The sequence below is a fragment of the Zootoca vivipara genome, chromosome 4 (genome assembly GCF_965207765.1).
Source record: "Zootoca vivipara chromosome 4, rZooViv2.hap1.1, whole genome shotgun sequence".
NCBI classification, from domain to species: Eukaryota; Metazoa; Chordata; class Lepidosauria; order Squamata; family Lacertidae; genus Zootoca; species Zootoca vivipara.
The window spans coordinates 11644508-11748492 of record NC_142587.1 but is presented as its reverse complement, the minus strand read 5'-3'; the positions used below and the strand labels follow the sequence as shown (position 1 = coordinate 11748492).

The following is a 103985-nucleotide window of genomic DNA, read 5'->3' as shown; positions in this document are numbered from 1 at the left end:
TTCAAAACATCTGGAGGGCCAAAGTTTGGGGATGCCCTGTGTTAAGTACTTTCTCTGCAAGGTTGGCCCGAGACTTACTGCTGCCTGAGGTGAAGCCTAAGATGGAGATATTCCTCCCCGCATCTCAAGCACGGAAGTTGACTACCAGTTCAGTCTTAACCACACATGGTGGCAGTAAGCTAATTTAGGGGGAGAAGAGGGATTTACAGTAAAGTCAGGTATTTCAGAGAAGGAGGCAGCCACAGATTGAATGATACGCATGGCTTCTTCCTCAGAGTACACAAGAAGCAACTTTATTATACTGAGTCAGACCATTAGTCCCATCTACCTCAGAATTGTCCATACGGACGGACAGCAGTATGCTGCAAGATTCCACACAGGGTTGCCTTTCAGCTGCACTTGGATATGCTGGGATATTTCTGCATGAGCAAGCAAGCTGATGCTCTTCCACTGAGCTGCATTCCTTTTGCCAGCGGATGCAACCATCTTGTAGGTCCCAGTGCTAATGTGTTTGGGGTTTTGTTGTGCTTCTGTTTCAAGGTGCAGTCATTTCTGGGAGTGAAGTGATTGTGATAGCTGGTTAACCACAGCAGTTTAATATATTGTCCGCTTCCTGCAACTTGAAAAGATGTAGCATAATTTTTGGCAACGTATTCAGGCTCGTGGCAGGTTAGAGAGGTTATGAAAATACTAATAATAATAAAAAAACATTTACTAAATAATTTATTCAGGTGACTCTGTCCATGCACTCATTTGTTTGATGAAGAGAGATTGCCTGTCAAAGTAGATATGAATGACTCCCATTGAAAATGCTATGTAAGGTAAATGTTCAGGTTGCATCTGCAGAGACAGCAGTTTGCATTATCTGAATGCTGGAGGAAAGAATTTTTAAAGAAGAAAAAAATCCTAAGTATTGAGAAAAAATAGAAAAATGATGGGTTTTGTTATGCTGTTCCTGGTTTTGTTTTGTTGTACATGGTTGGCAATGGAAGAGTGTGCCTTTGGATGGTTGTGGTGCCTGCTGCGGCTGTAGAAACTGATATGGGATAGGCTTGCTGTACGTCACAAAAATTCCTGACATGTCCTGGTTTTGGGGTGTAAGAATGGCGACGGGGTGGATTTTGGTGAATTGGCAAAATGTCAAGGAAAATCCAGATGTATGGCAATCCGATGGAAAAAGCTTAAAAGGTTCCCCCAAAAAGCTCAACAATTTTGGTGGTTTCCTAAGAGGTTCAACAATTCTGGGGTCTTCAAAAAAAATTGCTGAACAACTTTGTGGGTGTCAGGAATTTTACTTTTTGAAATTCTGGAGAGACATGTTTTGTTGTGGCTGGGGCAGATGATGGTGTTGGGTTGTGCTGCTGCAGATGCACCATGGCATTTTCTTTATCTGCACTCCTCCCAGGGGTCATTTCTCTTCTGGTCACTGCTATGGATGCACAACTTCACTGCCTGTCTTACAAGCACTACAGTCATCTGCAAGGGATTCCTACATGGCAGGGTTGATGTTGCCAGCCTTCATGTCACGTTTGCAGGCATCCTTGTAATGCAGAGTTGGTCTGCCAATTGGCTTAATGCTGGAAGCCAGATCCCTATAGAGCACTTCCATTCTGTGGAAGTGACAAAGCCAGCGTAGACGTCGCTGAGACAGGAGTGTGAACATGCTGGGAATGGACATTAGCATTGCATTCCCCTATGCCTTTTTGGCAAAGCATGTGCTGATGTATGGAGTGCTGGCGATGTCCTGACCTATTATGTTGGTCTTCATCAGGCTGAACTCCCTGCAGGCTTGGAAAGAATGGTTGATGAGTCTCTGGTTGATGAGTTTCCTTGGACTGTGCTGTCAAGGCTGAGTCATCTGCAAGGAACATCTCTTTGATAAGGATCTGCCACACTTTTTTCTTGACACAGAGACATGCCAGGTTGAACAGACACACACACAGACAGACAGACAGACACACACACACACACACACAGAGAGAGATACACAACCAGTCACTCCTTGTATAGATATTCACACTATCATCAGTCAAGCTGAAGGCATATGAGAGCAATAGAAGCAACCTACAACAATGGAACATACTGTTGGAGAAACCAAAAAAGCAATCTACAACAGTGTCCCTATTTTCTAGGGACAGTACCGGATTTACAGAAGCCATCACAGATTCTTATTTGATTCTGGAATGTTCCGCCTTTCCTTAGGATGTCCCTATTTTCACTGGAGAAATGTTGGAGGGTACAGAGTTATGCAACCCCTGAGCCAAGGAGATAAGTAACTATACAACCTTTAGAAGCCAGCTGAAAGTCTTCCCTGTATAGGGAAGATTTTTGAAAAAAAAAGTTTAATGTTTATTAGGTTTTTTATATGTTGGAAGTTAGCTGTCAAACATTACATGAAAACTTTAAGGGCGAAAATTGATAACTTTTCTTGGTGCTTCTTGCATTATCAAATTGCTCTTGAGGAAAGCAATCCAACAGTGTTCAGATCAATGGGAATGTAGCTATTGAAGCCAGTAGGTTTCCATTTCACCCAAACAAAGCCATTGGTCATCATATGTCAATGCATCTAAGGCAGAAATGTGCTTCCTCCCAACATTTTCTAATTGTTTGGCCTTTGTGGTTAGTCTTCATTTCCCAGCTAAGCGTAGTCACGTCTTTCCATCTATGAATTCTCTTTGAGATTCTTTATTACCCTTTCTAAATCCACACCAGCCAACCTATCAGCATCCATATTTGGGGGCTTCCCAAAACTGCTTGAGGTGGAAGACAACATGGTGAGCCCTCCATAGTCCACTTCCAGAAGCCAGCTGCATGGGCAGTTGAATCTTACTACAACATTGGTGATGTGATAGCATCCTCCGCCACACCTGCAACTGTGTGCAGATTAAAGGGCTCAGGAGAGGCCATGTGACAGCAGAAAAGAGTGGCCGGGGGCTTTGGAGGAGCATCAAGAAGAGGTGGTTGCCTGAGGTGGTTGCCTCACTCTGCCTAATGGTAGGGTGGTCCTGGCCATACTCCAAGCCTGAGATTACCAGTTGTGTATGCAGTGATGCTATAGCTTCTCAGAGCTTATAAATAATGGCTTGGATCCAGAAAAAACATGGGTGGAACTCTGTTTGTGCAAGGCTAGGCAGAGTCCAACCTCCTCCTTTCCTTGAACACCATAAAAAGCTGCATCAGAGAGTTGGGGAACCTCTGAAATGGCATGCGATCTGGTGGTGGAAACTGAAGGTACCCCTATAGCACAAGCTGAAGCACACTCATACAAGGGAGCTTTCTGCATCCAAGATAATGTTCCTGTTCAAATATCCAAAAGCAGCACCCACATTTTGTGCCGTTTCATCACGGATAGTGTCATATGATGTCACAATCAGCTTATTGTCCTAAATCTCTTTCAGTCATGCTTCTGGTACTGAAATATTCCCACGTCTTCAGTAAAATTCGTATCGTTGCCATTTGCCATTTTAATTTGTTAAGTTGGTTTTGAGTTTTCAGGCCTGTCCTCTAAAGCCTCTTTATATCAATTAAACAATTCCTGGCTGCAAATCAGAACTTGATGAGTTCCCTTGCTAAACAGCTGTTTGCAGAAAACGTTGGTAGCAAGATAAAGGAATCTTCTTTATTACAATTCTTCCATCTCTCCCACAGGTCCCTTTTCTAGTTGTTTTATAAAAATCAAAGGCCAGTATAATATCTGCTATTTAAAAAAACCACCCAGATGCTTCTGTTATCAAAAGTTTTATGTGGGGTTTGTTCAGGTTGTTGGGAATTGCAGTTCTGTGAGGCTCTCCTAAGAACTTTCAGCACCCTTAACAAACTACAGTTCCCAGGATTCTTTGGGGGAAACCATCACTGGTTGAGAGCCAGTGTGGTGTAGTGGTTAAGAGCGGTAGACTCGTAATCTGGGGAACCAGGTTCACGTCTCCGCTCCGCCACATACATCACACTTCTTTGAAGTCTCTTAGCCCCACTCACCTCAGAGTGTTTGTTGTGGGAGAGGAAGGAAAAGGAGAATGTTAGCCGCTCTGAGACTCCTTAGGGATAAAGCGGGATATCAAATCCAAACTCCTCCTCCTCCTCTGTTCAAGTGGTGTAAGAGTTCTATAAGCTGTGGAGGAATTGGTCAAAGCCTGGCACAATTTCCCCCATACCGGTTAGGTTAAGTGGTGAGAGATAAGGCCCAGGCTTGGGCATAGATGTGATGAACCGGGGATCTGACCTTTGTAAGGCAAGCATCCTGTTTTTCAGTTCTCATTGTGTACGTGGCTCAACTTCTACGCATGCGTCAAACTAAGGCGAGGAAATGCCTCTGTATAACCCTGTGTAATCTATGCACTGTTGAAATGCACCTTGGTGGCTTCCTCAACAGCTGTTGCCCTTTGCCAAATAACTCTCCTACTGTGTTTCTCATGGGAAGTGGAAGTTTTCTCCCATGACACAATGTATGGTGTGCATGTGGCCTTGAACGAAAATGTCCTCTTTATTTTCTTGATGACGGACAAGTAAACTGGATGCGCTCTCTGCTTCCTCTCATAGGTCCTTGCCCAAAGCTCCCAGGTTTCACTTTTGCTCAGGGTTTGCGGGAATATAAGACAAGTGTGGTGACAGTGCACCCGAGAGCACAACTGTCCTATCCAGACCAGCAGTCATGGCAGGGAATGAAGTAGCAGAAATGATTAATGGGTTTTGTGACCAAAAGATTCTTTGCTTTTGGAAGGTGACAATGAGAAATTCCAGCCTTATTACAGCTTTGAAAGTGACTTGCTGTTGTTAGTTTTGTTGTTGCTACTATGCCTATTATACACTGTGTGTTCCTATTATACACAGAAACAAACACACACACACACACACATTAAATGGGCTCAATTCAATCCCTTTGACCTTAGTGAACTGTACATATGCTTAACTCTATTTAATTTTGACTGGATTGTGCCCTATATACATGGCAATAATAAGCAGCTAAGGTTGTAGTCCTAAGTCTACATTAAGTAGGCTTAATGTAAGTCCTAATAAATATGCATATGTTTGCTAAGGTTGCAAATATATGCATATTTGCCTGAACACAAGTACCATTGAGCATATTGGGAGAAATGTGTGCAGGAGAAATATGCAAAAGATTGCACTGTAAATTTCATAGAAGTACGGTGGGCATTGCATCCGGTTAGTTACTGCACACTAATCCTGTGTCTCTAGAACAGGGGTTCCCAAACTAAGGCCCAGGGGCCGGATGCGGCCCAATCGCCTTCTAAATCCGGCCCGCGGACAGTCCAGGAATCAACATGTTTTTACATGAATAGAATGTGTCCTTTTATTTAAAATGCATCTCTGGGTTATTTGTGGGGCATAGGAATTTGTTCATATTTTCCCCCCAAAATATAGTCCGCCCCCCCACAAGGTCTGAGGGACAGTAGACCAGCCCCCTGCTGAAAAAGTTTGCTGACCCCTGCTCTAGAATAATAGTTCAAGTGGCAAATGTTGCTTTATTTTCTTTCAGAAATTCATTTCTCTGTTAGATTTTCTTGAGAGCTTGTGATAACACGTAATTTCAGCAAAAAATAGGAATGGAACGAAATTGCTTTGCTCTGGATATGTTAGATTTTGGTACTGGTGGTGTGATATTTTTGTCTGCTTTTTCAACACATGTACAGATGGATATTTTGGTTGCTTGCAAAATCATTGCACTCTCCCCACTAGAAACTGGAAGGAGCTGTATGTGAAAATGTCCAAAGGGAGCCATCTAGTGTCTTAAAAAGCATTCTACTCAGCAGCAGAAAAAAGGAGTGCTTTTTCTCCTCTGAGTTATTTTATTGTGCTGAATCTTACTGGAATCTTGTATCTCTGGCAAACGTTTGATATTTGTTTTTGTTTTTCTCACCACCACCCCTTTTATCCCCACAACCACCCTGGGAGGTGATTGGCTCAAGATCAGCCAGTGAGCTTTATGGTCTGTGTAGGGATTTGAACCCAAGTCTCTCCACTCCTAGAGATCAACACTCTGCTGCATTATATTGGCATACACTGCAGTTATCACATTATTATATTATTATTTATGAACCAGACCCCCACACACACAACACACTCTCATGCTAAACAGCCTCAAACAATATTTTAAAACTAGGATGTTTTACTTCAAGTGATTTTTTTTTTTACTTCAAGCCAAACATGAATACTTTCTAATGAATACCTGAAACTTCATATTACTGATGCCACCACTTCTGATAGAAGCCAATAACTAGGAAATAGGAAGCATTACTCATCGTAGCTATCAACTCCCCGCAAGTTGGAATTGTGAATCTCTGCATCTGAACACAAGGCAGGAAACGACCTGTTGTGTCAGCAGATGATATTGGCAAGATTACGAAAAGAGCCCAGAGGATGACCAAGGAAAATTCAGAGTGCATAGTGCCCTCATGTGGACAGCAAAATAATTACCATTCACAGTGACTTCATAAGACAGGAACAAGCCTAAATTCAGTTTCAGATTCTGTTACTAGTTTTAATTCGATAAGAATCACAAAATGATGTTGACTTAAGAATGGGGAAAAGAAATAGAAAGAAACCAGAATTAGGAGATTCATGCACCCCTCGATTCCACTGAACTCAAACCGAAAGCTAAGCTTACACTTTTTGTACTTCCCATCAGCTAGTTCTGCGCTGTGGGCTTAGCTAATGTGGAACTACCGTGTTTCTCCAAAAAAAAGACACCGTCTTATATTTATTTTTCCTTAAAAAAAGCACAGTGGCTTATTTTCAGGGGATGTCTTATTTTTTATTACGCGTCCAGCCTTGCCTCTTCCTCTTATTTTCGGGGTATGGCTTATATTGCGCAAATGCTTAGAAATCCTGCTATGGCTTATTTTATGGGTATGTCTTATTTTAGGAGAAACAGGGTATATACTTATTTGCCTCCCCTTTCCAAAGTTAGGTTTAGTTTAGGTCGGTGGCTGAAGTTTACTGCAGCCACTCAGGGCTTCTCTACTAGAGGAGAGCTGCAAGTTTTTACAGGATCTTCTCATGAAATCAAGGCACTGCAGATTTCTAAAGGATTACCCTTCTAAGACTTAGCTCCTGCAGATCCACAGTTGCTATACCCTTGTTCACCTCCAGCTGATGATGAATAACTCAAATGATTAACTATCATTCATCTTCTACTCACACTGACATTTAGCTCCCCTGTCTGCTTAACTTCCTTTTACCTTCATACTTAGTCACTTGGGTGGAGATGCTACACAAGCGGGATCTTCTCCCTTGCACTAATCCTTTGCTGATGGGTCATAAATGGAGTGTTTTCAACAACAAAAATCCCTTCTCTTATTACAAACTGTGCCTTGCAACGAGTAGCTTTGGGAGAAGGCTGGACATGTTCGGGAATGTTTATGGCAGATGCTTCTGTACCTGCAGTCGGAACTGGACATGTAGATTATGCGTCATTATGAAGGTAGTTTTGGTGAGGCTCGCAGAGCTCCTAGGCTTAATCAGCTGAGAACTTTAGATTTTTTCAAGGACCCTCATTCCCTGAACTGAGGTAACTTTGGTGCTGAGGGATGTAGGGAATCCCTTCTGTAGCAGCTTCTTTTGTGTGCAATGGGGCAGGGTGGGGAAGCCATCCTTAAAAAAAACCTCAGGCCCCACTTATATCATATATGCTTGCTTTTACTCTATGTGTTTGACCTAGTCCACTTCTGAGTACATGGCCCAGGGGAGAGATCCTGTCTCCCCTGCCCTGCCCCCTTTGGTGTACAGGGTTGCAATCTAACTGGGATGGAATCTCAGCTGTGCCGAGGCACAAGCCTGCTGAAATAGCATGCCATCGGCTCTGGCATTCCACCCTTTTAATCGATGTGCACGGACTTGAACTACTGTAACGAGGAAAAGGCACACTGCACATGCTCAAAGGCACTTTTCTTCGCCATCCCATGGTCTGGCATGTGAAACGGATTCCGGGGCTAAGCCCTGGTATAATTTAAAAGCCACAGGTGTCGTGAATTTGTAACGCAATGTACAGGAAATAAAATGCAGCAATTGAGATTTGCACAAATACATGCTTTACTCCTATGGATTTTAAATTAATATCCTCTTAATGTCTTCTTGCATCTGTGGCAGAAATAGCTGCTTGAGGGAGGTGTAGATTTGACTGAAGTGCATTTCTTATTCAATTTGCATGTGAATGCTCCGATTCAGAGATCCATATTGCTCCTGAACTGAAGGAGGAGGGTTGAATGGGTTGAACAGCGGGGCTCCTTACTGTTAAGAGATTTATTAGACAATTCCCACCACCTTAGAATTATACTTCTGTAGTTGAGAATGAGGCACATGATATGCCAAGTACACACTCTTCACACTTTTGCCAGAGTGTCTTTGTTATGCATAGTTACAGGTAGGTAGCAGTGTTGGTCTGAGTCGAAGCAAAATAAAAAAATTCCTTCAGTAGCACCTTAAAGACCAACTAAGTTTATATTTTGGTATGAGCTTTCGTGTGCATGCACACTTCTTCAGATACATTATGCATAGAAGCAGATGCCCCCCCTTTCCAGCCAGCCACTGTGGTCCTCTGATGAGGCACTGTTGCATACCCCTGAGGTGTGCGTAGCATGCAGCAGAAACTGGGCTTTTAGTGTTGCAACTCCAGCCTTTTGGAGTTAGCACCTGAAATCAGGCAAGCAGCTATTGAAGACAATTTTTGTGTGACCCAGCCATTCCATGGAATAACAGCATAATTATAAAAACCAAACAATTTAATCTTTCATTGTACGGTGCTCCTATAACTTTTAGTTGTGAACCAATTTATAATTCTGCAAAATAAATGTGAAATGGTCAGGACCCTGCTCAGTTTGAAGTGGAACGTGACCAAAACCATACTAATATGACTTTCATATCTGATGTATTGCCTTGGGGTGGATGGAAAGGGAAGATAAGTTTCTGTAAAGTGACCCTCACCAGTGTGCGTGGTTACTGTAAAGGGGAGTTTCTACAGGACCCAAAAAGAACATGGACATTTAATTACAGTTACTGTTTTACGCCCTGGTTTTAACAGGGCCAATTGAACTGTGGAAGGCACAAAGTGCGAGCAAATTTCTCCACCTCATTGATTTGCCCTTAGGGGAGCCCAGACCAGGTTAGAGCTCTGTAACCCACAATCTCCCACTATGAACAGAAACGGGAAACTGTGGCAATCTCCTTTTTAAAATGTTCCTTTCCAACCACAGAGACACACACAAATTGAACTAAACAACTCGAGGCTGATAATTAGGCAGGGATGATAAACTGAGGAATGTTGTGCTCCATGTCTTTTCCCTTTTGCTTATTTACGTATTTGTATGCTGCAAGGGGTCACGAAGAGTCGGACACGACTAAACGACGACGACGATGCTGCAAGGCAAAAAGCCAGAACACCTTATAGTGCAACATGCTGAGTGTCATACCAGCAACCTGTGGCATCGATACATGGTGCGCTAATGGAGGCTCCGGTGACAGGGCTTAACAAATGACCCTTTTCAGTCCCTGGAGGACAGCCCTGCAAGGTAAAGTTTCCCACCCACCCTTTTCCAAATATACCTGGCCTCAGAACGCCACCTGCTTTTCAGGCAGAGCTGTGAGGGGGGAGCAAAGGGTGTGTGACGCAGGATAATATGTCTGAGGTACATAATAAAGGAGCTAGGAGGGGGACCCATAACGCCACGTTTCAATGTTCCAGCTAGCCATGTTGGCTGTTAAAATACTCCATTTCTTGTTTTCTTCTCCACCCACAATGTATGTTCCTAATTCAACCGAGAATGCTTAAAGCTCAGTAATTTTGGCCATCCTTCTCTGTTGGTTTTTCTTTATCTTAAATTGATCAATGATGCTATGCAGGAACGGGATTGGTGAATTGAAGCTCACAGATGTATGTTTGCAGTTTGACCTACTTACCTGCACACCTGTGGTCTCTTGACTATTTGACTAATTAAAAGGGGAGTTTACTTTCTGCACCGGATGCAGGAAGGGATGTGAAAGGATTATTTGAAAACTGTATTTAAGTTGATTAAATGTTTTGTTTGCTGCTGGTGAGGAGTGATTGCATTTGACTGGTATGTTTTTGAAATAAATCTAAGAAAATATATTGTGGACAGCCTTTTATCACTGTGTTGGCACAAAAGTCCAACACTCTCCACTTAGGTTTTAGTCTACCCCCTAAAGATTTTGTGTAGATCTGCAAATTGTGGGGCTCCTTGTATGGATGAGGCTATTTTGGCTATACCAAGACTAGCACCTGGGGACTGAGTTTGCTCTGGGTATATAGTCCGGAATCCTGCCCCTGGCCATCCCTGGGTGGGATCGAACCACCAACCTACTGGTTAACAGCCAGATGCATGGATCAGTTGTGCCACCTGAGGGATATATGTGGTTCTGGAGGCCAAATGGAACACCTAAAAGGCTGCATTGAGCAGTCAAAATTTGCTCACTCTACCACAAGAACTCTCCATTCTGAGGTCCAGTGCTGAGGGCCTTCTGGCGGTTCCCTCACTGCGAGAAGCCAAGTTACAGGGAACCAGGCAGAGGGCCTTCTCAGTAGTGGCACCCGCCCATCAGATGTCAAGGAAATAAACAACTACCTGTACCAGACTTTTAGAGGACATTTGAAGGCACCCCTGTTTAGGGAAGCTTTTAATGTTTAATTGATTAATGTATTTTAATACTTCTGTTGGAAGCTGCCCAGAGTGGCTGTGGAAACCCAGCCAGATGGGTGGGGTATAAAAATAATTTTTATTATTCTACTACTAAGGAAATAAGAGACAGACACACTATTTCTATTGCACATCCAAGAATGGCATGAGATTGCTGAAATAGATTTCTTTATTTCTGAAACATTCCAGATCAGCAGAATACAAGTTGTAATCAAGTATTAAAATCATATCACCATAGTAAGAAAGCATTGATTAGTGCAATTTTTTTCTTGCAAAAGGTCTATCAAAAAAGTTTTACTTCCATGAAAACTTGTTTGTTTTCACCATACACAAGTGTTAATAAAACATTGCAATTTTATTTTATTACAAAGTATCGAAACCCAACCGTTTAAGAGACCATCGCATCTTTCAAGTGCAATGCAATTTATGCCCTCTTTATAAATACGACACCCCCATGATAATAAATTAACATTGGAACAAGGAAATGAGAGAACAGGTTCGTGTTGACCAGGAAGTCATGGCAGTTTCGAGCGAATATTCTCACAACATAAACATACAATACAGCTGTCATCTTGTCCGTCATGGCCCCAATCCAACAATATATGTACTCAAGAGTAGACCTGGCATGTGATGCTAAGGAGGAAAAAATACTCTTTTTCATCTCCGCCCATCTCTTTAACATACACACACAGGCCCAAGAACAGGTGAACTGAGAATCACCAGGAATTTGACTGGCAATTCTTAAGCACCTGAAAACCACCCATATTTCCCCATGCAGTTAGAAATATGTGTATGGATGTCTGCATCTATACATGGATAACTCTAGCTGGATTTGGGGAGATCGGCATGGTTAGAAATACATCTTGAACATGATAGTACCTTACTATTAAAAAGTGTGTGTGGGGGGGGGGGAGATTTATGGCACACACAAAATGCTTTGATACCTTATGGTTCAAGCAAAATGTGGGTGTGGGTGTGCAAAAACACACTCCCTTGGAAAGGCTACCAAAAAAAAAAATTGAAGCAGGTAAGGATATGGATCTATTCTGCCAATTTGCAAGGGAACTCGTTAAAGCAACAAAAAGTAGTACACAAATCAAAGAGATCTGAACACTGTGTTATGGCAAAGCATCTAGAAGTCACATTTTGGCTCCCCTCAGTGGGATACTTTGTGCATGTGTTTTTAAAAACCTAAACCATAATGCTGCAACGTTAACATTAATTTGACAACACTGCTGTTTGTTTGTTTTTCTGAGCAAACAACTAAGTGTAATATGTTTAGTGACCAACGGCAATGACAGAAGAGTAAGAAACAGCCCTGTGTTATTCATCCAACCTCTCACAGTTATATTTACCCAGCCAGCTGGGTAGGAGAATCTGTATTTTGGGTCGACCCATTGTCAATAGCAGCCATCCCTCCAGTTGCCGTCCCGTAGAGTACTAAGCGAAGAAAGAGGTTTTGGCGGCTGGAGAAAACTGTTTCAAGAAACAAACCATAGTTCAGGGTAAGCATTGGAGAAAAGAGTGACAACACACATTACAGAGAAGAAACTACTTTGTTGATGCATCTGTTGCCTTTCGCAATGCAAAGGAAGGGGTCAAGAGAGCCTTTTGACGGTGTGACTGTTTCCGTGAGGAAAGCAGCTGAGGCTATAGCTTCAAAGCACATTTCCACCACTCAAAGAAGATTGGACACTGTAGGGTTGCTGACAGCTGTAACTCTGAAAGCAGTAAACTATGGTGCCCAGACTTCTTCGAGGGAAAGGATGTACTTCAAAGGTGCAGTGTGTAGGCAGCCCCAGTTATCTACGTTGTGTAGGGAAGGATATGAAGAATCAAGATAGGAAACCCCCGGGAGATGCTACGATTCCTAATATCTAAAATGACAGATTCAAGAAACACTAATGCACAAAGAACAGAGTTCAGAATTTATCTTCTAATTCCCCATGGACTAAACTGTCAACTGCAAATTGAGGAAGGACTGCTAGTCTACACCTTTTTGAAACTCATTTCTCCTCAGTGCTCCCCCACCCCCAATGAAAAATGCCTATGCTGCTATTGATAGATTTCAGGGGCCACTTCAGAGGAATGGAGGTATTAAATTGGCGCTGTGGTCTAAACCACAGAGCCTAGGGCTTGCTGATCAGGCGGCCAGTGGTTCGAATCCCCGTGATGGGGTGAGCTCCGGTTGCTGGGTCCCTGCTCCTGCCAACCTAGCAGTTCAAAAGCACGTCAAAGTGCAAGTAGATAAATAAGGTGCCGCCCCGGCGGGAAGGTAAACGGTGTTTCCGCACACTGCTCTGGTTTGCCAGAGGCGGCTTTGTCATGCTGGCCACATGACCCAGAAGCTGTATGCCGGCTCCCTCGGTCAATAACGCGAGATGAGCGCCGCAACCCCAGAGTTGTCCGCAACTGGACCTAATGGTCAGGGGTACCTTTACCTTTACCTTTAAGAGAAGGCAACACGCAGTATCTGTCTGTCATCCCTACAGAGTTCTGAAAGAGGCTCTAGCCTTTTCATTTTTAAAAATGAACCATCATACTCAGATATGATGCTTCTGATAGTCCCTCAAAGATGGGACAGGTAGGTTTCTCAGATACAGCAAAACATGTATAAATTTTAGGCAAAGCTGCGTCGGTGGGCTTCATCCACATACAGTGTAGTGGGCCCAGAAAATCCTGACCACACATGTCAACCGTGCATCAGAAGTCATGAAATATGCAGTACAAAATAAGCGATTCAAAAAGTTAACAAATGGGAGTGTGGAGGCACTAAAAACACCCAGTTTGGTCTACAGTTCAATATTTTTTTTTGATAGTATGAACATAGCTGGGAGGTTGGCTGACTCACAAGCTCCATGATGAAGGTACACGTCTTTCAGATTATGTATTAAGTCTTCCTCACGTACCCATTTTACCATGTGGTACATGTAGTACATGCTAAAAACATGTTCTATTTACATACCATGCATTTGAAGCACACGGCTTCTTTCAAAGAATCCTGGGAAGTGTAGTTTCCCAGCACCCTTAAACTATAGCGCCTACAATTCTTTAGGGGAAGGCATGTGCTTTAAATATATGGCATGTGCGCAGCCATAATTTGTAAGGTACTGCTAAGAGAGAGACCATTTTCTCAACAGCTGTAAACATGTTCCTTCCAAAATATGAGTGAGCTTTGAATCCACCTTTTCCCCCTCCCCCTTTTCAGTAATTTTGGGAGAAATGGTAGCTCTGTGGTAGAGCCCATGCTCAATCCCTGGCACATCTAGTTAAAGAGATTCAGCAACTGTGTGCCAACGATTTTGCAGATTTCCAGACAGTATTTTTGGATGGACTGTCCAAGGTAAGAGGTACAGGTTAATATACTTTACTGCCAATTATAGAAGACTTCCCTGCATCTCCCACGTGCTACTATTTCAAGAACGATGCAGGTAAGTTCTCCCTGATCCAGTGCTAAACCACCTTAGCGGCAATCCATTGCACACAGTTAAGTTGCTCATATCCTACTGAAGCCAAAGGTATTTTTAAGCTGCCCAGCGGTGCGCCAGAACGTAGCCCTTGGGTTGCTACCTTTAATTACAGGTATCTAACATTTAGTAACACTTCATTATCAAACTATCAACACAATTAAAGTGGGTGTCGAATTGTTAAATGGCTCTTGGCTTAACGAAACGGGATAACTTAATCAGGGTTCTCCCCTAGGAAATATCGCACTGCAGTAGCTGACAGTGTTCCAGCTGCTCCATTAGATAAAAAACAAAACATAGCTGGTCTGCACAACTTGTGACCTACAAAACCAGGCACAGCTCATCAGCCACAGGAACACAGGGTGATGCCCCCTTCTACCAAGTCGGACCATTAGTCTACCTACCCAAGCACCGTCTGTCTCATCAGGGTCTATCCCATCACATGCTACTTTCAGTTGGAGATGTCCGAAATTGGACTTGGGGCCTTCTGCATGCTAAGCACTTGTCCTACCACTAAACTATGCCTCCTCTTCAATGCTATGGGCTCTGCTAGGGGTGGAGTGATCTCCTCTATTTGCTGCTGGCTAGCACACAGCATTCTGTTTAGTGGGTTGCAGACTAAGTTTATATTATTGCTGGCTTCCTTTTGCTTTAAAATATTCTTAAAAGAAGGGAGTGGGAAAGCACTTTTCTTATTCTTGCCCAGCCCTGCATGAGAGCAGAACAAGAGTAGGCCTAGTACAACACGCGACTCTCCAAGTAGGGTTGCCAGACTCAATAGAGGACAGGACTTCTGTGCCTTGAATTGCCCTGCTCTCATTTGAGTCTGGAAACCTTAAAGAGAAACCAGCAGACCCTTTGTTTAATTTCCAAGAGTCTGGCAACCCTACCTCCAAGCCAACTGCAGCCCACCAGCTTGGTTTGGGCAACTCTCTGCAGTCAGGCAGCAAAAAAGGAGAAAAAGTCTATTTCCCTCATAAATTACACATGGCAAAACGTAATTTATTTCTGAAGGATATAGAAAGTGTTACATGAAAGGGACTTCTTGCCTATTATTAAAGGCAGTTTCTCACTCCTTTTTTGCCTGTGGTAGGTGCTTATTTAAAGACTAGAAGAACCACCTGCTGGATCAGGCCAATGGCTCATCTCATCCAGCATCCTGTTCTCACATGGGCCAACCAAATACCTGTGGGGAAACACATATGTGGGACCTGAACACAAGAACATTCTCCTTTGCTGAGGTTTCCAGCCACAGCTAAATTTGTGGGGAGTGAATCCTCTAAAGTCTATACTTAGCCCTAGAAAAAGTGGTCATGTGAAGCTTGAACTATGGGTTCAGGTGGTGGCCAAGTGCATCCTTTTCAGGTACTCCATAAAGGCAGCCCTATGCATGTTTACTCAGAAGTAAGTTGCAACTTCTGAGTGAGGCACCCAGGTGGCGCTGTGGGTTAAACCACTGAGCCTAGGGCTTGCTGAACAGAAGGTCAGCGGTTCGAATCCCTGTGACGGGGTGAGCTCAGCGTTACTCGGCCCCAGCTCCTGCCAACCTAGCAGTTCGAAAGCACGTCAAAATGCAAGTAGATAAATAGGAACCGCTACAGCGGGAAGGTAAACGGCGTTTCCGTGTGCTGCTCTGGTTCACCAGAAGTGGCTTTGTCATGCTGGCCACATGACCTGGAAGCTATACGCCGGCTCCCTCGGCCAATAATGCGAGATGAGCGCGCAACCCCAGAGTCGGTCACGACTGGACCTAATGGTCAGGGGTCCCATTAGATCAATACAAGGAAAAGTATTGATCTACAACAGACTTGTTAAGTCACCAGCACTCTGAAAAAATAAGCTAAGGCTTATATTGGCCTATATCCATTTGATACCAGTTTAGCTCTCATGACTCTTCCAGAGAATCCTAGCTATTCCAGGGCCGAAAGTTCTCACTCAGGAGACATCCAGCCCCCTCCTGATAGCCTTACAGCTCTCCGGAGAGGGCCGATCGCTCAACTAGCTCTCCAGTTGCTGCATACATACACTCCAGTTTTTCCCTTTAGCAAGTCAACTCCTACCTTCGGATTGGCTGTGCAATTTTGCTTCTGGGTATGCTGCTCCCCCCTATAGCCAGGGAAGGCCTTGGGAGGCCACTGCGAGCTGCAATGCTGGCATTTGCAGTCTTGTTTGGCATCGGGATGCCTGTGTTGGAGTGTAGCTGTAAGTTGCCGGACAATGGTACACCACCACCACCAACACCGCTGCTGCTGCTGCTGCTGCTCCCTTGAACGGTTGGGCTGACATAGGCTGTGGCTTTGAGAGGCTGCCGAACCGATATTGGAAAGTGTCCCACACTGTGAACTCTGTGTTGAAGTTGCCCTGGAGAAGGAACTAGAGAAAGGGTGTGCAAAAAAAACAACAACACAAAAAACCCAAGGGGTTACAGGTCTGTGTGCCACAGATATCCACACACTCCTGAAGGCAACCCTAGACTTGTCAAAGTCCAAAAGATGGCTTCAGGCTGCAGTAGGCTAGAAAGAGACAAGGCTTTGTTCCACGTATATTGTTAATACTTCCTTGCTGTGTTTTGCTCAGAGCAGCATTTTGCCCTTACAAACCTCCAGTGGAGCAGGATAGGCTGAGAGATTGCAGATAGCCAATTACTAGGTTATATTGTTATATGACAAGTTTTATCTGTCATTTCGTTTTCTTTTATATACTGCCTTATGTCACGCAGGCTTCAACGTGCACCAATAAAAGTATTGTACTACAGTACATGAATTGAGAACCATTTATTTCCACTTCAGTAGAAGCCATGGGTGACTATCCCCCAGAAAACCCTGGGAACTGTAGCTTAGCAAAAGTGTGTACCTTGCAGAACTGCAAGTCACTTCATGCATCTTGCAAAGTGAACTGAAGTCCATGAAAAATTATGCCGCAAAATATCATGTTAGACTTTTAAGGTACCGCAAGGCGCTGCACTGCCTTTGCTACAATTCCCAGTGGAAGCAACTGTTGAAAACCTGTCCACTTCAGTTCTGTGCATCAATCTTAATCCTAACACTGGTTCCTTAAAGAATTCTGAATTCCTTCTGGCCAGTTCCAGCAAGTCAAATTCTTATTTAGCTAGAATTTTAAGCCAAACTGATGTAAATATCTGACACCCTTCAAAAATATTGTGAAGGTAGAACACTGCTACTCAATATCTTGCAACTTCAAAAAAACACATCCCCTCAGCTTCATGTTTCACAGCTAAAAAGTGACAGTACAGATTTAGCAGCACAATCTAAATTTGGCTTGGTACGAATTGTCACTAGGAATCAACGCTAACGCACCCAAGATTATTATGCAATTCTGCTCTCTGGTGGCATCAGCTGCTGTTTTGTTGCACCAAGTTGATGGATAAATCATACGGCAGCCTCAATACCCTTGAACTACCTTGTTTGGTTCTTTGGCTGAGGGGAAAGCTGTTTGAAAGTCACCTTCCAAAAGGCAGAGGAAGAGTGACAAAAAAGTGAAACCCCAAACAACACAGCATTGTTACCTTTAAAAAAAAAAGCGAGGGGCAAAATGGCACCAAACCACATTTACCTTCTCTCTATATTGTTTTTTTCTCTCTCTCAGAGAAGAATTTTGTGCCAGAACATTTTAACAGACTAATCAGTTTGGACTAATGTACCGTATACATTCCTTGTACGTTAAACAGAACCACGCCTGAACCTTGCCACCCCCAATCCTTTATAAAACTTAGTAACTTGTTCCTGACAAATGTGTAAAATGTTTTTTTTTAAGCCCGTGAACAATTTGGACCCTTTAGGAAGGAAAAAAAAAACAATTAAAATGGCTACAGCTTTTCTAAGCTATACACAAACGCAAGCTGAATGACCACTGCCCATGATTCATCCCAGAATACTGATTTAAAATAAAGCGCTGTACCCTGACAGCTTCCCATCCCACAATGAAATATAAAGATTTCACACTCACTGCAGGACTGTATTCTTGATATCCCGTTACCAGCTCCATGCAGATTAGAATCAAAGCTTAGGCTGTTCCTCACAGTGATGGGAGGGGCAGCACTGGTACTGAGGGTTGGGGTGCTGGGCATCCGAGCCAGGTTCGGCATGCTCCTTCGGAGCTTGTCTGTAACAAAGGCAAATCATTGTCACCATTGGGAACCGCCTGTGGTCAAGTCGCCTCTCACCAATGTCTCATAACATAAAAAAGAAACTCTCCTTGACTGGGCCCAAGGAGCGCTTAACGTGACATTCTGTCCTCAGCAATGGCAACTTCCCATTAGTTAACTTGCTGGCTAAGTAAGGTACTAAAGGCAACAGCCGCTCCGACTCTGTTTCCAGTATCTGATATCTGCAGATCCGCCGTCTTAAGAGCTGCAAGAAATTAAGTTAGGGCAAAATTATTTGAACATTGAAAAGTCGAAGGTACCTAGTTATATGTTGTTTTTGTATTTACATGAAAAACCATAAAAGTTATTGGGCAAAGTTCAAAGTACTGTCAACAGTGGAAGTGCTAGGCAAGAAACCTCCCCGGATGAAGGGTAGCTTCTCCTTTAGAATATGCTCATGCTACTTCAGACTCTTGATTATACTCCCAATAGAGCCATTGCCTGTATTGCTACAGCCACATATAAGCCTCTTTCCCAGGGATAGGGAATGTGTGGCCATCAAGACCCATTCTTGAAACATCTTAACTTTGGAAACTAAAGACTATAAACCTGCCTAGCACAACATAGGACCTCACCAAGTCAGATGCAGCCCACCAGGCCATGGACACGGGCTACACAACCATTCTGTTGTTCCAGCACCAGCCAGCCAACAGAACATGAGGTTTGTTGAGCCATCACACCGGGTAGGTCACCAAATTTGGCTTGGCGGGCCTTTTTCAGTTTTGCAAGTCAAAGGCAACATAGTATGTACATGACCAGCTGTACTGGGAGTGGGGGGAAGGGGGCTTCTCCTTCTCCTGCCTTTGTGATTCTGGCATTTCAGGGGGGTGGACTAGAAGACCCTTGAGGTCCCGTCAAACTCTCTGATTCTATGAAATGCCCACCTCCTGCCCAATCCTTCTCTTACCTCCATTTGTCATACTGCAGCTAGATTTAACCGCGTGCCAGAAGCTATTTGCCAAGAATGCAAAACTGCACACTGAGAACAATAGTATCTAGTTTACGCATGATTGCTTGAACCCAATATGCTGCTTTGTGACAAGACTTCCACTTACATAATGGAACTTCCTCCTCCTCTCCTCCCTCATGCAGCCTCTTGCACACATCAGGATCTTTTCCCGGGGGTTTGGGGGAACCTCAGGAGTAAATTTGGAGGGTGCCCAGTGAGAGGGAGTGAGGAGCCTCACTGCATGCGGAGTACACTGCTTGTGCAGCACTGGAAGCAACCCAATGTTAACTTTCCATAGAGATATTTGCTACAGTTGACCCCAATCGTAGTGACAATTAGCAGAGTGCAAAGGCATTAGCATGTGTTATTCAAGACCACCAATGGGGTGAGAAGGAAGATGATGAAGGAAAGGGAAGCCATGATAAGCTAAGTAAAGCCTCCATGTTCAGAGGCATTATACCACAGAGTAGTCGATGCTGGAGGGGAACAAAAAACTGCCTCCATGTCTTGTTCGTCCATTTCTAGAAGGACCTGCCTGGCCACTGATGGCAGGGATGGTCCTGTGGTGAATCCAGGTGAAGCCATCTGCTTCAAGCAGCACCATGAACATTGTGGGAGGAAATCCAGACTGGTATCTGAATGATGCTGCATGTGCCTGGTGATGCACAGGGAGGGGGCCAATTCAGGCAGCGAAATGCTTTGGCCTGACACCAACCACTGAGAGCAGAATGCTGGACCAAATGAACATACAGTCCAATTTAACAGATGTCTTCATAAGTTCTTATGGAAGGAAACAGGTGGGATAAGGAGAGAGAGAGAGAAGCAGGGTAAGGGGACAGGAAAAAACTGCTTCCAGAATGATGCCACTACGCTAGATTAATGTGGGATATAATGACAAAAAGAACAGCAATACTCCATGACAGACGATCAGATAGAAAAGGGAGATAAACCTATTTTCTTAGGACTACATTTGCAACATATTTAAACAGCTTCTGGGCGCTGATCACCGTGATCACTTACGGTGTATTTATTATTCATGCTTATTTTACATAGCTATTAACTTCTAATTAATAATATAGGTTCAGGGAACTGTTTCTACAGCAAGATATTCAGCATGTATAATGAATGTAAAACGATTGAGAAATAAGAAGAATGTTTAACGTTTACTTAGCGCTTTAGGGTGTTCAAAAAAACCGCCTTGCATCCATAATCACAGGAAATCTTTACAAAGCTTATATTATTATTATTCTCTGATTGCAGAGGGGTGCTATAGCAGCTGGCTTAAGCCTGCCTGATCCATTAACGGCAGAGGTAAAACTGAATTGGGGGGGGGGGAGGTGCTGGTTCAATGCTCAGCATCCAGGCTGTCTAAGTGTTGATGAAGCAGATGAAAGTCTGATGTGTGTTCACAGGCAGAAAGTGTACATCAGCACTTCCTCTAAAAACTCACTCAAATGTTCATCCTGTCCAGCCTACTGTATTCATTAAGATTCAATATAACAGAATTCTGGCATCCACCACCTTTGGGCGCATCCACAAATGAAATGCAGGTCCATAAGATACTGATCCTTCCCTTCTCAGGAATCATACCCAAAATCTTCCAACAGGTTCTTGATTACGACTAGATGAGTGTTACACTACTGCAAGCTTCCTCAACCTCGGCCTTCCAGATGTTTTGAGACAATTCCCATAATCCCTGACCACTGGTCCTGCTGGCTAGGGATCATGGGAGTTGTAGGCCAAAAACATCTGGAGGGCCGAGGTTGAGGAAGCCTGCACTACTGCATCCATATGTAATCAGGGCTCTACACTGTTCCCATTTTCACTAGCTGTTAAAAAAAAACCTGTTGAATTAAGAAGGGGGAAAATTAAATATGAATAAAAAAATGCTAAAATATTTAAAGTACTGAAATTGAATTGGGAAAAGTATGTTACATTGAGCAGCAAGTAAAGGAGGGAAGAGAAACATGGAAGCAAGATGGGAAGTCAACTTTTAAATTTGTATTAAAATTTGAATTAATTTGATGTTAATTTGTTAATTTTTTTGAAAAGCAACACAACATAATTGGCTATCAAAAAGCCTATTTTACTTCAGAAAGCATTCTCTTCTGTTTGGCAACCAGTATTAAGGAAGGCCAATTGCGTTGTGGCAGTTTCCAATGTGCACTGCTTAATGGGTGACATACAGTTAAGTCCTACTCTTTTAATGCTAAGCTTTTAATGTTTGATGGATTTCTGTATTTTAGAATTTCTGTTTTGTTGGAAGCCGCCCAGAGTGGCTGGGGGAACCCGGCCAGATGGGCGGGCTATAAATAATAAATTATTTATTATTATTATTATTATTATTATTATTATTATTATTATTATTATAAACTGATTGAAAGCAATGGATACTGGAGACCACACACTGACTCTGCCATTATATTTGAAAGGGGATTCATAAACTAAACCAAAGATGGCCAACTGGCAGACTTAATCTTGACTCTACAGCCTCCTGTCTTCTAATAATGGTATTGTAAAAGTTTAGATGACATAACCTTGATGGCAGAAAGTGAGGAGGAATTAAAGAACCTTTTAATGAGGGTGAAAGAGGAGAGTGCAAAATATGGTCTGAAGCTCAACATAAAAAACAACAACACTAAAATCATGGCCACTGGTCCCATCACCTCCTGGCAAATAGAAGGGGAAGAAATGGAGGCAGTGAGAGATTTTACTTTCTTGGGCTCCATGATCACTGCAGATGGTGACAGCAGTCACGAAATAAAAAGGCACCTGCTTCTTGGGAGAAAAGCAATGACAAACCTAGACAGCACCTTAAAAATCAGAGACATCACCTTGCCGACAAAGGTCCGTATAGTTAAAGCTATGGTTTTCCCAGTAGCAATGTATGGAGGTGAGAGCTGGACCATAAAGAAGGCTGATCGCCGAAGAATTGATGCTTTTGAATTATGGTGCTGGAGGAGACTCTTGAGAGTCCCATGGACTGCAAGAAGATCAAACCTATCCATTCTTAAGGAAATCAGCCCTGAGTGCTCACTGGAAGGACGGATCCTGAAGCTGAGGCTCCAATACTTTGGCCACCTCATGAGAAGAGAAGACTCCCTGGAAAAGACCCTGATGTTGGGAAAGATTGAGGGCACAAGGAGAAGGGGATGACAGAGGACGAGATGGTTGGATAGTGTTCTCGAAGCTACTAACATGAGTTTGACCAAGCCGCGGGAGGCAATGAAAGACAGGAGTGCCTGGTGTGCTCTGGTTCATGGGGTCACGAAGAGTTGGACACGACTAAATGACTAAACAACAACAAAAGTTTAGCTGACTATTTCCCTAGTAGGAAAAATGAAAGTGATTTATGATACAGGGATGGGAAAGCTCTGGCCTTTCAGGTGCTGACAAAATCCAACTCCCCTTAGCCCCAGGAAGCAACTGGGATGATAAGAGCTGTAGTATCACAACAACTGAAAGATCACAGGTTTTCCATCCCTGTTTAAAACAGTGAGTGATGTGACCAGCAAGAGAGGCAGAGACAGGGACAGACAGACACAGAGAATCTACACTTTAACATTTCACCTCTAAGTTATGACGACCAATTGGAGACCAATTTGTGGTCTCCATATTTCCAGCCTCCAGCCGCTGCCAAGAGAAGTGAATGCCGGCCAGGAATACAGAATTTGGCCAAAAGGAATCTGCCTCAAACTTAAAGATTCGGCGCCAGAAGGGCAAAATAAACCCATACGTCAGAAAATAGACAGCCAGCCAACCTTACCTCCATTAATCCTGTTTGGTTGTGGCTCAAGAGGATTTTGGGCTTGAGGAGAGTAACACTGTTGCTGCGGATAATTGTTTGAGGGGAAATATGGGGAAGTTGGGCTTCTTCTGCAGTCCCGTATACTGGAAAAAGTCTGTGAATGGGGAATTCCTCTTTGGAAAGGAGAGCAGCGGGTCAACCGAGGCTGTGGAGGGGGCAGGTGGTCGAATTCTTCCTCTTCGTCCTCAAGGCTGTAGCGATCAAATTCCTGGTCGCTGCTTGTCCCTTTCTTGCTCGAATGGAGAGAGACGCTGGAGCTGTTTCTCGATACAGATGCTGAAGTAGATGCATAATCTTGTCTCAGACCTGTTAAGTGTAAGGAAAAGGGCGAGGTGAGAGCCCCAAACGGTCAACATTTGTAATGACGTCACCCCTTCTGCAAGCGTCCACTTTCATATGGAAGGCATGGGTTCTGCAACTTATTCCCATGTCTACAAGATGCATGAAAACATAAGGCAAAATGTAGGTGCAGGCAAGTGGAAAGGGAAACTATGGAACACCAACTAGACACACACTGATTTTCACATCATATTCCGAAAGAGGGGAATGAATATGAAGTTCTTATTGAAGGCAGAGCACTATATGTGAACTGCATTATGAAGAGAGGCAGTCCTCAGGTAGGTTGATTAAGCAAATAACTAGCTCTGTGTGAACATACAACGTAATTCAACATAGTCCTGTGAAATGCATTAATATGAGGGATAAACCAAAAACATTCTTAGGCTCCCCTGCTGTGACACCCGATTATGGAACTCCCTGCACTGAAAATCCTGTACTCCAGAAGCAGGGAATCTCTAGACATCAAAGTGTTGGACTATAGCTTCTATCTTCCCTACCCATTAGCCATGCCGCCTGGTGCAGATGGCAGCTGGAGTCCAACAGACTCACCACAACCGCCTTAAATTCTATGTAATACTAGGGTGTTTTTTTTGTTTTTTGTTTACAAACCACTGGTTGCAAAGAGAATACATATCTATTCTGTGCAAACAGCTCCCTCAAAGCCATGTGGAGACTATGTCATAGTGACAAAACTGCAGAAAATAAATCTAAAGAGCATCATTTGAAATTCTCCAGATGATCTGGTCTTCTCCTTGTATCTTCTATCTTAAGCCTGCAGGATACCTTAGTTAGTCAATAGAGCTTGAGACTCTTAATCTCAAGGTTGTGAGTTTGAGCCCCAAGTTGGGCAAAAAGATTCCTGCATTGCAGGGGATTGAACTAAAAGACCCTTGTGGTCCCCTCTCTACAATTCTATTATTCCAACCTCCTTGAAATCTCCCCCCCCTTACTGTTCTGCTGCCACCTCCTTAATGCAATTGGCTGATCTGCTGTGATGTCACAGCAAGCCTTTACAGATACGGGTATAGGTGTGGTTCCTGCATTGCAAGGGGTTGGGCTAGAAGACCCCTGAGGTCTCTTCCAACTCTACAGATATAGGATTGTATGAAGGATCCCTCTGTAACCATCACCCATCATCACATACCCTAATGTCACAGAAGTCCTAGACAGCCCTGAGCAAAGTTGGTGAATTCTGAGGGGGAAACAGGAAAGCTTTGAATTCTAAGATCTTTAACAGCTTGTGCCAAATTAACCCCCTTTGTGTCTCTCCTTATGGCATGGGATTCTGAATGACAACTCCTTGACGCAGATCAGATGAGCACTTTCAGAGCCTTTCAAAGAAAATAAGATGGCATTTTCTCTTTGTGAACACAATTACCCGATAGCCCAGTTAGCTCCCCCTCCAAAAAAAAAATAAAAGGCTCCTTTTCTTCACAGTACTAAACATGATATATTACTCAACTACATTTAAGACTCATTCATACTAGGATTTTTTTTGGAGGGGGAACAGTCAAGTATAATAACTTGAAATCCAAACCAAAGCACCAACATGGTGGTGGTGGGGGGTTGTTTTTTAAAATACCATCCCATACAATGGCTTAGACATGCCTACAATCAAGTATTTTCCCTGAGGCATTCACATGCAGCTTTTAAAAGAAGTGGTGGCGGTGTGTGTGTGGGGCGCAGAGCAAAGGGAGAGGAAGGGCAGTTAATGACCTACTCTCTTCTTGCAGTCGAGCCATGATCTGGACGTCTGTGAGGTCTTGCAGTTTATATCCCATGGAGATGGAATCGTCTTCTAGTTCTGAGGTGCTCAGTTCACTGTCTATGGATGACGATGACTGGGGGCTGAGAGGGGAACTTCTAGAAACACAACCTGTAAAACAACAACACAGCAAACCCCTTAACTTTAAGCGACGTGCAAAAGCATCTACTTTTCAAGCAACGTTTCAAGTTTATATATCCAGCACTGCACTGGGAACAGGCTTCATCAACCGGCATGATGCTACATTCCATTATTTACTTTTACATTGTGAAGTGTCTCTCCTTCTGGTGGCCCCAAACATACACAGGGCAGACCCACATTATTGCCATTGCTTAGTAGTGTAGGTACTCCCTACTGTCACAGCCTGATGTTTCCACAGGCCATGGGCTAGAGCAGATCACGATAACTCTAAATAACAGCAGAGTGGGGGGACCCCATTGTTCAATGTAACATGGAAGCAGAAGCTGCCCTTGTTCCCCAGGGTGCATTCTGTGTGGATGGGTGGGAGAAAGGAATAATAAGAATTTTCCTATTCCTTGGGAAACAACATGAAGACAAAAGTAAGAGAACGAAAGGAAATGTATCCACGAAGCAGAATTTTTAATCTAGGTCATGGCATTGGCCCCAGTCCTGTGGGAGCAAACTAAGATGCAATGGGGACAGCCATATGAGTTTATACCCATGTTTCCCTCATTCACATACACCGTGAAGGAATGGGTAATTTTTTTCTGAATGTGAAAAGCAGTGCATGCACGAAGGCAGCTAAATCCTTTCGCTCTCCTTCAATATTCTTCCCCCCCCCATATTTCCACCCATCCTCCAATGTCTGCATTCAGAGCTGGGGTGGGCAAAAAGCTGCTTTGAATCAAGGCAGGCTGTAGGTGGAGAGGTCCCAGAGTGCTATCCGGTGCCCCAACCCATCAGTGGCATAGGCTAGCCGAGGTATTTGCAAGCCACCTGCCATTTTGTTTCCCTCAACAAAGAGGCACCGTGGAGCAGTGCAGGGAAGTCAAAATAGTGACTTCATCCCCACCTACCGCTGTTGTTCCATAAATCTGAGTCAAGATCATGGATAAGTAGGGAGGACCAACTCAAGTACTCGGAGGCCTTTCCCAGAGGCTCTTGACCAGTGTTTCCCAAACTTGGGTCTCCAGCTGTTGTGGGACTACAATTCCATCATTCCTGACCACTTGTACTGCTGGGGATGATGGGAGTTGTAGTCCCACAACAGCTGGAGACCCAAGTTTGGGAAAACCTGCTCTTGACCTTCAGCAACCGCCTCTCCATTCTTAGTATTGCCAGCAGCCCTGTTTCAAGCAGAAGAGTACAGAGAAGAAAGGCAGCAAGAGTATATTCCACAGCTCCCCCCTGTCATGCTTAGTTTGGCCTCTCAAAGCTACATATCTCAACACTGAACCAAAGTCAGCAGGAACTAGATAGGCCTTATTACAGTGCTATGTTAGTAAGAAAGAAAGCATTACCTGTTCTTTCAGGTGTTAATATTGCTTTATTGAAGGTTTTAGAGAAGGCAGGAGTGTTAAAGCCATTGCTATATGGAGTGAGCCTTGCAACAGGGCTATAGGGGAAAGCCAAGGAGACAGATGTAGAGAAGAGACTCCGCCATCGACTAGCTGTTAACAGACATGGTAAAGGAAGAGATGAGGTTATATTTGGAGCAGACTCTTGTCCATTAGGAAGTTAGGCATAAAAGGCTTAACAGCACAAATCTACACACATCTGCTCAGAAGTTAAGTCCTATTAAACACAACTTAGCCCCAGGTAAGGGTATAAATGATTACAGTTTCAGCTGCAGTAGACAAGAGAGAGAAAACAGCAGGTGTTCAAAGACAAAATAAATAAAGGTTATTAAAGACAGGATGTGACTCTCCAGAAACAGATTTAGAGTGCAATGTTTTTAATTTTTTGTCTTTCCCAGTACACAGCACTATTGATCATGTCAGCTATCTCAAGGCTTAAATGAAATGAACAAAATTGGCCCGCAATTAATTAAGTTTATTATGAATTGGAACTGCTATTTTCCTTACTGAAATAGTAAATGCTACAGAACAGATGCTGAGCTTACTGCATTTGTTTCTAGTATTTTGACAAGGTATTGTTGTAGAACAGATTTTAACTCAATATCTTATACAATAATAAATTGCTTTAATTTTGCATTTTTAATTGTTGTTGCCCACCTTGGTTGAAAGCAGAGTAATAAACTGAATTAATAAATCTGGATCATCACCTTGATTTTCTTTAAGTATATGGTGTAACAGATAATACATATGACATTTCTTTGTACAGAATATTACTGGGTGTGGTTAATTGGGACATAACTGAACTGAGAGTTAAGCTACAAGGCACACAGTAAAGTACAGGCTCCCTCATCAAGTGCTAAAAACAAACTTAATCCCCTTCATAAGCTTTTAAGCCATCAGACACAAATATTTTTTTTCCTTTTAACAACATGAAATTCCAAGTTACATAAGCATGAATATATTTAATGCATATCTGCATACTGTGAAGTAGACATATCTCCCATATCTATCAAATATGCAACATCAGAAAGCCTCAGAAATCTCACAGTCACATCCAGGGCAAGGCTTAAGGAATTTTTACATATACAGAAAATGATATTCAGAATAGGTTTCTTAAAAGTAGAATAAATTTCTCTATCTAAGAAAGCTAGTTGGTGTAATGGTTACAGCGTCAGGCTAGGACCAGGGAGACAAGGGTTCAAATGCTCATTTTGTCATGAAGCCCACCTTGGGCCAATCACCACCTGATAGAATTATCAAAGGAGGAAGGAGGAAGAACCAGGTACTGTATACCAATCTGGGAGGAACAGCAAGATAAACATGTAACAAAATATAGGAAAGAAAAACAGGGCAACATCCGTATTCACTACTCCTCCAGACACTGTTCTAGAAGTTCAAAATGTCATACAAATCACACACACCCCTTCACATGCTATCATGCTCTGTGAAGCATTAGCAAAACCTGCCATTAAGTTCATGACAGCTGTTGTTGGGCAACAAAATATTAATATGAAATCCAAAGAGAGATGTAACATTCCAGGTGTGAGAATCCGAGTCTTACAACTCTTTTTTAAAAAATGTATCTTCCATATTAGTGAACCTGATAGCAAGTCTTCAAGCAAAATTTGGCAGGGCTACAGGGTTCAGATTTAAAAGTAGTTGAACGTACTATTAATACCATCTATTATTAAAACAATAGGGTCAACCCCATGCATCAAACGTTAACATCCTATAGAAGACTCCTAGGACTTGCCACTGAAAGTTAAGTGATGTCCAAGAGTGTCAATCTCATATCATTTGGGTACCAACATTTTAAATGGGCATGCTTTCCTTGAAGTCCCACCTCATTCCAGGGCAGCAGACATCCCAGAATACACTGGGCATTCCCACTGTCAATACATTGCATTCAATGAGCCACAGACAACACAGATCTATGGAGTTCCTTGTTTTCTAAGCTTTGGTGCGGCAATCCCATAATGAGGCACATGATCACTGTAGTATTGGGCGCCACTTGTGTCTACAATCTACGCATGTCGAGACTCATCATGCTGAGCAAAGCACACTAGCAAAGCACAGCATCCCAGCCAGGTCTCCTGTTTTTAGAACTTGATCACAAGTCATAGAGGCCTCCTTTGACAAAATCAAGCTATTAAATCATGAGCTTTAATGACTAAATGAATTTTCCATAAATGCAAAATATATTTTAGGAACAAGCAGGCAGCTGCCACCTTAGAAGAAAACTCGAAGGAAGCAAAAGCTACAGTATACCTGTGATTTTAAAACCACTGGCAACATTTTGTACTTCTCATTATAAACCAGCAAAAGGAGGCAGACTTTAAAAGGCCTTTGTGATTCTCCTTTTAAACACAAGGCAGTTTTGTAACAGTGTGGTCATTTGCCAAGGCCAATTAATGGCCTGCATGCTCTCACCCACAGATGCAGTCAACAACGCAAGTGTAAGCCACATTCATTATTTTGCACAATAACTCCTGTGACAAGACTTGTCCTGAACAAAGCTACTGTTATTGCAGCTGTGACTCTTAAGAGCCACACTAAGAACACCACGTTTGTCACTAAGGAAATGGATGAGAGGGGTGAAAATGTATTCTAGAGCCATCAGCTGTTCTTCAGAGAGCGGCAAGACCCATCCTTCCTTGGCACAGAAAGTGGGGAAAGAGTGCTCATCTATTCTCATCCTTATAAATGCAACTGGAATAATTTGGAGGACTGTCAGCTCAGAAACACACAGACACACACATGCCAGATCGCTGGTTTTACATGATAAGGAGTTTGCAGTCCCAAACAATTAGATTGGCCCATGTACTAGATATCCATCCCGAAAGGTGCCAACCTCTCTGCTTTGATAACAAGGACCCCTCTGTTCACCAATGCTGCTCAAGTTCTTAGAAACGTTCTTGGGGATTGTTATATGGTGCAGTTAATTACAGCCAGATCCTGCACGTTTTGCAGCCCCTCAAGACATGCCCACTGCCCCACATGTCCACACGTCAGTGAAGGCACCTATCTCAGACTCAGTTCAGAACTTAACCCCAACTTTAACCACCTAAGAATCCTGGGCACTGGAGTTTGCTCCCAGCACCCTTATGAGACCCCTCACAGAACTACAATTCCCAGAGTACCCTGGGGAAGAGGGATTAACTGTGAAACCACTCTGCAAATTGTAGCTCTGAGAGTGGAATAGTGGGCCACCTAGCGATTCTCAGCACCCTTATAGTTATAACTACAGTTCCCAAAATTCTTTGGGGGAAGACACGATTGTTTAAAGGCATAGTGCAAATGGAGCCTGAAAAGGAAGTGGCCTGAAATGCTACACAAGGACAGGCTTTCCCCCCCTCCAAGTACCTGAAGACAGGCAGAAGTTCCAACAGTTGCCCACATCATATGAAGTCATGGAGTGTGGACCTCCCAGAAATCCCAAGATCTCCAGGTACTTGTGATAGAATGGTTCTTTGCTCACTTCACACTTTTGGGGGCAGGGCTTGATTGGCTAAAGAGGTGGCAGACAGGGTGAACAAGCTATGTGCTTTATACCTGATTGACCAATGGGTTGCCCAGAACAGCTATTAGCGAAATGATGGACATTCCCAAGTGTTTTTCCCCCCCATGGTAGAGAGAACACTGGGTTGCTGAGATGCAGATGACCCATTTGTGGGGTGCAGAGTAAATAAAAAGGTGTGAAACTGCAAGCATTGTGAGTGATAAAGGTTGTGCTCTGGACTGTGTTTCACCATTACCTTTGTTCCAGGTAAAGATAGTAAAACAGTCACTTCAGTTCCTCTGCATCCCTTCCTTTTTGCAAGCCAGCCTAGGAGCAAGGCAGGCTGCCCATGGATTTCACAACAAGGAAATGGGCAGGGAAATGAGGTTGTGTCCAGGAAGACTTAAGGCAGGAGGGACAGGCACACAGACAATGGAAAGAGTTCATTGTGCAGCTGCTCCATCCTCTCATTATTGCAGCCATGCACAATAATGATCCTGCCTGGTCACATCATGATTTCTGAGTTTGGAAGCATACACAGGCCTCACTATGTGTTTCCAGTCAAAATAAATAAATAAATAATTGTCCAGTAGCACTTTATAGACCAACTACGTTTGTTCTGGTATAAGCTTTCGTGTGATGCACACTTCTTCAGATATGTATTTCCAGGAAAACTTTCGTACGGTGAGCATTCGCACAACGGGGTGATGATTGCCATGATTTCCTATGGGAACATATTTAATCCATGCTTTCTGGCTCAAACAGCTGAAGCCAATCACCAAACAAAGGGAAAACGGATTTGTCCAATCTCCCTCCCTCCCTCCCTCCATGGTTTCTGCCCGAAATAAATAGCCAGAGCTTGCCTATTTGAATCATCCATTTGTGTAGCAAGGTTTGGGCAACCCAGCCAGATGGGTATAAATAATAAATTATTATCATTTGTGCTTTGATAACTGAGTTTCCACAATGTGCCCCAACCCAACCCCATATAAAGGAAAAGGGCAAATGCAAAAACAACCATTCCCCTCAAAGAGTTCCCTCACTTTCAAGATGCACAGAAAACCTTGCTGCACTGACTTCTACTAAGTCAACATTTGATGTGAAGTGATAGTGCAGCTCAAGCGTGGAGGCTTAAAAAATGAAAATATAACTTACAGAGGCACTTGGGCCAGACAGAAACAAGAGAAAACAGATCAAGAGCCTTTCCTTCTGTGTCTGATATGATCTAGCTCCTATAGAAGAGTCATTTCTCAGAGGAAGCACAAGTCACATAATTCCCTAAAGCAAGTATGCATGTCACATAAGAACGTAAGGAAAGTCTACCGTATCAGGTCAATGGCCCATCTAGTCCAACATCCTGTTTTCATGGTGGCCAAACAGATGCCTATGGGAAGCCCGCAAGCAGGGCCCAAGCACAAGAGCATCCAACAACTGTGTGCTCTTTTTGTATGTGCTATATTTTCCTTTTTTCAAAAAAAAGGGGGGGACAAATTATGGGTTCTTGTTTGAAAATTGAAACCTATATAAGGATAATTTATTTTCTTTCCGTTAGTCCTAGAATTCCAAATCCCCCTAAGTTGCTCAAATTGTTAGGCAACTGGGCAAATTTTATTTTTATACCCCTTCATTGATCAACTAATTTTTTTTTCTTGTGAACTGCCCTGAGATCTTTTGATGAAGGGTGGTATATAAATCTTATCATCATCATCACCGTCATCACCACCACAAGCATTACTGCCTCCGACTGTGGAGGAAGAGCATAGCCTTCATGGCAAATCTTGACCAACAGCCTCATCCTCCATGACCAAATCCTCTTTTAAAGTCATCCAAGTTGGTGGCCGTTGCTGCTTCCTGCAGGAGTGAGTTCCATAGTTAAACTAGGTGCGACATAGTAATTTCTTTTACCTGTTCTGAATCTTCTAACATTCAGCTTCACTGCATGTTCATAAGCTCTAGTGTTCTGAGAGAGATAAATCAATCCACTGCAGATGGTGACAGCAGTCACGAAATTAAAAGATGCCTGCTTCTTGGGAGAAAAGCAATGACAAACCTAGACAGCATCTTAAAAAGCACAGACGTCACCTTGCCCACAAAGGTCCGTATAGTTAAAGCTATGGTTTTCCCAGTAGTGATGTATGGAAGTGAGAGCTGGAGCATAAAGAAGGCTGATCGCCGAAGAATTGATGCTTTTGAATTATGGTGCTGGAGGAGACTCTTGAGAGTCCCATGGACTGCAAGAAGATCAAATCTATCCATTCTGAAGGAAATCAGCCCTGAGCGCTCACTGGAAGGACAGATCCTGAAGCTGAGGCTCCAATACTTTGGCCACCTCATGAGAAGAGAAGACTCCCTGGAAAAGACCCTGATGTTGGGAAAGATTGAGGGCACTAGGAGAAGGGGATGACAGAGGACGAGGTGGTTGGACAGTGTTCTCGAAGCTATGAACATGAGTTTGACCAAACTGTGGGAGGCAGTGCAAGACAGGAGTGCCTGGCGTGCTATGGTCCATGGGGTCACGAAGAGTCGGACACGACTAAACAACAAATCAATCCACTTTCTCCATGCAGTCAATCATGATATTTGGATGAACTGTGTCTGGACCACCTCTGAACAAGAGTCCAGAGGGTGGGTGGCATCACAAAGGACAGGGCAACAACTTCACACAAATAAGCAACCTCACAACAGCTGGAATTTACCATATGGCAGACCCAACGTTCTACTATGATTAGGGGCCAGCAATCCGGCCTCCCGAGAAGGACTGCTCTTTTCTTCTGTTGCCAGTCCAGCAGATGGAAAAGGTGTGCAGAAAGCACAATCTGGGGAACATAACTTGCAGAATTTATTCCCCCTCCCCCTCCTGATAAAATTAGCACTGACTTGTCAAGGGCAAGTTAGTCCCTAGGGCTGTTTCTCACTGGCACTTTCCTGGGTGCATCTTTTGAATGAGGAAGCAGAAGAAGAGAAACAACAAGCCATACCCAAGAGCAATTAAAGTCAGTGATATATAGAAAGAGACTGTAAATGCGTGTGAAGCCGCTGAAATATGGATTTGTGCTGATGGCTTGTTGTTGCTAGCAAGACAGCTGATGAAACCATTGCCATCGTTATGAAACCTCTGCACAAAAACTCAGTGAAACACAGTAAGAATGTCACCCAGTCCAACCCCTGTTATGCGGGAATAATATGAAATAAACTTTCGATCAGTAAAAAATAAGTCACAGAATAGGAATGGAAACATGTCCTTATAATCCTAAGAACATTAGACTACTGACTCACACCAGGTCCACCTATTTGTCTTTCTTGACCCACTACTGTCCACTCAGCTAGGAAATAATAATAATAATAATAATAATAATAATAATAATAATAATAATAATAATAATAATAATAATTTATTATTTATACCCCGCCCATCTGGCCAGGTTCCCCCAGCCACTCTGGGCGGCTTCCAACAAAACATTAATATACAGAAACAAACATTAAAAGTTCCCTAAACAGGGCTGCCTTAAGATGCCTTCTAAAGGTCTGGTGATTGTCGTTCTCTTTGACCTCTGGTGGGAGGGCATTCCACAGGGCGGGTGCCACTACCGAGAAGGCCCTCTGCCTGGTTCCCTGTAACTTGGCTTCTCGTAGCGAGGGAACCGCCAGAAGACCCGCGGCGCTGGACCTCAGTGTCCGAGCTGAATGATGGGGGTGGAGACGCTCCTTCAGGTATACTGGACCGAGGCCGTTTAGGGCTTTAAAGGTCAGCACCAACACTGAATTGTGCTGGGAAACGTACCGAGTCCTCCAGGCTGTCCAGAAGACTCTTCCATCATCTACAACCTGCTCTTTACGTGGAGACACCAGAGATTGAACTTGGGACCTTGCATATGTTCTACCACTGAGCTGCAGCACCTCCATTTATTTCTGCATTGCATTTGGTTCTCCAAGAACTGCAGTTTCAGACAGAAGGTGCAGAAAGAAGAGTCTAGGGAGGCTGATGTAAACCATCAACTAATGACGACTGAGAGGACTTCCAAATATGCCCTGCAAGTTCCTTCATGATACTCTCCTCCACCAACTTTTGCCATTTGCTTAGTGTGGCCGAAAATGCCCACGTTATGTAACCTCACAGCTGCCTTTTCCAAAGAACATTTTTGACAGAGGAACCAAACGCAGTTGAGACCTGCAGCCAAATGTCTTGGTGATTACTTCAAATCAATATGTTGAAATTCAGTACCTCCAGAGCTTGCATGACTCTTCCATCTTCCCCCCGCCCTCAGACAGTACATAGAGTTTCTTCTCGCTAGCTTGCCATTCTGCTTCCCAATTATCTACTTCCTACGGGCCCTTATTTCTCAGTACTGCTCAATCTGTTGTTCTGCAGCTGCCCTGGAGGTCCTTATTCCTGAAACCTCCAACTCTGGGACCCTCTCCCCACTTAAACCCTCCTGCACATAGCATTCAACCTTTCCCAGGGCTAGACCCCCATGTGAGGTTTTAAACCTACCAACTATAGCTTCCCTTACAGCAGACACATACTGTCAGCTCAGTCACTGCTTAGAAAGAAAGGGTGGGTGGCAGGTACCAGGCAAGATATTGTCTTGCTATGGATAGATACACAAAGGACAGGTTGCGCTTTCAAAGGACATGGAGCTGCCACACAAGAATTCCTGAAGTGGCTCAACAATTGCCGCGTGCGACAGATATCACAGGAAAAATGACCCTCTCACAACAAACACTGTAGTGGTACATGCTTGTTGCTTATAGCCACCTCCTGACTGTCAGTATTTTTGCAAGAGGGATTCAATCACATAACATAAATTTAGGTTTGTGCAATGAAAGCACCAGATGTTCCTTTTTATTCATTATCGTTTGTGCTCATGGTGGTGTTGGAGCTGTTTTGTGCAATCCTGCTTTCAATTCTGTTCCATGCCTGCTGATGGTTTGGGGCAGACGTACTGCTTTGTTTCCAAATTGGGGCACATCCTGTCAATTCCTGCTAAAATTCTGTACTGTTTCAGACCATAAATGTCCAGGGTTGGGCCGGGGTGTGTGCGTTGTTCTCCTTTTGTTGCACATTATAGCAGAAGAGTGCCCCGCCAGAGGCAGTAACATTAGGGAAGCATTGTAGAACAGCTAAGAGAATCCACTACAAATGCACTATTATTTTATGAACGACACACTGCAGAATACACTTGCCAAAAAAAAGAACAGCCACCAGTCTGAAGGGGCCCAGACTCCTTCATGTGCTCAGTTCATTGGGCCATTGCAGAATAAAATTAAGATACTATCATGCTCTCTCACACACAAAGCCAAGTATTTGGCAAGTTTCATGCCAGAATATACTTTCAGTAACGAAAGCAAGACCATTTCCCCCTTTCTTAAAAACAAGTTCTCAAGAGATTAACATGTGTTCATCCCTCATTTGGTTCCGAAACCGCAGCATCCTGAGGCAAAAGTAAAACACAGACTGTTGAAATAAACATGACATGGGGAAACAAACTCCTGAGTGTTATTAAAGCATATGATAGGTTTGGAACAACTCTCTCAGGTGCTGCAGAAAAACAAAGGAAATGATAAACGAGAAGTCAACTGACAAGTTTCACAGGGAATTTTGAAAGTGAACTGATCTTCAATTCATTAGAAAAATTATTTCTGTTGGGAAATCTGGCCGGTTTTACTTAATGAACTCTTGTTTTATGAAGAGTTATGGCTATAAATGTGTTTAGCTCTTTTAGTGTTGTACGCGACTACAGTTGCAATCCTGTATACACTTACCTGCGAATAAGTCTTACTTAACTCAGTGAGGCCTACTTCTGAGCAGATATGTATAGGCTGTAAAGAATAGGGTTTAGCAGTTTTCATTTTTAAAACCACCACCACCACCACAAAACTATTAATGAACCCACTGACATTTTCGGCATCAGCATTTGCTCAACATACACACACACACACACACACACGGGATATTCTGGTAGTCCAGCATGTGTGTTTATTTCTATTAAAATTATCTATATTCTACTCTTTAGGGTAATTTGCCACCCCCACCAAAGAAACCCTGTCTTTAAAAAACAGATACCAATTGAACAAGGAATCAGATTAAAACATATACAAAGTCAGCAGTAAAAAAATCAATACAATGTTGTAGCTTTGTCAGTGCAGATATGATAAACCCACCTTCTTCCCAATATACTTTCAGTGAGGTGGGGGTATCTGGATGGTAGGCAGCTGGTGTCTGGATGCAGACACTCATGTACAAGCTAATTGAGGGTATATAAGAACAAGAGGTGTACATGCAAATGTACATCACATTGAAAGCAAAGAAGCACATCCTTATTTAGATGTGCATCTGATTTTAGGACATAAATCCCCAAACAAGGAAATCTGGGACACTGCAGAGTTCCCATAAATATTTGAGACTGTGGGGCAGAAAGCCCTGAATAAATCCCTACTTTGGCGGTTTTCAATGTGTAGGCCTCAGAAATATAGAACACCTTGCACACAGACAATCTTTTATGCTGCTACTCAACTGGACCAGCCTAAAACCAGTAGGAACAGATTCTCTGAGAAAGCAATGGAAACACAATGATTTAAAAACCAAAGCTACCTTGTTCCAACCTGAAGCACAGAGAGCGTTTTGCAGCTTCCATCTCAGGGCTTGGATTATCTAGAACATGGCGACACCACTGCAAAGGGGTCAGTGATTTTTCTTGGGGTACGATGCTCTTTGTTGGTGCAACATACAACCTAAATAGAATCAAAGAGAAGCTTTAGCACAACACATAAATTTGATGCTTCTAATGGAAGATGTACAGCACTACAAAAGCAGAGACGGTGGCGTATCTCAAATTGAGATTAAATAATAATTAATAATAATAATAATAAAATGTATTCTCATTCTAACTGGTTTATAATTACTATGTTTGGAGTGTGCAGCCTTAAAAGCAAGCCTCAAATAGGTCCAGAACTGTATCTAAAGAACAAACTACAGTCCTATTTAGTGGTCACGTACATCGAGTTAAACATCCCTGCCCCAACCTGGTACCTTCCAGATGATGTTAGAACGCCCATCATCTCCAAACATTGGCCATGCTGTCTGAGGCTGTCTGGGAGTGGAGTACAATGTCATCTACAGGGCGCTAGGGTTAGGAAGGATGGTTGAGCCACAGTGAAATCCAGTTTTCAGCTAAGCACATAAAACATGTTGGTATAATCTGAGAGTTCAGAAAGTTCTAGAATACTGAAGTCCATTCTAGATGTTAATTTCCTATTTGTGCAATTTACTGGAAACACAATTCTGTTCTTACCTTTTAGTCCCCCATCTGAGACTGCTACCCTTTTCAGAGTGCATATCGCGAGTCCCTCTAACTGAAGAACAGTAAGCCTGCGATGTGCCTCTGGAGTGTGAAGGAGCATATTCAACATCTAATAATAGCTCCTCTCGCCATATTCTTCCGAGTGAAGAGTTGCTTGTTATGGATTTCAACATAGGTAAGCAGACAGAAGCTTTTCAATACCTTGGGTGCCATCCAGAGAAAGTTAAGCACTCTTAACTTGGACAAAAACAAGTTAAGCATTCCTCATGAGTTTTTGTACAGATCACATGGCCATAACCCCGGGTTCATGTCCAAGTATATACTAGACAGGGAACTGCAGCCAATCTTAACTCAGGAGAGGTTAAAGAATCACATGGCTAGAAGGGAAAGGTCATCTAATTTAACCCCCATGCAGGGAATTCCACTTCTACAGCATCCGTGTCAGAGGCAAAGGCCTCTATTTCAAAAACCTCTAATGCGTAAGAGTCTACCATCTTCTGAAGACAGTCTGTTCCATGGTTGAACTTGTACCCCAGGAAGTTCCTCCTAACATTTTGTGGAAATCCTCTTTCCTTGTAAATTGGACCTGTTGGTTTGGGTCCTATTTTTCTGAAGCAACACACACACACACACACACACACACACACACAACTTGCTCCATCCATGTGAAAGCCCATCAAATATCACATCGCTTCTCAATTGACTTGTGATTTTACTACCCTAGATTAAAGTCAACTCCATCTTGCCATCTTGTTGTGGAGTGGTTTTGGGGTAGGTGGGTGGGTTCAGAGGAAGATTCCCCTTTTCCACGAACCCCCTTTCCATGAACCATACAACTGGGTGTTGCAAACAATGAAGGAAACGCTGAACTCTGTCAACACTAACACTTTAAGAACGAAGGTCAAATGTGGCCCTCCAGAAATCTCGGTCCTAACTCCTCCCTGGCGCTGTTTTGCACACTCCTTGAGCATGCTTGCCACACTAAAATGCATGTTAGAACTCTCCTGGCAGCTGTCATAAGGATATTTGGAATGAGGCATCAGTAATACGTGGATGACACCCAGCTGTCTCTCCAATCCATTGGAATAAGGAGAGGAGGTTGAAGTGCTAGACTGCTCCTTGGAGGCAGTAATGGGCTGGGTACAGGCCAATGAACTGAAGTGGAAGCTTGAAGAGGCAGAGGGGTTATGCATTCCAGGTTCTTAAGTCCAGGAGGGAGATGGCTTCTCCTGGGCAGGTTATACTCCCCTGGATGGAGCAGGTTCATAGCTTGGGGTGCTCCTGGATCCAACAGTGTTACTGGACTGGGCAGGCTCAGTGGCTAAGCACACCTGTTTCCATCTCCAGCTGGTTTGCCAGCTACAGAGATTGCCACTGTTCTCCATGCTCTGATAATTTACAGACTGCACTATTGCAATGCAATTGGACCCCCAAGGATGTACTCTACAGGGAGCTGACTTCAGGAACCAGGTTCATTGGCAGACCAACTCTGAACTCTGTGTTGCAGAGTCGACTGCAAACACAACATGAAGGCTGGCAACATTAATATTGCAATGTGGGAATCCTTTGCAGATGACTGTAGTGCTTGGAGACAATCAGTTAGGTTGTGTATCAGTGACCAGAGAAGGAATGACTGTTGGGAGGAGCACAGCAAGAATAAATGTCATGGTACACCTGTAGTAGCAAAACTAGACATCTTCATCTGCCCCAGATGCAACAAAACATGTCTCTCCCGTATCAGTCTCTACAGCCACAGCTGGTGCTGAAACTCAACAATGGTTTGACTTCACCCCTGAAGCCACACTCTTCCACTGTCTCCCAAGACAAATGGATGTCAACCATTAACCCCAAGGTTCATTCCCCCATGGCTCTCCCTCCACTCCATACAGACACTGCCCACCCCCCACAGCAATTTGAAAGGCCAAATGTTAAAGAGAAGACGTGATGCAAAACTAACCATATTATCTATTTTACATAAATCATTTTTAAGAAATCAACCACATACACAGCTTGGCTTTTCTTTTTTAAGATGAATGCACAAAGACCAAAGAAATCAGAAATTACTCCAGACCTCAATACAAATGCCCCACATTGAGAAAGTCATTATGTGGGAGGGAAAGGAAGGGGCAGGCTACCTCTGGAGATTAATAGCAACCTCCAGCTGAAGCCACAGAATGGAAGTCCATATGTTTTGAATGTCTGACGTTCTATTGTGCTTCTATATTTTGCTGGAAGTTGCCCTGAGTGTCTAGGGCAACCCAGTCAGATGGGTGGCTAATAATAATAATAATGGCTTGCACCAACTTAACATTCACCAGGCTCAGATCAGGAGGTGGATCCTGGGCTGACGCAGAATGGGGGAGATACAGCAGCATATCTCCAGCTAAGCCAAGGATGTGGGAGTTAAGCTGGCCTGGCTGTCCCAGGAACCTCCTGGCTTAGCTGGAGATCCACTGGATCCTAATCCACTCACCCCAGTGGAGCTTGCTGCAGGATTGCTCTCTAAACAATGCAGCCTTCGATTTATCTCAGAAAAAAAAACCTGATCTATTCTACTGCAAGCCTCACTGAAATCTACAGGCCAGTTGCCAGTACAGTCTAGAGCAGGCATCCCCAAACTGCGGCCCTCCAGATGTTTTGGCCTACAACTCCCATGATCCCTAGCTAACAGGACCAGTGGTCAGGGATGATGGGAATTGTAGTCCAAAACATCTGGAGGGCCGAAGTTTGGGGATGCCTGGTCTAGAGTCCTCCTGGTAGACATCTCCGTGCTACAGTCTTCAAAGAAAGAAATAAAGATATGATTTCTGGACAGTTAGCGATATGCAACTGCCAACATGTCTTCAAGATCAAAGTTTTAATGCCAAGAGCTAAATGCAGAACCAGACCAGAATTCAGGAATAGCAGCCCTTGAAGACTATTTTAATGCAAAACAGTAGTTTCACAGTGTGAGCCTATGCATGACTACTGAGAAGCAAGTCTCATTTAGTTCAATGGGACTTTTTACCTAGCCAAGGTCTAGCCTAGCAATATAGCAAAGACAGCTCTGCAGTGGCAGAGAATAATCCTCCTTATTCAACACTTTCCTGAGTCTAGAACAATTTGCAATTGCTGTAACACCTGTTCATGCTCCAGCTCCATGAGAGGGAACGGGTGGTGGTTACAAGTTATTATTTATAATAATGCATCACCTTGAAATATGCCTACTATTAAGTATGAGCTGGTGTTTGCACAGTTATTTCCAGAATCTCATAGAAGTCAACAGACTTCACTGCTGATTAAGCTAGAAATAAAGGACATCTATATACAGCGTTTCCGTGTGCTGCTCTAGTTCACCAGTAGCAGCTTAGTCATACTGGCCCCATGACCTGGAAGCTATACGCCGGCTCCCTCGGCCAATAATGCAAGATGAGCGCCGCAACCCCAGAGTCGGTCACGACTGGACCTAATGGTCAGGGGTCCCTTTACCTTTTTATACCAACACTGATTTGAGTCTTTCTGTGCACTTACCACTTTATGGATGTATTAGAGATACAGGCAGGCTTTAGGATTAAAAATACCCCTTAAGAACACGTTCCACCAATACTCAATGGCATGGAGCCATCAAGGGACTGAGGAACAGGAGGTCAGAGAAAAATAGATACGAAAGTTTAGAAGAAAACAGTTCGCGATCTGGATAGATCACATCCTTGTGCACACTTAGGAGCTGTTTTTTTCAATGTTCCCAGTGGTTGAGAGGAACAACTGCAGCACCCGACTGCTCTGCCATCCATGAACCAGAGTGGAGAGTTGTGAATCTACAAATAGCCCACCTGAGGACTGAGCCAGGTGCTGGTGTTAATATTAGGCAGAATATCTCAATCAGCTGGCTTTGACTGCCACAAAAGGGAAGCAAACTGTTAATTGTTTAAGTAAGTAAATAACTATTATTCCAACTTTACCCTTGGGAACTGGTACCTGCAGGATTTTTCTGCCTTCGGTGCTAAAACAACTTGTCTGGCCTCTGACACAATGCACTTTGTCTGGTGGAGGTGGGTGAGAGATGACAGGAAGCAAAAGGTCCCAGGCCAGTTCTGGTCTGAGCAGAACAGGGGGAAGAGAGAAAGATGAATGCCTGTTAAGGTGGGGTGTGGAGGAGAGTGAAAGATGGAAGAGAAACCAGGAGAGGGAGTGGAAACCGAGAGAAGTTCCCAAACTGAAGCACTCCACAAGGCAACGTTTTGTTGCAGGACCCCAGCGGCTGACCTTTAATTGTCACTGTACTCGTTTTCCTCCGTAAAGTAAAAGTAAAAACTGGCTATGTAACCACAGTTGCAGCCCAATCCAGGGTATGTGTATTAATAAGGATTTCCCTTTGACTTCAGCTGCTACAACCATCACTCATCCTGGCTAGGACAAAAGGTGGAGAGGCAGTAGAAAAGGTTACATTTAGCAAACTTTGAGCTGGCATAACAATCAGACTGGAATTGAGCCCAATGTCATCAACTGATGGCAGAGGGGGCAGTTCAGGATCCAGCAGATCACCAGGGAAGCCCACCAGCAAGCAGAATGGTTTTGCTCTGTGGGAGGAGGCTGGGTTGGGCAGGTGGAGGAAGAACTCCACCCCAATCCACACAAACACACACCCTAGCAGGGAAAAATAAAAGGTTTATGAACATGCCTCTCATCTTTTCTTTTGGTTCAATCTTTGTTCTTTCTTCTCTGGAACTTGGATCATTGCTCCATTTAATTCCTGACTGGTAGCAGCTCTGCGGGGTCTTTGTCAGTTCTGTTATCTGAAATTTGTTAACTGGAATGATTGATCCGCATGCAATGTGTCAGCCACCTGAAAGTCATCTCTGGAAACACACCAGTGGGTGAGGAAGAACCACCAATTACCTTCAAATTTCAAAATATTTGCTGCCTGCTCGCCAGGGGTGATTATTACTTACTTCAGGCAACCAGGGACACAGCTCCACATGCCTATTTACAAAGAGTAAACTATTATTACTTGGTGGTGAGAAAAATACACTCTGTATATGTTCAGATGTGCTTCACATTTTCCATGACCGAGCCTTGATTTTTATTTTTATGTGCATCTGAGCTCTCCCTAGTTACCAATAACTCAAGTCCATTTGCATGTCAGTTACCTTAGAAATGCAGGCTTAAATCAAGGCATTTTACAGCACCGAAAAAACACACCCATTTAAATTTTGGGAAATGCTCCTTTCTGTCTTCATATTTAACTGCACCTAGTTGATTCCCACCAGTCCTACTGCCAGTTGCAGTGATACATACTCTACAAAATTATATGTAGCCCTCTGGAATTAAAAATTATGAATGCATCTATTAGCCACACTGGATGTGAGCCATACATGTGAATGCCACTGATTATAATGGGACAGAGAGAATGAGGATTTAAATGTGTTCAGCTTCACATGGATTGACATCCATTCATTAGAGCAGATGTGTGTTTTGTGCGTGTGCAAACAGAAATCATTTGCATTGACATATATTCTATACTTTGAAAAAATGAGGCACATCAAGCTTGGGACAATTATGAAGTATTATTCTCCGTACTTTGAAAAAGTGGTATAGAATTTAAATTTTTAAAAAAGAAAACGTAACATTAACAATTCCCTCCTACAACGCATCAGTCTTCGACTGGTGGGCTGAACTGTGACGTACAACTATGTCACAACTAGAGCCAAGGTGTGTTGCACCGAAGTGACTAACATATTTTATTTTGGTGTTTTTTTTAAAAAAAAATGATTTTTAAGAAAAGGAGCAGGAAACAGATAGGGAGAAGGGAAAGACAGATGACCAGAAATGACTATATTATACATGAATGTATTTAAACCCTAACAGCTGCTTCTTCTAAGAGAAAAGAGGATTTGGAAGGAGGCAGTTTTGAGTGAATAAGCTGTTTTGCGTCTGTGACTGAGCATGCATGTTCACACTTAGCCCTTCTTCCACCTGACACTTTTTGTTTGCAGCTCTCCTCACCCCACTCCTGCCAGGGTTCCAGGTGCATTTTTCAGATGCAAGCATGCATTGCAAAACCCACTGGGGAGGCTGCATTTTGGGGTGAGGGGAAATTGTGGTGGTAGGAAACTGGCGAAGGAAGGAATACTTAAGCATTCCTCTCCCCCCCACCCCCACTCTTCCCTGGAAGAAGCAGCCATCAAGATTTGAATATGCAAACATTTTTGTTTAACATATAGCTTGCCCCAGAGAAAAATGAGAAACACAGGTAAAGAAGAATCCACAACAAGAAATAAAATGAGAGTGGATTTCTGTTGCAGACAGGAATTAAAACAGGGGTCTGAAAAGACAGAAGGTTGCCGCTACAATCTCTGCAGTATTTTTTTAACAATGGGAGGGGGCGGTTTGCCGGCTACTTCGACTGTCACACTTTACACAGTTTGCTGCAGCTGTATAAATCACTGGTGCTACCTCCATTTTCATTCTGCTTCCAGAGCTACTCGCAGCTTCGCTTCACAAAGCATCCATTCAGGAGGAAGCAGCAGCCCTTGCAGATGAGGGTTGCTGACCACAGTCCTGAAATCCCTTGTGATCTTTTCAAAGCAATGGGATCACAAGCTTCCACAGAGGCATCCGTACTAACGAAGCGTCATTTTCAAGGCATTTCCCATTATCTTCATTGCCATTTATGACATGCATAAAATGCTAATTCATAAGATGCATCAAATAAGCCCCACTGATTGCCTTTGGGGGTTGACCAATTGGATGCAAGCTTTGAACAAAACCACATTTTTTGCACGTCAGGTTTCCCTCCTCCTCCTCCTCCAAACTGGCAGAGCGGCATTTAAATGTACTCTCTCAGCAGCACTGCTCAACAAACGTTAGGGTGCTCAACCAAGAAAAAAAGGAGCAAAGAATGAAAAACATGTTCAGTTCAAGCCATTAACTCCATTGTGACTTCCTTTTCAGAATATAAACTATTACTTGGCTGCTGTTCCCCCCCCACACACATTTTCAGTTATAATCCTGGAATTCTCTATTTAATGAACATCAAAAAGGCTTGTGGTGGCAAAGAATTTTCCGTGGGTGCAATGAAAGCTTATAACCATTCAAAAATTTGCTCAGGTGTCAGAAGATCTCTGTTTGGTTTTGCTGCAACCGACTGCTTACCCCTCTGGAAATCACAGTAAATGAGAACACGACATTGCTTTTGAGCCCGATCTACTTGAGCCCAATGCAAGAAGACAACAACTCCATTCTTAACACCCTAGTCATTAGGCCAAGGCGTTTCTGAAGGATTCGGGGTGGGGTGAGCAAGGGCAGGATATTTCTAAACCAGCAGGATCAAGGAGACAAATCCTGGGCTTGTGGGAAGCAGAGAAGTGGCAATAAGAGTCCCCTAAGCGGGTCCCCCTTGGCGTGGGGGGTGGGGGGGAGAGTAGTTAATAACTATGACCGAGGAGACGTTAAGGGGGTGAAAAAGGCTGATTTAAATCGCTGCGAAACAGGATCAAGGGGGATTGCGGAGTTAATGCTAATAAGGCAGCCTTGAAAAGCGCCAGCTGGGGAGAGGAGAGAGAGGAGGGGGCTTTCCTTGGAAGGGCCCCAGGCGATGAGCAGGGGAGGGGGAATCCTTTCCTTCGATGAGGATGGAAGTATTAATATTTTTATTATTATTTATATGCCGCTCTGGCGGGGGCTGGGGGCTGGACCTGGCGCCTGTCTAGAAATGCACCCAAGTGGGGTACCCACCACGTCTCGTCGTCGTCGCCGCCCTCCGGATCGCAGCACTCGACCCCCTGCAGATCCAGCACCTCCACTTCATCCAGGACGGTGTCCGTAGGGGGGGCCACCCCAGGGGCTTCCTGGCCTCCGGAGCGGCAGCTTCCTCCTTCTCCTCCTCCGGGGGGCGACGGCTTGAAGTAGACGAAGGGCTCGGCTTGGCACAGGAGAGTGGGCACCGGGCTGGGCATGCAGGCCGTCGGGGAGGTGCTGGGGGTCGAGGCGGGCGCCTGGACGGCGGCGGAGGCGGCGGGGAGCAGCAGGAGCGCGCTGGCGGCGCTTCCCGGCGAGGCGGGCGAGGCGACGGCCGCCCGGTTGCGCAGCTGCTCGTTCTGCTTCTCCAGCTTGCGCACCAGCTCCTGCAGCTTCTTCACCTCCAGCTCGGCGCTCACGGCGCCCGGCTTCACCTCGGCCACGAGGGGCTTCAGCACAGCAGCCTCCATCCCTCCCCGAAGGAGGCGAGGCGGGCGAAGAAGGCAGGTCCCCCTCCGCCTCCGCCGGGCTGTAGCCGGAGCAGACGCGGCGCCTTCGTTCCACCTCCTCGACGCGCCTCGCCGGAGACGCGCCTGGCGCGCAGCGGCGGCGGACCCGCGGCGCTCGCCTCCCCACCCTCCGCCGGGCTGAGCGAGGCGCACAATGGGAACAAAGCAGGGCGGGGAGAGGCTAATGAGCGGCGCGCGGGGCTCTGGGCCTGCGCGGAGGGAAGGGAAGCGAGAGAGAGAGAAGGGCGCTGGGAAGGAGGGCGGGGGGACGGTGAGACGCCGCCCCCATGGAGGGAAATGGATTTCCCCACGTCTACATTCGTTCCATGAGAAAGGGGTCGTGAAAGTCCGGTTGAGAGGGGTGGGTGCCTAAGTGGGTTCAGACATCCAGTTCTTGCATGGCCGAGAAGAGAATGGGCGGGAAGGGGCACGTGCTGAGGGCGAGTTAGTGCTGATGGCGACATTTCCTAGCAGGGGTGACTGGGGGAGGAGGCAAAGTTTGAGGGAAGAAATGCCGTTATTTATTTTGAGGTATTTTTTAAAGTGCCCCCTTGTTGGGGAAATATGATAGCGGTTACTTTAAAATTACATTTATATCCCACCCAAGACCCAAAGCTGTGCGGGTGGTTCCCTCACAGAGGGTTCGGTGCATAATAATAATAATAATAATAGTAGTAATAATAATAAACAAACCTATATTTATCTGTATGAATACTGAGAAGTTCCATTTAAAAAAGCAATGCCAAAAGGAATCATTATGAAACCAAGGGTATAGGGTGGTATATAAATTCAATTAATAATAATGAGGGGGGAGGAGAAATGTTGTCCTCGCTCAAGGTGCCAAGTTACCAAAGTTGGCCCCTGCCCCAAAGGAGCCCAGGGTGGCAAACACATTAAACGATAAAATAATCAAAACATCTAAGATCTTTAATACACTAATAAAATATGAGGTAGCTGACCAACACTGAATCAGACTGGATTATCTGAAAACACTTGGTTATTATTAGTGATTGTTTGACCCACGCTGTACAGGAGGGTAATGGGCTGTGGTTACAACCCACAGTAAAATGAGAGTTCAGAAATTATCCCATTCACAAGTGTTTCTAACTATCATTTGTTTGCAAGGTAAACTTGCATAAAACTATGGAAAGCTGGGATGTTGAGTTTTCTTTGCTTAGTCTCTGGGACAAGACTTACTCAGCCATATGGAAGCTTTGGCCCTCAATATGCTGCTAAACCCAGGTGGCGCTGTGGTTAAACCACTGAGCCTAGGGCTTGCTGATCAGAAGGTCGGCGGTTCGAATCCCTGTGACGGGACCCCGTTGCTTGGTCCCAGCTCCTGCCAACCTAGCAGTTCGAAAGCACGTCAAAAATGCAAGTAGATAAATAGGAACCGCTACAGCGGGAACATAGACGGTGTTTCCATGTGCTGCTCTGGTTTGCCAGAAGCGGCTTTGTCATGCTGGCCACATGACCTGGAAGCTATACGCCGGCTCCCTCGGCCAATAATGCGAGATGAGCGCGCAACCCCAGAGTCAGTCACGACTGGACCTTTACCTTTACCTTTATGCTGCTAAACTACAATACCCATCACCCCTGGCAATGCTTGGTGGGGCTGAAGGGAGTTGTTGTTCAGCAACATCATGAAGGCCTAAGGTGCCCCATGCCTGGACTGGATGGCCTTCAGAAACATCCCAATACTGAAAACTATTGATCCAAATGCACCACAAAAATGTAGGCTTATATCCATTGCTGAATTAGGAAGCTCCCAGAATTATGTTCCTTCGAAAAGGGGGAGAAAAGATAACGAACCATATAATTAGAAGCTGAAACTGCTAATATAAGGGTTGTAATTATGCAAATGTAACATTGCTGAAACACAAATCACCAATGTAGGTTGATTGTTTTAAACGACTGATAACCTAAATGGAAGCTGCACGTGTGCTTTCTATACCCAATCATTTGGAGGGAAGAGGCCCTCTTAATTCATATGTATTAACATGCAATGATTCAATTGTAAATGCACTGTAGACAAAGAAACACTGGAAAGATAACAGAGTTTCACATTCTAACACTGCGTTTTCATGAGCAAAATGCTAACATTAGGAATAGAATGGTTAGGATGGTAATTAAATTGCATTTACAAAATGCTTTTTTGTTTAAAAATACACAAAACGTACAATAAATCAAATAATGTATTTGATTTCTATAGAGCTAACTCAACAGAATGTATCTTTCTTATAAATTAATAGTTTTGCACCGCGATTGCAATTTACTCAGAACTGTTCATTGGAGTCGTCCTGAGGATTATGAAGTCCGGGTCAGCCAGACTCAGTGGTAGCATGCTGTAATTTATTTTCATAGTGCAGTACTTTGCAGATAAAATTGCATGCCTCCACCTCAGTCTGAAAGTCAGTTTTGTTGCAACTAAGTTGCTGACTGCTACTCAGAAGGTATCTTGTTTGTGTTCAGCAGATCAAGATATTGTTTTTAATCCCGTAACAGACCCTGGGACCTTACGGTGAAGGGTGGAAAATCAATCAATCAATAAAATCATGTGCATAAAGTGCATGTTTAATCATTCTTTGCTGGGGGAAGATGTCCATATGGGTCCAGGAAGTTACTAATGCCTCTTTAAAATATAAGATGGTCCCAACTGCTTGGACCACTCCATAAGAAATTATCTGAAAACCCGAAAATTGTTCTAATTGCTGGCTAGTCTAAACTCTCCACATTTTGGTTAAAAGTTCCCAGACACTCTTGAGGGACACATTATGTGGATCCATTTCAGGCTGGCATCTGGCCCGGGTTTAGTTCTGAAACTACATTGAGTGTCCTGCGCTGGGAGAAAGAGGAGAACCATGGTGACCTTTCTAATTCCCCTGGGCATCTCAGGGGTTTTTGATATTGTGGGCCAAGGTATCTTTCTGGACTGTCTAGGTTAGTGATTGGGAGTATAGAAAGCACCCGTGCAGTTAGGGTTGCCAGACTTAATAGAGGACAGGACTTCTGTGCCTTTAATTGTCCTGCTCTCTTTTGAGCCTGGAAACCTTAAAGAGAAACCATTTCCAAGCAAAGGGTCTGCTGTTTCCTCTTTAAGGTTTCCAGACTCAAAAGAGAGCAGGGCAATTAAAGGCACAGAAGTCCTGTCCTCTATTGAGTCTGGCAACCCTACGTGTAGCATACAAGTGCGAAGCTATGGGCAATCTGAACCATAGCTGCCAAGTTTTCCCTTTTCTCACGAGGAAGCCTATTCAGCATAATGGAAAATCCCTTTAAAAAAGGGATAACTTGGCAGCTATGATCTGAACTCGTTGGATAACTTTGGCTCAACCCAGAAGGAAAATACCCACACAACTTCTGTGGTAGCAAATGCCAGAATACATGCAAGAGCTGTGCACCATGGCATTTATGCTATGCAATACAAAAGGGCCAAATATTGTCTTTTGTGCTATTTCACATCTACCTCACGGTTGGGGAATCTTCAATCCATGAGCCAAAGTTATCCAGCGAGTTCAGATTGCCCATAGCTGGACCTTTGTATACATTCACCGTCTAGTCTTTTCCTTTTCTATCCTATCTGGGATCAGTTCTCAAAGGGCAGAAGAATCTATTCAGCGTATCCTGAGAAGTGTGGGTGGCAGTGGAGGGACTCAAATGTGCTCATTGTTTCAATATTTATTATTACCATGTCCATAATAAAACCAACCCATATGTTACACCATATTTAAATAATGCACAATCTTGCATTCTTGCTATTCGATTATTGCGAATGCATCTATCATTATGGACACTGATGTGTCGCTTAATGGGTAGTTTGGGATTTGACCATATAACTCCATAATGTCCCTTTAATGACTGTTTGTTTCCTCAGTGAGTTGGTTTGCTTTATTGTCTTGATTGGCTGTTTGTGCTTCAGGAATAAGTGCTGGCAGAATGTGGGCTGAAGGCTGATATGCCTGCCAGAAGTAGCACAGCTGCAGAATTTATTAACCATGCTGACCCGTCTATTAGCCTATTACACCTGGCAGGTGATGTAACATCCTTCACACCCTCCCAATAACTTATGGAACAGGTGTGAGGCATTTGGTCTAAGGCAGTGGTCCTCAACCTTGGGCCTCCAGATGTTTTTGGCCTACAACTCCCATGATCCCTAGCTAGTAGGACCAGTGGTCGGGGATGATGGGAATTGTAGTCTCAAAACATCTGGAGGCCCAAGGTTGAGGACCACTGGTCTAAGGTATACAGAGTTCCCTGATGGGGCCTGACCTTTGACATAACAGGAGGGGGAAGTAATTTATCTTGCTTGTGCTATATTATTCTGCTTAACGACTGCTCCACTGCTTTTTATTATGTATTCAAGCCTGCTACTTAATAAAAGCACTGAACATCTTTCCACTAGAGGCATTATTTCCCCAAATCCCAAAGAACTATTGCATTTGGCAAAACAACATCTTGTTCTGCCTCAGGTCTCTTGGCCTCGGTCAGGTCGTGAAGTTCTCTGGGTGACCTTAACTAGTCACTGTTTCTCAGCATCTACTACCTCGCTGGATTTGTGAGAGGACAGAATTTGGTTTAGTCTGACATATACCAGCCTGAGCTCTTCCAAAGCAAATGGAATAAAGGCAGACACACCCGTCCCAACGTATGAAGCACAAAATGCCACAATGGGCCAAACATGCAACACATAAAACCTAGCATATATAATAACTTCATCACCAATACCAGCTTCAGAAAGGAATGCTTTAGTAGTGTAGAACCATGCTCTGCTTTTTTAAAGTTAGGACCATCCTCTCTCCACACGAAAAACCCAGGCAGGGGGAGAGTGGCAAAATGAATGGCCTTTTTTCTGTTCTGATTGATTCCTTGCCTTTAAGTATTGTGCCCTGATTAGTAAAATAAAGAAGTAGTTTCATTATGTGAATGGGAAAATGGACTTGATGAGTCACAGATATACCTATAATTTATGAGAGCATTCTTCAATGTGGCTAATTTAATCTGTTATTGAAAAAAAAACCATTCATTAAAACAGCTGCCAGCAAACCATTCCTTTGAGGACTCCATCATAAAAGCATCCAAAGAAAAATGAAAGGCTCAAGGCAAGTGATATGTAAAACAGATGTAAAAAGAACTCCTGGGTTGTGGGTGTTTTTTTTTACATCAGCATTGAAATGATAACCCCCCCCCCCATTTTTTTGTTTTAAGTAAGAGATAGTGTATCACTATCCCATCCTATAATGTTATACAGTCCAGAATCCATTAAAGCATCTTTTATTTCATGGCTCGGTTATTAGATAACCTATAATAAGAGCAATAAAATACACATGGTGTAGTTACCACAGCTGTTTAGCAAGGATGCGTAAGTGTGAACCAGCCCTTATTGTTCATGCCTTGCTGTGTTCTTGGGAAAACAGCCATATCTGGCTTATGGTGTCAATGGTCATTGATCAAAACCTTGCAGAACAGATACTTCCAAATATCTTTAATTTTTGAATGACTCGAAGGGCAAAAGAGCTCACGTTCTTTCTCAGTGGCCTAGTGAAAACACTGTATGCAGCTCTCCTCCAAAGCCTACATTCACCAAGGATGCCGAAATAACATGTCATCCAGTTGAGATCAGGCTTTAGAGAGAGATTTTTATTGCTAGGGGAGAAAGGCTTACAATGTGTTAGGGCCTACATAGTATGTGATGTTGATGTAACCAATTAGCCATGCTTAGAAGCCGTGCAACATCGAGTCAGAACGGGTGCTTGTGTTAATTGCGTGTAAGGGGCTACACACACTGAAGAAGCTGCTCTCCCTGACATCCACACACCGGGCACGGAGCATGTATAGTCTTCCACAATAACTAGAACTCCAGTGGCAGAGATTTCCAGCTTGCATGAAAAGTCTACAGGCATCGAGATTTGAATGTATGGGGTTTCCATACATTGTCTGTGGACACATCAGTGTTGGAGTTCGGTGAAGTGCTGGAACAGCCCAGCAATGCAGCCCTGCTGTGGCCTAAGTTGTCCAGAAATGGCTGTGGTCCTGAGGAATGACAACACTTCTTAAATACAGAGGCAGGGAAATCTCTGAAAAGGTATCTCTGCCTGACAGAATGTGTGCAGCAAAGTACATATAATAAAATATCACCTTCTGGTGTGGTTTTCGGTATTCTGACTATTTTTACCCATCCTTGTAGAATTATATTTCACTTTGAAAAGAGCTTCTTCTAATTGGCTTTCCTCCCTCCCACTGCTGAGAAATCTCCCCAGAGCAGCCTGTTATGTACATACTTTGAAATTCGGTGCTTCCTTTGAAAAATATATTATTCCCTAGTCACACTTGATCTTTAGTAATCTTTATTGGAAAGATTTGGGGGGGGGGAAAGAGAAATCAATTTCAAACAACATTGGTATGAGAGACAAGCAACAAATAAAATAACTGTACAACCACTTCTTTTTCCAATGTCACTGAAACACTATTCTATGTGGATTATTTTTAGGATTGTATGTGAACTAACAGGCTTTACTATGCACTAAATTGTAATTTTAATGGCTGCATCGCAATAAACCTCAAGCTCACACACTTCCACAATCATGGAGAAACTGGATAACTTTACTTCCATTTTTGGAACCACCACAGTTTAGCGTTCTGTGTCCAAACCCTAAACTTTGGTTAATTTTAACTATGGCCTGTGAAGGAAAGCCAGTTCCATAGCCCATGCTATTTATTTGGCTTGTTTCAAACAAACAATAGTTAGGGTCCATGGCAATCTGTCTGGTTCACATGAAACAAGCCGCACGTAATAAAAAATGGAAGCAAGAGCATACAGTCACCTTCGTTCTAATCACAACCATGGTTTATCTCAGAATGTCTGGATTCAACCAGGATCTTATTTTTTTAAATCTTTTATATCTTTAATTTTAATAATTTCTACATAACAGTGAACTTTCTCTACTGTTATCACTAGTGAAGCTGCTTGCATGCACTAAGATTAAAGAAAGCGAGGTAGAGAGAGAAAAGAATTCATGTTTATAATTCTATACAATTGTAAATCCATGAGTTTTAAAACACAGTGCAAGTTGAGTCCCAATCCTTAGAATATTTCTCTCTCATATGCTGGAGGATGAGTGTTTGCAGGATCATTGTATCCACAGTAGATTTTAATGGAGATAGGCTGAAACTTTCCAAGCCAAATATATGTATGTATCCATCAGGGTGTCCAGTCCCTGCTGCTGCTTAGCTCACGTTAGCATTTATTTCACCTGCCATATCACTCCATGCAGAGGTCCTGCCTAAAGCACAACTCATTCATTGCCTACTCAGCCCAGTGATTACTGGAAGACCTCTATCCCACAGTGAACAACCTACAACCCCCAACCTCATTTTGTGCACTCCATCACTTCCTGAAATCGACCCCTTCTGCCATCCCATTAGACTTCCTTCCTGTTTGTTTGTTTCCTTCTTACTTTCCCTGATTTTTTTTTAAAAAAACGTTTCCTCCTGATTCCTTTCATTGCAGGTTCAGTACAATTGGAAGGGGGAAATCATTTGATAGGAATAAATTGATGCCTTAAAAAAAGGTTTGTCCTGGTTGTATGGCTTAAGGAAAAGACCTCCCCTCCCCTACTGCCATGGGTTTGTTCATAGTGCACTCATGTCAAAAAGGAATTACTTTCACTTGCTTTCCAGAATAGAAGCTGTATCAATTACTGTGTTGAATAATAATAATAATAATAAAATAATTCTGTACTCATTTGAAAGTAACCCCATCAAACTCAGTGGAGCTTACTTCTGAGTAGAGCGGAATAGGATTGGGAATTCTGAGACAGCCACAGAAGCAGAGCAGTCTTTATTCTTGATTAGTTAACCCAGGGCATTTTTGTCTCTCTCTGCCCATCATTGGTTCTGTCCATGCTCACTGCAGGAATGTGACCTCCCCCCACAGATTACCTCTGAGTGACTGTGCCCCTGGACAGAAAATAGTTTGCTAACCCCTGCTCTAGCTTGTGATGCTGCAGACTGTGTTGACATGACCACTGTCTCCTCCTCTGTGTGTCTGGGGAGAGGATGCGGTTGCATGGTAGAATTCTGTGGATGTCCCCAATCTGTCCCATGATCAATCCATCATTGCTTTATTTACATTTCTTTCAATTGCCTGGGAACTGCAGGAGGTCGACATGCAGACCTGTCCAAGTTGCCTTTAGGCCGAATAAGATGGTTGGCTTTGGCAGCAGGCTTTGGACATAATTGAAAGAGTGCCACTCACACACAGATAACCAAACAATATTATACCTTCTGCCTCACCTAGTGCTGCTGCTATTACTTCCAGTGTAGCAGTAAAACAATGAAAGGGAGTAGAGGAAGCCTTTATGTGGTAACTCTCATGATTTTGGTTCTGACCCATTGATTCCCATGGGACTTAAAACACAACTCACGTTATCTGGACTGGAACCACTAAGCTGAGATGTCTTAGATCTATGACAACTCATTCACAGACACAAGTATTTGGCTTATAAGCACGGGTGTGTGAATTGTTTCAGAATGAGCAGGAACCAGTGGAACCTCAGTCAAGAGTAGCCAAGATATGCTTTCACTACAATCCTATGCTTGTTTACTCAGAAAAATAAGTTGTACTATTCTCAGTGAGACTCGCTCCTAAGTAAGCAGACACATGACTGCAATCTTAGATGTTGTTTTCTTACTGATAATGCACACACACAAATTCTAGGCAGAAGCCACCATGCGCTTCCTTCTTTGTAGAAGCAGTGTTATAGTTTCATTTTTCACATCTTCAAATGTCTACCATTTTTTTATTATTCTTGGAGTTCTTTACTTATCCTAAAAAAAGCATATGATTTTCAAAGATAAACGCATGCAGCTGATCCATCGACCTGAACTGTCTTCAGTCAAAATTAGTAGGCCCATGATGCTGTAAGGGAAAGAAAATGCCCATTAGAAACTGAAAACGTGCACAGCCTTATCAAGTCTACCATTTCAGACCAATGTGTTAAGTTTCTCTAAACACAGAGCTATTTCAGTTCCATATTATTTGAGGTATTCCAGATACTGATTGTCTTTTAAATGTGATTCTTAACATTCACTGGTCTTCAGGGATGGAAGGACCTGTCACTTTCAGATCTCTCAGTTTATCATTTTTCCAATCTTAAATTCAGATCAGCAGTTTGCACCTTAAAATTATCATGACAATTTGCCAGCATTTTACTGGGAATTTCTCCTAATCTACACAGTTTTGCATAGTTGTGACTAAAATACCCAAATTTTGCAAGCTATTCCCCCTAATATAATGCATGTTAATATGTTATCTTAACTAACGCATTCATTTTAATGTGCCTTTTACCTAACATATGCATTTTGCAAACACTGTTTGGTTAGAGAATGGTATCACAAAATTTGGATAAGTGTGAATTTAGAAGGATAACTGCATGTTGTTTCAGAAAGCAAGAGTTTGATATATTTCTCTTTACACGCAAACTGAACTGAATTTTCTCCTTGTCCCTACTGGTGTTGTGACTATCAAGCAGGGAAACATATATTTGGACATTCAAGAAATGCATTTTGGACTTCTGCATTCACCAAATCCTGCAATCTACAGCACCATAAACAAGAACTGAACTGAAGTGTTTCAGAAGTACTTTGAGCTCCATGCCTCCCTGGTGGTTGTTAACAACTGAACCTTCAAGCAGGTGCCCTCCAGTACAACTTACATTTAACTGTGGAATAGCATGGTTCACAATGCACCGTGTTCTTGTAAATCCAAATGCTATCTCCCGCCTTCACGTTTTCCAAAGGTGCTTTGCAGATTTCACACTGGGAGCACAAAGAGTTAAACAAAAACCTTTAGTTGTTATTATCTATTTCATCAATTCTGAGTCAGATACCAACCAGGATAAACGTTTTAGAAAGCTTGTTGAGAAAGTGTAAACACCTTTAGCTAGTGCCAAAAAGACAACAGAGAAGGTGCCTGCCTGATATGAAGTGGGAGGGAGTTCCAAAGGGCAGGTGCTGCCCAGCTTCAGCATCGTGCAGGACACACCTCCTGACAAGGTGGCATCTGCAGGATGTTTTCCCCTGCGGAGCACAGTGATCAGCTGGGCATGCAGAAAATGATGCAGTCTTTTAGACATCTTGTTCCCAAAGCTGTGCAAGGCTTTGTACACCAAGACCATCACCTTGAACCCAGTCCAGTAGCTAATCAGCAGGCGTGTTATGAAAATGCCTGATAGTGAGTCATCTTTAATATACGTTACGGTGTGCAAAGCATGGAAGACTCACTAACATTTCAGTACAACTGAACTTAAGATCTCAGAGAAATTCAGCCTCAGGGTTGTTTCCCCACTGCACAAATACAGTTTTCTTTATTCTCTGGCTGTCATATGCAGAATGCAGAATCTGTTTAAATGCCACATTCCCATGTTTTCCCCCCATCCTCACTGCTCAATGCTACATTCTCTTATAACTTGGTTCTACAGAAGGAAAATCAGTGTAGCAGCTTCAGGGCTAGTATACTCCCTCCCCTGTTCTGGGTGCTTCCTCCAATCTGTCCCATTATGACTCCATTGTTATCTCCATAAGAGTACCAACAGCAGAGCAGCAAGAGCAGTGAAGATTTCGACGTATGGACCTCCCTTTCCATGGGACAAAGAGGGAGGTCTGCCCTATCCTATCATCCTTGGGATACCCTTCCAGGGACCATAGGGTTGCTCTCTAATTTGATTTAAAACCCAGCGCCTTGGTCAAAATTCACAATCGTCATACTACAAATCCATGCATATTTAATGACAGTTGAGTGAAAGACATGTTTCTACCTTGAAGCAAGTTGCATGACAGCAAATCTGCAAGGCATCAAGAATCATCTTTGTGTCTGTGCCCAAGGGCTTCCGGCAGTAAGTGCACATTTCTTTTTCAATAACGGCCCTGTGTAAGAACAGGATTCATTGAGTGCATACTACAGTACTGGAAGATTTCATTGTGCAAATATTCTCACTTTTCCATGCCTGCATGAAGCTGTGACCTTCTCACCATGGCTCGATGTGCAAAGAGTGGCCTAGAAACAGTTTCAAGATTGGGTTGTCTGAAGGCATAAAGCACTAGTCACCAGGGCAAGCCCCCATTTACATGAAGGGGAGCTGCATAACTGCACTGCTAAGCTCTTGCACAGCTCCCATTCATTTAGCAAGGTAGCCAAAGCATGGATAAACAGTTTCGGGCAGGACAGATCACTTGGAAGAGCTGTTGCTAAAGAGTGAATCTGTGGGCCTCCACATATTGATGGAATCTGACTCCCATCAGCCCCAGCTAATATGGTCCACGGTTAAGGATAATGGCAGCTGCGGTACAGTAACATCAAGTGACAGCTTAAATGTATGAATGGACCGATACAAATCTAACACTACAGACAAATTTTCATATTCACTGATGTCATCTTAGTAGTGATACCTTTTCAATGAAATCAATTCACCCACTCTACAGCTAGCAATCTAGCATACAGTGTAAGCGTAGAGAAATCAAGTGAAGATGTGGACATGTGAACTGGAAAAAGCTTTCAGGTAATAAGTGTAAACACTTTGGTATTGGGGCAAGGGGCAAAACGGACAAGATGTTTTTCACTTTGATGTAAAGAGACAGTAGGAACATTCTACCATATGTGGTGGTCTTGTATGGTTATTAAAAACTGCTGGGAATTAATCCATAACAAATTGGGGGGGGAATGTTTAAAAGATCCTTTACTAAAAACCCAGAAGCTTATCTTCTGGATATAATAATGACAGAAGTCTCAAAAAAACCAAGGAAGTCTATTTAGACCATGGCCACATGGATTTTACTTGTACAAAAGTGGAGAACAGACACAGTTCTAACAAAAGAGGGGTGGCATCATAAACTGCTGGAATATGCGAAACTAGTGGATATAACTAACAGAATAAGAAACAGAGATGAAAAAGAACTTAAAGAGGGTTGGATTTTTCTATAGAATACAGTATATGAAAAAGTATTATAGTAAGACAATGAACCTAGCGGGATGAGTATAATTCAGCAGCGTAAGTTATAACATGAGATAAAGAGAAGGAGAGAGAAAAATTTAGAACAAGACAATGCGGATAGGTTGGGAACAGAGAGGAAACTCGGGAAGGAGTGGAAGGGAAGTATATGAAAAGAAGTTTTCTTATCATTCTTTTTTGAATGCAACAGTTGTACAAATGTGGATCTACTAATGAAGAACTGCAACAGAAAAGGAAATGATAGATAGATAGATAGATAGATAGATAGATAGATAGATAGATGATAGATAGATGTTTCTCTCTTTGCTTTCTTCCTCTCTATTTCTTCATTCTACAGTGTTCAGTATACAGGTATATACCCACCTATCAGAAGTAGAGTAAACAGTTTTGATAGATTTTCCAGGGATGTTGTCTTCATAAGCATCATGGGGAAATCTGCTGCGATACAAGGAACATGTGCCAAGTGATGAACAATAGGGTTGTTGTTTTTTTAAAAAAATACTTTTCAAGTTTGCACTCTGACAAAGAGAGTGTATCATCAATCAACATCAAAGCCATCCACAGAGACTTGAGGGCAGACTTCAAAAAATACAGATATACAAGAAAGAGTTTTAAAAGAACAGTTGGGGGAGGAGGGCAAGATGAGACTTGTCTTGCATTATACGAAAAGGGCACAAAACTTGCTTTTGCATGGCTCCCATTATTCAGTAAGGCTCATGCAGAATGAGGATTTTGCCCCCAAGGGGCTTATATCTTAAGAGCATGCTTAAGCACTTGATATTTTAGAAGTAATGGATTTCTAAAATAACAGAAAAGCACACAATAGTGTCAGATAGAGATGATATAAGTGAAACCATTCAGCAGAATGAAGACAGATAAGGCACAAGGTGAAATAAGAAAACATAAAAATGTGTTATTTTATGTTTTGCAACACTGTTCATTTATGACTCTCAGAAATTTATTGCAGGGCCAGAAAAGAGTCAATAGAAATGCAGCAATAATTGTTTACATGTTTACAGTCCCAGCCAGGCCAGCAAAACCAGGAGATTTATGATACCCCTGATGGGTTCAACAAACATGACTGCATTCATCTTTGTAGGTCACTGCATGTCTCCCTCCATAAATCCTAACCATTATCGTGTGTTTACATGCATGTATACATTCTCTCTTTCTCTCCACATAGATCCCAGCATTAGGCATACTAAACCTCTATTGGAATCAATGAGCTGAGCTGAGCTGTGTACTGTACTGTGGCTGTGGCTGTGGTCTGGTAATATCAATAGCCTTTTCCAGCCGTTTTGTTTCAATCCCTTATCACTTGCATTTAATTTCACATTTTATTCTGGGATGCCATAAATTGTATTAGAATATCATTCATTCTATGCGTTCAAGAAACCAGAAAGTTAGCCATGCCATAGCTGGGGGTGGGGGTGGGGAATAACATTGTTTGCGTTTAAACAAATCACGTTTAAACTGTTATTTTTGGAATTAGTACACGAGGAAATATTTGTGGAAAAATACGACGTGTATTTTTCAGGTACCTATTCTCATATGTCCTTGTGTACACAATTGTGTCCTTTGGACTTGAGTAACTGCTCGAGGCAATACAGCTGAAACACATACAAAAAACGAGGAGAATTTCATTCTCTAAAAATAAACGTACAAAAGCAGTAAGAAAAGGCAATGTCATAAGAACAGAACAAGAGATCCCTGATGCATCAAGCCAGAGGCCTGTCTTGTTCCAGCACCCTGGTTTACAGTGCCCAGCCTGATTTAGTTGGACCTAGACACAATAGCCTTCCTCTCCTGGCATTATTTTCAGCAACTGGGGTTTGGAGGCAGGCTACCCCTGATGCTGGGGGCTAGCTTATAACCACTGTGACTAGTTGCCACTGCCTTAGCCTTTAAACTTGCTGGACATCACCATATCTTGGCTAGCAAATTCCATAATTAACGCTGCATGGTGTGAAGAACTGCAATTCCATTTGTCTGGCCCAAATCTCCTGCTATTCCTTTTCAGTGGGTGGCCCCAGGTTTATTAGGAGAAAGGGAGGAAAGCTTCTCTCCAGCCACCTTCATGACGCCACCTGCAAAATACTAGAGGTTCCATTGCTCACTGTTTTGGCCCTGTTCTTGACCACATTTTTGAAACACTGGATTGATACAGACAGATGTTTAACAAATGGTAACTTAACACAGGGCACACATATTTGTTTCGAAAGCTGTTCCTTTTTCAGGTTTTACCTGATGGAGAGAAGTTGTTCCCCCCCCCCCATCACAATTCTGTGTAGGATCACAGGCGAATATAATCCTAAACTCATTGGAACAAAGCAAGAATACAGAGTTCCAACGTGGTAGAATAGATGGTAACACTTCATACTGTGGCCAGAAAGAACTATGGAAAAGGGAGCTTCTGAGAGAAGCAGTTTGTTCTCTGATGCCTGCCCAAGCTGTTCTTTTAAATACAGAGGGTGGTTTGTGCATGCAGAACGCTTCTCTTCCCTGAGATTTACAGACAGGCAAAGCTATGTGTGTGTGTTACCCACATTGAACTTCCCCACCTGTACTCAGAAAAAGTTGCTGGACTGGGAAAGCTGAATTTCTTCTAACACATTTTCCTTGGTAGGGTATAGGAGAGATAGCCTTTTGCAGCTGGGGAAAAAGGAAAAACACTCAATTTATTGGCTTAAGAATACTGTACCTGGATCCTCTTGTGTCCTGGTATAAATGGTTCATTTCTGACGGATCACCTGGAATACTGGCAGATTCGTGGTCTTGCTCTGGTGCCCTGTGGAGGAGAAAGCTGGAGTAAGAAAAAGAAGTCTAGCCATGATTTATCTTCACCACCATTTCTCTATTCTTCTACTATGCATGTAGTGAAGGAGGGGGATTTAAAATATTAAAAGGGAAAAGAGGAGGGTGTGAACTTAAGAGGGAAAACTCTCAAAGGGAATGCATTCATCAAACAGTGGCTACTCTGCCTTTATTTTGAATGCCTGTTGTTTTTGTGCCAGAGCCTTAAGCTCTGCTAAATGAATAGCCATCAGTGCCAAGCACTATTTTATATGCAGAACATGTAGCCTGAGAGAGGGCCTCTTCACTGTTCTTCCAATCTAAGGCAATGAGGCTGATCTGAGAGCAGAGAACGGAGCTCTTTCCTCACATACAATCTTTGGCTGCAGTCCTACTCTTGCTGGAGCTGACTCTGAAGTTAGAGAGGTTTCACCCCTGCCACCATTCCAACAAAGGCTTTGTGTTTTTTATTATTAAATAAAACAGCCAGCAGCCTAAGGGGTTTACTAGACCCCAGAGAAGCATCTGCAGTGGTGAATGAAGAAGGGGAAAAGGCAACACTGTATACTCATACAAGGAAATGGAAAGTGTGGGATGACATTGGCTTGACGCTTCATCTGACCTCCCCACAAACAAATCAGAACAAATGCTCAATAAACAAGTCCTCTGAATTAATAAACAAGTGACCTGAATTAACCTCTACAGGACTACCATGGTTATAAGAACTAAGATTTAAGACTCACCACTTTTTGTTTTGATCCACAGGATATGATTTTACTACAATGAGATCATCTAGTTCTTGGCTTCTGTCAAAGATAAAGAGAAGAGCCTGATGACCACAAAATACATTTTACTGGACATTTTAAAAAATGCAAACACAAATGTTACTTAAGTCATCAATGATTTCTGTGAGGCAGCATCTATTTTAATTTTTAGATCAGATTCAAGCACTAGACCAAAAGTATGAAGCATTATCTGCTGTGAAGAAATACGGCCCCTTCATTACATATCAAGACCTTTAAGTTCATGTCCCATAGCCTGATCCTATGATTATTTATCAATACATAAACCCTACTATATCTAATAGGACTTATAAGGAGTGCTCCATTCCAGAGCTTCATGTTCACCGTGATGCACACACAACTCTTTTCTGACCTGCAGGACCCCACATGCTTCTATCCTCCTGGTCACCAATCACTGCCATCTTCTAGGCCCCACTTCCTGCCCCTCCCAGGCTATCCTTTTCCAGGTTTCCTCCCAGGGAGGGAGGGGAAATTCTGGACATGCATTTGATACAGAGGTAGTGCTGCATGGGCAAGGGGACCATGTGCTCACAGCTACACATATGTGGGATGTAGCTCAAGAGTAGACCCACTGAAATTAATGGCCATGACTAACGTAGGTCTAGTTACAGGTAGGTAGCCATGTTGGTCTGCCGTAGTCGAAACAAAATAAAAAAAATTCCTTCCAGTAGCACCTTAGAGACCAACTAAGTTTGTCTTTGGTATGAGCTTTCATGTGCATGCACACTTCTTCAGATACATGAACACGAAAGCTCCTACCAATAACAAACTTATTTGGTCTCTAAGCTGCTACCAGAAGGACCTCTGAGGAGAACTTAGTTGGCTACAACCTTCCCTGCATTTTAAACTCAAGCCACAGTTTTCTAAAGTGCAGGAGAGATAGAATTTAAAACAATTGCCTTTTGTTTTTCTGTGCAGTGTTATTTACAGCGATGAGGTCATCGAGGTCTGTTCCTCTGTGAGAAAAGCAAAGAAACAAAAAAATTGGACTAGTTACTTTTGCAAGAAAGGAACCACTGATCACAAATACTCTCAGGGAAGAGCAGGGGGGGGGGAGAACTTAACGCATTAGCTAATTGTCAACTCATAAGGATGTTCATTACAGCTAATAATTTCACCAAAATGTTTTGCTTCCAAGATTTAAATATACTAAAATTATCTTGAGATTTGTTTCTCTTTTCCTGATTAAGCGACATGATCAAAACTAAGCTTCCTGGAGAACTCGTAATGCCAGCACTGATATAATGCATCACACCCCATTTATGTCAATGTAAAGGAAATGCAGTGTGAATTTGGAGGGAGGGAAACATCACTAATTTCAGGTCATTTGTGGATTGAAAGCGGCAACAGTGAATATTGATCATATTCACCGAATTGATTATGGTTCCAGACCTAGGACAAATAAGCCATTTCTACTCCTGTTCCCGTTTTCATTGGAATTCTCTGACATTCCTGCCTCAGGATTGCACAAACTGGCCTTGTTCACATGTCATGATAAGCCAAACCATGGCTTAGCACAAACACACAAGCACGCAAACTCCCAGAAAGAGATTGCAACCACCCTGGTCGTTTTGCTGCTGCAGCACACTTAGCTAAGCCTTGGTTTGGGTTTAGCCTGCCATCTGAACCCAGGCTCATTGTTTAGCTCTCATCCAGGCTAACCACATGCTGTAACACAGGTTGGACCTTCCCTGTCCAGTACTGTATTTAGCTCCCCTCAGCTACTCTCCCACAGGTGCTTTTATCCCGGTCAGGCTCACTGTTGGAATTGGGAGCTCAGCTGAGGGACAAATGATGTCGGCAGGCAAATTGAAGGGAAGGAAGTAGCGGGCAATTGCTGGCGAGATCCTGTGCTCACCCACATATCCCTTTTGCTCTTAAAAATCAGACTCCTTATCCACACCAGACCCACTTTCTTCTACCTGACTGCAGCCAATTCAGGTTTGACCATTGGAGCCTGCTACCATCAAATCTACCTTCAGCAGCTCTTGCTGTTTCCTCAAGTAACTGACACTTTGGTGCTAAGTATTTTGAATCTCTATGCAGCCGCCGGAACATTGACTTGAGGATAAACGTAGATATTTTCGATGCTAAGTAGCTTGCATTAGTGCACCATGTCTCAAGACATAAAAATGCAATGTGCTGTCTTCTTAATACAGCTATTAATCTAAGCATTTCATAACGTTCCTGTTGTTCAAGAATTATGCTTATAGCCAAACCATAAACAAACTGCAGTGCAATAAATATAACAATAGTTCAGGAATTCTGTTGGAGCAGAGGATTCCCCCCCCCCTCCTATAACTTCAGACCATACCCTGGGACATTATAGGGAGATGAACATCTCTAAAGACTTGCTCATTAATAAAAACAGACCAAACTAGACTTCTAATGTCAATGGAATCAATGTTGCCTAGTGGTTAGGACACTGGACTCTGAACTCAGCTCTCTGTTTGGCTACAAAGCTTACTGAATGGCCTGGGTTCCGTTAGTTGTAAGTTGCCTTGAGCTGCCTTTGGCAAGAAAAAGCAACCAATACATTTAGTAATAATAATGTACCACATTTGAGCAGCCTTTAACTTTCAAGGGGTTGCTGTGAGGGCAAAAGCTCTACTGTAATTTATTTATTTTATACATCCATACATATACATAAAAGACAATAGCATGAAAACAGAAACAGAAAATTTGCAAACATTCTAAACAAATTCAGGAAACATCCTAAAATGAGGGTCAGACGCATAACCTGCCTGCCATCAGTAAGACAAATGACTGACAGAACAGGAACATTTTAATCAGTTGGTGGGAAACAGTAAGAGAGGGGTCCAAATGGATCTCCCAGGAGATCCCCCACCCCAGAAACTGCTTATTAAATAAATAATATCTCCATGCTCTCAAAACATAACAATAAATGAATACATACAGTACATCTAAAATAGTGCAAATAGTGCCAAACTGATAGCTAACAAAATGAGGAAAGGGATGGAAATCTCACCGGTCTTTGGGGATTTCTGAAGCAAGTGCCAAGCCCATCACGCCCACCAACCGTTCTGGGTAGCCCAAGCACAACAGTCGGCTCTGATGCTACAGGTAAGAGCCCAGCCCTTTTGTACCAAACATGTTTACAACCTTTCAGAACATGTGTAGATAAAGTCTTACAACCGGAAAATCCTGTTAAGTCCTCGCCTGTATATTGTTTTGACCATTCCTTGGTAATGTGCTTTATTTTCCTGCTTCTAATACCTCCAAAAGTTTTCCATTAAATGTCACCTTCTCTGGTCCAGTCTTTTAAGAGTGCAATTCTAACTTTCCCCCAGCCCAGCAGGGCAGGGTCATTGCCGCCTCTGCAACCATGCCAGAAGGTGGAGACAGAGGCAGTTTTAAGGTAGCGCAACCAGTTTGGTTATGTTTATTCAGGAAGCGCTGCAGCAATGTTGCAGAATGGAGCATGAGAGGTGGAGGGCACAAAATTTTACTGGTGCACAGGGCGCCGCTGAAATTTGAGAGCCCAAAGTCTACCATTGGTGGGGGTAAGTGGATAGCTGAGACAGCCTGGCGTTGACTCAGGCCTGATGTGCCCATTTCTGCCCATCCATCTCATAAAGAACTGGTTCACACAGTAGGTTGGTTCCATACTTAAGGTTGCAACCCTAACCATGCTTATTCAGTAAGCTCTGCTGAATTCAGTGGGGGTTACTCCCACTTGGAGACCATCAGTCAGGTTGTGTATCGACAGCAGTGACCAGAGGAGGAATGACCTCTGGGAACAGTGCAGACAGAGGAAACACCATGGTATACCTTTTAAGTTAGTCATGACTACAAGTCCTATTGATTTCAATCTACTCTGCGCATGACTGAGTCTGGATTAAATGATGCACAATGATGCATCTGTGTGGGAAATGTCTAGCATAAACAGGGATTTCCATGAATACAACTACCATTCTTGTTTCAGTTTCTTTAATTCTCTGGGTCATGAGAATTGTCCCTGAGAAACAATGGTGGTTTATGTGGTTCATATGAGACATTCTCTATCTACAGGGACAAAACTGGCAACATAGACCAGCCCAAATAGTTTTGTGGTAAGATACCACCCACGTTTTTGATAAGGAGTCACTGGCTTTTTATGTTTTCCTACTATTCTGTGGTTTTATGACCATACAGGCTATTTTCACATGATGATTTTTTTATTTTTTAAAAAAAGAGGCATTCCATCTAATCTTATCTTGGAAAACTAATCTTTGGATGCCTTTTCTCTTTTATTGTCAACTCCTTACACCTGCGAAAGGGAGATCTTGCTGATATAAGGTAAAAACCCTGTTTAAATTCTGTTGCCTTCCTTTGAATTTGTGCAGTTACACAGCACTTGAGCTGGGAGGTGGGGGAGTAACTACAGGCATGTCTATCTGACAAATTTAAACAAGCTCTTAACTGTTTCAGTTCCCAACTAAGAAATCATGGAAATTCTACCGGTAGTTCAATTAAGGAGCTATCAATTGCCTTAAATCTCTTACAAAACCAACATTTGCAAATTTTGGTGGGGGTAAGGAAACATTAGAAGTTACTCTTTAAAACCAAAACCAGGTTAAGCCTTCAATGCATGTAGATGTGCAGCTTGAGGACAAGACTCACCCCTTGGTATGTCCATTAGATGTACGGTTCACTTTGATGAAATCATCAAGATCTTGGTGTCTTAATGAGGAAAGAAACACAAAGGAAGGTCATGGTCAATGTACCGGACCTTTTAGGTAGCGTAGGGACCAAGGAGGAAGGGGAGGAACCACCACAGGTCCCTTGCGCCACATCCAAAACTTTAGGACCTAAATGCCATGGATTCAATCACAGCCACCTGACACACCGTCCAGCGCAACTTTGCATGAGTAAGAAAGCACAACAGAATGGGACGGATAGTGATTTCTCAAAAAATGCTCTGTCCCACTTGGCCTTGCATAATCTTCAACTTTGCTTAGCCTCCCTTAGAATTAAACTGCCCCACAAACCATGGACTTGCTTTGAACCACAGACTTGAAACGAGTTTGTATGACAGGGGCAGGGAGATTTATATGAATGTAGTATTTCTCAGTCTGGATCCAATGGCTCTCCAGGGTCACTGACAGTCTGGATATATGCCAGAGGGTCCTGCTTCTCTTAGACCTCCTCTGAGGAGACTTCAGGTTCAAGGTCTGGATGGGGCTGGGCAGTTACTAACCTCACCATGTTACAGATTCTGGGAGCATATTGGCTGAGTAGAGGGAGTATTGTTGGAAGAATGTTGGAAGAATGATCATAGCATTGGATCATTCCTCCTTTGCTTGGAATTCAGTGTTTTCCTTCTAATTGATTAAACTGTTTTATGAAATCGTTCTTTGCATCTATCCCTTGCCCTCTCCACAGCTTCAACTTCTGAATTAAGTGGTAAAGAAACTTCCGAGACTTACCCTTTATCACCTTTATCACTTTTAGTTTTGACTTGGATGAGATTGTCCAGCTCTTGACTTCTTTAAACAAAATCAGTGGGAACAAGTACAGAGATATTTCAGTTGTTAACTATGAATTTGATATTGAAACTAAATAAACCACACAAAATATCTCACAGCTGGAGTATATTCATGGCAATTTATAATTAAGATAGATTTAATTTTAGGCAACAACAACAAAGAAGTCTCTCAGCTAGAAACTTTTGCTTCATACTGTTCTGCATAAATAAATACTATGTCTTGTTCCTTAATAAGACTATTTATCACATTTGTATCTTGCCCTTCCTCCACAGAATTTGAGACAAGTATTTCCAACAAGGTCCTCAACTTCTACAGGTCTGATGACATCCAACTTTAAGACTAGGGCAATGACATCTGACTAAGGGAGATCCAAGGTGGAGTGATGGATCTACTGTGTAGTGGGCAGAGATCTTAGATCAAGGGATGGCTGGAGTCCAATTCTCACATGCCACCTATGGGTCCTTTGAGTGTTGAAGATTGCATGTCAACTCATTCCCAGCAGCTAGCTTAACAACTATACCACACTCCCAGGTGAGCATTGTAGGTGCTCACAGATGGTCAAGGTAATTAGCTCTCTTGGACATCCTTTCCACTCAGGTACCCCAGGTAGCTCTTCTGTCAGCAGATAGGCTTCCAGGTCCTCCCTGACCATGTCTACCAAAATTCATGTAGCCTGATTAAACCGATTTTTATCAGGTTTGCATGAAAGAGATGCCTTCTGCCATTCCAAACCCTGACCTTCAGCTTTGCCTCAGTCAGCACCCCAGGTATTTACGTGGTGACCCTAGTGACACATCAGTACCTACAGGGTTTTTCATGTTTGCGCTTAGATGGCCAGCTGATTGAGTCTTCCTCTTTGTCCTGAGCCCACAAGTCTTGGAGGATTCACACTGCCTTGCCTAGAGTCTCGTGGTTTGCTAATAAACTACCAGAGGAGCCATCAGGAAGCCTTTATGGACACACTGCAGGACCAGGTCTTATTGCTGGAGGAGAGAACTTAGAAGCTGTACTGGAAAACAAGCAAACTTAGTGTCCTTCATTGTTTTGGTGTCATGGACTAAGCCCATGAGCTGGGCCTTATGATTCCATGTATTATTATCTTTCTTGCTCTCATTCCCATGCCTTCCCTGCTATGGTCACAATCCACGCCCTCTCCATTGCTTTATTGAAGCCATAGAGGCTTTCAAGACTTACCCCTGGTTACTCTTACTGCCTTTGGTTTTGACATCAATGAGATCATCCAGTTCTTGGCCTCTTCAGAAATTAAGCAAAATCAGTGAAAGAAAGTACAGAGATATTTCAACAGTCAGCTAGAATTTGACATTCAAAGCAAATAAACCACATGAAATGAGGCTAAGCCTTCTGCTTCATGCTGTCCTATATAAATAAGCACTGTGTATCATGTCATGCTAGCATATTTACTACATCTGTAGCCTAGCTTCCCTCCACAGAGCTCAGGGAAGCATATAAAGGCTCCTTTCTTGACAATAGCCCTGTAAGGTTAGTTATGGTGAGATATTCACCGTCCAATCAATGAGCTGCCTAGCCAACTGGGAATTTGAACCCTGGTTCCTTGAACTCACGTCTCCCTACTTCATGTTCATGTTCCACAGTCTGCACAACGTGGAACAAGTAGGCTGAACACAACTTCAAACATCACTCTTTAACATCACACGTCCTCCTTGCTGGCTTTTGAAGTCACAGACTGTCAAGCAAATAAACAAAGACTTCTCTGGTATTCCCTAGAGAGCTGTTATACATGGCCAGTGAGCTGCATTTAGCTCGACAGGTCATAAGTTGTACAGGCCTGTTCTGACCCAGGTGCCACTGACAGTTGTAAATAAAATGCACCCTATCCTCCTTCAAAGAACCTCAGAATGGCAAACAAGGTTATCCCACTTTATCCTCAGAACAAGCCTACATGAGGTGCTTAGAACTTAGTTCACAAAGTTAGCTCTCATTCTGAAAATGACACAGCAAACACAGTAGGGCCTACCTCCCAGCTCTCTCTTTTGTCATGGTTTTGTTAGCATCTGGTTCACTGGGTTTTGCTGGGCATATCTGCCTAAAAAACAGAGAAAATAGGTTCATCTAAATAAATTTGAAAGTTGTGTTGTGCATGTTTAATTATTCAGCTTGCCCAGATTAAGGAGAGAAACCAAAATGATATTCCAGAGAAGTTAGAAAGATTCATCTTGACACAGTTCATACTCTGACAATACAAAGTCTAGCAACTGCTTGGATATGTGCAGCACAAATATCTCGCTCTGAGAGTTGCTAGTTGTCTAGTGGTTCTCGCAAGCAGTAAGTTTGAACTGTGCAGACTTCCGGTCTGCCGCCATTGTCAATCGGCGGGGGATTTTTCAGTCTCGGAAGTCCCCAGCGCCTGAGGGGGGGGGAGGCTATTGGAGCGGTGCAGCCACCCGGAGAACCCCCGGATTGTGCTTTCCGGGGACGTGGGGTACCCAGCAGAGCTCCCCAAAGTCCTGCTCACGGCCCGGCAGCTCTTTTTGTGGAGCACCGTGAGCGGAGCCGTGGGTCTATTCGCTACCTCTGAGGCGCAAAGCTCCGTGCCGGTGACTAATGAGCGGTTGATACCTCCAATACATACAAAATGGACATGTGAGTAATTATATCTCTGGATTTGGATCCTAAAAAGATTTGGCCTTGGGAGGGGAATTTAAAGAGGTAACGGAGGTCGTTCCCCCCCACACCGAGGAAATTATAAAGCAGCTACCGAGCCTGCAGCCATAGAGCTGGAACAGGACTCTGTTCTTCTTTAAAAATTAAGTTGAAGCCCTTCCCTGCGGCAGCGGAGCCAAGGGAAGGTGAATTTATATTTTATTGAAATCCGCAAAAGTGTACAAGTTCTATTAATGAGCCCTCTGGTACCCTGGGGGCAGGAAATTGGAAACTGATTATTTGCTATTGTGACGTCACCAGCTGAGGAAGCTTCTCATTAAATGAACTATTGAACTTGGGGGGAAAAACTTAATTAAATAAAGATTGGTTCTTTAAGATTGTGAAATTGGAAAGAAAGATCGGACTTTAAAATCGGGACTCTTATAATTGGGATAAAGGAATCACATTATATTACAGACTGAAAGAATCCTGGTGGATAAAAGGGATAAAATACTGTCTCTGGCACAGCAGCCCAAGCTTCATACTGAAATATGAGAAGATAAAGGAAGTGGCCAGTCAAAACATTAAGTCACAAGATGGAAAAGAACTGGCTACAATGCATTTGGGAACAAACCCAAGAAGTACTGAAAAAAACTGCAGATATACAGAAGAAATACACAGATTCTTACTGGAAAATTACAACAACTTACTCCTAAGGACAATCAGGAGCCACATGCAAAGGCTTTGGAATTTAAAAACATTAAAGATTTAATAGAGGATGGACAAGAAGAGCAACAACACGTGAAAACAGTGCAACTTGTGAGAGAAGTTGCACAATGTTTTGACTACAACCAGGATGCTACAAAAGAAGAAAAAATCCAGGATGCTGATCTCTCAGTGAGAGAGAGGGATCAGGCTCCTGGTAAAATCAACCATGCAGTGGTAAAGGACCAGGACATGCCCTGGCACCGAGCCTCCCTAGTGACAGGAGGGAGGCGAATACCAGGCAAAAGCCAAGATTTATGGGAGGATAAGAAAGGGAAAAGATGGAGGAGGGAGGGGGCTAAGAAATTGGAACAACAGAAGAAGGGGTGGAGAGAGGAGGGTGGGTTGAAGTGGACCAGGGATGGTGTGGGTTGAAAGTGAAGAGGCATTTTGAATGGGATGGATTATATGGTTTGAAATTGGACTGTATGAGGGATTGTTAATTAGGGAATTGCTAACCAGTGAATAGAGGGGGGTAGTGGGAATTGTAATGGGTTAGAAATAAGTTTTAGATGAATATGATAGAATATTTTTAAAGAAAAATTATAGGCCAAAGGGAGTTAATAGAGAGTTGGTAAATTATGAAAGATGGAATAATGAAATATTAGAATATGGTTTTAAATAGAAAGAGATGTATATTGGAAGTGAGATTTGATCAAATAATAATAATAATAATAATAAGTGAATAATACAAATGAATTGTAATGAAATGCAAATGCATAATGAATATGTGTAATATGATTACAATTTGAAAGCTGTATAAATTGGGATACCATAAAGGCCCGGGATGGGAGGGATGGGGAAGTCGAAATTGTGTTATGAAATGAGTTTATATAATGATTGTCTATTTTTTCTTGTTATTGTACTGTTTTTTTGTAAAAAAAAATTCTTTTTTGCTATTTTGGTGTGTTAGTTTTGTTCTTGTTTGAAAAAATCCAATAAATATTAAAAGAAAAAGAAAAAAAGTTTGGACTGTGCAATGAAGGTTGGATATCAAGGGAACAGCTAAAAAAAATATTGTAGTGACTTAACTAGGTCAAAACGAAGTGATTATGAGAGAGAACTGAACAGCATCTTCTCCTGCAGGTACCTATTATAATAATCCACCATAGCTTCTATGGAAATGCTAATAAGCATATATCACAAGTTAAACACACACACATGCACACATTATTATTTATTATTATTAAATTTGTACACCACCCTTCAGGTCTCAGAGTGGTTCACAGGATAAAATCAGAATATAAAATAACAAAATACACAATCAAAATAAAAACAATAACAACCCAGTAACCCCTAATAGGAACCAGAAAGGAATGCAAAAACTACAAGTGATCCCTGCCATTCTCATATGCCTGTCTTGCATTTTTATTTATATAACTGCTTATAAGAGTTAACCCAAAAGCTAATACTGTGAAAGAGGAGGTTACATCATTGGATGTTGTGTCTCAAGAGCATATTTTTAGAAAAGGCATTGTAAGGGGCAGATCAGGCTGCTCTCTCCGAGATAAGGCTATACTGAGTTCTGATCGCATCAGGTCAGTAGCAAACATCTAAATGAGATATTGCCAGGTTTGTTTGGTGGGTTCAAGGAGATGTTAGATATAAAAGGAAACGTTTTCCCCAAACCCTTTTGACAAAGACCGCATAAGCAATGCAAATTGCACTCTCAAGCTACTTCATGAAAAAGCACTTTGAGACATTTAATATAATGAGATGCATTCAACTAAGTACCGTAGTCCCATGCCTGACAGAAGAAACCTACACAAGCACAATAAAGCTTCCCTCCCTCCTCCATGAAACTGGCTCTGGGGGTGTCAGAAGACCTCCGCCGCGCGCAGAGGCATCGCAACAGGGGGCGGGCAGCGCCCCCTGGCCTGGAGCCGCCCCTACGGCAGGCTGGGTGGCGCACTGCAGGGCAGAGGGATCCGTTGCACCATGGCGCCAGGGCGCTGGGCATGCTTAAGACGGCCCTGCCCAGAACAGCACACAGGGGGAGAAGAGAGCAGATCATTCCATCAAGCAAGAAGAATCTGCTTAGCGCTACACTGAACCCTACCCATTAGGAACAGACAGAAGCAGGGGAGACAAAAATGTAGAGATGTTCAGTGTTTAGTTTCATACAGTGAGGAAATAACACACACAAAACCTCCAGGCTTCTATAGAACCCTAAATGTAAACAAGGGCCTGTGTACATAAATTTATGCAATATGTGTTGTGATCTGCCCGCCATCAAAAAGTCTAGGGTGGGTTGTATGAACAGGGTTTGTGTAGACTCTACACCAGGGTCCCCAAACTACGGCCCCCGGGCCGGATGCGGCCCAATCGGCCTCCCAATCCGGCCCGCGACGACCCCCGCCGCCCGCTGCCGCCGCCCACTCTTACGGCGCGCAGCGCGGCGACGATCTTAAAAATCGGCAAAAAATCGCCGAAAATCCTTTGTGCGCATGCGTATGGGCCTCTCCCGACCCAGAAGAGGTCATTTCCGATGCACTTCCGGGTCGGGGGAAGCCCATACGCATGCGCACAAAGGATTTTCGGCGATTTTTCCCCGACCGTGTGCGTGTGCGCATGCGCACGGGCGCGCACTCCCCCGCCCTCCGGCCTGCTGCGGGCGCACTCCCCTGCCCTCCGGCCCGCCGCGCGGTCGTTGCGGTGGGCACCGGCCCGCCGCGCGGTAAGTCTGGGGACCCCTGCTCTACACTGTGAATAGTATTTGCACAGAAAGGCTGAGTTCCCATAAAAGTTTACAAGGGTGAGAGGCAGTATATGAGCTCAAGACTTGCTTTCTCACCTTGCAACATGTATGGCCCCTATGCACTAGAACTATGTCAATCAGCTCAGTGACTGAAATATCTATTGATGATCTCAAACTGCAAGCAAGATCAAGCAAAATCGGATTTTCCATGGAAGCAGTTTACCTTTTCTGCAAGATGAATCACCAAGTGATATATGTGAATGTGCACTCCAGCCATCTCAACATCTAACCCAGCCAACTCAAGATGAAACACTACCACTTTCCAGGCTTCTCTTATTTGTCTAATAAATCAATGCCCCTCTTTTCCTCGTGGATAAAACTTAATGCTGATTGAGTTGGCTACAAGTCATATCCCCATCCAGAAAGTGCAAAGCAAGATGCCAAGAATATTTAAATTGGATTTCAGACACAGGAACATCTCACAGGAGTCCAATGGCTAAGAGAACAAACAATAAGTGCTTAGGATATGAACAGTTGCAGCTGCATGTCAAAATTATGATATTACAATGGAATTTCCATCATCTACAGATACGATAGATGAACATTTGAGACTTTCACACCAGTATCATAAGAGCAGGAAGTACATGAACCATGGTTACAAAATGTGGTTTAGGGAAGAGGCATGTTTACTTTTAAAACCACCAGTGTACAGTGGTACCTCTGGTTAAGAACTTAATTTGTTCCGGAGGTCCATTCTTAACCTGAAACTGTTCTTAACCTGAGGTACCACTTTAGCTAATGGGGCCTCCTGCTGCTGCCACACCGCCGGAGCACGATTTCTGTTCTCATCCTGAAGCAAAGTTCTTAACCTGAGGTACTACTTCTGGGTTAACGGAGTCTGTAACCTGAAGCGTTTGTAACCTGAAGCGTTTGTAACCTGAAGCGTTTGTAACCTGAAGTGTTTATAACCTGAAGTGTTTGTAACCTGAGGTACCATTGTACTCAGGGATGTAGGAAGAGGGGGGCGATGGGAACACGTCGCCCCCGGCAGCGCGATCCTGGTAGGGTGCATTCGCGGCTGACCATGCCCCTGCGGTGGCGCGCCACACCCCTAGAATGCACACCACGCCCATGCAGGTGGCGCGCTCCGCCCCCGGGATGCGCGCCAGCCCCCCCCCCGCCTGCTCTCCGCCCCTGGTGCTAGAGCATGAAGCTCCGCCACTGACTGTACTCAGATACTGCTTTGATAGCAGCCCATAAATTTAGCGGACCTAGTGCAGCATCCTATACATACCTCCTCAGAAGGAATTCTCATTAAGTTCAATTGGATTTAATCCCAGCAGGTAAGTATAAAACATATTTACCATGGAGCAAGCACCAATGGGGACAGGATGATAACCTGCAGCACATTTGCCTCCCAATGCTACTTTCAGGACTTTGAAAAAATGAAGAACCTGAAATGAAGAACTTGGGCAGATTCTTTCCTCTTCCTGCATGCTCCTTTTTCTAGATATCAACAACCCAATTCAGCCTGACCCTTATGTGCAAGGCCATGCACCTTTGCACCCGCTGAGCTTATGTCTGCACACACAAGGCTCTCCAACTTACTCCAACATGCCCACGCATCGTCCCTGATGCTGCAGTTAGCCCATACATACTAAATGCCAGTCAATTTGTATGGAGGAATTAGCTTAAGCTATAAAAGAACCAGCAATAACTATCTATTCCTGTGCGGGAGTTGGCAGTGAAAAGGGTAATCTGTCATAATAGAGATCTGTGGCCTCAGCAAAAGAGGATTGCCTTCTAACACGGTGTCAACAGTGCATCGGTAATGTCTGGATTTGATAGGCCAGGGCTATTTGTGTCCAGGACGGCCCTCACTCACAGGGCTGTTTGTAAGCTAGCCAGCAAATGAGGCTGATACAGAAATAGCATTTGTTCCGATTCAGGACGCCGTTTTCATCTCTGCCAAGACATTGACCAGACAGTGCCAGGCTTATTTAAATTCACCTCACTGAAGAAGGCTGGACCACAAACAGTTGCCAAGAATTAAGAAACTAAAGAGCACTGTAGCAAACCATGAGAGCACATTTACAGCCTGCCAAAAATACCCTGAGCTGCTGAGTACAGTAATTTTCAGAATTAAACGGATGGGAAGAAGCTGTCTTTCAGGATGTTTTGAGAAGTAGCATGAGCAAACAATTACCGGGAAAGTAATGCCAACTTGCTCAGTTATACTTTCAGAATAAACATAGCTTCCCAAGCTCTCTATTGACTTCACAACTATAAAAAGCACACATCTGAGTACTCCACAGCAATTCCATAAAACGTAAAACAATTAGATTATTCATACAGAGAAGTCCTTAAAGATGGAACATTCGGTTGCAAAGGTGAACCAGGTGGCCTGCTGGTTTCAAGTTAATTCAAAGAACTATTTCCCCTTGCATTAGAATGCAACCCACAGGCCAAGAACCATTTATTTGCACGATCAAAAGGCAGGGAGGGAGTCATAGGAACAAAGGAAGCTGCCATATACCGAGTCAGAACATTTGCCCATCTTGCTCGGTGCTGAATACACTACGGTAACTGGCTTGAAAATAGCACTGCATGTTTCCCTCCACTGCTCCAAATTATACACAGCACCATTTCCCTAAGAGCTTGCATCATTGGATCCTACTTCGCTCTGCCCACCCCGATACAGTAATTTTTCCTAGCGTTCATCTTGTCGGATGAATAGGATAGGTAGGCTGGGATGGAATCTCTCTTTGATAGCAGGTTCAGATCGATAAGTGTTTCCATAAATACTGGAGGTTATCAGAGGGACAACTGATCTATTTAACAATCAGGTTGTGCAAATCATTCACTGGTGCTGGTGTGAGCGGAAGGAAGGTAGAGTTAACATTAATTTCACAGCAAGGACAAAACTTTGGGTTTTGCATTCCCCCCCCCCATGCAAATGGATAATACATTTTCCACATCTCCTTCCCATCTCTTATAACATCACTACGCTAAGTTGGGTTTTAATAAAAACCCTTCAAAATAAGTAAAAGAACATAGGTGGATTTAAAGCAAAACAAAAAGAAGTTTCCCTTAACAACATTTAATATGGATGCATCTTTCTGGTGTCATCAATTGGATTTTTGAGCCCCACCTTCCTTGCCAGGTGTCAGATTTGCTCCCCTCCCCCGCTGCCTGGGGGCCAAATTCAAGGATGTCGCACCAGAATCATGTCTCCCAATTAAGCTTCTCAAGCTGCTTATAGTTTAGATACTGACACAAAATAGCCATATAGCACGGTTACTATAGCAACTTGTGGCTCAGTCAAATACTGTTACCGCAGCTCTCTACCAATGGTGAAACCGCAGCAGAACGCTTGATATGCTAATAAAAACCACGGAGGAGAGTGAAAATGAAATGAGTGAGGAAGGGGATTAGGAAAAGGCTGGAACGAGCCTTTGTAAGTGGGTAGTGACAGCAGCTTTTCCTTGTTAATTTTCCGGTGTTTTATTCCCTAAGATCTCCAGATCTGACAGCAGAAATCTTTAATCAACATATTGTTTCCTTCCTGGAGATATTTCATGACTCAAACTCTTTCAAGAGGGGAGATCCTACTGTATTCCAGCATGTGCCGTGGGATTTATTAAAGACGCCTAGCTATGCACTCCAGACTAGGAATGTACACAACAATGCCAGAAATAATCTCTAAGTAATTACTGGACACCTGTGACCCAAGTAAATTAAGACTAGAGTTGCTAGGTTGGAACCCAGAGATTACCACTTTAAACAGACTTTAAGTCTGATGCTGGGATAAGCTGTCAGTTGAATGTTTTCCTCAGACACAGTTGTTTCGGGTCAGACGCTTTCGCAGTATAAATCAGCCTTTGCCAACGTGGTATCTTGTAGAATGTTACAGGTAGGTAGCCGTGTTGGTCTGCCGTGGTCGAAACAAAATAAAAAAATTCCTTCCAGTAGCACCTTAGAGACCAACTAAGTTTGTCATTGGTATGAGCTTTCGTGTGCATTCATCTGAAGAAGTGTGCATGCACACGAAAGCTCATACCAATGACAAACTTAGTGGGTCTCTAAGGTGCTACTGAAAGGATTTTTTTTATTTTGTAGAATGTTGTTGGACTACAACTCCCATCATCCTTAATCATTGGCCATGCTGACTGGGCGCATGGGAGTTGGAGTCCAACAACATCTGGAGAGCAGTGGATTGTGGAAGGATGGTATAAGTAAACTAAGTTGCATTGTGATGATATATTGGATCTCTATTTGCCCACTGTGTTTCAGGTGCCTCATATGTTTGTATGGTATTCTTTTTCTAAACATCACCTCTCTCAACTTTGGCTTTTTCTCTTTCAGAATGTCAATCTTAATTCTTCATATGTATCTACAGTTCTCTCTCTTGGCATCCCTCACCTTTCCCCAACTTCCTTACATTTCATGGCTAATTTCTAAAAAGAAGCCAGAGCTCAGATCTGCTGGGAATCAGTTCTTGTCCATCTGGGCTGGGCTGTAGCTACTCTGGTCTGTTTTGTAAGAAAACACATGAATGTATATTGCAGCAAAACTGTGTATCAGTACATACTGTATGTGTAATGAAGTGGATGGCTTTTCTACTGTGATGAACGAGCACTTCTGTGGATTGTCTTTGCAGGACCAGGACCAAAGTGAATAATATAACTTTACCATCAAAGCCGAATACTGAACTACAAATTACACTGAAAGGGGCATAATCAAATCCCAAAGGTTCCTTCCAAGGAAAGCACCTTCAGAAGCAAACCACCTTCATGGGTGAAGTACTGGAGAAAGGGAAACTTCATCCTTTTTTCCACCGCCACTTTCACACTGGAAATGTCCCCAGTCGACTCCTTCCCACATGGTGTTCCAGCGACATGTTTGCAAGGTATCCCCAGGATATAAGTTATAACGATAGGGTAAGGGTCATGCACTTTCTCCCTACCACTGTTTTTCTTTTGCCAACCCCCCCCCCCCAGCTACTTTGCCTAGAAGAAGCAGAATAAGGTTTTGCTGCAATTTTCTTACATGACGTTTGCCCTGGATTTGGGGGGCATAGGTCACAGGGGATGTATAAAACATTTCACTGCTGTTGCTGCTACTTTCATGGCTTACATCTCTGCCACTGAAATCAGCGGGGCTTATAAGTGTTTCACTTTGCAACCATCATTGTTTATCGTGTCATCACATAAAACACCAATCATTAATCACATCAGTTTATGTTACCTAGTTCTGGCTGGGTCACTCACAGCAGCATTTGACCTCGGAGATGTAATTGGTTCCGATGAATAGATAGTCCTGCAGAATGAAAAGGAAAATTATTTTTTTTGCAGAACCTCACACCCTTCAGTGTGCTCCTCCAGATATTGTTGGGCTATAATTCCCACCAACCTATGCTGGTTGGAGCTGATACCGGTAGGAATTGGAATTCAACAACATCTGGAAGGCCAAAGCTTTGAGAGGAACACACACAAAAATGTCAGCATGGCAATGGCAGTAAATGCTGTCTCAATCTCAAACATTGCTGCTACTTTTCCTGTGATTCGCAATTTGATCAGTGAAGCCAAAAGATGACAAACAGAATCATTCAGCAACCACATGCCCCCACAAAGTAGGCCAGTCTTCTCAATACCCTTGCAAAGAAATGGTTGTCTTTCTTTCTTTCTTTCTTTCTTTCTTTCTTTCTTTCTTTCTTTCTTTCTTTCTTTCTTTCTTTCTTTCTTTCTTTCTTTCTTTCTTTGGATAACTATGAAATAAACTATAAATAGCAGGTGCTGGTCTGTACACTATTTCCAAGTTTAAAGTCTAAATACTAGGAACGAAAATACATACATCTTTGGTCCTCCTCCTTTGTTTGAAGTAGTTGAAACTCTGAAGCAACAAACAAACAGACAAACAAACAAACAAACAAACAAAGAAAACTCTGGTTAGAAATCGTGTATACTTTATGATTTCTATGACTACATAACGGATACTTTCCAAATTCCCTTTTCAGGCAGGGATCATCACAACATGGAGTGATTCCAGGACTGAACTGAACAGCAATGGGAATCTTGATTTCTTCTTGTGGTGCAGTCAGTCAATAGATGCAACCCAGAAACTGATACAGAGGAAGCCCTACCTTATCTACTACGGGGTAGTATCTCATACCCATATGCTCACAATGCACAGAAATTACGAGTCATATCTCTGACATCCCTCAGAAAATAAGTGGTTTTTTTAATTGCATCCTTGCTGGCTGCCCCTGCTGATTGTATGTGGAAGAATGTAAGCAAATTTAACACAGAATGAAAATCTCGGGAATAAAACCCAAGCTTTGAGCACTTTTAACACTCCTATGGGGAGGGAAAGGCATGCCTATAACATGACCCTCTTGGTAGTTTCCACTGCCCTCAGAAATTTGGGTGGGGGAGCCTGGGAAAGGACATTCTCTGGGTCAGCCCCCTAAATTGTGGGATTTCCTCCCCACAGAGGGAAGCAGAAGAACACACCTATTTACACTGGCCGTTGACACCTGAGTAGAGATTTTTTAGGATCCACTACATTCTCTTCACTGTAGTTTGTTTTTAAATGATTTTAATATTTTTTTTAATGTGCTGGAATCTTATGGTGAAAGCCAGGAAAGAAAGGAAGATAATGGAAATAGCAGTAAAAGAAATTATATTTGAGGGTATCAGAAAGTAGATGCTACTGTTCTCCATTTTGCCTGGTGGAAAATAAGTTCAGGGAAATCTTTTTCAGAGTTAGGGATGGCTGGAGTCTTATGGGTTATTTATAACATCTATTTACAAAACATCAAGGGGAGATGGGATAGTATGAAAACAGTAGTCAGTTTATTAAGAAGAAGAAGATTTCTATACCACCGTTCACCCAAGGATCATGGGGGAATTTACAATATAAAAACACAAAAAACATATAACATACTAACAAACAAAAACAATGCACCCCTAGTTTAAAAGGCAATAGATTGTACACTGAGGTCCAGCACCGAGGGCCTTCTGGTGGTTCCCTCGTTGTGAGAAGCCAAGTTGCAGGGAACTAGGCAGAGGGCCTTCTCGGTGGTGGCGCCCGCCCTGTGGAACGCCCTCCCAACAGATGTCAAAAAGGAAAACAACTACCAGACTTTTAGAAGACATCTGAAGGCAGCCCTGTTCAGGGAGGCTTTTAATGTTTAATAGATTACTGTGTTTTATTCTTCTGTTGGAAGCCGCCCAGAGTGGATGGGGAGACCCGGCCAGATGGGCGTGGTATAAAGAGCCTCAGTATCCACCTAGCTTACAGGTAAGGAGGATCTGTGCATCTCTCCTTTGAATGACCTTACGTGATGAGCTTTCTCTTGTCTTGACTCACTCTCATTCAAGCCTTCTTTATTTGCACATATCATTAATGCTCAAAGTCATTCAAAGTCCATCTATTTCATAGATGACATGGCAGCAAAGCCAGGTTTGCCACCAAGTGTGCACTCAATGAGGGAATGAAAACCACTCAGTCTCCCTAAATATGCTTGAATGATCTACATGTTTGCAAACAAACATATCATGGAATTTTAGAATTGAAGAGTTGGAAGGGACCCACAAGTGTCATCTAGTCCAACCCCCTGCAGGGCAGGAATCTTTTGCCCTACATGGGGTTCAAACCCACATCTCTGAGATGAAGAGTCTCATGCTCTGACTGAGACTCATTCATACCTTACATTATTAGATGCACACACTTAAAAAACGAGACACATGAAAACGTAACATATGAAGAAGTCCCACATTGTGTTCTTAAAAAAAGAATAACCTAATAAGCACTGTATACTTACGGTTTGTTATTGGTGGCTACAGCTGTAGTTGTATTTTGTGAGGCCCAGGAATGCCTGTGTGATGGAAAATGCTGAATTAATTTCTGTGTTGAACATGTATATTTAAAAATATGTACCCCCAGAAAAAAGCACTGCTGCTTGTGTAGCTTTTTGAAGCACATGAATCTTATTTTGAGGCAGTTCGTAAGAAAACCATGTTTAACTTACCAAAAGTGTGGTCTTTTTTATATATTATGGGAAGAGAGAAACTCACTTTAAAGGGCCTGTTTTAAAGGTCCAGCAACCTATATTTCCACACTTTACCTTGCTGCATTTTTTTTAAAAAAAATATCTGCTGGGGTTCTCTCACTAAAGGGTACTTGCCCCAAACTTGGATCTTGGCATCCAGGAATATTCTCTCCCTCCCCTCCCCCCATATATCCCTGAACCAACAGAAAATGGGAGCATAGGTACATGTGAGCACATTCAGACATTATTGCATCGTTTCTCCTTATTATAATGCTAGTGTTGTGACCCCAGGCCTAATGTTCCTTTTACACTGCGTTACCTATTGAATTGTGGAACAGCAACTTTTGGATCAATGTACCGCCGTGTCATACTACATTTTAAATTTCAGGAAAGATCTGTATGCCCCAATGAAATTAAAATGCAAAACTCCCATGATTTTTGCAAATCGTACAAACAGGTTTGTTTTTCTGGAAGCAAAAAAAAAACATGTAAATGAGCACTAAACTTCCATGAGAAAGAGGACTAAAGCAATGGTTGAGTGAATGCGGTCTGTCCCTGGGCAGATGGTGAAGAGCTCCGTTTTTTTCAATAGAGGGAGATATTTTACCATGCACTGCCAAGGTTTACAAGAATTATTCTGCTGATGTGCAGGAAAATGTTTACCCACGCTGAAAAACTATGACATGGCTATGTGGTGAAGAAACCACAACACCTCAAGTCCCACACACCAACAATTCACATTGAAGATCACTTTACTTTCAAGGCTGTGTGATTCAGTTTATCTGTGTGCATTCTTGCAGGCTAAAATATTCTTTTCAGGTAGTGCGGATGCAATACATTGTGGCAGACCACTTCCTTTTTGTGCATAGAGTGAATCTCAGGTCCAGGCATTTGCATCTGCAGCTAAAAGGTCTTCAGTAGCAGGACTAGGAAGACCCCAGGATCCTGCAGAGCAACTTACAGTCAAAGGAGAAAGTGCTTGCCTAGATGAGCCATTGGACTGACTCTATGTAAGGCAGCTCCTTATATCTGTTCATAAGGGCGTATTACACATGAGTCAACGTCATGATAGCATTCAAAACCAGCCAAACCAAAGCCCAAACCACTTTACACCAGTCATAAATATTTCTGCTCAAATTTTCAATAAGGTTACTCCCAAGTAAATGTACAGAGGTTTAAAATTCCAAAGTCTAATTGATTTCAGTGGGAAAGTAAAACATGAACTCTCTTGAAATCACTCATAATCGTCAGTCAAAACATGGCTTAGCAAATGTGTGGGTTCCCACAGCAAAGGAAATAGCTTTTGCTGCCAACATGCTACCTGTGGCCAAACCATTACATATAAACCCAGGCTTGTGGTTTAGAATCTCCAAATAAACCATGAGTAGTAAAAACAAACCTTGGTTACAGCTCGTGGCTTGTTTACAGTGAGATAAACCATGAGCCCAGGTTTGGACATAATGCTAAGACAAACCATAGTTTAACTCCAGGCAGCATAACCAGGGGAGGAGCATAGCAGCCATTGTCTTCATTCCAGGAATCTGCAAGCTGACTGTTTGCACCCAGCTATGGTTTGGCTTAGCTGCACATGCAGTCTGGGTTACTACCGGTAGGGCTTAACTTTGCCTGGATCTTATGCAATATATGTTTTTTATTTAATTTGACATTTTTATCCCACAGTGTTTAGCTACCCAGAGGCTCTCACCATGGCAGACAAGCTTAGAATATTTCAGGATGCAATTCTGAACAGAATTAATAGGAAGTAAGTCTCCATGAATATAATGGGACTTTCTTTTGAGCAAAAATGTATAGGATTACACTGTCACAGATTTTTTCAAGTTTGTATCTAAAATTAGAACAATGATGTGGGCTAGATATTCCTCAAAAACTCAACCAAAGCTGTCAACATAATGACCAAAGAGAAATTCTTTTGAAGCATTTCCTCACATTTGAGAGCTGAACATAACTTGGATAAAATTTGATTTCTTACCTTTTGTGTTGTTCATCATCTATGGTGACCTTCTGACTGGAAACTGGGGGAGGCATCCATGACTGCCTAATAATGTACAACCCTATGGTTCATTTTACAGGCCTTTTGTATTTGGACCCAAAGTCAAAGAAGTTTATGCTGCCTGTTATCAACTTAAATCCCATTGTTTAAATCCTAATTAAAAGCACTCAACTGTGGCTTGATCTTACTTATAGTGATGTTCATTAATACGAACTGCAAAGCTGTCACCGTATAATTCCGCATTTTTGTCTCCCCACTGAGAATTGCTGGGAATAAATTTGTTTTTTGATGTGTCTAATGTTTCCTATCCCAGGAATAAGACTGCCACTTCTCTTAAGAACAGAGGAAACCCCATAGCTATTGCTTGTTTGTGTATGCAGAGATTCCTAGAATGTCTTTCCCATCCTTTGCTTGCAGAATATTTTTGGTTCAATCCCAGATAACTTCAGATGGCAAGAGTGGGAAAGAACATACTTATCATTTTCCCACAAATGGAAGCAGCTACTAATCACATTTTCACCTCCGGAAAAAAACCCAAAACATTTCAAACTATTAAACACATAAAAGGCTATCTACCCTATGCCTGTCATATGAAAACAAATTTGTGTTACTAACTCAAATCAGCCTAGAACTATCCTTGGCAGTAACAGGGTCCCGTTCTCTCCCATCCCCCATGTTTTTCAAGATCCATAAAAACATTTGCCAAGTATATAGTAGCATAGGGAGCAAAACTCATGAGTCACTTCTGCTTAGTCTCACTGAGGTTTCCTCAGTGTAAGTGCTCTTCAAATCCATCTTTTACTTGTATGTTCCACTTAAATTTCTCTTTTAAAGGATGAGCAGAGCAGTCCTAATGAGGGGTTGGAGAGGCACAGATTTGCCACAGCACCCAAAGTCTCGCCAGTTCCTGCTGAAAGGTGCTTGGGGAACCCATTTCTTTCCCCATTACTTTAGCTCCAGATTGGTGCAGCTGAAAGGCCTGAGGACTAGACCCTTCATGGGATATGTGGGTCTTCAAATCCGGCTGATCCAAAGCTTCTGGTGCCCCTCTGCTGCCCCCAATATCCTTTCTGCAGGTTATCCTCAATGGGAGAACCACTGGCGGAAGCTTGGAACTTCTGCCATAACACAGGTCTCCTGCAGCAATTTTCTACTGTGTTGGTGGAGGTTGGCAAACCGGCAACAGTACACCATCCTAACCTCTTCCCCAAGACATCAACATCAGGGGATTATGAGGGCTCCACTCTCAGCTGGAGTAATTATTAGAATCAATTTCTATATTAGATAGATAGCTTTTGCAAAAAAACGTTGATATCTACAGTAAAAATTAAGAAGCTCTTGAATACCTTTTCTTCTTCACAGGTGATGTGGCGTTGCCAGTGTTGATAGTTGCATCAAGCTCCTTCCTGGAAAAATCATAAACCAAAGTTTAAAGTTTGGTCATTCCACTTAACCATACTTAAGGATAACTACTTTTTCCATGGTTAGGGATGACAAACTGTGTTTAATCAAAAACAGAAGTAAAGTTGTTTTTTTTTTTTTTTGCTCCTCACATCTGCACTAAAAGAGGAGAGGGGGGGTGGACTGCTTGCTTGGGCTTCTAACAATAAACCACTGAATGAGGCCACTGTGGTTTGTGTACAAAGCACTGACAAGTGATGCTTAGAATCGAGAGTTATTGCTTTTACAAAAGGTGTGATTCACCCTTGAGGCTTCCTCCATGACCAGCTCCAATGGTATATCAATACAGTGGTACCTCAGGTTAAGAACTTAATTTGTTCTGGAGGTCTGTTCTTAACCTGAAACTGTTCTTAACCTGAGGTACCACTTTAGCTAATGGGGCCTCCCACTGCTGCTGCCGCGCCACCGCCATGCGATTTCTGTTCTCATCCTGAAGCAAAGTTCTTAACCCAAGGTACTATTTCTGGGTTAGCGGAGTCTGTAACCTGAAGCGTCTGTAACCTGAAGCGTCTGTAACCCGAGGTACCACTGTAACTTCTGAAGATCTGTATCCTAGATCTACAGTAAAGTACATAGGAAGGAGTCCTATAAAGATCCACCAACTTGATTTGTACTAAACCTGATGTGCACCCTAAATAGATGACTATGAAGCATGGCTTACACATTACCTGCTACTTGGCTTGCCATCCAAGGTGGGAAGCTTATTTGCTTTGTCAGCATCACTGTTGCCAGGAATCCTAAATAAATAGCAAAATGAGCTTTCACCAACAGTAGAAATTAGCTTTTCTTAAAAAAGAAAAGAAAAAGATTGCCTGAATTAAAATGTCAACATCTCATATTTCCTAGCAAGGCGGAAAAAGCTTCCCGTAGCTTCTGCACACACTTCTACAGTGATAATGAGACCAGCATACTAGCTGACTCAATATAATGTTAGTGCTTATTAGTTTTAAAAAGTTTTTGGGCTTGCTGAAAGAAAGAGTATTTTAATTAAGTCTTAGAAAACCAATGAATTATTAAATGTCCAGAGATTATTACACGCTCTTTTTTAAACGAGTAGTGAAAAACAGCAAATCCTTTGAGGAGCCCCTTAATTAAGAACTAAAATGCATCTTCAGTCAAAACAGCCCATTGTCACTCCCTATATATTGTTGCTCACCCACCACCATCACCACCAAGTGTTTCTGGAGATCAATATGATTTGAAGTGTTGCCCATTGTGTATAATTCCTTGTGGAGCATAGCCATTGCATCAAACCAAGGAGGCCAGGGTAGCTGTGCTTACCATTGATTTCATTAAGCCATTAGATTTACATTAAAGAAAAAGCACAAGCCCTTTCCTGGCCTTTATGGATTTCAAAGTCACTGCTGGAAAACCTTTTCCTGACTTCCACTTAAATGGAAGGCTCCTGCTGTTGGATCTGAATTAACCATTAAGGTAGCAATGCCATTTACTGTATATCTGCCACAAAGTGGTGCTTCTGAAGGATCTCATGCTGCTGAAGATTGAGCAACATGTAAGCAATGCAGCAGACCTGGGGGCATATCGGGGCTCACAAAACAATTGTTGTGCTACAAAAGCGTAAGCTGAGTGAGCACTTTGCATCCTATGACCTTTTATTATAATAATAATAATAATAATAATAATAATAATAATAATAATAATAATATATTATTTATACCCCGCCCATCTGGCTGGGTCTCCCCAGCCACTCTGGGCGGCTTCCGACAGAAAAATAGAACACAGTAATCTGTTAAACATTAAAAGCCTCCCTGAACAGGGCTGCCTTCAGATGTCTTCTCAAAGTCTGGTACCGGTAGTTGTTTTCCTCTTTGACATCTGTTGGGAGGGCGTTCCACAGGGCAGGCGCCACCACCGAGAAGGCCCTCTGCCTAGTTCCCTGCAACTTGGCTTCTCGCAACGAGGGAACCGCCAGAAGGCCCTCGGTGCTGGACCTCAGTGTCCGGGCAGAATGATGGAGGTGGAGACGCTCCTTCAGGTATAATGGACCGAGGCCATTGGACCTATGAAGCGGGATTTTACTCAAATAGGCCTTTTATTTGACTGTTATGCTCCCATATGAGTTTGAGGAATTTCAGAAACACAGCTCCAGGGAAAGGGAGGCATGCTCCTATAATAATGTGGTAGACTGGGGGAAGTTATGATTCCTTGTACGTAGGCAATATCCTGTGGTTTTCTCTATGTCACTTCTTCCTACAGTTTTGTAAGGTAGAGGAGGTTGCTGCACCTAGTTTTTGTTTTATTAAATATTTTCTTGATTTATAGAAATATGTGCAGTGTAGCTGTGTACAAAGGCCCGAGAGCATCCAAACTTTATAATACAAAACAATACAGCCATCTATATAAAACTCTTACCTGTCTAAAGCTGTATCAGATCTATATCGGCTAAGCAAAGCTTTTTGATCATCCTTTTCATCTGTGCTCCTGACATTAAGAAATATTAATTAATTATAGTAACTGAGGGATAGTACAGTAATCACTTTAAAGAAGATTTTCAGTCACCAAAGTGACTGTCAGATGATTCACCTTTGCAATTTAAAAACTGATCTTTTGAGATAAGAAATAAATTGAAATAGTCCAATATCACAGTTGAGGTGAGTATTTCAAGATATTTAATAAATATTTTGATTCTCTTGACTAAATTGAACAAATAAAGAGTTGAGAAATTATCTTCACACTTCCAGAGAATCTAGTATTGTGTGAATACATGGCAATATCCTCAATAGTCAATATCATCTCACAGCTGTCTTTTCCCATTTAACGTGGGTCTAATTATGTTAGCTATCTCTTCAAAAATTTGTTGGAGTTATGACATATTACAAATCCATTTTCCATCTTGTGTCCTCCTTTTTAAAAGCAGTGGGTAGATCCAGCACATTTTTAACTTGAAATGTAGAATTCTGTCACTGTTATATGTAATTTGCAAGGGGAATATTGCATTGCAATCAAAGAAATAGATTTTGCTTAACCAATAAAGTAAATTCTTCAGATGTTAGACTCCAACTCCTATCTGTCCCAACCAGCATTGCCAATGATCAGGACCATAGCTGTCAAGTTCTCCCTTTTTAAAAGGGAAATTCCCTTATGCTGAATAGGCTTCCTCGCGAGAAAAGGAAAAAGTTGACAGCTATGATCAGGACTGATGTGAGTTACAACAACGTCTAGAAGATCTCAAGTTCCTCAGCTCTGCTATAGGTTATTAATGAGAACAAACAACCATAGCTTGCATAAATTTCCATAGTTGGGAAAAAATGGAAGAAACTTATAAAGATTAATATGCTACTGTACCTGTGTAAACCATCTTGTGATTTGTATTGATTAAGGACCACTCTGCCATAGTTTTCATCAGCGCTGCAATAAACCAAATATTTCATATTATTTTAATTTATATAGTGCCTATAAACTAATGATGCTGTCTGAAGGCCCCATTCAAGGAAGTGTGTCATTGTAGGAAGAGGCTGACAAAGGGAAAATACTCAAGAGGCCAACACTTTTCTACTGATTCTACTTCTAAATGTAGCATATATTGGTAATGTAATCAGATAAAAGCCCTGGGCAGCTGTTCAGATGCAGCTCCTCATTTTTACACAACGATTTATGAATGAGTGTGGATCCTTTCTGCTCCATAAATTGCTATACTTTCACCAAGCGCGCGCGCGCACACACACACACACACACACACACACACACAACACACTCTGAAGCTACAGCATATGAACATACACTCAGATTTTATATAGCTATCCATATGACTTCTTGGAAGTTATAATTCTGCAGCTACAATGCACAAATCATGGAGCTATCAAGCTTTCTTGAGTTTCAAGTTATTAATGTAATACAAATAAATGAATTCTGTTGCCAGAGCACAAAAGATTTATTCTTATAATGGAGTTAAGGCCTTCATCTTGAGTCCAATACTGAAGGACCCAATACCAACATGTGTGGCAAAGTTCACATACTTTAATCATCAGGCTTTGTTTGCTAAACTTTTCCCTTGCTCTACAGATAACTCTTCTGCAAAATACTGTTTGATTCCTTTCAGCTCTCACCTTCTGACTATTATAAACTAGATGGCCATAAGCCCTATTCTTCCATTATGAAAGCAAAACCAGTAGTTTTTGAACTTTCAAAACTTGAAGGAAACCTTTCCAGTCAGATTTGTGGGTCAAAGGAGTTCTGCACATCTGCCCTGGAACTCCTGCATCTACAATGTCCAGATTTGGAGTACATGGGTCAGTCTGTTTCCAGTCTCTGTTGGTTTTGCATGTGACCATTTATAAATCCATTCCATCCCATTTTCACATTAATTTGCAAATTTGTGCTATCGCAAAATACTCATTTAAATATGTATTTCAACAAATGCATTACTAAACATATGCATGTGCAATCCCCCCCCCCCATTTTGGTAATTTTTTGAGCTAAGAAACTTTGGAAAAGTGCAAAACCTAAAGGATAATGAGCTTCTAATCCATGTATTTGCCTGGGAGGTGTGAATTAGGTCGGTTTACTTAAAAATGAGTATGGAACAAAATTCTGTTCCAGATTTGAGAGACAACAAACGTGATCATTTCAAGATATTTAATAAATATTTTGATTGTCTTGACTAAATTTAGCAGCCGCGTCAAAGGAGGAATTTCAGCAGTTGTTGATTGTAATATTGTAGCTGTAGTCTATATGTGCAGAGCAGAGGATTCTGGGAAGTGTACACTGTCCATAGTCAGGTCATGCAAGGTACTGACCAGGATCGTTGGACCTCACCATTACCCTCTGTTAACAGAGAATGTGCTTTAGAATATGGGTAGTTGTGAGCTAGCCATCTTTCAGGTAAGCTTGTTTGTCTGTACTGATCTTATCATTGAGGAATGCCTGGAGAATTCATGAGGCACCCCATAAATGCACAGAGTTAAATTCACCATTGGATATGCAATAGATTGGATGTAACAGATGTTGTCTGGACAAGGGAAACTTTACAGATACACCCCAGACCTCTCCTACTTTTGCTGTTTTGTTTTAAGTGTTAAGTGCCCTGCCATTTGGAGTGAAACTCTGACATCTGCATGCTTTGGCAATATGCAACATACTACAAGCTTTCTCTGAAGCATTTTTAATCTTTCTATCTCTTGTGCTACCTGTGTTTAATTTAAACATCTCCTGAAGTACTTTGATCTTATCCTTTGATCTGCAGCGCCTAGCCCTGGGAGAAGTTTTATTGAGATTACACATAAAACCACAGAAACACAGACACACACGCCTTCGTGGCCTGCCTTCCATCCCTCCTCTCTCTGAAGATGATGGCTGCATCAAGAGCTGCAAGCACAGGCAAGCATCTCAGAAGAAGCAAGCTGGCTACCCAGCTACTGTAGCAGCCAACTCCTTTCTGTGCCATTTAGCAAGAACTTGTGGGTTTGGGACAGGGATGGGCAACCAGTGACCAACATTCAGGAAAAGTGTGGACTGCAGTCCAACAACATCTGGCAGGCACAGGTTCCCCATTCTTGGTCTAGGGCCAAGATTCAAATCCCAAAGATCCCATACAACAGAGGAAAAGGTGGGCTGTGCCTCTGATAGACAAATTCATGGAGCATCAATCTATTAGTGGTTATTAAACATAACTGATCATTAGAACCTCCTGTTCAGAGGCGGGATGTCATGGAGTGGTTGGACGCAGAGGAATGGCGGGAGGCACTAGCTGGGGAACAACCAAGGGAAGACGGATTCAGGTCAGATTGGGAGTGGAACGATGGTGAATGATCAGAGGGAGAAGAGAGACTGGGAGGAGGAGATGTTGGAAGCTGAAGAGGTAATAGGTTTTAGTAAGCAGGGAGAATCTGTCCAGAAACAGAAGCAGAAACAGGAGAGGAGGGAGGCCAAGAGGCAGAGATGAATCAGGCTGGTGAAGAAGCCAGAGTGTCTCCCACTCCTGCTGCAACAAGCTCTCCTCCTCCCTGGTCTCCCAGGACCAGGAGAGGCATGAAGCAGGAGCAAAGGCAGGCATGCAGGTGCAGTCTCAAATTGCTTGGGAAAACCCTGGACAGGAGGAGACTTGGGCAGCTATGGGAAGGCGGAGACCTTCAGTTTCCACAACTGCCTCATAGTGGCAAGACCTACCGAGAAGAGTTGTTGTGCCTTGTGAGGAGTAACAAGTAACCAAGGGGTTAACTGTGTACTGTGTACCACCTGACCACTGAGGAAGATATCATGTTACAGAATATACTGGAAGCATTTCTTTGTGTAACAGTTGGTTTCGATTCTGCCTGGGAGACAGTCGCAAGATGTCTGCGATCTCGCCAGGACGTTTGTTGTTTTCTCTGTAAATAAACTTCAGTAGTTAGAAGAACTTGGACTTTGTGTGTTCTTAAAAGGCTTTTTATCCAAAGGCTATACAAGCTACCGCTGTGCGTGAAATAAGGAGAACGAACTCTGCATTCTCACTACCAAGCCCGGGTCCACGGAGCAGAAACCGCAGCGAGAGTGTGCCTGGCGACATAAGTGGCTCCTAATTGAGTCGTAAATCGCTCAATAGAGCCCTATACCTGTCACATGCCTTTCGAGGACTACAAAACATGAAGTTTGTCCACGGCAAGCCTCTTGGCAGGCCACAATACCAAGCTGCTGGGCAATGTTTGAATTAGTAGATCACAACAAGATAAAAGCCAAAATGTGTGGTCCCCCCCCCTTACTTTTCCTCCTCAGGTCTTTTCTTTATCCAGCTGTTATCTTGTAACAGGGTCCTCTTCTTGTTGACCTCATTAATAACTTGCTGTCTACTCTTCATTGCAATGGAAGCATTCTTCGTATCTATTAGTGCACAGGCAAGAAAATTAGAAATTACATAACAAATGTTATTTTTGATCAAATATATGGAGAGCTGCAGCATTGTTCACTTTGCAGATTTCATTGATGTGTGCTATAGTTTCTAATAAAATCTCTATCTTAAAATAGTAATTAAGAGGAGGAGTGTGGGACTGGGAAAGTTCCCAGATAAACCTCAAAGCTGAAATCAGGGTGGTAGACTATTGCCTACATGTCACACAACTATTAACTATTTTGTGAGAAATACCTACAGTGCAACCCTGAACATTTCTACTGAGACACAAGCTTCATTGAGTTCAGTGAGTTTTTCTACCAGGCTGGGTTGCACAGGATCAGAGCCCGCTGCATGTGAAATCTCTTGCGACACTATACCAGGGTTCGCCTTAAGGATGCAGTCCTATAGGCTTAGAATGTTGACCAACATCATGGTGTTATCTTTCCAATGCATAATTAAAAACATCAACCCAATTTTCAGTAAACTTGGTTTTTTTTCTCATTGTCTTCCTCCTAAATGCTTCCAAATGCTTCCCATAATTGCTTCAACGTCAAGCCATGACAAACATTATATCTGTGCAAGCATTTCAACTTGGCTAATGGGACTGTGCCCCTTTTCCTCCCCCATCCCATGCACTGTTCTGGGGACTCTGCCAGCCCTCCCTTGGGACCAACTGGGGGAGCATGGGGTGTGGGGAGAGGAAGGGGAAAGTTCCATGACACAAGTGGAAATATTTGCACATGGCTTCCACTTATGGGGCACGTTAGGTGAATCCCATCCAAAGTGCTATACAACATAATACAAAAATGAGAATCAATATAAAACTTTTAAAAACCTGAAAACACATCCCATCCAGTATAAGAAGCCACCATATCTAAAACTCTTCAAATTAATCTTATTATTTATTGCAGGTCTACTCAGCAGTAAATCTCACTGAGTACAATGGGGCTTAAAGGTAAAGGTAAAGGGACCCCTGACCATTAGGTCCAGTCATGACCGACTCTGGGGTTGCGCGCTCATCTCACATTATTGGCCAAGGGAGCCGGCGTATAGCTTCCAGGTCATGTGGCCAGCATGACAAAGCCACTTCTGGCAAACCAGAGCAACACACGGAAACACCGTTTACCTTCCTGCCTGAGCGGTACCTATTTATCTACTTGCACTGGTGTGCTTTCGAACTGCTAGGTTGGCAGGAGCTGGGACCGAGCAATGGGAGCTCACCCCATCACAGGGATTCGAACCGCCGACCTTCTGATCGGCAAGCCCTAGGCTCAGTGGTCTAACCCACAGCGCCACCTGGGTCCCTGGGGCTTACTTCCAGTTAACTGTGTACAGGATTGCACTCAAAGTCTGTTCACACATTTGCCATATTCCTTGAAACCTCTCTGAACTAGTTCCCCCACCACAAGATTTTATTAAAGCTTTAATGAAAGCTAAACCTCTCTGAGTGAGTTGAAACATTTGCTTTCTTCCAGTTTGCAGCTCTGCACAAATGTACTGTTGTCAGCAAAAGCTCGATATTCAGTACATTTTATTGTATTTTATTGCTATGGCTAGTGGCTGATGCAAAAAAAGATTCTTCTGCTTTTGCTTGATAAGGTTTTTTTTTAAAAAAAATGATTATATTGCATTTGTGAGGTGCTTCTGGCTGAATGCAAGACATTGACAGCACACTCTTATGCGTTTTTGCTCAAAAGGAAGCCCAACTGTGTCCAATGGGGTTTCTAGATCCACTTGGACCAATGCAAGTAGAGGTGTAGCGGCAGCCATCTCAACTGATCTCAAGACCAGTTTGAGATAATAGCATAACCAAAAAAAAAAAAAAAACAAGGGTTAATCAGCATGTAGTTAAATTTGAAGTACAGCTGACACAAAATGCAAAGGGTTGGAAGACGTTTTGCCAATCTGTTGGTTTGACATTTTAAAAAGAGGGGGCTATGTTATTTTCCCCAACCCCTTGGCTAACTCAACAGAACCAGAACAGAAAGAATGACACCACGTTACCACTTTTGTTAGGGGACGGTTTTCCCACAGTGAAGGTTGTCATTTTGTTCAGAGGTGTTTTCTTTACGGTGCACTGAAAGAAAGTAAAAATACGAGAGATTAAGTATGGGGCGGTGGGTGGGTGGGTGGGAGGAGACCCAATCTGGCAAAAGACATAAATGGCAGGCTAAACTAATGAGACCACAGCTCTTCCTTAGCCTCACTTTCCAGATGCCAGATGCTTTCATATAACTGAACATAAGAAGAATCCTGATGGGTCAGGCTATTTAGCCAAGTATCCTGTTTCCCACAATGCCCAATCGGCCAATAGCCCTTTCCTGTTGTTGTTCCAAGCAGCTGGTATTCAGTGGGATATTGTCTCTGATTCAAACCTGGAGTTACACATGGACATTTTGACTAGCCACAACTCAATACATCTCAAGCAAGGACCCGAGTCCTCACTTAAGCTGTCAGTTCACACAGGTCTCAAATAATATGAATGGGCTATTTGCTTCACTGAGATGCGGAGGAATGGGAGAGACTCCTTTTCCCCAACACACAGAGCAGTCAGCTGCTGTAAGAGAGGTTTCAATATTGGCTTGCTGACATTTCTTCTGCAGACAGGAGGCAGGAACAGCTGCCCACCCTCCTCAGCAGCTTTTGTTGTCTTTTAAAGCTGGCATTCCTTATTTGCTCTGCTTTAGACTATTCAGCAGAGACCCTCTGCTGTCTGATTCCTGACCACACAACTAAACAAGGACTCAGGAGCTTCTAGGTCTTATGCATGACCACCGCTAACTAAAAGTCTGGTGGCAATTTTTAGAAAGGGAAAGAAGGGAACGAGCTAAAGTATCCAATTAAATAAATAATGGTTGGCGTCAACTTCCCTCCAACTGGCTGTGTGTACATGTAAGTTTTGGTACAAATGACAAAAAAAGACCAGTTTTTTAGATACAATAAATGACTGTGCCACAGAAAAAGCACAAAAACAGGAGAAGAGAGTATATATTCAACGTAATCGCTCACACACTGCTTGGATATAGTGACTGCAACATTATTAAATTTAAAATCAACTACTACTTTCCACCTGGGCAGATGAGGCTCGGCAACCTGGGAAGGTAGCCCACCTAGGAGAAGGCAAACTCTGATCCTAAACCTCTACAGTGGTACCTTGGTTTACGAACTTAATCCGTTCCGGAAGTCTGTTCTTAAAGCAAAGCGTTCTTAAACCAAGGCATGCTTTCCCATAGCAGAGGGGGGACGGGACTCAATTTACAATTGGAACACACTCAACAGGAAGTGGAACACGGTCTGCTTCTAAGGCAAAGTTCACAAACCAAAACACCTACTTCCGGGTTGGCAGCATTCTTAATCCAAGTTGTTCATAAAATAAGCTGTTCTTAAACCTAGGTACCACTGTACTGCCTTTGCAGGAGATATTCGATAGAAGAAACAGCTAAGGGGTAAACCCTACAGAAATCTGGAGTCCCTAAGACAGTTGAATAGTGCCAAGTCCTCCATAGGAAACAAAGCAAATGTCAGTACATTGATCAGAAGGTGCTGCACAACACCATGTTTTACGTTCAATTCCCAGGGTGTTCTGCAGCACGATAAAGGGGCAAGAGAGATAGACTCTTCCACCAGTCCCAGCCAAGGGATTCTAGTTGATTCTTTTTTTCAAAAGAAAGGAGAAAGTTTAAATTGTTTGCTATCACGAGTATTGTAACAACCGGGGCATTGAATAACAGGCCTGAACAATTGTGACTCATCAAGCTGACTGCAGATCATCAACCTATGGGAGAACAATACATCTCCTGTTTTTAATGCTTGCTGGAGAAGGTGACACCAAGGCTATTTCTGAGCATCTAGCAGTACACTTAGGTCAGTAGGTAGCAACTGGCTTGGTGGATCACAGATTGTTCAGGCCCTTTAAAACAAGTATTTCATAAATGACTCTGAAAACAGTATCAGACTGAGGCCAAAAACCTTGGCCCTGCCACACCTATTAATTTATACCTTTTTGCATAAGCTTCAGAATTCTACTTGTTGATCATGAAAATATTAGTAACACCCTTGCCCTTTCAATTTACATGTCATATTCATTGGCAAAGTGCAATAGGCAGAACATATGACGGGAAGCTTTTCTTCTCACCCAACAACAACAAATATGTTCAAGCCTTCTGTAAGAAATTGTTTTGAAATGCTCACTGGGCATTACGCCAACATGGAGCATTTCCTAGTAGCCACTCTTTTTATACTATCAGATAAGCTTTGTTGGGGACGGGGTGGGGATAGTTGCTTTTTGGTTTCGGGTTTATGTTGTTTCGGTAGCTACTGCCATTCTAAAGAAAGGCTATCCCAAGGTGCTTGATCAATTTAAAAGCTACAAGAAAGGTGCTGGATGCTCATTGTGGCTGCTTTTTATTTTTCCCATGCTATCTGAACGAGAGGAATTTTGTTTTTATAAGCATTCGACCCTGGCAAAGCTTTCATTGCAAGACTCCACCTTCACAGACTGTTGACACTCTTTGGTATGCCAACATATAAATTAAAGGCTCCATGTTGCAAATTTGGATTTCATTTTGCATTTGCATTTTGCTTTTGAGGTTTAGGAGTCTCTTCCAGAATTGTTAAGGCTGTCATGCCTGTGTTGTTGTTTCATTATGTACCGGTAAATACTTTTCTAAAGCAAGGAAGGAAGGATGCACATTCTTGTCAACTTTAAAAACCTCCCAAAACTATATCAAGTGTGTGAAGAGGCAAACAAACAGCTCCCACAACCCCAAATTCCCTCCCAAGTTATGGCTTTGCTTGCTCTGGGCCACAGTGCAAGCATTTTACTCACTTTTGCCCTGTTGACAAACCTTTCTAGTATACAGGACATCTTAAACGATGCATGATACCAATTTCAGTTTTCAAGCCAGAGTATAAGACATTTGGTATACAGTATAATTCCCGTTGACTTATCTGGGTGTTTTAAAACAAATGGGGATGGGTGAGGGAAGCAAAAATAATGACACCCCCCCCATCGTTTTGATAATTTTAGTGACTGAAGTTGAAACAAACAAAAAACCCATTTCCTCCTCACTTGCTCTTATTTTAATTTTCCCAAAGGAGACCCAACTAATATTTTTTCAGCATGCAGCTTGAAAATGCTGTAATTACAGCCCCTCGGGCCAATATTCCTCTGAGCTCTAGCTCATGGTGGGATGATTTGAAATGAAACAATGCATATCTGCAAGATGTCTTGGGATGTTAAATTTGCATTGCAATTGAAAAAATATAAAAAAAATGCTTCTGGGAAGGCTGGGGAACAGTACAAATTGTGACTGCAGCCTTGTGACCTGGCAACCCTAAGAGGGCAAGAAATTAAATGGATGGGAAGGTCTGGATTTCATATGCTGATTTTAATTTTTAGACCCTAGAAGCAACAACTGCTTCTTCAAACAATCAAAAAAGTAACTTGGAGCACATATTGGAGTGTAAAGAAGATGGCTGATATGGAAGGGGTTAAGCACCTCCCCTGCTCCACCTGCTTTCCCACCACTGGGGTCTCCTTTTTCACATGTACTATGTAATTTAAAACATTTGGCTACAAGAAGTCAGAAAAGTAATTAGATCTGGTGGCAAAATCCATCCGTTCTTTATCACAGGCCAAAAGAAACTGGCACAGATCTCTTTGATAATAATGCCAGTTGTCTGGCTAGCTAAAGATAGGCTTTGATTTCACTGCAATAGATCTTGATTTGTATTATCCACATTTGATAACTGTTATTTATGAGGCTATGGTCTCCTGCCTAGACATCTCATGGTTTAGCAGCTCATTGTTCTCTGTAAGATTAAGCTCCCAAGCTCATTTATCCCTTTCTCTTCATCCCAAGATGAGAGTTCTTCTGCGGTGTCTGATCCATCTACCGCATGTACACCAGTGACCACCGATTATTTGGCCACTACTTCGCTTGTTTGTCGTACGCTGGTGAGTCATAGTTTCAGCATATACCAGGGTACTCACAATACGACAGCTCCGCGACAGGCACCCTTGTATTCAGCTGACAAACAAACATGAACCCAAAATAGCAAACAATCTTGGGTGGACTCCCATCTCCAAGTCATCATGATGTGAAGAAGCTTACAATACCAGCTCTCAACGGCTGAAAAAATGATGAAGGGCAGGTGCATTTTTGTGTTGCTGTCATGGGGTGTGTGTGTTTTAATCCACGCATGCTTACTTTTAGTTTTGATAACTCCATCCTGTTTGGACAAGGGAGTGTGGTAATTGGGTGTGGTGATTACTAAAGGAATGATGGCTTTTTTGGGGGGGGATGAGCTGGCGTCAAGGAGGGATGCAAAAGGTATTTCACATGTGAGGAGCGCAAGTCTGGCTCCAAAACTGGCACGGAATCACAAGGAAAAGGCACGCAGGTGAAATAAGGACCCTGGTGAAGCTATGTTTACCATGCAGATGCTGCTGGAAATGGCCTCCGTGTAATAACCAATCTATAGTATGGCAGGAGAATTTAACAGGGTGACCACTTAAGCATAATAATAAAAAAGGGAAATGCGTCACCGAAAAAAGGAGGGCAAATGAGGATTTGCATAACATTGAGCATAAGAACTTAAGAAGAGCCTGCTGGATCAGGCCAATGGCCCATCTAGTCCAGCATCCAGATCTTAGTGACTGGCCACATAAACATTAGGCATGCCAGCTTGTACGTATTAGCAAACTTAGATATCATTCCTGTAATTTTTAAAAGAAGTATAGTCTTGTCACATCCACAGCTCAGTGTTAGCTGCACCCACACTGTACATTTTAAGCAGTCTTATACCAGTTTGCTGGTTATATCTTTTCCCCAAAGAAACTGTAATCCTTTAAGGGCGCTGAGAGCTGCTAGGAGACCCCTTGCACAAAACCAGAAAACTTCAAAGGTGTGTGCTGAGAATTCACAATTGCCTGAGACAATAATAATAAATAAATAATAAATGAATAAATAAATAATACTATATTATTATTATTATTATTATTATTATTATTATTATTATTATTATTACCCCGCCCATCTGGCTGGGTTTCCCCAGCCACTCTGGGCGGCTTACAACAGAAAAATGAAATAAAACAAATAAACATTAAAAGCCTCCCTAAACAGGGCTGCCTTCAGATGTCTTCTAAAAATCTGGTAGCTATTTTTCTCTTTGACATCTGATGGGAGGGTGTTCCACAGGACAGGCGCCACCACCGAGAAGGCCCTCGGTGCTGGACCTCAGTGTCCGGGCAGAATGATGGGGGTGGAGACGCTCCTTCATGTATACTGGACTGAGGCCATTTAGGGCTTTAAATAAGACTGTGTATTATTTAGTTTCACACTTCCCGGGTGGAGCATTTTTGGTTATTTATCTGAATGCATGCTCTGTTGGTCTTAATCAGCATAATATAATCAACAAATTAGAAGGTGGGAACAAACAGAATAGGGAATTCCTATGCGTATTAATGGACAACATCAAAGTTGCTCTTCATATACAAATTCAAATGCATTCAGGGGTGGAGTACTCCAGTCTAATTTGAATGGGGGGGGAATGGATGGATCAACAGCTAAATAATGCTCAAATGTGGAAAAGGTATTTATACTGTATAAGTACCGTAGTTCCTAGGTAAGCTCCTAAGTGTGCCTCAGATCGCTTTTGCTGCTCCTACAACACACCCCTGTCCTTACGCCCTTGTTCCTGTGTGTGGCCCTTCACAGCTCCGGACAGGACTTTCCCTTTTAGCCAACAAGGCTTTCACTATCCTCAAGTTCCAGCTGTTATCCAGCTACCGTACATGATGGACCATATTGTACCAAGTTGATTTCCCAAATTGTACCTCAGCTGTCTATGTGAACTAAATAACCAGGCTCCTGGGGAAGGAGAGGCAGGTGTGTGTACACTTGCTAATGTTGGGTTGTAAACTTCATGCTCCTTGTTCTTTATCTCACCCTGGCCTAATTCTCCCATCTCTATTTTACCTATTATCCTGTGTATCCACAAGATTTAATTTCTCGCTGTGCCCCAGGCTCCAGAATCCACACCTTAACAAATTAAGGACAGTTTCCTGTAGCACTGAGAAAAGGGGTTAATTGCAGGGGGCAACATTAAGAAACAAACACAAAATAGGTTTACTGTATATTATAGACAATTAGCAGCATTACAGCTGCCTTTATTTTATCCCTCCTGAAACTTGTGGAGATTCTAAGTTCTCACTATTCAAATAAATCACTGCTACTATCTCACTTGATGCTTTTGAATTATGGTGCTGGAGGAGACTCTTGAGAGTCCCATGGACTGCAAGAAGATCAAACCTATCCATTAAGGAAATCAGCCCTCAGTCTTCGGAGCCCTCCCTGGGTGTTGCTCTTGGGAGGCAGGCTCCCATCACTCTTCTTCATCAAGCCAGTCCCTGACATGCTTCATATGTGCCAGGAGAAAGAGAAGAGCTCAGTTACGGACCACCAGAGCTAGAACAACCTTCTCAGTGATGCTCTAAGGTGCTGCCCTATGTGAGAAAGAGAATGAATGGCTTGTGGGTGAATGGTGTGCGTGCTTGGCTGCATGCCTGCCTGTGTGTGGCATTTGTGTAAATGGATGAGAGAGGACAAGAGAATGGGTGGGTGCATGGGAATAATGCTGGTGTTGAGTGTATGTGGATGGGAGGTGTTTGTGTGGGAGAAAGAGAATGAACGTATGAAGAAGAAGAAGAAGAAGAAGAAGAAGAAGAAGAAGAAGAAGAAGAAGAAGAAGAAGAAGAAGAAGAAGAGGAGGAGGAGGAGGAGGAGGAGGAGGAGGAGGAGGAGGAGGAGGAGGAGGAGGAGGAGGAGAGAAAGAGGTTGCGCCCTCAAGGAAATGCATCCATAGAATCATAGAGTTGGAAGAGACCACAAGGGCCATCCAGTCCAACCCCCTGCCGAGCAGGAAACACCACCAAAGCATTCTTGACATATGCCTGTCAAGCCTCTGCTTAAAGGCCTCCAAAGAAGGAGACTCCACCACACTCCTTGGTAGCAAATTCCACTGCTGAACAGCTCTTACTGTCAGGAAGTTCTTCCTAATGTTTAGGTGGAATCTTCTTTCTTGTAGTTTGAATCCATTGCTCCGTGTCTGCTTCTCTGGAGCAGCAGAAAACAACCTTTCACCCTCCTCTATACGACATCCTTTTATATATTTGAACATGGCTATCATATCACCCCTTAACCTTCTCTTCTCCAGGCTAAACATACCCAGCTCCCTAAGCCGTTCCTCATAAGGCACCCATTAACTTCAAAAAGATTACTCACCCCTGCTCTATTGCATACCCTCCAACATTTCTCCAATGACTGACTAGGTTGCCCCAGTCAATCTGGGCAGCTCCCAACATATTAAAAAACATTAAAAATTAAACATTTTAAACTTCCTTATACAGGGCTGCCTTCAAATGGCTCAGGGGTCAGATAACGTCATACCCTCCAACATTTCTCCAATGAAAATAGGGATGTCCCAAGGAAAAGCATGACATTCTGGGATCAAATCAGAAACTGGGACATTTTCTGTAAATTTGGGACTGTCCCTGGAAAGCAGGGATACTTGGAGGGTTGCTAATGCAGTTTTTATGATAGCACGCTGGAAGTAAAATTAAGTTTTGTAAAGTATATAGAATGTCAGAGCTTTTGTAAAACAGATTTAAAACAGGTGAAAGTCACTGGCAGCAGGATCTCCTAAGCAAGCATGATCTGATCCTTCTACACAGAGGAAATAATAATAATAGCCTATCTAACTACTGGTGTTTTAAGAAGGGCATCTTCACACTTTCAACTGCTGAGGTAATCATCTATGTAATACACAGATCTTTAGATAACCAGCAATAAAGGTCTGGTCAAAAACAACTAGGCAGTGGCACCCAAGTCTATGGGGAGCACTTAAATCGGGTTTATCCATTAAATGTGCACAGCTTGCAATGCAGCAGATAGAAGAATCAACCACAGAAAGGTTTACACCACTTCAGGAGCTCCGGTTTACCAGCAACCGTGTTCTGTAGTAGCTTAATGAGCATAGTAGTTAATACTATGGGAGCTGAAGCAATTGTTTATGCAGAACAGTTACAGTAAGTAGGGGAAACAGAAACAAAACCTTCTCAGCAAAAAGTTTCTCAGCGTAACCATGAATACAGTTAGGGTCTCCTTTGCATTGGTGTGTTAAAAACTGAATTCAGCTCATCATGGTGGCGGGCAAATAGTCATGAAACTAAGTAACCACCTGCTGTATCTCTGGACTTCATCAAGCAGACTGTTGTATAACTAGATGGACTCCAACTCTATGGTTAAATGAATCTGGGCCACCTTCAGTCATCAGAGGCAAGTGTAGTGACAGGTTGTAGTGACCCCGAGAATAGGTCTTCACAGCACATAGTTAATTAGATTAGGCCAAAATGGCAGTTAACTACATGCATGTCTTAGAAACCAAACTGATCACCAGGCTTCAATCTCATCTCACAACTTTCACACCCTAAATAGCATTTTTGCAGGCAGACATGTATTCTGCTTTGCACTTAAGGAATGACCTATTTAGTAAAATATGGTCATCATTATCTCAGTCATGGGAAATTACAAATACAAAAGAGAAGGTTTAACGACCCAGTACAAAAGTGTACTGCTGAAATTACTTGTCTATTCATAGCAAAGCAAGCTTCTGGAACTGGTTTTACAGGATTTGGGTGGAGAAGATTCTGCCTTGAAAGAAATTAATCTTTAAAATTGTACATAGCCTGAAATCAGCTACGGTAGTTAAAGATGACAAAATTTTGATTTGTGTGAATTTGTTTTCCTTCAAACACTCCTGTGCTTCAAATGTAAATTGTTTCATGGTGGAACATTTTGTACAACTTGAAACTTTTTTGTTATTTTGAAGAAAACAAAGCAAAACACCTTCCTTCAAAGATCTGCTACATTCTTGCAATAAAACAGAATTTCTAATCCCTGCCATCCACCCAATTTATTTCCTACTGTACTTTGTTTTTAAAGACATGTCTGATTTCTAATGCCCTTCCTATGAAAGGAACATACTGGTACATTTCACCACAATGCACTATAAGATTAACATGCATAAAATGTTACTCCTTCCACCATCTTCCATGTGTAAAAATAGATAAAAATATTAAGCCGTTTTCCTTCCAGAGTGAGTGCACACTAGAGTTATCATTTAAGCAAACAACTACAAATTAGAAAATCATTTTAACAAGCAAGTTTTCAAAACTCTAAAGTGATTTTGACAGCCCAGCTTTTGTGTAGCCTTTCAGAGGTTCCATCAGATTATACAGAGGTATATGAAGCAGGAATGTGGTAAAAGAATAATAATAAAAAACCAGTCCTCAAAACTGTGAAGTTGGCTGCTGTAGGTCCAATCTCACTGGAAGAGTTTGGCTTGTAACAATTCCGGGTATATATTAAAATCCATGCTTACCTCTTCAAACCATGAATGAAAAGGTCCAGAACCCGGCACCCAGTGGTCTCTGTTATGCAGTTCAGTTTAATGAAGAGCAGGATCGTCCTCCATCTGAGAGTCTTAACAGCTTGGAGGCTTCTCTACCAGAGGCTGACTCATTCAGGGAGGAGAAAGGAGGCGCAGAAGAGGGAGTTCACCTTGCACAAATACCAAATCAGTTAAAATCCACTGGCATATTTTTGTACTCTGCTCCATTCTCTCCTGTGATGCAGAGACAGATTGCAGCAGACAGCAAAAAAACATACAGGTTGCTAATGATAACAATACATTTTTGTTACAGGTGCCTAATCCCATAAAAAACAACAAGCCAGATGTTTGTCACTGTGCAATAGACCTATCACTTTACAGTAGTTGGAAGTTGAATGTGTATATATTTTTAAAAAAACAAAAAAACCCTGCCAAGCATCTGAGGAATCTTCAGGGCTGTAACCTGAGAAATTTACACGCTGCAGTCCCATGTCTATTGGCTGAAGAATTTCAGTCGTTTTGCTGAAGCCTTCTAAGAAGCTGACATTGTAGGAACTCCAGAAGAAAACCTGCTCTGCTCTGGAAAATCAGGTTTAGCTGTTAAGCAATCTGAAGTATAACTAAATAAAAGAGCTACAATTGCTGTTTGTACGGAAACGGGTACTTTTATTTATGCACTTCCTCTCCAAGGATGTAATTCTAATTCATGAAGAAGGTGGACATCCCGTAGATGTTGGGAGGCAACCAACATATGATGTCAGATTATGCACTATCATTCAGCATTAAGCACCCATGCCAAGAGGTGAGCCAAACAAATATTTAGCAAAATAATGATATATTTTTAAAAATAATAATAATCCAAGGCAATCTGGAGCCTGCTGTGAGGTATTCAATGTAGCATATATCTCTTTTGATTAAAACAAACCCTCAAAGTTAATTCCTGATTTTTAAATTGTTTTCTGTTAACTTAACATAAGTAAGAGGTTAAATACCATGAACCCAAGACAAAAATAACCAGGGACACCGTCGCCAATCTTTAACATAAATAGGTAGGCTCGGCCCAGACAGAAATCCCCCAAATTCCACCTCTAGACCAGCCCTTTAGCTTGAACATAATGGGTCAAAAAGTGGCAAGGGGCAGTAGGAGCTCTGCCTCCAATATCACTGATAACTGGGAAACAGTGGCCTGTGGGCGCTTTAATTGGAGAATAGCTTTTACCAAAGGTGTTGTGGACTTTGAAGAAGCATGAACTCAGGACGAAAGGAGAAACGAACTAAGAGG

The 103985-nt window shown here is 42.7% G+C and overlaps 2 protein-coding genes across 12 annotated transcripts; both read right to left on the bottom strand.

Moving 5' to 3' along the window:
- Positions 1 to 10787: 10787 nt before the first annotated feature.
- On the bottom strand, positions 10788 to 45842 carry SLAIN1 (SLAIN family member 1). Of its 2 annotated transcripts, XM_035115664.3 has the most exons (8): positions 45212 to 45842; positions 36787 to 36926; positions 26639 to 26788; positions 25113 to 25268; positions 23012 to 23359; positions 18098 to 18253; positions 16192 to 16504; positions 10788 to 12140 (listed from the first exon to the last, which is right to left on the bottom strand). In XM_035115664.3, the coding sequence occupies exons 1-8, from the start codon at positions 45682 to 45684 to the stop codon at positions 12065 to 12067; spliced, it is 1812 nt and encodes a 603-aa protein (XP_034971555.1). In that variant the 5' UTR covers positions 45685 to 45842; the 3' UTR covers positions 10788 to 12064. The 2 variants fall into 2 exon arrangements, with proteins under 2 accessions (XP_034971555.1, XP_034971556.1); XM_035115665.3 differs by lacking the exon at positions 26639 to 26788 and having other exon boundaries at positions 45212 to 45820.
- Positions 45843 to 52050: 6208 nt separating this feature from the next.
- On the bottom strand, positions 52051 to 103056 carry SCEL (sciellin). Of its 10 annotated transcripts, none has more exons than XM_035115239.3 (23): positions 102695 to 102896; positions 93254 to 93326; positions 91122 to 91239; positions 87730 to 87792; positions 86797 to 86865; positions 85092 to 85160; positions 84309 to 84368; positions 82942 to 83007; positions 80724 to 80777; positions 78752 to 78790; positions 78146 to 78217; positions 68810 to 68878; positions 68008 to 68067; positions 66754 to 66813; positions 65948 to 66007; positions 62224 to 62280; positions 61265 to 61327; positions 60430 to 60516; positions 59270 to 59338; positions 58092 to 58166; positions 56538 to 56646; positions 55437 to 55539; positions 52051 to 54640 (listed from the first exon to the last, which is right to left on the bottom strand). In XM_035115239.3, exons 2-23 carry the CDS (start codon positions 93294 to 93296, stop codon positions 54624 to 54626), a joined length of 1482 nt encoding a protein of 493 aa, XP_034971130.3. In that variant the 5' UTR covers positions 93297 to 93326; positions 102695 to 102896; the 3' UTR covers positions 52051 to 54623. The 10 variants fall into 10 exon arrangements, with proteins under 10 accessions (XP_034971130.3, XP_034971133.3, XP_034971134.3 ...); XM_035115241.3 differs by having other exon boundaries at positions 54478 to 54640; positions 58092 to 58163; XM_035115242.3 differs by lacking the exon at positions 59270 to 59338 and having other exon boundaries at positions 102695 to 103056.
- Between the last annotated feature and the right edge of the window lie 929 nt (positions 103057 to 103985).

What these genes read in the sequence shown, in the direction of transcription:
- SCEL (XM_035115239.3), bottom strand. Translation starts at nt 93,296, where the DNA reads ATGACAACCTTCACTGTGGGAAAACCGTCCCCTAACAAAAGTG. An exon ending in GTAGCCACCAATAACAAACC is followed by an intron (nt 78,791 to 80,723) that starts GTAAGTATACAG and finishes TTGTTGCTTCAG; the next exon opens with AGTTTCAACTACTTCAAACA. An exon ending in ACAAGGACATATGAGAATAG is followed by an intron (nt 58,167 to 59,269) that starts GTACCTGAAAAA and finishes CTTGTATCGCAG; the next exon opens with CAGATTTCCCCATGATGCTT.
- SLAIN1 (XM_035115664.3), bottom strand. Translation starts at nt 45,684, where the DNA reads ATGGAGGCTGCTGTGCTGAAGCCCCTCGTGGCCGAGGTGAAGCCGGGC. An exon ending in GGCGACGACGACGAGACGTG is followed by an intron (nt 36,927 to 45,211) that starts GTGGGTACCCCA and finishes GATTCTATTTAG; the next exon opens with GTTGTATGTTGCACCAACAA. An exon ending in ATTAACACCTGAAAGAACAG is followed by an intron (nt 25,269 to 26,638) that starts GTAATGCTTTCT and finishes GTTGTTTTACAG; the next exon opens with GTTGTGTTTCTAGAAGTTCC.